The sequence below is a fragment of the Gorilla gorilla genome, chromosome 1 (assembly GCF_029281585.2).
Source record: "Gorilla gorilla gorilla isolate KB3781 chromosome 1, NHGRI_mGorGor1-v2.1_pri, whole genome shotgun sequence".
In the NCBI taxonomy this organism is placed as follows: Eukaryota; Metazoa; Chordata; class Mammalia; order Primates; family Hominidae; genus Gorilla; species Gorilla gorilla.
In genome coordinates this window covers 86,867,751-87,008,018 of record NC_073224.2, presented here as the reverse complement: position 1 = coordinate 87,008,018, position 140,268 = coordinate 86,867,751, and the positions used below count along the sequence as shown (strand labels likewise).

The 140,268-nt window shown below is 38.9% G+C and overlaps 3 protein-coding genes and 1 long non-coding RNA gene across 17 annotated transcripts; 2 read left to right on the top strand and 2 right to left on the bottom strand.

The window, feature by feature from the left end:
* Positions 1-38,431: 38,431 nt before the first annotated feature.
* Positions 38,432-40,940, bottom strand: METTL18 (methyltransferase 18, RPL3 N3(tau)-histidine). Of its 4 annotated transcripts, none has more exons than XM_063711030.1 (3): positions 40,723-40,891; positions 40,156-40,317; positions 38,432-39,800 (listed from the first exon to the last, which is right to left on the bottom strand). In XM_063711030.1, exon 3 carries the CDS (start codon positions 39,596-39,598, stop codon positions 38,480-38,482), a length of 1,119 nt encoding a protein of 372 aa, XP_063567100.1. In that variant the 5' UTR covers positions 39,599-39,800; positions 40,156-40,317; positions 40,723-40,891; the 3' UTR covers positions 38,432-38,479. The 4 variants fall into 4 exon arrangements, with proteins under 4 accessions (XP_063567100.1, XP_063567101.1, XP_063567102.1 ...); XM_063711031.1 differs by having other exon boundaries at positions 40,778-40,824; XM_063711032.1 differs by lacking the exon at positions 40,156-40,317 and having other exon boundaries at positions 40,778-40,940.
* FIRRM (FIGNL1 interacting regulator of recombination and mitosis) lies at positions 40,921-98,470 on the top strand. Of its 4 annotated transcripts, XM_055365764.2 has the most exons (24): positions 40,921-41,121; positions 44,821-44,860; positions 46,785-46,873; positions 48,531-48,635; positions 49,080-49,220; positions 49,986-50,151; positions 51,915-51,999; positions 53,694-53,832; positions 67,156-67,236; positions 68,885-68,949; positions 72,546-72,694; positions 73,206-73,335; positions 74,742-74,928; positions 75,738-75,820; positions 76,177-76,228; positions 77,907-77,996; positions 82,328-82,513; positions 87,810-87,932; positions 89,066-89,161; positions 93,075-93,188; positions 94,893-94,997; positions 95,658-95,738; positions 97,180-97,299; positions 98,172-98,470. In XM_055365764.2, the coding sequence occupies exons 1-24, from the start codon at positions 41,011-41,013 to the stop codon at positions 98,367-98,369; spliced, it is 2,736 nt and encodes a 911-aa protein (XP_055221739.2). In that variant the 5' UTR covers positions 40,921-41,010; the 3' UTR covers positions 98,370-98,470. The 4 variants fall into 4 exon arrangements, 3 of the variants coding, with proteins under 3 accessions (XP_055221739.2, XP_063567071.1, XP_055221756.1); XM_063711001.1 differs by lacking the exon at positions 46,785-46,873 and having other exon boundaries at positions 41,104-41,121; XM_055365781.2 differs by lacking the exons at positions 40,921-41,121; positions 44,821-44,860; positions 46,785-46,873; positions 48,531-48,635 and having other exon boundaries at positions 49,132-49,220; positions 50,023-50,151.
* Positions 98,456-137,310, bottom strand: SCYL3 (SCY1 like pseudokinase 3). 8 transcript variants are annotated; one of them, XM_004027871.4, is made up of 14 exons: positions 137,105-137,310; positions 131,986-132,200; positions 124,020-124,205; positions 121,369-121,482; positions 119,087-119,143; positions 115,648-115,750; positions 114,318-114,429; positions 112,280-112,357; positions 109,771-109,910; positions 108,015-108,199; positions 104,449-104,620; positions 101,186-101,347; positions 99,656-100,350; positions 98,456-99,158 (listed from the first exon to the last, which is right to left on the bottom strand). In XM_004027871.4, the coding sequence occupies exons 2-14, from the start codon at positions 132,148-132,150 to the stop codon at positions 99,099-99,101; spliced, it is 2,229 nt and encodes a 742-aa protein (XP_004027920.2). In that variant the 5' UTR covers positions 132,151-132,200; positions 137,105-137,310; the 3' UTR covers positions 98,456-99,098. The 8 variants fall into 8 exon arrangements, with proteins under 8 accessions (XP_004027920.2, XP_055221776.1, XP_055221785.1 ...); XM_055365801.2 differs by lacking the exon at positions 137,105-137,310 and adding an exon at positions 136,793-137,036; XM_055365810.2 differs by lacking the exon at positions 137,105-137,310 and adding an exon at positions 136,861-137,036.
* LOC129527647 (uncharacterized) lies at positions 104,619-118,768 on the top strand. Its single transcript, XR_008672655.2, has 3 exons — positions 104,619-105,637; positions 106,737-108,163; positions 116,791-118,768. It is a non-coding gene; the product is annotated as an uncharacterized lncRNA (long non-coding RNA).
* Positions 137,311-140,268: the final 2,958 nt, after the last annotated feature.

Genomic DNA, 140,268 nt, shown 5'->3' with positions numbered 1-140,268 from the left:
CCACCCACGTTTCCCTGTTCTGTTGTACTCTGCCTACCCTTTCATGGATGGAGGCAGAGGAAAGAGAACCAAGTTTGCTCTTAGTCATTCACTATGTTGTTTAATCTGCCTTCCATCCTTCTTATCAGTTCAAATTAGAATGTAGACCTGAATTTAAATCCCCGTTCTGTCAGTTATAATGTGACCCTAGACAAAACACATTCTCTGAACCTCAGAGAACATTCTTCATTTGTAGAATGGGAAGATTAATCTATATTCTACTTGGGTGGCAAGTCTTTTATAAACTTTATAATCTAAACATGTGTGAGTTGCTAGTATCATTATGTTGGTAAAGTTATTCTGAGATATGATAACAGAACTGTTTCGTCTAACTCCACTAGCATGGTTCAGGTTTAGAGAGTGTGGAATTAAAAGGCTTTATCCTCAAATATGACTTAAATCCGATTTTTCTCATCCACTTTCCTCCACAAACAAATCCTCAGGAAATGACAAACTTTACATGGTTAAACATCAGTTTTGTTTAGTCTTTGACATCCACATGTTTAAATCATATATTTGAAAACTGCTTATATTTGTGTTGTCTGTATCTAAATTGAAAAGACTTATTGAGGAATAGAAGACTACACATTTTTCAGCAAATACTGCACGTTTTACAGAATTTCCCCAGGCATCAGACAGTCTCCAGGAATTTATTGGCTACTAACAATACTAAGATATGGATGAATGAGGAAATCAAAATGGAGATCTTGCAAGTTTTGTGAGAATGGGTGAATGGTCCAAATGAAGAGATAAGTTGTGAAATATTAGTACAAGTAAAAATTATTTACAATGAAAGACATTTTGTCAATAGCTGTGAGAATTTTACCATTGACCCAGAAATTCCGTTTCTTTCTTCAGAAATACCCACATAGGTATACATATAAAAAGTTATTCATTACAGTATCATTTTTCATAGGAAAAAGTTTTAAAAATCAGAATCTATCCAAACTGTGGTATATCTAGGTCATAGAAATCAAATGAATAAAAATGTTAATATAAGCATATGTTTTTAAATTAACTTGGCTTGAGTCTTCAGCAAAATTGGCTTCTTAACATTGCACTCCAGAGTTAGACTTACCCACTCAGTCACTTATCATGCAGGAGCAGACTCCTAATACCACATATCATAGAGCAGAGTAGGACACAGGTTCTCTGCAGGCAGGCAAATCCCAAAGAGAAGGGAGGAAAGGGCTGAGACACTGCATGGTCGATTTCTTCTGAACTCTGCAATGTACAGAGGTGGACAGTGTCCACAAAGATTGCTCCCCTGGACCCACCATCATAATAACACAACGGCTTTGTTTTTTTTTGTTGTTTTTTTTTTTTTTTTTTTTTGGCGCGGAGTTTTGCTCTTGTTGTCCAGGCTGGAGTGCAATGGTGTGATCTCGACTCACCACAACCTCCACTTCCTGGGTTCAAGTGATTCTCCTGCCTCAGCCTCCTGAGTAGATGGGATTACAGGCATGCACCACCATGACCAGCTAATTTTGTATTTTTAGTAGAGACGGGGTTTCTACACGTTGGCCAGGCTGGTCTCAAACTCTTAACCTCAGGTGATCCACCCGTCTTGGCCTCCCAAAGTGCTGGGATTATAGGCGTGTGCCACCGCACCCAGCCCACAATGGCCTTTTGTTTACATCTCTAGTGCAGCACTCATTTCATGTTCTTTCAAGAAGAATACATATTTCATCTTTTTATTTTATACAGCAATTAGCACAGTGCCTGGCATAAGGAAAATGATCATTAAAAGCTGGGTGAAAAACCTAATAAAGCTACTGAGGATAGGAACTGCAGACCAGCATGGAAAGAAAACTATGAGCCAGATATTGACATCATCCTGAAAGGCAGAAGATTTAGTATAGGCAAGAAGTATGCTTTTGGAATATAGAAAATGTGGATTATGATAAGAAAAGAATCATATTTGTCTTATCTTACCTACTCACTTCTCAGTTCCACATGTTTCTGAGGCTGTTTGTCCTTACTTTCTTTTCTGTTTTATCCGCTCTTTCTTTTCTTTAGATTGGATCATTCCTATTGAGCTGACATCAAGTTAACTGACCTTTTATTTTGTCCAAACTGCTGTTAAATGCATCCAGTGAATTTTTAACTTTATGTAGTGTATCTTTTAGTCCTAGAATTTCCACATGAGTTTTTTAAGTTTCCATTTCTCTGCTGAGATCTCCTATTTGTTCATTCATTATGACCATATTTTCCTCTACATTATTGAGCATAATTATAACAGCTCTTCTAAAATTCTTGTCTGCACATTCTAACACCTGAATTATTCTGGGGTCAGTCTCTGTTACATTGCCTTATTACAAAAACAGTATAAGTCACATTGCCTTGTTTCTTAATATGCAAAATGATTTTTGATCGCATACTAGACATTTTGAATTAAACATTATAGAGATTCTGGATTCTCGAGAGAGTATTGACTTTTTTTTTCCATCAGGCAGGTAACTTGACTGGACTCAAACTCCAAACTCTAGGTCCTCTGTAATGGGCAACTGCAGTAATCTTTGTTTAGTTCTTTAAGACTTATTGGCCAGGCACGGGGGCTCATGCCTGCAATCCCAGCACTGTGGGAGGCCAAGGTGGGAGGATCACCTGAGGTCAGGAGTTCGAGACCAGCCTGGCCAACATGGTGAAACCCTGTCTCTACTAAAAATACAAAAATTAGCCGGGTGTGGTGGTGGGCGCCTGTAGTCCCAGCTACTCAGAAGGCTAAGGCAGAAGAATCACTTGAACCTGGGAGGCAGAGGTTGCAGTGAGCCGAGATTGTGCCACTGTACTCCAGCCTGGGTGACAAAAGCGAGACTCCCTCTCAAAAAAAAAAAAAAAATTGATTGGCACTGCTTGGCATCTGCTATGAATACATGAAATTCATGGGTCAGCTATAGATCTGGGCACATTATACACAGAATTTGGGTCTCCCTTTCTCTGGATTTCTCCTTTTCTGGATTTCTTTTCTCATTTTCCAGCAGCTGTGGTTGCCCTAAACTCGGTCCTCTGTTTCTTTACGGCAGTAAGATTTGGGAACTTTTAGGTTTTACCAGCCTCTCAGACAAAATAAAAATTAATTTTTTCATCTCGATGCTACTCCTTTCTTCCAGATGTAGACACCTCTCTAATTTCCAGTTGCTTTTTATTGCTCTCCAGAGTCTAAAGATTATCATTGTTTTCTGTGGGAGAGTTGGTCTGATAAAAACTACTCCCCCAAAACTGGAAGCTGGAAGCTGGAAGCTTGTAATTATGAATAGACTTTGAGTAGTATTCTTCTTTGGAAAAGGATTTTAACTACTCCCTATGTACTTCTTTATTTCCTGTTTTTCTCATCCATAATCTTTTTATTTTCATACTTCCTAAGTCAGACAATTTTCCTACTTGAAGATTCAGTGACTGCTATCAAATGACCCCCATATTACTAAATACAATATCCCCAACTGCATTTATAAAAAGAAAATTTACTGTTTATTAGTAAACAATGTTGTAGAATAGTAAAATATTGCTGGGCTTTGGAGCCAGATAATCCAGGTTAGAATCCCAGATTCTAACTTACTAGCTGGTGTATTAGTCCTTTCTCATGCTGCTAATAAAGACATACCCCAGACTGGGAGACTGGGTAATTTATGAAGAAAAGAGGTTTAATTGACTCACAGTTCAGCATGGCTGGGGAGGCCTTAGGAAACTTACAGTCATGGTGGCAGCAAGGAGAAGTTCCAAGCAAAGAGGGAAAACCCCTTATAAAACCATCTGATCTTATGAGAACTCACTCACTATCACGAGAACAGCATGAGGGTAACTGCCCTCGTGTTTAATTACCTTCCACCGGTTCCCCCCCATGACACATGGGGATTATGAAAGCTATAATTCAAGATGAGATTCGGGTGGAGAAATAGCCAAACCATATAATTCCACCCCTGGCCCCTCTCAAATCTCATGTCCTCACATTTCAAAATGCAATCATGCCCTCCCAACTGTCCCCCAAGGTCTTAACTCATTCCAGCATTAAGTCAAAAATCCAAGTTCAAAGTCTCATCTGAGACAAGGCAAGTCCCTTTCACCTATGAGCCTGTAAAATCAAAAGCAAGTTAGTTACTTCCTAGATACAATGGGGGTACAGGCATTGGGTAAATACACCGATTCCAAATGGGAGAAATTGCCAAAACAAAAGAGTTACAGACCCCATGCAAGTCCAAAACCCAATAGGGCAGTCATTAACATTAAAGTTCCAAAATGGTCTCCTTTGACTTCATGTCTCACATCCAGGTCACACTGATGCAAGAGGTGGGCTTCCAATGGCCTTGGGCAGCTCTGCCCCTGTGGCTTTGCAGGGTATAGCCTGCTTCCTGTTTGCTTTTTCACAGGCTGGCATTGAGTGTCTGTGGCTTTTCCATGAGTATGGTACAAGCTATTGGTGGATTTACCATTCTGGGGTCTGGGCCAGGTGCAGTGACTCATGCCTGTAATCCCAGCACTTTGGGAGGCTGAGGTGGGGGATCACAAGGTCAGGAGATCAAGACCATCCTGGCTAACACGGTAAAACCCAGTCTCTGCTTAAAAAATACAAAAAATTAGCCAGGTGTGGTGGTGGGTGCCTGTAGTCCCAGATACTTGGGAGGCTGAGGCAGGAGAATGGCGTGAACCCAGGAGGTGGAGCTTGCAGCGAGCTGAGATTGTGCCACTGCACTCCAGCCTGGGCAACAGAGCAAGACTCCGTCAAAAAAAAAAAAAAAAAACCATTCTGGGGTCTGGAGAATGGTAGCCCTTACAGCACCACCAGGCAGTGCCCCAGTGGGGACTCTGTGTGGGGGCTCTGACCCCACATTTCCCTTCTGCATGGCCCTAGCAGAGGTTCTCCATGAGGGTTCTACCCCTGCAGCAAACTTCTGCCTGGACATCCAGGCCTTTCCATACATCCTCTGAAATCTAAGCTGCGGAGGTTCCCAAACTTCAATTCTTGACTCCTGTGCACCCACAGGCTCAATACCACATGTAAGCCACCAATGCTTGGTCAGGGCTTGAACCCTCTGAAGCAATGGCCTGAGCGGTACTTTGACACCTTTTAGCCTAGACATCTAGGACACAGGGCACCATGACCCGAGGCTTCATAAAGTGGGAGGGCCTTGGGACTAGCTGAGGAAACCATTTTTCCATCCTAGGCCTCCAGGCCTGTGATGGAAAGGGCGGCCATGAAGGTGCCTGACATGCCCTGGAGACGTTTTCCCCATTGTCTTGGTAATTAACATTCAGCTCCTCGTGCAGCACCAACTTACTTACACAAATTTCTGTCACTGGTTTGAATTTCTCCCCAGAAAACAGGATTTTTCTTTTCTATTGCATCATCATGCTGCAAATTTTCAAACTTTTATGCTATGCTTCCTATTGAAGACTTTGTGGCTTAGAAATTTCTTCCCCAGATACCCAAAATTATCTCTCTCAAATTCAAAGTTCCACAGATATCTAGGGGACAAAATGTTGCTGGTCTCTTTGCATAGCAAGAGTGACCTTTACTCCAGTTCCCAACAAGTTTCTCATCTCCATATGAGACCATCTCAGCTTGGACTTAGTTGTCCATATTACTATCAACATTTTGGTCAAAGCCATTCAACAAGTCTCTATAAAGTTTCAAACTTCCCCATGTTTTCCTGTCTTCTAATAGCCCTCCAAATTTTTTCAACCTCTGTCTGTTACCCAGTTCTAAAGTCACTTCTACATTTTTGGGTATCTTTACAGCAGTGGCACTCCCCATGGTACTAATTTACTGTATTAGTCTGTTCTCATGCTGCTAATAAAGACTTACTCGAGACTGGGTAATTTATAAAGAACAGAGGTTCAACTGCCTCACAGTTCAGCATGGCTGGGAGGCCTCAGGAAACTTACAAACATGGTGGCAGCAAAGAGAAGTTCCAAGCAAAGAGGGAAAAGCCCCTTATAAAACCATCAGATCTTGTGAGAACTCACTAACTATCATGAAAATAGCATGAGGGTAACTGCCCCCATGATTAATTTACCTCCCACAGGGTCCCTCCCATGACAGGTGGGGATTATGGGAACTACAATTCAAGATGAGATTTGGGTGGGGACACAGCCATACCATGCCAGCTAGAGAGCCTTAAGAAAGTCACCTAATCTCCACAAATAAAAGGTTTCCTATTTGTTCAACAAAAATAATGACACCCCTTTTATGGGATTTCTGTGAGGACAAATGATAACTAACATAGCCTTGCATAGTGTCTGGCACAAAATAGCTACTCAAAAAATAATAGAAACAACATTTTAAAAACGTAGACTTTATTTTTTAGAGTTTTATGTACAAAGCAAAATTGAGCAGAATGTACAGAGAGTTTCCATATAGCACTCCCTACCCCCAAGCACAGATAGCCTCCCCCAGTATCAGCATCCCGCACCAGAGTGGTACATTTATTATAACTGATGAATCTACATTGACGTGTCATTTTCATCCAAAATCCATAGTTTATATTAGGGATGTCTCTTGGTGTTGTACCTTCTATGGGTTTTGACAAATGTATAATGACATGTATTCACCATTACAGTATCATAAAGAATAGTTTCACTGCCCTAAAAATCTTTGATCTTCTTCCTATTCATCACTCCCTCCCCATTAATCCCTGACAACTAATGCTAATTTTCCTGTCTCCATTGTTTTGTCTTTTCCTGAATGTCATATAGTTCAAATATACAGTATGTAGGATTTTCAGACTGGTTTACTTCACTTAGTAATATGCATTTGATGTTCTTCCATATCTTTTCAAAGCTTCATAGCTCAATATTTATAGCATTGAATAATATTCCATTGTCTGGATGTACTACAGTTTATGTATTCATTCACCTATCAAAGAACACCTTGGTTGCTTCCAAGTTTCAACAATCATGAGTAAAGCTGCTATAAACATCTGTGTACATGTCTTTTTGTGAATTGAACATTTTCAGCTTTTTTAGCTCCATTCCTAGGAGTGCAATTGCTGTATTGTATGATAAGAGTATGTTTAGTGTTGTAAGAAACTGCCACGCTCTTCCTAACTGGATGTACTGTTTTGCATTCTCACCAGCAATGAAAGAGTTCCTGTTGCTCCACATACTCACCAGCATTTGGTGTCGTCAATGTTTTGAGCAATAGCATTTTGATCTAACTTTTCCTAGGTATTCTTTTTGAAGGAAATAATATGACAGATAATAGAGAAAGGATATACGAGGACAGTTCTGTCCTTTATTTATAGTCCATCATTTAATGAAGGACTCTGTCCACACTTGGTATTTTTAACTCTGATCCTCCTCTCCCATGAACTCTGACAATCTCCTAAATCCCTGTTGCTGGCACACATGGTTGTATATCAGGCCCCCTGTGGTCTGAAGCATGGCTTTTTTTTTTTTTTTTTTTTTTTTTTTTTGAGATGGAGTCTGTCACTCTGTCACCCAGGCTGGTGCAGTGATGCAATCTTGGCTCACTACAACCTCCATCTTTCAGGTTCAAGTGATTCTGCCACCTCAGCCTCCCAAGTACCTGGGATTACAGGTGCCCGCCACCACACCCAGCTAATTTTTTGTATTTTTAGTAGAGATGTAGTTTCATGACATTGGCCAGGCTGGTCTCATTCCTGACCTCGAGTGATCCACCCGCCTTGGCCTCCCAAAGTGCTGGGATTACAGGCATGGGTCATCACACGTGGCCTGAAGCATGACTGTTGCTTTAATCATATGAAATACTGCTCTGTATTGTTATCTATTTGAAATGCCACACCTCCTGAGCTAAATTGCAAGCTTTTATGGAGCACAAACCATATTTATATATATTAGCATGATACCATGACACATATCAAAAGCTGTTATATATTGTTACGTGAATTGATTCTTTCTCAGTTAAGAGGACCTCTGTAGTAGCACTTTCATACTGTTAATTTTTCATTTTGTGCCCAGCCCCTAATCTGTGAAAAATGAAATGAATCCTGTTATCATTTCCCTCCCAGGCCTTTTCTCCTTGTGGACAATCTGTGGCTCAAGAGAAAATTCAGTCAGTAAATTTGTTCAGTGCACAAACTCTTTATCACCTCTCACTGTTCTCAAGTGAGATAGAACAGAACATCCATCCAGTGTCTTACAAATTGTCTGGTGTATAGTAGGCACTCAATAAATGTTTGTTGAATAAAGGCATACATGAATCCTATTCCTATATATAGTATGGTAGACAGATCATTGATACCCAAAGATGCCCAAATGCTGATCCCCAGAACTTGTGAATATGTTACATTTCATGTCAAAAGGGACTTTGCTAATGTGATTAAGGATTCAGACCCTTGGATTGTAAGATTATCCCAGATTAACCAGGGCCAATCTAATCACATGAGACCTTAAATAAGCAGAAAACATTTCCCAGCTGGGTTAGAGAGAGATGAGACAGAGTAAAAAGGAAAGAGATTCAGGGCATGAAAATGACTCTACCCACTGTTGCTGGCTTTGAAGATAGAGGAACTAGGCCACAAAACAAGGAGTATGAGTGGCCTTAAGAAATAGGAAAAAGCCCTCATCTGACAGCCAGCTAGAAAGCAGTCCTCTGACCACAAGAAATTGGATTCTGCCAACCACTCAAATGAGCAAGGAAATGGATTCTCCCCTAGAACCTCCAGAAAGGAACACAGCTCTGTAATGCCTTGATTTTAGCCAGGTGAAACCTGTTTCAGACTTTTGACCTATGGAAATATAAGATAATAAATTTTTATTGTATGCTGCTAAATTTGCGGTGGTTTATTACTGAAACAATGGAAAGCCAATACAGACAGAATATACAGAGGGAAAGAGAATGAGTTCTTTCCTGATAATTTGTAAATATTTGGGTCTTCACTGGACAAGCTTCACAGAGGATTCGCTGGTTCCCTAGCAAACCAGCATGTCCAGTCCTGCAGCCTCCCTTTCTTAGGCCCAGCATATGTCAGCTGTGTGCATAGAAAAATCAAAGCAGGACCCTGAGTAGTTGGAAAGAAAAGATGGTTGGAAATGGGTTGCACTTCAAGTGAGGAAACAAGAGGTAGGAGACTGGCATCTCTTTCTCATATGTCCCAGGCTGACTCTTGTGAGTTGTTTTCCCTTGGAGGCTATAGATGACAGTCACAGTAACCTGATGGAACCTGGATCATGATGAAAGAAATAAGTGTCAATGGCTCTGACTTCCAAGGACTCTGATGTCCCACAGCACTAGCTAAACAAAGCCAGCTGGAAATGAGCTTAAATGGGGAATTTCCTGAATATATTCCCTATTGTTAGGAAGCCAGGTTGGCTTCCTTGCCTATAATTATGCCAAGCAGTCACACTATAGAGTCCCTAGGGACATGATATTAAGTGATTCTTTTAACACAAACAACTTAATAATCATTTATACTAATAGCAAAATGGCCAACGGCTGATATTCCACTTGAAGTAGAATTGGCTATCCAACTGGAAGAGAAGACAGGAAGACGTGATCTCCAGGGAGCCACTAAAAGGATTGGCACCTGCCTCTGGATTCCCCTTTTCCTTATATTACCTCTCAGCACTGGCAGGGCCTTTATTTCAGGATACAGTTTCACAAGTATTATGTCACGTCTCTGAGAATTATGTTGGTAGATATTTGCTCCTCTGGCCAGAAAGACCTAGTTTGGAGTCTGGAGTCATGAAGGTGACATACATGTAGCTAGTGACATAAGTGTAGCTAGTAAAAATAGTGAGTAATGGCCCTGAAATTCTATTGAATGCCCAAAGTGCTGACCAGGAGCAAGCATGCTGTAGCTTATCTCACAAGGAACTTGACAATTTTCTTCAAAAATCCTAGTAGCTAAGATTTCTTAGTAACAAAGCCACTAAGGCACAATTATTATTAACTTGACCCTTAGGTGACTTTTAAGGACTATTCTGTAAAATATTACAACTAATAGTGGATCCAAGCCAGCACACTCTGCTATATAAGATTAATTGACAGTGTCCACACTGGTAAAATAAGTTGTTTCATAAATACATTAGAATTCATTTGCACTTTCTACACAGCCCCAAGGCCAGAACTTTCCCCAGAATAGGTTTATGTTTTGCAATCTGCTACTCCATACAGAGATTTGAGTTCACTTGGCAATTTAGGGCTGCTTATATGTGACCCGCTAGTCTGTTTTACTTATCTATGCCTTAAACATTACTATACCTACTAACTCCAAGATGCCTGGTCTCAACTTGACAAAAATACCCCAAGTTGGGAAATCCTTATGTGAATATGTAGATAGTCACAATTGCTGGTTGATGATGATCTGTCTTCTCCTGTATTTGAGAAAAAGGAGATAAAATGGACCAATCCAAATAATGGATTAAACATGGGAATAGGTGAGAGAGAGAGAGGAATACATGGTGGCTCTCAGTGTCTGGCTTAGGCAGTAAACACTTTCGTTAATAAAGACGGAAAATAAAAAAGGAATAATTGGTGTCTAGGGGAAATTAATGAGCTCAAGTTTTAACACTCTGAGTTCCCGGATGTGAGACATCCAGGCACATTTACCCAAGAGGCAGTTGGAAGCAACGTTCCGGAGCTTAGGAGAGAGGCATGACCAAAAGCTGGTGGGACTGTGAAAAGGTATGGCCATTCTGGAAAACTGTTTGGCAGTTTCTTAGAAAATTAAACATGTACTAACAACCCAGCAATTGTACCCTTGAGCATTTGTCCCAGATAAATGAAAAAAAAAGAAGCATTTTTTTTACACAAAAACATATACATGAAAGTCCGTAGAAGTGTTATTCATAAAAAACTGGAAAAAACTGAGATGTCTTTATTGGGTGAATGCTTAGGCAAACGGTGGTGTATCCATACAATGGAATTACGCTTAGCAATAAAGAGAAAAGAACTATTGATACATGCAATAACACAGATGAATCTCAAAGGAATTAATGCTGAGTGGGAAAAAAAGCGCATCTCAAAATGGTATATACTGTACTATTTTATTTACTTAACATTTTAAAAATAGCAAAATCATAGAGATAGAGAACAGATTAATGGGTACTGTGTTTTGGGATGGGGAGTGAGAAAAGGGTAAGGTGTAACTATAAAGGGGTAGCACAAAAGAGCCTTGTGGTTGAAGGATTCTATGTCTTGGTTGTAGTCATGATTGCAGGAATCTACATGTGATAAAATTGTATGGGTCTACATACGCATACACAGAAGAGCATATAAAACTGGTGACATGTGAAGAAGCTCCGCACATTGTGCCAACATCCGTACCCTAGTTTCAATATCAGACTACAGTTATACAAAACATTGTCATTGAGGGAAACTGGGTAAAGGGAACACAGGACATTTGGCATATATTTTTGCAATTTCCTGTGAATCCATAATTATTTAAAAATAACAGATATACTACATATCAAAAATTTAATGTCATAAAGTTGATGAGTTTACCTAGTGGATAGCTTTGTTAATATCTGCTATAAGACTACTGAAAATGACAGTTATGCAAGTGTAAGCTCAGAGAACTTTCCTCCCCCTTTGTAAATGAAATGAGCAAAAGAAATGAAACAGGAAAGGCAAGCAGTACTGAAAACAGGGAAGGGCTCTTCCCCACATAACTATATCAGCGACTTCAACAGCTATTCATCCAGAAACACAGCCTCTTGCACTAGCTAAGAGGAAACTTTGGATAACAATATGTTTTCACTCTCCAAGAGAGAAAATGGATAGATTAATTTTTGAGAAAAAAAAAAACCTCACCACTTTCATGCTGTGGCTTGCATCTTTAATCCCAGCTACCTACAAGGCTGAGGTGAGAGGCTTACTTGAGCCCAGGAGTTCAAGGCTGCAATGAGCTTTGATTGATTGTGCTATTGCACTCCAACCTAGAGTACTAAGCTAAGAGCTAAGAACACAGCTGAGAGCAGAGAAGAAACAAACAAATCTGACCAATAACCCCCACTCCCCTCATTTTACTGAAGTGAACTGAGACTGCTGGCAAACATGGCCTTTGACCTAGCCTGAACTATAGCAAAAGTCATCAGATATTTTTCCACCAATCAACAGACAGAAGTGGGGAGAAAACAATCCTAGTTCATAACTACAACAAGCAGATAAACGAAGGCCATGGTGAGGGATGGAAGACATTGTGATATATCAAAGGCAGGTTCATTTAAAACTCAACCCAAATTCCAAACAAAATATATTATTTAATATGTATTAATGCCAAAGGAGCTTGAGTGAGCTTTAGCACCAACCCCGCCCTCCAGCCCCCACCCCAAAAAATCACTCTGTTCTCTCCCCATTCTTTGATAGGCATACTTGCTGTTTTCTCAAAGCCAAGGTACAGAGGGGACTTAGAGGAACTAGAACTCTAATACACTGCTAGCAGGAATGTAAAATGAAGCATCTACTTCAGAAAACCATTTTATCAGTTTCTAGAAAGTTAAACATAGACCCACCATGCAGCCCAGCCACTCTACTCCTAAGTATTTACACAAGAGAAATGAAAACGTGTCCACACACAGTTGTATTTAAAGGTGATGGTTAGCCTTGTATATCAACTTGGCTAGGCTATAATACCCAGTTACTGAATCAAACAGTAATCTAGGTGCATCTGTGAAGGTATTTTGTAGATGTGGTTAACAGCTACAATCTGTTGACTTCAAGTAAAGGAGATTGCTCTTGATAGTATGGGTGGGCTTCATCCAATCAGTTGAAGGCCTTAAGAGCAAAAAGTAAGGTTTCCCGGAGAGAAAGAAATTCTGCCTCAAGACTGCAGCCTCAACTCCTGCCTGAGTTTCCAGTCAGCCAGCCGGCCTAAAGATTTGCTAGGCATTATAATCACATCAGCTAATTTCTTAAAATAAACCTCTTTATATATATTGATACAATGAATGGTTATAGCAGCCTTATTTGTAATAGCCACAAACTGGAAACAACCTAAATGTCTTTCAATAAGTGAATATATAAACAAATGGTGGTATATCCACAATTTTTACGCAGCAGTAAAAAGGAATAAATGGTTGAATAAGGAATAAACACGTAACAAGGATGAACCTCAAAACCGTAAGGCTGAATGGAAAAAGTCAGACAAAACTAATACATACTGAATAATTCCATTTATACTGAAATTCTAGAAAATGAGGACTAACCTATATTAACAAAAAGCAGAACAATTTTTCCCACTGATGGTGGAGGGGGGGCAGGTATTGTAGAGTATCTGAGAAAGGACAACTGGATTAAAAAGGGGGCACAAGAAAACTTTTGAGGGTGATTGATATGTTCATTATCTTGTGGCATGGTTTCATAGGTGCATACATATGTCAAAACATCAAGTTATACACTTTTAAAATGTTCAGTTTACTGTATATCTATTATAATTCAGTAGAGAGGAAGGAAGAAAGTGGGCAAGGCGGGGGAGAGGAAAGGAAACAAGGGAGGAAAGGCCCTAATAGGAAGGATTTTGGAGTTTAGATTTTAAAATGATAAAGGATGTTTTGACACTCTAGGCATATGACGAATATAGGATTATGAGTCCACAAAAGCCACCAGGAAGTCATGTATGTTTATACTTTTAAGTGAAAGATCAGTGGATTATCAACTCCCTAATGCTTTGCATCTCTATGACTGGCTGCTGTCCTTCTCATCCCAATACTCCTTCCAAAGCCCCTTGCTTAAATGTACGCCTTCTCTCCTCCTTTCAACACATCCTGCATTCCGTGACAAAATAAGTTTTCCTTAAACAGAATGTACAGCGTATTATTTGTACAATTAAAAATTTTTTGGCCAGGTGTGATGACTCATGCCTGTAATCCCAGCAATTTGGGAGGCCGAGATGTGTGGATTACCTGAGGTCAGGAGTTCAAGACCAGCCTGGCCAACATGGTGAAACCCTGTCTCTACTAAAAATACAAAAATTAGCTGAGTGTAGTGTGGCAGGTACCTGTAATCCCAGCTACTCAGGAAGCTGAGGCAGGAGAATTGCTTGAACCTGGGAGGTGGAGGTTGCTGTGAGCAGAGATCAGACTATTGCATTCTAGGCTGGGAGACAGAGTGAGACTCGGTCTCAAAAAAAAAAAAAAACATTTTTTTTTAATGTTTCCTCCTTTCCTGCAGGAAAAAGGCTCTGACTCCTTAGCCTGGGCATCAGAGCTCTACCTAAATGGACTTCAACCTGATTTTGTGGCACTAATTCCATTGCAGTACTTGTCCACTCACTGGCCTGTGCCTCTCTGCCACTATTTTTGGAATAATGTCCTCTCTCCATCTTGTTTACTCAACTGTATCCAACCTCTAAGGCTGTGCTCCTACAAAGCCTCCCCTGGCTACTTCAGCCCACAGAGATATTTAACTGCTCTGCAGTTCAGGACATTCTTCTGACTCTTTAAATCACATTTACTTACATATGATCTTGTGATATTTTTTGTTGACGTGTTTACTTTAATTTTCTTCCATAACCTATTCATTCAACAAACTCAACAATAATTTATTAAATGCCAAGTTAGAAAAATATTATTGATTTATATAGATTATAGATATGTTTGAAATTTTATTTGGCAATCTGCAAGTAGAAAAATAATTATAACCTGGTATATCTGTGATAGAAGTATTAGTGCAGAGACCATGGGGAACAAAATCCAGCCTGGAAGTTCAGGAGAGATACGTGGAAGAAAGGAAGTCAGAGCCTTTTTCCTACAGGCATGGAAGAAACATTAAAAAAAATTTTTTTTTTTTTTGAGATGGAGTCTTACTCTGTCTCCCAGCCTAGACTGTGGTGGTGCGATCTCTGCTCACTGCAACCTCTATCTCCCGTGTTCAAGTGATTCTCCTGCCTCAGCTTCCCAAGTAGCTGGGATTACAGGTACCTGCCACACATGGATGATAAATATGATCATATTTGCTTGTTCTTTTCCTCCTCAGTTGTCTTCCCTGAAGAAAGGAATGCCTTTTATAGATGACAAACTCCCATTCTCAAGAGCAAGGATTTTTGACCAATTTAATTTAATCAGATCTCTGGCTTTGACCTAGAAACACAGTCACGAAACTTGGTGATTAGAGACCAATTCCCAAACATGAGCATTTCTTAGGAAACACAGTAAAGATGTGAGAGACCCAAGAGCAGAAGGGCGAGAAACCAAAAGCCATCAGTTTGCATAGGAAACACCTTGTTTAGCCTAATCTTTTTATTTTTATTACTCTATTAGTCACTACAACTATTTTCTGATTGCTATGGTGATAGATGGTTTAAAACAAGACTTCATTAAGAATTGTCACACCATGGTCTCAGTCAAAACCACCAACATTTTTATTGGTATTGACAATTATGGGAATATCCAATTCCAAGAAGACAAGGAGACCTCTGAACTTTCTAAATGAGGACTCCAATCTTCCTGGTCTGATGGGAAGCAGCTTGGCAAGATTACCAACCACCACCACCACCACAGAGAGTGGACTCTAAGCTAAGACTTAAAAGATAAGTAGAAATTATCCAGGTAAAGATGTGTACAGAAAAGGAAGTGCATCCAGGGGAAAAGAACAATATGTGCAAAAGTACGGAAATGGTAAAAAGTAATACTACATAGTCAAAGCCAAGCAGAGTTGAGAAGGGATCTGGTGGTGAAAAATATGGCTAGAGAAAGCAGCAAGGATTGGCTTCTAAAACCTATGTAGCATCTTGGACCTTACCCTAAATGTAATGAGGAGCTTCTAAAGAATCTTTCACTTATTCATTCATTGAACAAATATTTTGAGCCTTTCTGTGCAGAACATCATTCTAAGTAGTAAAGATACAGCAGTGAATAGGACACATAAAATCCTAGATCTCACAGAATTGACATTCCAGAGAGGGAAAGGTAGACAATAAATACATAAACAAATCATTTAACAAGATGATTTCAGACAATGGTACGTACTGTAAAAAAAATGAAACAAGCTAATGGACAGCGAAAAGGCACTGGAAGGAAGTCTGCTTACCTTTGCATGGTTAGAAAAGATCTCTCTAAGAAAGAGACCACATGTGAGCTGCGACCTGAAGGATACTGAGAAGCTAGGTGTGCAAAGATGTGGGGACAGAACTTTTGGACTGAATAGCAAATACAAATGACCTTGGGTGCAAGCTTTGCCTGTTCAAGGACCAAAAAGGCCAGTGTGCCTATAGCATACTAAGCACAGAGGAAAACACTGTTATATGCTGAGATTGGATTTATAAGTAGAGCCAGATAATATAGTCTCTTATAGGTCATAATAAGGCAGCCAGATTTTATTCCAAGAGGATTTAAAAATCACTGGAGGTTTTGCACTAGGGTGAGAGGTGTGATTTGTATTTTTAAAAGATAATTCTGGAGAATTAATTATAATGAGGTAGGAGTAAACTAAGTTAGGGGCTATTTCAGTGGCTCAGACAAGAGATAATGGTAGCTTAGACTAGGATAGTAGTCGTAGAAATAAATAAAAGTGGCACTCCACTTTGGGGGTAGAGTCTATAATAGGTTTGGTTTATGGACCATATATGAGAGTAAAAAAAAGAAAATAAATTAATAATCGTTCCTAGGTTTGTACCTGAGCAACTGAATAAATGGGTGCTGTGAATTGAGATAAAGGAGATTGAGAATCACAGGCTTTGTTTTGCAAATTAATTTTGAGAGGCTTATTAGACATCCCAGTGGAGATTTCAGGTGAGTGGAGCCCATTGAAAGGTAAGGGACAGGGTCAGGTGTGGTAGGTCAGGCCTGTGATCCCAGGACTTTGGAAGGCCAAGGCAGACAGATCAGTTGAGCTCAGGAGTTCAAGACCAGCCTGGGCAACATGGGAAAACCCTGTCTCTACAAAATATGCAAAATATTACCTTGGCATGGTGGCACATGACTGTGGTCCAAGCCACTTGGGGGGCTGAGATGGGAGGATCACTTGAGCACAGGAGGCGGAGGTTGCAGTGAGCCAAGATCTCGCCACCGCAAACCAGCTTAGGTGACAGAGTGAGACCCTGTCTCAATAAATAAATAAGAAACATAAGAGAAAAGGAAATTAATCTGATCATTGGCAAATGCATAGTATTTAAAGCCAGGGGAGTAGATGAGATACTCAAAGTAGGTGAAGATAAGGAGGCAATGAAGGCCTAGGACTCTGGTGTACATTTAGATGGTTATAAGAGGAATAGAAACTGGCAAAATAAGTAACACTGAGCACCCAATGAGGTGGAGAGGAAAGCCGGGAGATGAAGCATCATAGAAGGCAAGAGAAGAAGGGTGTCAAAGAGGCGAGGCAGTCATCAACTTCTGGGCAGTCAAATAATATAAGGACAGAAAAGTGATTGGATTTGGAAATATGATGAGCACTTTGAGTGGAGTGTTGAGACAGAAGACCAATTAGAGTAGATTGAGGAGATAATGAGAAATGAGAAAATGTAACCTGCAAGCACAGACAATTCTTGAGAGACTTTTCTGTGAAAGGAAACAGACACAGAGTCTTAGCATGTCTTGTCTTTCTATGGGAAATGTAAATAGTTTGAGATCAGGGATAGTATTTTATTCTGCTTTTTGTACCTCTACATTACCTAGCATAGAGCTTACCTAACATAGAGTTAGGTAATGTGCACTTAAGTATGTTCTCAATTCTTATCGCCTGAATGACTGGATGGGTGAAAGAATGGATGGATGGATGGATGGAAAGATGGATGGATGGATGGATGGAAGACTTCTGATTTGCCAAGAAGAGGACACTGGTAGCAGAAATAAAACAACACTGGAGAAAGAAGAGTTTAGATTTTTATTCTTTGGTGTCAGTTAGACAGGAAAGTAAGACATTAGAAGAGTCCTTAGATAATATATGTAATTTTTCACTTAGGATTTTTAAATGTGATCAATGATATTGGACATGTTCCTAGTGAAGCATTTTTGGTGTTTCACTGGTTGAAGTTAATAACTGTAAAATTATTTTCCATTCAGGACAGAAAAACAGAAAACTTGAAGCTCCTATTAGAAAGTTCAAGATTCTCTGGGGTTCTTAGGATTTACTGTTCCCAAAACTCTGTCAAGAACAAGAAAATGACCTGTATACTTAACTGGTCTAGACAACAGTGGAAAGACAATTCTCAGAGAAGATTTGTTTTAAGAAGACACTTTCCATAGGAATCAAACAATAGCTTTCAGTGACTAACATGGTAAGACACAGGGTGTTAGCTCTTTCCTTCCAACCTCATGGCTGTTGTACCTTACCTTTCGACCCCGTGTTCCTGAAATTGTTAAATTCATAAACTTACCAAGGACTAACCAGCCTCTGGGGAATTGCTGTATACTTAGCAAACTTACAATGGACATATTTATAAGCCATAATGATAACTGACTAACAGGAAATACCCTCAACTGAAAATGAGAGATCATCATTTGCAAATGAGTTCCCTTGCCCAGGCAACTACTGGGGAAAATGTCATGCAAGCAAAATTAATCTTTGAAATCCTCCTTTTCCATTTTTTGTGTCTTCCTTTTCCATAGGCACCAGAAATATCATGGTCCCTGGATCTCATCTCTACAGAAAAAAAAAGTGATTTGATAAACTGATTTATATTGTGTCCAAATGTGATTTTATTTTCAAAGATAACCTAAGGGGAGAATGCTGTCTGGCCCAACAGCAGGCTCTCAACTTCATTTCAGACACTGTGGCCAATGGCTGGGAAACAGGTATGAACAGTAGGTTTCTGAGTCCCCTGGAATTATTCCATTTATGTAGCCACCTCCATGACAGGAAGCCTCCCTACTCTTACTTCCCAGTTTGTTCATTCGTGGCACCAGGTTGCAGATTAAAAGTTGCTCAGTGACCTTTTATCTAATAATGTGTTACCTTCTTCTCTTAAAAAGTACAAGGGACAAATGCTCATGGTATACTTTTAGGAGATTGTGGCTCTCTATTAACAGTATTTATTCAACAAACATTTATTGAGCATTTATATGTGCATCATGCTAGGGACTGGAACCTAGTAAGTGTAGCACATATTATTTCATTTAATCCTCACAACAAACCCATGAGGTTGGTTTTATGATCTCTATTTTTCAGAAGAAGAAACTGATATTCAGAACCAGTTAACTAACTGGTTCAAGGTCATGCAATTACTAAGATACAGAACCAAGAGTCAAAGACATGATTTTAAACCAAAGCTTTTTCTGTTACTCCACATTGCTTCCCTAGGTGAGATCTGAGGCATTCCGTGAAAAGAGAAGGGTCATAAAGCCAAGGGAAGACAAGCTTAGGAAAAAAAGGGAAATGTCCTAAATAAACAGCTTTCCTATTTACCAGAAACCACTAGTTTAAAAATATAATGGGAAAAATCCTATTCACTTTAACAATGTTAAAAAAAAAAAGATAGAAGAAACATAGGGATAAACTTAACACATTTGTAGGATATGTAAAGAAACTAAAAGATGTTAATAATGGCCTTAAGAAAAAAAACTTACATGTATGGGGAGATAGACCATCTTACTGGATTCTAATATTTAATAGTCTAGGTGTTCCATTTCTCACCAAATTAATGTATACATTTAATACAATGTCAAATGAAATATCTTAGGAATTGTTTACAAATTGTCAGATAATTATAAAGTTTACCTGGGAAATATAAGCATATATGAAGAGTGAATGGGACCCCACCACTCCCAAAAAAAAAAAAAAGGTCTGAAAAGGACAGAAATCAAGGAGAGTCTTGCCTGCCAGATATAAAATTCTATTATAAAGGTGTATTGATGAAAACAATTTAATACTAGTGTAGCAATAGGCAGCAAAGCAATGAAACAGCATAAAAAGACCAGAACTATACCTAAACATGATGAAGATTTAAGGTATGATAAACATGACATAATTCAAATCAGCAGAATTGGCATAGGTAGGGTTAAGACAAATAGTTAATCATTAGAGGGGAGGAAGGAAAGGAGGGAGGATAAAATTAGGTTGCTGCCTTCATCTTACATTAAAATAAATTCCAGATGTATTACATTTAAATTTTTTTAAAAAAAGAAACCACAAAATACTTGAAGAAAATATAAGTTGTTATATAGTCTTTTGATGGGACTTTTTTTTTTTTCCAGAGATGGGGTCTTGCTCTGTCACCTAGCCTAGAGTGCAATGGCATGATCATGGCTCACTGCAGCCTTGAACTCCTGGGCTCAAGTGATCCTCCCAGCTCAGCCCCCCATGTAGCAGGAACTACAGGCATGTGCCACCCCATCCAACTTATTTTTTATTTTTTGTAGAGACAGGGGTCTTTCTTTGTTTCCCAGGCTTATCTCGAACTCCTGCCTTCAAGCACCTCAGCCTCCCAAAGAGCTGGGCTGATTGGACATTTTTTAACATAGTGCCACGTTACCATAAATGAAAAGCTTGTAAAATACTAATTTTTAAAACTAATATATATCAGAAATTTTTATAAACAAAGTTAAAAAGCAAAAACAAAAAATTTGTAGCACTTATAACAAATATATGTATATATATGAATACAAAAAGAGCCTTTACAAAACAGTAAGAAAACAGTGAATACTCCCAACGGAGTATTCAAAACTAAACTGCTAAAAGCAATTCAAAACAAAAAAACATAAACTATTTATATATATATGTGAAAAAGTTTAACCTTATCAAAGAAGTAAACTCTCAAAGAAATAAACATCAAATAAGGAAATAGCCTTTTCCCACAAATAACCAAAATCTGTAAGAATACTGAGCTGCGAATGTTTCAGAAAAAAAAAAATCATACACCTAGTTCGGCATGTAATTAATATAGATCAGAACACTTTAAAAATATTTATAGGCCAGGCACGGTGGCTCATGCCTATAATCCCAGCACTTTGGGAGGCCGAGGCGGGTGGATCACCTGAGGTCAGGAGTTTGAGACCAGCCTGACCAACATGGTGAAACCCTGTCTCTACTAAAAATACAAAAACTAGCCAAGCATGTTGGCGTATGCTGGTAATCCTGGCTACTCGGGAGGCTGAGGCAGGAGAATTGCTTGAACCCAGGAGGTGGAGGTTGCAGTGAGCTGACATTGTGCCACTGTACCACAGCCTGGGCAACAAGAGCAAAACTCTGTCTCAAAAAATAATAATAAATAAAAATAAAATATTTATATACTCTGACCCATTAATTTGTCCAGCATAATTAGGCATGTGTACAAGGGTTTACACACAAGAATGCCTATTGCAATATTGCTTTTAATGCTAAAAAAATTGGGGAAAATGCTTTAAAAATATAGATTGAGACTATAAATTGTGGTACAGTCATATAATAAATAGTATACAGCTATTATTTATTTTCAGCCACTGTCCAAAATATAGCCTGGCCTAACAACATTCTGTTAGGATATGCAAGCACCGTGAGGAGATCAGCTATAAAGTATCAGTGTTTCACACCACTGCTCCTTTGCTAATAACCTTCAATGGCTTTTAAAGAAGTAAAAAACAAAGGCAAAATTCCTTAGTCAGCCCTTAAGACTCTCTGTTACTTAGCTCAAACTACCCTTTTCAACAACACTGCCCTAACCAGGATGAGTTTTTTCCTCCCCTGGAGTACATTCAGCCTTTCCTTATCAAACCTTCCTTTATATAAATATCTTCTCCAGGACCACTTCACTTTCTTCCCCAATTTAGCATTTTCTATATCTCCAGGCCTACCTCTATAAAGCCTGTCCTAACCATTCAAACCCTAGCTTTTTCTCTGAACTGCTAGAAATATTTTTCTCTCATTGGCCATTTAGGTAAAAAGGTTTTTACTGTTTATTACCTACTCAATAAAAATTTTCTTTTTTTGAGACAAGGTCTTACTCTGTCACCTAGAATGGGGGGAAGTGGTGTGATCACAACTCATTGCAGCTTCTACCTCCCAGCTCAACAGTCCTCCCACCTCAGCCTAGTGAGTAGCTGTGACTACAGGCATGTGCCACCATACCCCACTACTTTTCATTTTTTATTTTTTGTGAGATGGAATCTCACTATGTTACCCAGGCTGGTTTCCTGATCTCAACTGATCCTCCCACTGTGGCCTCCCAAAATGCTGGGATTACAGGCATGAGCCACAATATCTGGCCCCAGTAAGCTTTTAAGGCCATTAACATGAGGAACAGTGTTCTTTACACTATTTTATCAGCTAGGGCTTTGCATGGAGTAGGAGTTTAGTAAATGTGGTTGATGGGTTAATCAATGTGTGAAAATATTCAGAGCCACCAAAAACATATATTATGTCTATTCTCATCAACAATCAAAATTGAGTAAACAGCCATTTTCTAATACAGGAAACCACAAAACATTGAATGGTGACATTAAAAAATTCCCCCAGCAGGAGCCAACCAATTTTTTCATCCTGATCCAAGTTAGCAAACTGCAAAAGATAGGACGCACTAATGAGTGGAAATTTGAGTAGAAGCATTTCTTATGAAGGCTGTCTTGACTGGATCACAATTTTATTGCTGTTGGAGGTGCCAAATGTGTGTGTTTATGCTAATCCTCCACCTCAGGCAACACACAGTCAAGGATCCTACCAAGTGTTACCGTCAAGTGTCTGTTGGCAGCTCAAGGCCCCAGCGTTGTTCCCTTGCACTAGGGAGAAGACATATTCCAGGTACAAGTACTCCCACTTTGATGCTACAGAGGAGCTGCTGAACTTTGTGTCATTAATCTCTCTTCGTTAGATCCCAACCCTGTTTAAATCCCACTATCTGCCTACTCTGGGTCTTCACCAATTTACTAGATCATAGTTGGAGAAAATCTACAAAGCCTTGCTCCCTTTAAATTTAAACAGGTCTCCGTTTAAATTTAGAATTGCTAACTTCAAGCGGGCCCTTATGCGACGGTATGCCTGTCAGTCATACTACATTTCCTCAATTCCATTCATGTGACTGCTCCATACCCTTCCCTCTCTCTTCATACCACTATTATCTCTTCCCCCCTCCCTCATTTTTAACTGATGATCTTGTTTCCTATTTCTCTGAGAAAATAGAAGCCATCAAAAGAGAGTTTCCACAAACTCCTACTGCCTTATCTAGCCCTGTACCACATACTTTGCATTTCCTCTTATTACCGTGGATGTACTGCCTATCTGTGCTTCTATCTAAGGCTAACCCTTCCACTTCAGTTTTGAATATCATCAGCTCTTACCAACTCAAGGCCATTGCTCTAGCAATTCTCTCATTCTCTCTCATTTTCTTCCATCAAGTTTTCCTTTTCTTCAATTAACAGAGTATCTCCTAAAGGGAAAAAAAAAAGTCTTCTTTTTCAATGCTCATCATCACTGGCCATCAGAGAAATGCAAATCAAAACTACAGTGAGATATCATCTCACACCAGTTAGAGTGGCAATCATTAAAAAGTCAGGAAACAACAGGTGTTGGAGAGGATGTGGAGAAATAGGAACACTTTTACACTGTTGGTGGGACTGTAAACTAGTTCAACCATTGTGGAAGACAGTGTGGCGATTCCTCAGGGATCTAGAATTAGAAATACCATTTGACCCAGCCATCCCATTACTGGGTATATACCCAAAGGATTATAAACAATGCTGCTATAAAGACACATGCACACGTATGTTTATTGTGGCACTACTCACAATAGCAAAGACTTGGAACCAACCCAAATGTCCAACAATGATAGACTGGATTGAGAAAATGTGGCACATATACACCATGGAATACTATGCAGCCATAAAAAATGATGAGTTCATGTCCTTTGTAGGGACATGGAGGAAGCTGGAAACCATCACTCTCGGCAAACTATGGCAAGGACAAAAAACCAAACACTGTATGTTCTCACTCATAGGTGGTAATTGAACAATGAGACCACTTGGACACAGGAAGGGGAACATCACCCACTGGGGCCTGTTGTGGGGTGAGGGGAGTGGGGAGGGATAGCATTAGGAGATATACCTAATGTTAAATGACGAGTTAATGGGTGCAGCACACCAACATAGCACATGTATACATATGTAACAAACCTGCACGTTGTGCACATGTACCCTAGAACTTAAAGTATAATAAAAATATATATATATATATATATATATATATATATATATATATATATAACAACTAAAAAAAAATCTTCTTTTTCTGCAGGATCAGTCCATCACCACACACACAGGCTGTGATTTATGTTGTTCCCCAGCTTAAGAGATCGTTCTCCAGATCCCACTGCTCCTTCCAGTTGTCACCTCAGTTCTCTACTTCTTTTTACTGATAAACTACTCTAACTAGTTACATATGATTTCTGTCCCCAGGTCCCCTCCCTCAGTTGTTTTGAACATAATCATTTATATCATTTATCATTTTCACTCTAATTGCACAACCAAAAACTCCCTTTTTTTAGATGGAGTCTCACTCTGTCACCTAGGCTGGAGTGCAGTGGCATGATCTCGGCTCACTCCAACCTCCGCCTCACGGGTTCAAGTGATCCCCCTGCCTTAGCCTCCTGAATAGCTGGGATTATACACGTGCACCACCACACCTGGCTAATTGCTTTGTTTCTGTTTGTGTGTGTGTGTGGTTTTTTTTTTTTTTTTTTTTGGACAGAGTCTCACTCTGTTGCCCAGGCTAGACTGCAGTGGCATGATCTCAGCTCACTGCAACCTCCACCTCCTGGGTTCAAGCGATTCTCCTGCCTCAGCCTCCCGAGTAGCTGGGACTACAGGCATGCACCACCATGCCAGGCTAATTTTTTTTGTATTTTTAGTAGAGACCAGGTTTCACCATGTTGGTCAGGCTGGTCTTGAACTCCTGACCTCAAATGATCTGCGCACCTGGACCTCCCAAAGTGCTGGGATTACAGGCTTGAGCTACTGCGCCGGGCTATTTTGTGTTTTTAGTAAAGACGGGGTTTCACCATGTTGTCCAGGCTGGTCTCAAACTCCTGACCTCAAGTGATCCGCTCGCCTCAGGCCCTCAAAGTGCTGGGATTACAGGAGTGAGCCACCATGGCTGGCCATAAAACTGCCCTTTGTTAATATGACCGTTGGCCTGCACATTGTCAAATCCAGTGGCATTCATCTTACTCGGCCAACCTACAGCATTTGACACTGTCTGTCTTTCCTTCTGTTCCTCTATCTGTTTCCAGTACACTGGCCTGGCTTTCTTTTTACCTCTTTTATATGCTCTTCCAGTCTCAGGCTCCTTTGGGGATTTGAAGGTATGTTGCATTTTGCTATTCAATGAATAATGACAAGTAATGATCACTTAAGACATAAAGTGGTCAGTTCCTTTACTAGGATAAAAATAATTTTCTTCCCAACATGGGACATATTCCATTTCCAGTCTGACTGTTCTGTGTAATCTTTGTATTCCTTGGCAGCCCCTTTTATATCAGTTCATCTACTGTGCAGGAAATTGGACAAACATTTGCACTGGTATAACCAAATACAGTTGAACTTTTGGCTTGACTCTTAGCTGAACTCACCAAAAATAATTTCTGTAAGAGACTGAGAAGTCTAGGAGTAGGTTTTTCAGAATTAGTAAATATAAATCAAGGATACACAGGTAGATTTGAATTTCAGATAAACAACAAATACTTTTTTAGTGTGTCTACTGAAATACTTGTATCTTATCTGGCAATTCTACCTGGTACAGAACTAATCCATTCTCTTGAAAGATCTTGACTCTGTAATAAGTTCTTTGGTGATGGAAGGGAGGTATTTCTGTAATTAGAGTCAGTGTCTTCCTCCCAGTTTTTTATCCTGGCCCAGATCTGCAATGAACACATGACAGAATCCAGGGGGGATGAAGATGGGTGCTTTGCAGGAAAAAAAAAAATTAAAAACATCTGAAAAAGCTTTTGTACTAAAAGAATGTGATCTAAAAAAGGAAGCAGGAGAATTTTCTGTCTGCACTTTACATCAGAACAACCTTGGCGTCTTGGAGCTGTGCCCTGTGGGAAATGGTGGTGCTTGGTAAGAGATGCCAGGACCAGTGGTACCCACTGGGAGCACTGCCAATACCCAGCAAGGAGCATGGGTGCACAGTAAGGCATTGCACTGTGATTCAGCATAAAATAACAATAAGGGAACGTCACGGAGAAAAGGCCAGACTTCCTTTGTTTAGAATGTGGGAAATGTCTTCTGAAAAATGGTAGTAAAAAAACATGCTTGGGTGGTCCACTCCAGGCAAAACTGACTAATCGGGGGTCAGGGATACAACCCCTGCATCACATGTTTGTTTCTGTTGAGCTGACATGAGGTTCACTGTGACCACTGTGGTTTAACCCCACAGTCTCCTGGAAATACAGCCAGGTCAAGAGAGCTCCACATAAAACATAATCAAAAAAATAAACTCAAGTTTCCACTGATCAGCTTTTCACAACTCTTATCCTTTCACTAACTTTGGAGCAAGATTTGAGAATTGGATGGCTATTTGAGGGCTATTTCTGCGCTTTAGTTCAATGTTTTGTTCTTTCTTTATTAGAGAACTATGGTTTTTTATTATATTTATACTTTAAGTTCTAGGGTACATGTGCACAACGTGCAGGTTTGTTACACAGATATAAATGTGCCATGGTGGTTTGCTGCACCCATCAACTCGTCATTTACATTAGGTATTTCTCCTAATGCTATCCCTCCCCCAGTCCCCTACCCCCCGACAGGCCCTGGTGTGTGATGTTCCCCTTCCTGTGTCCAAGTGTTCTGTTTATGTGATAGATTACGTTTATTGATTTGTGTATGTTGAACCAGCCTTGCATCACAGCCACTAGCTTACAAGAAACAAACACTTCACAGATGGATCATTATGTGTGATAAGTGAAATCCAAGGATTTATGCTCAGAGGTGGGCTTAACAGGTAGGAAGAGCAGTATTTTCCTTCAACCATGAGTGTATGCAGGTTTTTCTTTTCTTTTTTGAGATGGAGTCTCACTCTTTCACCCAGGCTGGCACGCAGTGGTGCGATCTTGGCTCACTGTAACCTCTGCCACCTGGGTTCAAGCAGTTCTCCTGCCTCAGCCTCCCAAGTGGCTGTGATTACAGGCACCTGCCACTGTCTCCGGCTAATTTTTGTATTTTTAGTAGAGATGGGGTTTCACCATCTTGGCCAGCCTTGTCTTGAACTCCTGACCTCATGAATCATCCTTCTCAGCCTCCCAAAGTGCTGGGATTACAGGCATGAGCCACTGCGCCCAGCCCACAGGTTTTTCAAAGACTAAACTTAAAAAAAAAAAAAAATTTCCCAATGAAATATAAAACTAAAGTGCTAAACTGTGATAGACTGTTTTACAAGAATGCCGATTTTTACAAGTGTCTGTAGAACATGTAATTTAGATTGGTAAGATGAAATTTTGATAATATTTGATGGCAAATTTAAACAGGTATACAACAAAAATAAAATTCTAAGCCCCTCAACCAACTGAATGGACTCCTTCTCTCAGCCAAAGGAATACCAAAGTAAACCTGAAAAACTAGTTTTGGCCAGGATTGGGGGTGGGTGGGGGAAGCCCAACATGACTCATTATTCTCTCCTCCCTTTGGAATTCAGGCACAACTGAATGTCAGCATTGACATTAAAACACAGATCTTAAGACTGACAAGCCAGACTCTTTGTAGCAGAGAGCCAGGCCCTGGAAGAAATCAAGGTATTTTATCCCAAAAAATATTTCCTTGATATATTTTGAAATGGCCCTGCAAAGCTGTCTCTTGTGGGGAAAATTGACATGCTGTACAGAATCTCCTTCTCTTTCCAAGTTTTTACTGATCCAGGAGAGATTTAACTAAGAGGCTAGCATGTTTTTTTTTTTGTTTGTTTGTTTTTTGTTTTTTTGAGGCGGAGTCTTGCTCTGTTGCCCAGGCTGGAGTGCAGTGGCGTGATCTCAGCTCACTGCAACCTTCGCCTCCCGGGTTCAAGCGATTCTCCTGCCTCAGCTTCCTGAGTAGCTGGGATTACAGATCCATGCCACTATGCCCAGCTAATTTTTGTATTTTTAGTACAGACGGGGTTTCACCACGTTGGCCAGGCTAGTATTGAACTCCTGACCTCGTGATCCGCCCACCTCGGCCTCCCAAAGTGCTGGCATTACAGGTGTGAGCCACCGTGCCCAGCACAAGACATTTACCATCTATTCTCTCTGAAGCTACTATCTAGAGGCTTCATCAACATAATAAGACCCTTGGTCTCCACAACTCCTTATCTTATCCTATTAGTTTCTACTGATTCCAGGTCTTTAGATAATAACAACTCTTTCAACCAATTGCCAATCAGAAAGTCTTTGAATCCACCTATGACTTATAAGCCCCACTCCTTCGAGTTATCCCGCCTTTCTGGACTGAACCAATGTACACCTTATATGAGTTGATGGATATCTGCCTGTAACTTCCATTCCCCTAAAATGTATAACATCAAGCTATAACCCAACCACCTTGGGCACATGTTTTCAGGAACTCATGAGACTGTGTTGCAGACCTTGGTCACTCATATTTGGCTCACAGTAAACTTCTTTAAATATTTTATAGAGTTTGGCTTTTTTCATTGACACAGGAAAAATAAAGAATTGGAAGGTCTTTCATCAGTCACTGAGCCAGCTTCATATCTGACTGAGGTCATACAGTTCAGTGATTTGTAGCTTTGCTACTTAGGTTGCTATCCATTATCTAGAAGCATCAGGATCACGTGGGACCTATTGGAAATGCAGACTTTCCTCCTAGAACCCAGCACCTTGGAATATTCTTGGCACATAGTAGGTGCTCAATACATATTGAACTCCTAGGTGCAATTCATTAATTCATGAATTAATGAATTAACATACTCTCAAAGTTTAGTGCTTTTTCACAGACTAGTCTTTCTGCCTCTTAAGCACTCAGCTCACCACCCTTCCAGTCTCACTCCCCTATTAGTCTGATTAAAATCTGCTTACATGTAAGTCTGAGATCAAGTGTTATCTCTTCTGAGAAGTCTTCCCTCACTGGCACAAATGAATTTCTCCTCTATTTTAGCACTGTCCCAGTTGACTTGTCATTATTCTAGTCTTTTTCATATTAGTTGTTTTTCATATATATGTTATTAAGGAAACTAGTCATTTCCCCTAATAGAACAAAATTGCTGGCCTTTGGGGTTGGCAATGGAGGGGTGGCTCTTCTTGAAAAGGGGGAAGAATGTTCTCCTAATATTTTTCTTACAAGATTTATGTTGCTCATCTTTAGCCTTTAGTCCCCCATTGCCTGCCTACAGTTGGCAGAGACCATCTGTTCTCTCACTGTCAGGAACTGTCTCAATTCTTGAAGTTCGGAGTCAAAAAAGAAGCAAGTTTCCCTAGCTCTTTGATCAACTTTCAAAGTTTTACTTCCATTTGAAAATTTACTAAGTCACCAGGAGATGGTTTATACTGAGAAATATCCACTCATACTCTTCCTCTTCAACTTTCTTCCATATACACCCTATTACAGGGATATAGTCTTACTCTATGGCTCAAAAGGATGACCCTATCAGAAACCTGCACAGTATGTAAAACATTCTCACAAGAGGTTCACTTGTGTATTTCCACCCTAGAATGGAAGCTCTCCAAAAGCACAGAATGTATCATTTTAAGTTTAGATTCTATTTTCACACCCAGTGCTTGACACATGATTTGAAGTTAATATTTATTTATCAAGTGATTATTTTAAAATCATGACTCACTCAACAAAGTTATAAGAATAAGAATAGTGTTACAGAATTGGTATACAGAAGCTGACCATAATCAACACACCTATTATCATTTTTTTGAGACAGGTTCTCACTGTCTCACCCTGGCTGGAGTGGAGTGGCATGACCACGGTTCACTGCAGGTTTGAACTTCCAGGCTCAAGCAATCCTCCCACCTCAGCCTCCCACATAGCTGAGCCCACAGGTGTGTGCCACCATGTCCAGCTAACTTTTTAATTCTTTGTAGAGACAGGGTCACCCTATGTTGCCCAAGCTGGTCTTGAACTCCTCAGCTAGAGAGATCCTCCCACCAAGGTCCCCCAAAATGCTGGGATCTCAGGCAAGAGCCACCATGCCTGGCCATAATCAATACACTTTTAAGAATGCTAGAATGTTAAATCAGTTGCATACTTCAGTACTGTCTCAAGCAAACTGGGGTGTGGGTTATTCTACATATAAAGTTCAGCAGTGTTGTTCCACAATCCCAAACTCCAACTGAGGTCAAATGTAGGGTGCAGCAAGGTCACTGGGGCTGTCATCAAGGGCCTCTCTTTGCACTCTTGCCAACCCTGTTTCTTGATTGTCTCCACCACCATGAGTCACCAGCAATCTCCCACAGTCACTTGTTTAAAAGTTCACAAGTATTGTGTGAATTGCAGGCAACCGCTTGACTCCCTGATTGCCTGGTCTTCTTCCTTGGGCTCTACCATTTTTTTTTCCCAGCACTCTTTCTGCTGCTCTAAATTTTAATTCATGCAATTCCATATGTGTTTCTCTATCATTCTTCATCTCTTTCCTCTCCCTTCCATCCAATTTTGTTTGTCTGTTTGCTTGCTTGCTTGCTTTAATACATTTCTCTTTTTCTGAGAAGGCTTGAGTCCAAAGCTCTCAGTTACCTGTTGTTCTGTTTCCCGTTAGTTAATCTCCAAACCTTCATAAATTAAATTTGACAAAGTCCCTTGACTAACAAAGGAAATGCACAAGTCACAGTAAAAGGGGCACACACAGAACACAAATAGACCCAGGGTCTTTTCTGTTCATCACACAGCTTTTTACAGGAGATCCAGGAGAAATGAAGTGGAAGGGGAAGTGTGTTGAGTTACTGTACAACACAAGAGTAAACTTTCTTATAAGTGGTAATTTTTTTACAGGAATAATTGAAAATGGAAATTACCTTCTCTACTCATAGTAAGTACTCAGTGCATTCTTGATGGGATGAGAATGTGTTTGAGCTCTAGCGTAAGGCAGAATTCTGTTTAGTCTGCCAGTATTGGAGAAAAATAAAACACAAAGGGACTGACATGTAGGAAGTGGCACCTGGGAGGGTCTCAATTCTTCCTATTACAAAAATGCCCCAGAGAAATAAAAAGTTTGTGTACATGTTGAGATGGGAGAGTTCTCTGGCCCCCCTCGCAGGATGTGTGACAGGGGGGTGGCTCTCTGCTGCGCCACCATGACCTCAAACCCCTCATAGGAGGGGGAGCACACAGGCGGGAAGGTGCAGGAGCTGGGCGAGCTCTTTGAGCTCTGGCCCCATGGTACTGTCTAGAGGTGGGTACCTGCAACTCCTGAAGCCCAAGTAGGCATGTGTTACGGTGCACTCTTTCAGCTTTGCTGTCTGCAGCTTAAGCGTTAACCAGCTCAGTTTCTTCTTGGTACCCAGGTCCTTGTCTGGCATCCAGGAAGAATCAGGTTACACATGGACTTGAAGGATGAATGTGGGAGTTTTATGGAGTGGTGGAGGTGGTTCTCAGTGGGATGGATGGGGAGCTGGAAGGGGGATGGAGTGGGAAGATGATATTCTCCTGGAGTTTGGCTGTCCAGCAGCCGATCTCCTCTCCAGTCGTCCCCAGCCTCTCGACGTTCAGATGCTCCTCTTCTCTCCTTCTCTGCCATGCTGTTCTGCCATTCATCTGCCTGTCTCTCTCTGGAGCCTGGAATTTGGGGTTTATATGGTACACAATAAGGGGCATGGCAGGCCAAAAGGGAACTTTTTAGGTGCAAAAAACAGGAATGCCTCTTCTCACTTAGGGCTATAGATTTTCAGGCTTGAAGGTGGGGCCTTTACCAGCGAACCTGTATTTCCCTGTCTCCTGTGCATATCAATGTAATCAAATACTGGGCTGATCCAGGATGTTTCTTTAGACCAATTATGGGTAAAATAATTTACATTCAGGTTTTTATATTTGGTTTTGTCATTTCTTTTTAAGCAATCATGTAAAATATCTATATGACAGTAATAGATGATAGTGAACCTAATTAAAATTACCAGAAACTTAAGAATCTCTAATGATTTCAACTGTAACTAAGGTTATTTCTCTTTATGTTGAACTATGTTGGGAGATAAGACACAAGAGTTTCTGAAGTATTTCAGAAACACAAAGAGGGAGGTTATATAAATAATATTTTTTTCCTACTTTGGGAAAATGAAAGCTAGTCACAAAGTTAAACGAGTGGTTATTTTAATATTTAAAATACAGGCTTGGATGTATTTCCTGTTAAAGAAAATAAAATGCAGAATATTCAAAACGTCTGACCACCCTTCTAAGAAAATGCATCTCTGACGTATTTTTCCTTAGAAGTTATTGTAAAAATCCTGGAGAAGCTTGAACACAGCAAAGCAAACAGGATGCAGAGTTTAATCTGTGGAAAGCTTAGGGAAGAAAAGCAAATCATTAAAAATGGGTCTTCCTCTGAAGATTTTTAAAATGCAAAGAGGGTGGAATAGCAATGATAATAAAAAAGCTGGCATAGAGAGTGGCACAATTTGCTGTGCCACTGAGCTGACTGGATGTGTTCTGAATTTCTAGGCATTAGTGTACCTTTCCACATGCATTCTCCCTTTAAAAAAAATGCCCACACACTGAATACTTTTTTCATGCCATTTAAAATAAGCACACCATCTAGTTTATAGAAATTCACTAGAAGTTATTTATCCTAAAATAGCAGAGATCTAGAAGAATTTTGAGCTCTAGGACATTTTAGACACACAGAAAGAAGAATCTGGACAAGTCTTGACCAGACATGACAGAATGGAAATTTTTTTTCCTATTTATCTCTTTGAATAAAATTTTCAGGATCTTACAGTGGACAAGTTTGTTATCTACACATTGTGAGGCATATTGATTTCTCCTCTGTAGCCTTAGGAAGATCTGAGAGGTGACTGAGCTGATTGAATGATCCGTGACCGCTCTACTGGGACCAGTAGTAGAACTTTACTGGTGGAGACCTGCTGGAGGTTTGAGAGCAGACTTTGAAAATTACTAGAGCTACACAGATACTGTGTGGCTAACTGGATTATGTTTAGAGGCTTTCAGAACTATGCTGCTGCTGCTGCAGTGTAGCCAGGACAGGCAGAGAACATCTAAGGCTCTTGAATGGGGCGATAGGGACAGATTTCAGCAGCCATCTGACTTCAGTGCTCATTTTGATGCTTTCCCTGCAGGGTGCAGTGTGCAGTGTGCAGTGTGCAGTGGTGGGAGGCTCACACAGGAATACTTGCTTCTGTAGCCCTAATTTCCAGTTCAAACTCTGCATTCACCTTGACAGATTCTTTCCTTGGCCAAAATTTAGTTAGGCTTCTGGGCTTTCTCTTATGCCCACCTGTAGACTTTTTGGTAAAATCCAGTTTTAGTAAAGAGCTCTGCTAAGTCAGTTTAGCAAGAATCCCCACCTCAAAAGTCACTATCTCCCTCCCTGGTAGTGTCTGGCTTGTCTTCAGCGAGAATTCTATTAGGTTCTGTTAGATTAGAATCCTCCTTACCCTTGATGCTTCCTCTTAGTATTTTTTCATCCACTGACTCCTTGACCCACCTTGCTCCTCGGCTATAAATTCCCACTTGCCCATACTCTGCAGTTAAGCCTATTTTCTCCCCCCTACTGCAAAATCCCATTGCCATGGTCCCTATACTATCTCAGTGGTAATGAATAAAGTCTGCCTTACCATGCTTTAACAAGTAACATTGAACCATTTTTTTCTTTAACAATCTACTGCACAATGAGATTACTAAAACTTTATTCCATTTTGCCATGCTGGATGTCCTCAATGGAATGGCTCTTGTGAGCACCAAATCATTGTGAGAAGGAAAACCCATCTCTTACAGCCCCCTGTAATGTGATGTATGTTACATGTGATGTATGTTACATAGTTTTTTTTATGTTGATCACTTTTTGCCCATTTTCCTATATCTTATCAGTTGGAAGACTGTGGAAGTTTGTAGTACTAAGCCACAAGATGACTAAGAAGAGTTGAAAGGGCAAGTGGGGCTAAAAACAGATTTTGTTTGACTTACCCCACCATTCCCCCTATCATGGGGCTGAATCTGCCTGGAGGAAGGAGCATCTTTATCTTTGTACTGTGAACCACACAGTCTAGCAGCAGCACAGCCAAGGCACTTGGGGTTTCATGAGACTAAGTACATGCAATTCTATTGTAAAGGCTTAAAATATACACAACTGACCGTTGAACAACATGGATTTGAATTGCATGGTCAGTTATACGCAGATTCTCTTCCACCTCTGCCACCCCTGAGACAGTAAGATCAACCAATCCTCTTCCTCCTACTCCTCAGTCTACTCAAAGATACTTGAAGTCTACTTGAAGATGACAAGCACAAAGACATTTATGATGATCCACTTCCACTTAGTGAATAGTAAATATGTTTTCTCTTCCTCCTAATTTTTTAACACTTTCTTCTCTCTAGCTTAATTTATTGTAAGAATACAATCTATAATACATATGGCATACAAAATATGTCTTAGTTGACTGTTTATGTTATCTGTAAGGCTTCAGGTCAAGAGTATGCTATTAGTGGTTAAGTTTTCGAGGAGTCAAAAGTTGTATGTGGATTTTCAACTGCAGGGGGGTGAGCACCCCTGCCCCCATGTTGTTCAAGGGTCAACTTTACTGCCAAAGGCAAGCCTTTACATCCACTTTTTCCATCCCATCGGTAAATGGAAAAAGACAGCTACAGTATCCCTGCATCATATCTTTTTTTTTGCAGATCACAAATTGGCCACTCACCCTGCTCTGTGAGGGGTAAAATGCCCCACTTTCTTTAGTAATATTTAAGTTAGGTAATATTTAAGTTATAAAGTTGTTCTTTGTAATCATAATTGTAATTTTTACATAGTTTCTTTCAAACAGAAATAGCATTTTTGTTAGATAACCTCCCGTATAGATGATGAAACTCCTTTTAAGGGCTATCTGAATTTTAATTCCTTGAAAAGGCAGAAATTGGATAGCTAGTAGTCATAAATGTACTGTGGCCTCCCCCAACCATCTGGGCTATATAGAAGCTGCATCCTCGGACTGCAGTAGAGGAGTCTTACAAAGCACAGAGCAACTTCTCTCCTGGGTTGCGCTAGTTATGATGGCAATTTTAAATGTGTACTTTTACCCAAAGAAAATCCTTATTATCAACAATCACAATGCCATCATAACCATGGTATAAAAAATTCAAACTGTCCCAGCTGAAGTGGAGGCAAAGAATCAAGTTCACGGAGTCAGAGTTTCCTTGCTATTCCTCTTTTTCAAATGACCATTTAGTAAGCACCTGAAGAAAATACTATGGACGGCACTGAAAAGTGAAGATAGGTTTAATCTTCTCGAAAATCTAATTCTCCAGATGAAACGCTGACACTTATCCACCCCACAGACCCTATAGCAGATGTGTCACTGGCCATCACATTTGACACAGAGAAGTCATAACTCAGTCAGCACAGAGACATTTCCATGAGTTTCTGAACCATGGACAGAACGTCGTCTGTGGGACATGAAAACTGGAACTTAGAGGACAGGCACATCTGAGAAATGGGCAGTTTAAAGGCAGAACATAGCACATATGTGACTGGGTTTTAGAAGCAAATTTACAAGACGCACTCTTCTTCATCCTAAATAATCTGCAACCAAAGCTTCCAAAAAAGACAATTTAGGAATGCAGAGGTGAGGAGTAGGGAGGGGAATGGGATGAGAGAGAGTGGAGATTAATGGTGGGCAGAGCGAGGTTTAGAACTTAGTGGTTTCTTCAGGTTCTGAACTGAAATTTGTATACTGTAAAGGCACAAACACCATTTTTAACAAAAGTGAGCAGGACTTCCTATCTGGTTCAGAAAATAGGTGAATAAATAGTACGAATTATTAAAAATAATAATTTCCACTTATACATAGGAAACTTGATAGGAACCATGATAAATGCTTAACTCTTAATCTTCAAGGAACTCTGCTAGGGATATAATATTATAAATCTTGTTTTACAGATGGAGAAATTGAATTTTAACCCAAGTTATCATAACCCTTAAATGATTAAATTATACTGTTACATGAGAAAGCTACGTATCCGTTTTCTGGATTTGTAGCCATAATTTGTGTCTCAAGTCCCTTTTGCTGCCAGCTATCTTGGGTAGGTGTGTTCCCTTTGGGCTGTTTGATACCCCCACATTTATCTTTTTTTTTTCTTTTTCTTTTTTTGTTGAGAGAGTCTTTCCCTGTTGCCTAGGCTGGAGGGCAATGGCGCGATCTTGGCTCACTGCAACCTCCGCCTCCTGGGTTCAAGCGCTTCTCATGATTCTCTTGTCCCAGCCTCTCTAATAGCTGGGATTACTGGCATGCACCACCACGCCCACCTAATTATGTATTTTTAGTAGACAAGGGGTTTCTCCATGTTGCTCAGGGTGGTCTCAAACTCCTGATCTCAGGTGATCTGCCCGCCTTGGCCTCCCAAAGTGCTGGGATTACAGGTGTGAGCCACCATGCCTGGCCCCAAATTTATCTTTAATGCCCCAAATTATCTAGTTCCCATGACTGGGCTTCTGCTTTGATCCTTTCTGCACTTGTTGGACCCTCTCCCTGGGAAATGAGATTGTGTCCTGAGCCCCTAGTTAGAGGCTATGTCTCTGCTGTTCCTGAATGGGCCTCCTGGATGAGACCTCATTAAAAGTCTAATTCTCTTGGAGAATTAAGAGACACCTATTTGTCTCAAAATCACTGAAACTGATTAATGTATTATGAGCCTCTATCCAGTGATTTGTACCTCAATTCCCCAATCCAGCTGTCAAGGCCAATTTGTTCTACCTTACCTAGTAGGTAAGTCTGGAATTGTAGCTGTGGCATTTTCAGTAATGGTACTCTAGGTTAGCAGTCCCCAACCTTTTTGGCACCAGGGACCAGTTTTGTGGAAGACAATTTTTCCATGAAGGGCTGGGCAGGGGAGTGGTTTCAGGATGAAACTGTTCCACCTCAGATCATCAGGCATTAGATTCTCACAAGGAGTGCGCAAGCTAGATCCCTCACACATGCAGTTCACAATAGGGTGTGCACTCCCATGAGAATCTAACACCGCTGCTGATCTGACAGGAGACAGAGCTCAGGCGGTAATACTCATTTGCCTACCACTCACCTCCTGCCATGCAGCTCAGTTCCTAACAGGCCACGGACCGGTACTGGTCCATGGCCCAGGCATCAGGGACCCCTGTTGCTAGGTATAAGCATCTGGCTGCTGCATGTCTTCTGTGTAGCTACATCTGTGTGTGTATCTGATGAGATATAAATTATTTGATTATAAATTACTTTCTTCATATTAGAGTTGTGAATGAGTATCACATATAATTATATATAAACTAGGAATATGCTTTTTAATAATGTATATAAGTAAGTTTCCTTTACTATGACTTTCATCTTAGCATAGTAAGAGGGTGCTAAGAAATATTTGTGATGAAAATAGGCATTGGTAGAGTTGAGACCACTGGGTGATGAAAGAGTGTAAAGATTTTAAAGCCTTCAGATGCTGGTTCAAGGTGAGAAATGTGATTGGGAGCAATCAATTAACTTCTTGGAGTCTTATAGGGCAGTTATGAATACTTAATGTTAACATATGTAAAGCTCTTCTGCCCTGTATACAGTAAATGCTAGTTAGCTATTATGATCGCTACTAAAATGGGGATGACATATACCTCATAAGGTTTTAAGTATTATGCAAGATACTATACAAAGTCCAGTAAATATCACATTCAATTGAATCCATGATGTCCGATTATTTTAGCTACTTCCAAGAGAGAAAAAAATGCTGTCAGTTTTACTGTTCTTATAGAGAGCAAGGCAGATCCCAATTCCCAATGTGGTAACATGTGAAAATTTTTGCATTTGAATCAACAAAACACTTTCTCCTTTCTTTCCTACTATTTAGCAACTGGTAAGTCTATACTCCCCCAAATCTGGAATTCTCCTTTCTTATTCTTTTTCCTCCTACCAAGACCGCAGGATCTTTTACTTGGCTATAAGGGGTAAACCTGAAGTAGTACAAGTTCTCTGTATTACTTTTATACTGTCACAGATTCCCTTTGTTTCCTCATCTCCATGTGAATTTAGTTAAATTCTCACCATTCTGATCCTTACTATACAAGGTAAATGAATATAAAAACAAAATGAAACAAAAACCTCTTCCTATTTACATAAGGCCCCAACCTAACATTTAGTGATATATATTAATGTGAACAAGGAACTAACGAAGACTGGGAAGAAATTCACAGACTTGAGAGAAGAAATGGCAGGATTTCCTGGGAACAATTTCATGTAACGTCAAAGGTGGTAAAACGTCAAATAGAATGAAGATGGAGAATACCGGATTTTCTTACAAAATGATTTCCCAGGAGATCTCATCAAATGCACAAGGATACCTTCTAAGTTTCACCTAGTGAGTACAAGATTGGTAACATAGCTCACTTATGATTTGGATAAACAAAACTAAACAAACAACATCAAAATTTCAGAAAAAATAATAGCAAAACAGAAATCAAACACTCAAATTTTTGGTCCTTCTGTTTATTTCATTTTGGATACTCAGTGAACGTTAATTAACCAGGAGACTTAAAAGTTATTTCAATTATGAACCTCTTCAATCCTTCATCAATTATTTTGAGTATTCTGGTCTTAAAAACATCTCTTTCTTCTACAAACTTCTGAAAGAGATGAACACCTCCACCTACACCAAAATAATGTGCTTTGCTGGCCAAAAGTATACGTCCATTTTTACTTAACAGTCTAAGGAAAGTCTGGTGCAAATTACTATAATAATCTGGGTTGTAAATGGTTTCTGAGGTGAGAATGAGATCATATTTTACAAAAAGTTTTTCACTGCTTAGTACAAGCTTACAAAACTCAGACCACTCACCAGAAAAAAATCGGCATTTATATAGTTGTGTTACTTTTGGTTTCCTGCATCTTTTCACATCTGGCTCATTTACATCATTTTCTTCATCTTCCAAAGTGGAGTTAGCTACTACATTAGGTAAGGTTACTTCATCAATCACCATACTGTTATAATCTTGAAAGTGAATTTCTTTGGCCCCTCCCTTGAATGCAGTTATACCCAGTAAACCTGATCCACAACCGAGATCCAAGACTTTTTTCCCAGCAAATTTCACTTTGGCCTTTGTGAAATGAGCCAGGAGGTCAAAGGTACATTCCCAGATTTTTAAGCCTCCCTCATAAACACCTGTAATCAGATCAGAGTGAGAAGAAAAGCTTTTTGAAACTATGTTTTCTCCAGGGAAGTTCTCTTTCAACAAGATGGTTTTCACTACTGATAACTTAACATGCTGGAAACCTGGTAATGTTTCTATGACTTTATTTTCTAACATCTTCTTTAAATCTTTAGGCATAGCATGCTCTTTGGCAGCTCTCAAGGAGGGCTGTTTTCCATGTGGCTCCCAGTTCCTTGAACTGCTGGCTGCACTGAGTGGACTGTCTGTGTCTTGAGAGGGAGCTGCATTTTCCATTGACTTATGTTCCCACAAGTGATCCTGAGGCAAGTCAAATTGTTCTGCAGAACATTTTCTGTCCCTCTCTTCTCCTTTTTGACTTTCTGAGACTGACAGCTCTTTTGAGGAATCCAGGGTCAAAGCTCCATCTCTAATGGGTGTTAATTCATTTTCCAGATGGTCTTCTATAGTGAAATTAAACTGAAAGGTCATCCTCTTATTAAATGCACACAATCTTTAAATTCAGATTCTTCAACTTCTGGATAGAATTTGATGATACACACAAATCTGCCTCAATTATTCAATTAGTTTTGTTGGGCCCAATTTCTCTTTAGCAGCTTATACATGGTAACAAATATTTAGAGATATTTCCAAATGACTTTTTAGACGTCTTTGGTCCTCTTTCCAAGCAGCTCTGGAAAGAAAAAAAAAGAAAAGATAGAAAATGATGATTAAAGCAAAATGGCACATTTCACTAAAGTGTAATATTAAACAGCCACCCGCACCCCTCCCCGTCCCACCATACAGCTGCCTTTTCTTAAAAAGTTGTGGGGAAGAGAGAGAGAGATAAGAGATTTGGACACCCATACACAGCTTAAGGGTTCAAAAGTGGGAGAAGGAAATCAACTATAAAAACAAACAGAAGAACAACAGCAGCAGCAACCACCACCAGTACCACCTGGACAAACATAAAGTCCAAGATATTCAGACAGGACAGCCTAGCTACTTGCTGTCTTTCAGCTGTCTTGATTGTGTCCAACCATACTCACCCCCTAAGCTTCCAGAATAACTTCACTTCTGTCTTTTACAGAAGAGGTGCAGTATTTTATTTTGGTAAGTCAGCGTCCCTTTAAAAACATGCATAGGTATGGCCTGGTGTGTGTAAATTCATTCAAGACTTCACTCCAAACATTTAGTCGAGAACAGCAGCCCTAAGTGTATGGAAGTGGGGGTAATTTGGCAATAATTAGTAAAGACTAATTTGGTGGCAGAGCAAACGCAAACTAGGGCACTGCAGTAGTTTGGAGAGACCTGTAGAAATAAGAAGCAACTTTATTGAGAATCTTCTATCTACTGCGCTAGACACTATACCATCTGCCTCAATTTTCACAGTTCTGGCAAGTGGGATCTTTGTTCCCTTTATACAAGATTTACAATTTAGGGGAGAGGCGGGTCACTCAGTCCCGCGGCTAGGAACGCGCCTCTTTTCTCTCCCATCACGCTGCAAGGCTTGGAGTCACTTCCGGCTGCAGGTCCCGGAACAAATCCGACCCCAGAAGTGGGGACTTCTGGCCCTCACCTCCCCATTTGAATGTAATGTTTACAGTGATCCAGACCTGGGGATGCTTGCTTCCCGACGTGTCCTGGGATCGCGCTTCTGAAAAAGCTCACCTCATGACGCCTCCTCCGGACCTAAATCGCGCACCAGTGAGTCGAGTCCTCCAGGGGCTAGAGAAGCCCGACTTTCTTTCCGGCCTTGAGGGACCCGGGCTCACCAAGAAACCAGCCGCCCTCCTCTCTATGGTTTTGGAGCCGGCGGAGAGCGCGCAAGGGTTGGCGGGACTGCGAGTTTCCGGTCTGGGCTTTGGCGGGTCTGGTTTGAAGCTCTCCTGTTTGACGAAAGTATGTCTCAGGAAGGTGCGGTCCCAGCTAGCGCGGTTCCCCTGGAAGAATTAAGTAGCTGGCCAGAGGAGCTATGCCGCCGGGAACTGCCGTCCGTCCTGCCCCGACTCCTCATATCCTTCCTTGGTTGTCACTTCTACCTAGAGAAGGGTGTGGGCGGGTCGCGGACCTTTCTCTTCTGTCCCTTCAGACCCACCGCCAGGCTCGGTTATATTACCGCGGCCTGAATCCCCTCTTTTCTTTGTCAATGAGTGGGATGAAAAGTGAGGGACTGGAGGGGAAGCGACTACCGTGGTAGATTTAAGTAAGGCTTTGGCCCTGGAAAGGCTCGCGGACGTGTTCTGACCCAAGGTTTTAGCAGTGGATGTGGCGTTTTCTTCCATTCCTTCTTTGAGTTTTTCTGTACTCGTTGCTTGCAATTAAGTGTAAATACTTTTGCTAGTGGATAATGGGGGAGGCAAGGACTGAGACCTGCGGTATGAGGATAGCTCTGGCTCTTAATAGTTTGAGGTAAAGCGAGATACTCTGAGCTTTTGTCTCCCGTAAAAGGTGGTGAATATGAATAAGGGCTTTCTTAGCGTTGTAAGAATTAAAGGACATAGTTTTGTGGTGTGAAATCTTTAAAAGATGTTCAGTAAATAAAAATGATTTTCCTCCTTCCCCTCTCAGACCTCTTTTTCTTCTTTCTTTCTTTTTTTTTTTTGACAATTTCTCACTCCTCTCACCCAGGCTGGAGTCTTTCTGAAAGAGTTGCTTCCGCTTGTTGTTGGCTTTCAACTGTTGGATTTGAGGCGCTTAGCGCCTTCTTCGTCCGGGTGCAGCACATTCTTGATTGGTCTCATGCCTTTGTGGTTGTAAATGTGCCTGGAATCCTAGCCTTTCATGGTAAACCATATGTATATGTATCTTTTTCACAACATTTGAGCCCAGCTTTGTACAATTACACTCAAAAGAAAAAAAGTAACCTTCACTTGAGAGAATCTCAATACTGCACAAATATTGTCCAGCTAAAGCCCTATGTAATCACATGGAAGTCATTCACCTAGGCATTAGCAAAATCTCAGAAGGTGCCAAAGCCCCCTTTTTTAGTTTTTGTGTAGATACAGAATTGCCGTCTTCAAGGAGTTTCAACTTGAAAACAAATAGCCACCCTCAAAACATTCAAAAACACTTAAACTGCATGCATAATGTGTGTGAGACATGGTGTTAGGCTTTGGGAGAACAGAGACACGGAACGTGATTCCTCTTCTTCCCCACAAGCTTATAGAGAGACTTCATTAAGTTGAAAGTCAACATTCCCACCTAGCTTTGCACTGCAAACGACATATTCAAAAAAGCCCAAACTTCTCTAGTTTTCTTCATCTGAGTAAATGGTTTCACAAACTGAAACCTTGAATCCTCTGTCTCTCACACACCCGATCAGTAAGTTCTATTGTTTCTGATTCCAAACTATGTCTTGAATCAGTCCGTTTATCTCCATCCTCATTGCTACCACTCTGATTCCAAACCCTTATCACCTCTCACTTGGAGTATTAATAGTTTCCTTGTTTCTACTCATGATTCATTATTCCAAAAAAGTTAAGAGGGGAAAAACAGATCTCGTCATTTCCCTTTTTAAACCACTTTACCTTCAAGGTTCCAGGTGATCTAAGCCTTGCCCTTCTCTCATACCTAGTTAATTAACTACACTCTGTTCATGAATACATTAGGCTCACCTACCTCAAGATCTTTTTGCTCAGCCTGATTTGTTCTCTCAGCCTTTTGCATATTTCATGTTTATGTCTTGGCCCAAATGTCACTTCCTTAGAGGGGCTTTTTCAGAGCCTTCAATCTTAGGCAGTTCCCCCCGAACGCAGTCTTACACTTGTATCACATTGGCCTGTTCAGTTTTCTAAAAAGCACATTACCATTAAAAGAAATGCTCTTATTTGCTTTGTATATTTTCCACTTCTACACATTATGTTGCAAAGTTCATAAAGGCAGGATGTTGATTTTCTTCACAGCGTTACCCTCAGCACCTAGAACAGTGCCTGACACATAGTAAGCATTCATTAAAGGGCTAAAAATATTTCATGTTTTAAAAATACTTGGGAGTCTAATTAGACAATACTTTTTTTCAGCTTATGGTAGTATTTTAGCTTCACTATTTTAACAAATGAAAAATTTGCAATAAATCTACAATGCCATTACCCCCCAAAATCATTTTCATGTTTTGCATTTTACGTATTATTTTCCAGGCCTTACCTGCATGTCTGCATAATCATAACTGACTAATTTTGGAACAGCTGGTAATTATTTGAGCTTTACTGAAATTTTTTCATGAGGCCAATTCTACCCTACTGAACTCAAATTTGAGTTAATGATGACCTCATTTTGATTGCTGCTGTAAAAAATAAGATTTCAGAAGAGGAATGAATTCTTGTATTACTGTGGTAGGACTATGAGTTTTTTTTTTTTTTTTTTTTTTTTTTTGAGACGGAGTCCCACCCTGTCACCCAGGCTGGAGTGCAGTGGTGCGATCTCAGCTCACAGTAACCAGGTTCAAGCGATTCTCCTTCCTCAGCCTCCCGAGTAGCTGAGATTACAGGCACGTGCCACCATGCCCGGCTAATTTTTTGTATCTTTAGTAGAGATGGTTTCACCATGTTGGCCAGGCTGGTCTCGAACTCCTGACCTCGTGATCCGCCTGCCTCAGCCTCCCAAAGTGCTGGGACTACAGGCGTGAGCCACCATGCCCGGCCGGGTTATTCATTTTTCTTATTGACATTCTTTGATGATTCTTACGGTGTTGTTACAGTAAAACATTTCTAACAATTATTCTAACAATTATTCTTGGTGTATATGAAGAATTTATTGTCGTGTATTTGTAAACTGCTATGTGCAGAACAATTTCAGTCAAAGTTGGTAAGATAGGTATGTAAGTAATATGAAAATAAGATAGAAGGTGATGAGTGACTTAGGTATAAATTAAGTACAATAGAAATGTTGAGGAAAGAAAAATTTCTTGTAATAGAAATCGGAAGTACAAACTGGGCATGGTGGTGTGCATCTCTAATCCCAGCTCCTTGAGAGGCTGGTATGGGAGGATCACTTTAGCCCAGGAGCTTGAGGCTGCAGTGAGGTGTGATCATGTCACCGCACTCCATCCTGGGTGACAGCAAGACCGTCTCTTTTTTTTTTTTTTTTTGAGACGGAGTCTCGCCTATGCTGGAGTGCAATGGCGCGATCTTGGCTCACTGCAACCTCTGCCTCCCAGTTTCAAGTGATTCTCCTGCCTCAGCCTCCTGAGCAGCAGGGATTACAGGTGTGCGCCACCATGCCCAACTAATTATTTTGTATTTTAAGTAGAGACGGGTTCTCACCATATTGGTCAGGCTGGTCTCGAACTCCTGACCTCTTGTTCTGCCCATCTAGGTCTCCCAAAGTGCTGGGATTACAGGTGTGAGCCACCCCACCTGGCCCCGAGCGAGACCCTCTCTCTAAAAAAAATAAATAAATAAATCATAAACCTGTGGATTATTGTAGCATTGTTTCTCATCTGTCAAAAATATTTCATGACTATGCATAGTTTGAAAAGGCAAGTTTGTCCCTGGGCAATTTTCAAAATATTTCTTTAATGTGTTTTCACAATACTGTTTACCTAATAAATCTTAAGTTTTTAAAAGCAAAATTAAGCCAGTAATTTGAGTCCAATTCCAATCTCTTATGGGTCATTGCTTAAATTTCAAAAGGGTTTTATTTTTTTTTTAGGTTTGTTCTGAGTAATGAATACCCTATTACTATGATACTAGTATCTTCCTTAATTATCCTACTCATTGTCTCAACATTCTGACAGTTGGATTGAGCATATTCGTAAGTAAAATTGTTTTAACTGTATGATGTACTTTGATGTTAAGGTTCGAGTCCCCACATACCTCGGTAGATGTGTCCTTACAGTTTTGTATTCCCTTGGAATGTAACTGTTCTCTGTGTTACAGCCTTTATAACCTTCAGTTACTTGAAATGAACAAATTCGTTCAAATTCCAGCACTTAAAAGTTTTAAATTACATTTTGGATAAATACCAAAGTGTTTTGTTGATGATGTATGTATAAACAAATTGTAAATATTAAATGTTAGTTGTTATGATTAGACCTATATAAAACATGATATGCAGTCTACTGAATAACTATCAGCCTCTAACATGTTTAGTGTCATTTAGAAAATGCTTTCTAAATTGCCAAAAGCTGATTGTCTAGGTGATAACAAATTTATCATTTGGAGGAAGTTGACTTTCTCATTTTCATGTCTTCATCAGTCTTACTTGATGAGATTCATTCTTCTAGTCAGAAGAGAGTTTAGACTGCTCAGTTTACTCATATTTTGAGTTAGCTTTTCTATTTAGAGTTCACTTGGTTGTGGAATATTCATTTATAATTTGAATCTACGTTGTGTAATGGGACCTAATTTTTTTTTCCTTTGTTTTTGTTGGAGTCTCGTTTTGTCACCCAGGTTGGAGTGCAGTGGCGTGATCTTTGCTCACTGCAACCTCCACCTTCCAGGTTCAGGTGATTCTCCTGCCTCAGTCTCCCAAGTAGCTGGGATTACAGGCATGCTTCACCACACCTGGCTAATTTTTGTATTTTTAGTAGAGATGGGGTTTCACCATGTTGGCCAGGCTGGTCTCAAAACTCCTGAGCTCAAGTGATCCTCCTGCCTTGGCCTCCATAAGTGCTGGGATTACAGGCGTGAGCCACTGAGCGTGGCCCCAGAGTTTGTTTTGTTTTGTTTTCAAGACAAGATCTCACTCTGTTGCCCAGGCTGGAGAGCAGTAGTGTGATCATAGCTCACTGCAGCCTGAACTCCTGGGTTCAAGCTATTCTCCTGCCTCCATCTTCTAAAGTGCTGGGATTACAGGTCTGAGCCATGATGCTTGGCCTATGTTTTTGTTTGTTTGTTTTGGGGGACAGGGTCTTGCTTTGTCACCAAAACTGGAGTGTAGTGGTGCGAACATAGCTAGCTCACTGCAGCCTCCATCTCCCAGGCTCAAGCAATCCTCTCACCTCAGCCTTCCAAGTAGCTGAGACCGCAGGTGCGTGCTACCATGCGTGGCTAATTTTCTATTTATATATTTATTTTTTGGTAGACATGAGGTCTTGTCATGTTTCCCAGGTGGTCTTTAACTCCTGGGCTCAGGCAATCCTCCCGCCTCAGCCACCCAAAGTGTTGGGATTACAGGCGTGAGCCACCATGCGTGGCATAAATTTTTTTAAGTAAATTTTTTTTTATCTTGAGTATAGAAGTGATTCATGTTCATTGTGGAAAATATGAAACATATAGAAAAACAGAAAAGATTACAAAACATCTAATCTGAAATGGTTAAGATTTTGATGAGAATAGTCTCATCTCATTTCCGTATATTCCTGCCAGCATATCCATCATTCTTTGTACATGTTTATCTACATTAAAATTCGTGTTATATTTTGGAAACTTTTTGTTTAACTACATTGTGAACATTTTTCATGTTTTAAAATGTCATTTTAATGATGGCAGATCCTATTCAATAGATGTACACACACCTATTTAACTGGTCCACAATTGTTGGATATGTAGGTCGTTTCCTTTCTCTTTTTTTTTTTTTTTTTTGGCTACTACTTAATAGTTTCTCTATATAGAATGTGGTATTTTGAAAGTGTATCAAGCTTTAGATTGGTAGTATTCTTGCATTTAATAAAGGGCAGTGGCCTTTGTTGACTGACGTGACAATATTTTTATAAAATTTGTTATTTGCTTTACAGAAATTTTGAAAATTATTGTAGAAATGTTTTTACCTCATATGAACCACCTGACACTGGAACAGACTTTCTTTTCACAAGTGTTACCAAAGGTATAATACTATTACCTGAAAATACATGTTATAAGGAATCTAGCCTCAGTCTTAGATGATTTATTATTAATTATGGCTCTGTTTTTCTAATATATCAAATATATTCAAAATAAAAATAAGGAGTAAGTAGATCTCATGTGAGACTATAATGGTGTTAGTGTGATCATTAGGCAGTTAAAAACTGTTATAGGCTGGGCACGGTGGCTCATGCCTGTAATCCCAGCACTCTGAGAGGCTGAGGTGGGCAGATCATCTGAGGTCAGGAGTTCGAGACCACCCATGGTCAACATGATGAAACCTCGTCTCTACTAAAAATACAAAAAATTAGCTGGACGTGGTGGCGGGTGCCTGTAATCCCAGCTACTTGGGAGGCTGAGACAGGAGAATTGCTTGAGCCTGGGAGGCGGAGGTTGCATTGAGTCAAGATCGTGCCATTGCACTCCAGCCTGGGCAATAAGAGCGATGCTCCGTCTCAAAAAACAAACAAACAAACAAACAAACAAACAAAAAAACTTGTATTTTCAGATTGTGTGGTTCTTTTACTAACTGAATTTAAATTATTTGTAGTCAATTTTAAATGCTCTTGTATTTTAAAGCCACTGTACTCCAGCCTGGGTGACAGAGTGAAACCCTTAATTCAAAAAAAAAAAAAAGGAAAAGCTGGAATATTGGCAAAATCAAGTAACTAAGAGAAAACATTAAATTCACAGAATACGTTATTACATTTTAGATATATGTGGTATATGTTTTCTCTGAAAAGCACAAGCATACCTTTTTTGTTTTAAATGGAGGGAACTAAAGATACTTTGGTGCCAAAATGAAACATTATTTGTAATTAATCTCTTATTGAAATGGGTTTCTAACTTTAGCTTTGAATAGTAATCTTTCAGATTTCTTGTACTCATAGTCACTTGATGATTCTCTATCTGAAATATTTCTTAGAATTTGTTCTTGACCACCAGAAAAAGATTCAACTGTTACATAGATGAAAATGGATGTTGAGTGTTAACAGGCCTATGGGAAACAGTATTTTCTTTAGCTACATTGTATTGTTGACTGTGTTGCTATTCTTATAATGTTTAGGTCATTTAAATTGTTAGAAAGATCCAAGTATTAAGATCTAGGGTGGCTAACTTTTCACAGACAAAAAGCTTGTTTGTAAGGTCATTTACTATACCCTTAATTCAGGAAGGTTAGCTTGAATTGGGTCAAAAGGAAACTGGTTAGAAAATAAGTGAGTAGTGAATAGGCGATTCAGTGCAAATTCCTTCCAGAAAATACCCTTGTAAATGACTGTATGAATGTGGATTCTTCAAGACAGTCAAATTTATTGCGCAAAAGTAATACTTTTATTTTTTGCATCTCTAAAACATGAACTTTGAGTGATTTTTTAAAAAAATTGTTGCTATTAAATAGATTCAAACCATAGAAATGGAAAATAAATTTCTGTTTGGGGCTTTTGGGGGGATTATGTTGTAAAAATACTTTTTCTCTATATTTTGTGCTTAATTAGGTACAATTGTTAAGCTAGATGATAGCCCGTGGATGTTACTAGTGCAAAATCAAATTATCGTATTGTGTTTCCTCTGTAAAGTTTTGTCTTGTCTTTTCTAGTGATTTCTCTTATTCCTGTTTATTACTTGATTTGTTTTTACAGACTGTGAAATTATTTGATGACATGATGTATGAATTAACCAGTGAAGCCAGAGGACTGTCAAGCCAAAATTTGGAAATCCAGACCACTCTAAGGAATATTTTACAAGTAAGTCAAATGTATTAGAAAGCAGGAGAGAGAGGGAGCTTAAAGAATGTCAAAATTTTTATACTGATACTGATTAGCTATGTATTCTTATGTAATGGCCTAATGTTGGAATTAAATTTATAGAATTAAAGACGTGAATATGGAAACATGAATTCTGAATAATAAACTCTTATAAGAAGAGAAGTCATCAAGCTAGCTGACCCTACCTGTATTTTCAAGGGATATGTGTAGAACACCTGCCATGTGTTTTGAAGTTTGTGTTAGTATTCTAAATGGCTAGACAGTTGTTCCAGTATTTGTAGTTCTGATAGACTAAAGTTCTGTGAAAAGAGGAAGAGACTGTGTTTTGTTCACTGCTGTATTTGTAGCACCCAGCATGCTGACTAATACCTTTTCAGTGCACAAAAAATATATTCTAAGTGAAAGTTCCTTCCTTATTCACAGACAATGGTGCAGCTCTTAGGAGCTCTTACAGGATGTGTTCAGCATGTCTGTGCCACACAGGAATCCATCATTTTGGAAAATATTCAGAGTCTCCCCTCCTCAGTCCTTCATATAATTAAAAGCACATTTGTGCATTGTAAGGTGAGTAAAGGTCTAATTATACTTTGAATGGTATATAATCAATGTGCATAGGGGCTGAGTAAAATAATGTTTGTATAAGATTTTACATTTTAGTCTATATTATTGAAATAAACTTTTCCATAGAATAAAGAACATGTAAGTAAATAATTGTTGCAAAACAAGTGGTTTTAAGGAAGTGATTAAAAGTGGCTTTTTGGGGTTTTTTAGTTTTATCTTATTTCCCCTCTATAAAGAAAGAAGTTTTAAGAATTTGTGTTGAGACAGACACAGGGATCCTGAAATAGTTATGTCATGTTGCATTGATCAATATTCAATTACCATTATGATTAGATGTCAGAACTTCCTTTTATAAAGGGAAGTTAATCCTTATTTAGTCCATCTCTACATGCCAAAGGTAGCCTTGAGGCACAGAAGCTTGCCTAGAATTTATGGGGCACAGACAGTTTTAATATTGCTGTTTGTTGGGCGAATGAAAATCACTAGTTAATTAATACCTCTCTTTGCTGATAGGATGCTAAAAATGTCATGCACCTGGCCTAATGTGACCCTTTTTTAGTTCTGTATTTGCAAGATCATGGAAGTCAGAAATAATATTTTATACCTGCTTGCATCTCTTGAAGCACACTATATTTAATGGATGTTCACTAAACAATGAATGAATATGTGATTCAGTAAATTTATGATCTCTAATAGTATGAATTAAAGTAAATTTGGCTCTTGAGCTTTGATTTGTTTTTTCTCTCATTTTTATTTATCCGTAATCAGAATAGTGAATCTGTGTATTCTGGGTGTTTACACCTAGTTTCAGACCTTCTCCAGGCTCTTTTCAAGGAGGCCTATTCTCTTCAAAAGCAGTTAATGGAACTGCTGGACATGGTTTGCATGGACCCTTTAGTAGATGACAATGATGATATTTTGAATATGGTAATAGGTGAGTGAAGAAAACTTTCTGCTTAGTATATGGTGACTATAAATCATGTATCAATTAAAATTGTCTCTAATGATTCATGTTATTTTCTTATTAATTATGCATTAAAATTGATTTAAATCCTACCAAATAAATTTTTAATCTTTAAATTTGGAATTTGTAAAATTTATTTTGGGTACCTTAACCTAGATTTGCGTATTTAGTTACTGTAATTTCTCCACAATGATTAACTTATATAACTTTATAATCTCTGAGGTTGTCCATATTCAGAGACAATAACTTTCACATTTTTTTAACCATAACTGATATTGAGATGCAGTTTATATTTCCTTCCAGAATACATATAAATATGTGCATATGTGTATGTAAATATGTCTATTCTCATATACATATTATAATGAAATAACTCATTTTACATGTGATGCACTTTATACTAGTTTATTTTTATTTTATTTTATTTTTTTGAGACAGAGTCTCACTGTGTCACCCAGGCTGGAGTGCAGTGGCACAATCTCGGCTCACTGCAACCTCGCCTCCTGGACTCAAGCGATTCTCCTGCCTCAGCCTGATGAGTAGCTGGGATTATAGGCGTCCGCCACCACACCTGGCTAATTTTTGTGTTTTTAGTAGAGACAGGGTTTCACCGTGTTGGCCAGGCTGGTCTTGAACTCCTGACCTCAGGTAATCCACCTGCCTCAGCCTCCCAAAGTGCTGGGATTACAGGCATGAGCCACCGTGCCCGGCCAATACTAGTTTATTTTTAAAGAATTGCTGGTCGTAACACACTTCATTGATTTTATCACTCATTAATGGATTATGAACAAGAGTTTGAAAAACAATATAAAGGCGAAGTTTGCATTCAAAACTTTGGTATAAAGAGAGTAAGTTGGTTTTGTGCAGTGTATCAGGCACCTGTTGCTCTGCAACACACCACCTCATAATCTATTTATTCACTATTTATTTATTCATGATTCTGTGAGTCTGCAGTTTAGGGTGGGATGCCCTGAGACAACTTTCTCTGATCCACCTGGGGCACTAGCTCACCCATGTGACTTCAGTGACTTCATTCACATCTGGCTGTTGGCAGAGGCAGAAGTACTTGAGAAAGCCATATGCATCATCCAGCAGGCTCACCCCATCTCAGATACCTGATGCCAGTGGTTTCAGGGTTTCTAAGAGTAGCAAAAGTGTGAGCAGGTCGCTGTATGCTAGCACTTTTCAAGTTTCTGCTTGCCTTAATTTTATTATTGTCCCCCGGGCCACAGCAGGTCATAGCGTTTAGCCCAGAGTCATTGTGGAAAAGTGTGGATTCACAAAGGGCAGTCATTGTGGCCATTTTTATAAATAATCTACCACAGACTGAGTAAAAGCCTTGCATGAATACCATGGAAATTAATTTGAATTCTTCCTTTTTAGATTTTCTTTCCTTAGCAATTTGTTTTGTCATTTTGGATTAGAATTATATCTGTAGAATATTTCAGTTATAATAGGGTACAACTTTTATTCCACTGAACATCTTTAGTTTTATTTAGGTCATCTGGTAGGTATAAACTTCAGAAGTTAATATTCAATATTTATAAAAACCGTTAACAAGTGTGACACTTAAATAGTTTAAATAATTCTTTTGATACAACTGTTTCCAAATTGTGTTACGTATTTTAATTCAATCAAATGTTGAAATTGTTCAGTAGATAGTTTTAATTATAGGAGAAACTCACCCCCATGACATTTGGATGTCTTAAAAGTTCTGTTATCTTTCTTTGCAGTTATTCATTCTTTATTGGATATCTGCTCTGTTATTTCCAGTATGGACCATGCATTTCATGCCAATACTTGGAAGTTTATAATTAAGTAAGTTTGTTTGTTATTTTTTACTTTTTAAAAATGTTTTCCATATTCCCCAATCTTAATTATTCATGATTCTTTAGATTTGAAACATTTTGTGTGAATTTAATGTTCACTGACACTGCTGTCTGATAATCCAAATATTCTACATGTAGCTCTCAAGCCAAATTGGACTTCTTTACCCTGTGGCCTCTAAAATTAAAAAAAGTGTTCTTCCTAGTTAGCTAGTACTTCAGAAATAATGGGCCATGGGCCAGACTAGAACTTAACCACTTTTCTTCTGCTACTGTTGTTTAACCAGCTATCAAGTATCCTATTTCTAGGATTAGATAAATTGATAACTATAATTAAAACTGAATATAATCTTTTCATTAGGTACTTTTAAGTTGTTCATGCTTAATTCCATTTGTACAGTAATTTTAACTTTCTGAAACTGAAGCATTTTAAAGGGTCACCAGGGATAGTGCCTGTAGCATTCATCAGATTCTTAGGGGTGAGAGGAGATGTGGTTGAGATGTAAAAATGGTTAAGAATATCTACTTTATACACATACATAAAACATTAAAGGTCAGTGTATTTTCAGGTCTTAGGTGCTTTTCTTGTACTACCAGGACATTAAGTTGCCATTCAGTGGTTAAGAGTGTTGCCTAGGAGCTGTATCACATGTGCTTAAATCCATTCTTGAAATCATTTACTCCTTCTGAGCCCTTGGGCTATTTGGTTAATTTCTCTGAACGTTAGTTTGCTCATCTGAAAATGGAAATAATAATAGCAACTTCTTGACAGGGTTATAGTGAGAATTGAGTTCATCACTGTGAAATGCTTAGAAATGTGCATGACACATAGTTAATGCTCAAGGAATTAACCACATCACTATCATCATCACTGATTATCTTCCACTCTTACCCTCTTCCAGTTCATTTTCTACCCAGCAGAATGATCTTTTAAAAAGTAAATCAGATCATGTCACTCTGTTGCTTGAAGTCTATCCCATTTGACTAAGAATAACAACCTAATCCTCTGTGGATGCTGCCTCCTTCACCAGCCTGTCTCATGATGCTCTCCCTACTCTTAGTTCCTCAAACATACCAAACTCTCCTGTCCCAGAGTCTTTTTGTGGTTTTTCCATCTGCCTAGGATGCTTCTCTCTCCTATTGTGTACCTTGCTAACTCCTGCTTACTGTCTTTCAGTTCTCAGCTTAAGAGTTATATCTTCATGATAACATTCTTTGATATCCTTACCCTAAGAATAAGTTAGATTGATATCCTTACCCTAAGAATAAGTTAGATTAGGTCTCTCTATTGTAGCACCTTAGACTCTGTCATTTGACAAATCACAGCCCTAATTAATTATTCTTAAAATTATTTAACGTTCTCTCTCATGCTAGACCACAAGTTTCATGCAGGTAAGGCAGAGATTGTGTCCATTTGTTTGACCCCTTTGTCTCCAGGGCCTGGTTGAATGCCTTGTACATAGTAAGAATTCAATTAATATTTTACACAGAGAAAAAATTAGCAATTTATTTAAACAAATATAACTGCTTCAGAGGTAAACTGGGCACATCTTAGTTATATTATGTGATATATGATGCTTTTTGATTGTTTTTTTAAATGTTCTACAAGGTAGATATTGTTAGTGGTCCTAAGTTACTTGATGTGTTACTTGTGGTGATTGTATTCTTTTCTTTTTATTCATTTAGGCAGAGCCTTAAGCACCAGTCCATAATAAAAAGCCAGTTGAAACACAAAGATATAATTACTAGCTTGTGTGAAGACATTCTTTTCTCCTTCCATTCTTGTTTACAGTTAGCTGAGCAGATGACACAGTCAGATGCACAGGTAAAATTTGGGCTAATAGCATTTTAAACAGCAACTCTTATTTTCTTTGTCAGTTAGTAAATCTCATTTGAATGTCTGGGTCAGTCTATTTAAGAGGATTTTAATTTATTGCATTTGGGTGTTTTTTTTTGATCTGTGGGATTATTTATATCCCATAATTACTTTTCACCCAGAGCATTGTATTAGATTCCTAACTGCTGTCATTGCCTCTGGGGTCTACCTGGCTCCTTCTTTGCATTGTAACTGGTTGGTCACAGCATTCTTCTCAGAATCCTTTCATTCTTTTCTGCATGAGAACAAAAATTCTTTTGTTCATATTTATATAAGATCTGATATAGCTGCAATCAATCTTGCATTTTTTCTTCACCAACGCATTGCAACCTTTAGGGATACAAGTATGTTTGTGCATGTATATGTATGTATCAGTCTTTTAAATTTGATATAGTCATACATTTGTTTTTATTTTGAAAAGTTAGAGTGTTGAATTGGTATCCCATTTATGAAACATTATATTCTAAAAATTTGTAGTACGATTATTGGGAATTGTAATTCATTTTCCTGTAACACTGTTATACATAGTACCTTTTGCTTTCAGACTAGCCCTCAATTTTATTTAACTATAATAGTCCTAAATTATAAGATTAATAGTACTGAGGACCTAACAGTTATATGTAATTTGTTTTTTTTTTTTTTTTTTGAGATGGCGTCTCACTCTGTCACCCAAGCTGGAGTGCAGTGGTATGACCTTGGCTCACTGCAGCCTCTGCCTCACGGGTTCAAGGGATCGTTCTGCCTTAGCCTCCTGAGTAGCTGGGATTATAGGCGCCTGCCACCACGCCTGGCTAATTTTTTTAGTAGAGACGGGGTTTCGCCATGTTGGCCAGGCTGGTCTCGAACTCCTGACCTCAGGTGGTCCACCTGCCTTGGCCTCCCGAAGTGCTGGGATTACAGGTGTGAGCCACCGCGCCCAGCCTATATGTAATAATTTTAATGGGACCATGAATTGAATATTTCTTCTTTGAATAGCAATGACATAGCCCCTTCTATTGTACATCTGCAAGCTGATACAGGGAATTCCTTTGTACCTGCGCTCTTCCCTGCCAGTCAGCTATGGGGGTGAAAGTGTAGGGGTTCATCCAAGTCCTAAAACTGTAGCAACTCCTAGGGCAGGGCTGATCTGGAAGGACAGACCCTAGGGGAGGGTGGAACTTTAAAAAGAAGTTCTGAAGGTGGTAAGAAGGAAATGAGGAGTAGTGTTAGGAAGGGGCTAACTTTTTTCTTCTTGCTTCTCTTCTTTATCTCACCTGCCCCTCCCCTTATATCCCTTCTTCCTTTTTCCCTTTCCTTTTTTGTCCTCACTTCATTCGTGCATCCTTTCTGATTCCTCTTACCTTGCTAAAAGGAGAAGTTTGTTTGGGTATCCTATATCAATGGCAGGAAGGTTGTTTTCTTCTTTACCTTTATCCTATAGATTCATATTCTCAACCCCAACCTCCTCCTTTTTCAGTTTCCTTCTTGCTTCTCTTGACACCACAGAGTTTGCAGCTAGTACTTGGAGAGGAAAATTAAACAGAGATACTTGGACCAGGAGTAAGATGAAGAAAGCCTAAGCAACAGTATAGTCTATAGTGGCAAGAGAGAGTATGGGGGCTGCTTAGCCAGGGTGGCTGTACATAAAGTATATTTTCAGTTTATATAAACTGCTTATAGATGGAAATCAGAAAATTTAAATTCTCTTAACTGTCCAAGAAAATTCTCATTTTTTCAAATTTGGGACTGATAAATGTGACCAGTTCTGCTTACTGTCCATTGCCTGAAATGGAGCTTTGAGGTGGACTGTATAATTTCTTCAGTCTTAACTCCAAATTCTGATCAGCGACGCCCTCTGCTGTTCACTATTAATATTTATTTACCAATCAAAGTAAAGTATTGAAGTTTTCCTGGCAGTTTTCACTTTGTGTCTTAGTCCATTTAGGCTGCTATAACAAAATCCCTTAAACTGGGTAAGGGATTATAAATATTAGAAATTTATCTCTCACAGTTCTGGAAGCTGGGAAGCCCAATATGAAGGCACCAGTAGATTTGGTGTCTAACGAGGGTGCAAAGATGGCCCCTTGTTGCTGCATCCTCACTTAGTGCAAGGGGCAAGACAGCTCCCTTCAACCTCTTTTATAAGGGCACTTAAGTCATTCATGAGGGCAGAGCCCTCATGACTTAATCACTTCCCCAAAGGCCCCCACCTCTTAATAGTATCACATTGGGTGTTAGGTGTCTGGGAGGACACCAATCTTCAAGCCATATCATCTCACTTGGAAAAAAGTCAAAATAAAACCAGTAGATTTAATTAATATTACACTATTTATAGAAGCATGTGATGTATCATTCCTTGTATTAATTTCCTGGGGTTGCCGTAACAAGTTACCACAAACTAGGTGGCTTAAAATAATAGAATTTTATTCTCTCACATTTCTAGAGGCAGAAATTCACAGTGTGTCAATAGGGCCATGTTCTCTGGAAGGCTTTAGGGGAGAATATATTTCATATCTTTCTCTTAGCTTCTGGGTGTCACTGGCAATCCTTAGCTTACTTTGGCTTTCTGTGTCTTCACATCATCATTTTATAAGAACACCAGTGATAGTGATTAAGGGCATACCTTACTTTAATATGACCTCATCTTAACTAATTATGTCTTCAATAACCTTATTTCCAAATAAGGCCACATTCTGAAGTATTGGGAGTTAGAACTTAAAGCTTTTTGGGAGGGACACAGTTCAACTCATAACAACCCCTAAAATCGATATTTATTCTCAATTAAGTCTTGAAATTGTTTTCAAAAAGAGAATATTCTATTAGAGTTTTTAATGTATAGTTTTAACATATAGTTCTTTAGCCCCCAATTATTTAGTTTTTCTATAAACAGGGAAATTTATTTGTGTGGCCCTTAGAACTAATTTAATTTCCACTCTAATTCTTACTTATGTTTATATAATGCTTTTAGAAATTTGTATTATTCAGAAAATAAACATATACTATTATATCTGTTGCCTACACTTAGATTTTATTGCCTGCTACATTTAAATTTTATTAGTATTTTAATTGTTTTATTAAAGAAAGAATGTGCCTGTAATCTCAGCACTTTTGAGAGGCCAAGGCAGAAGGATTGCTTGAGCCCAGGAGTTTGAGACCAGACTGAGCAACACAGGGAGACCCCCATCTCTACAAAAAATAAGAAAATTCTCCAGGCCTCATGGCACATGCCTGTAGTTCTAGTTACTTGGGAGACTGGGGTGGGAGGATGCATTGAGCCCAGGAGATTGAGGCTGCAGTGAGCCATGATCAGGCCACTGTACTTCAGCTTGGACAACAGAGTGAGAGCTTGTCTAGATAGATAGATAGATAGATAGATAGATAGATAGATAGATAGATAGATAGATAGATAGATAAGATAGATGATAGATTAGATAGATAGATAGATAGATGATAGATAGATAGATAGATAGATAGATAGATAGATAGATAGATAGATAGATTAGATAGATAGAGCTTGGACTACAGAGAGCCTGTCTAGATAGATAGAAACAAAGAAAGAATGGTGCTCATATTTTAAAGCATTGAAAAATGGTCTTCCTTGCTTATATTACCCACACCTTCTTTGTTGGCATTAAGATGCAAACTTTGTTTTAAACAGTTGAGTAAATCAAAGATGGGACTGTTAAGTTATTTGTGTTATTTACCTGCTTTTTGAAAATGTAAAAATAAAACTCTAGGTTTAATTAGTAGTATGCTATTTAGTAATGAAGTAAAGCTAGAGGCTTCGAACAAATCTTGTGTAATTTCCTCTTGAATGAGAGAGAAAGTTTAAAGTAAGCAAACAAATAAGTTGTGTGTCATCACTCATTCAGTCATTTAACAAGTATTTCCAGAGTACTTATTCTGTGCCAGGAAATGTTGTAGGTGCCCTCAACAACTTAGAGTCTAGCCTGAGACACAAGTAAGTAGGTAATTATTATAGAATGGTATGATCTTTGGAGGACTGGGTATTGGCTGGCTCATGGGAGTACAAGATAGGTACCCAGTAATGAAGTCAGGAAAGGTTTCTTATGGTGATATGGTGACGTCTATGCTGATTATAAGGTCAGTGTAGAATAAACTTTGTGCTTTTAAATTTGCATAGCACTGTATTAGAGAGTTCATCTTCAAAATAATCGAAAAGGCTGAGTGTGGTGGCCCATGGCTGTAATCCCAGCACTTTGGGAGGCCGAGGTGGGCAGATTGCTTGAGCTAGGAGTTCGAGACCAGGCTGGCCAACATGGTGAAACCCCGTATCTACTAAAAATACAAAAATTAGCCAGGAGTGATGGTGTGCACCTGTAATGCCAGCTACTTGGGAGGCTGAGGCAGGAGGATCACTTGAACCCAGGAGGTGGAGGTTGAAGTAAGCCAAGGTCATGCCACTGCACTCCAGCCTGGGCAACAGAGTGAGACTCCATCTCAAAAAAAAAAAAATGATCAAAGAAAGGTGAATTTTCATCTACCCTATTTCTGCTGAGGAAAATGGACTATTTTCAAATATTTTTAATAAGGGTCAAAATGAGGGATCATATTCCATTAGTGAACCATCCAACTCTGTTTTGATTGGGTTTAATGAAGATTTTGCTGTATTGGAAAAGAAACATAGCCAATTAACATATAAGTTAAGATATGTTATTTTCATATGAAATAATTCACAAATTAAAGACAGTAATTTATTTGACCTAATTTTATGGCACTGTTTAAAGCTGTTTGGATTATAGTGTGTTATTATAAACTTGGGTGGTGGAACAACCAATATTTATTGAGCTAAGTTGCTTAAATGTCAGACACTGTTTAAATCTCACAATAATCCTGTATTAGCCTCATTATAGATGAGAAAACTGGGCCACAGAAAGGTTTAATAACTTTCCCCAGATCATGTAGTAGTTGTAGTAGGACCAGGACTTAAATCCAGGCAGATGAATCTATAGCCCTCCCTGCATACTATTGGCACTACCCACTGTTTTATCAATTTATAAATGTAATACGTGATCAGAAAACTCACACATATTACACAAGTATCTAACATGGAAGGTGAAATCCTATTTTCATCTACTAGAAAGAATCACAGGAAAGGTTTTGATTTATTTTGGGGGTGGTTTAACACATTTAAAAATAATGATAGGATTATGTTATCATTAGAGTCAATAGACAAATCTCTGAAAACAAAACGTTTTATTTGGGAGGAAGTAATTGCACTTTGGAGCATTCATGCAGACCAATTGTTTGGTATGTCCACAGAAAAAGGAGAAGGTTAGCGGTCTTATAAAAAAGGAGACATATTACATATAGCTCTTCAAGAAAGTCCATTGGCACTAGATTTGGGGAGCTGTCAAGCTCTGATTGGTGAGTGATGGCAGTGGGTAACACTGGTCTTAAAGTTGCACTAGTTTCTTTCAGTAGCCCTTAGATAAAACTGGTTTCCGGTTACAGCAGGCAGTTTCAGCAGCCAGGCCTACAGAGAATTACATTTTGGGAGAAATGTTTTGTGCCCTGAGTGCTTTTCCCCTAGGCCTGTTGACTCTGTTTTAGTTGGGTATGACAAGAATGAGTCAATTTTTGTAATTAATTTTTACATTATACAAATTGTTTACAATTTGATTTTTTACTTAACAGTTTATCCTTAGGGCTTTCTGTGTCCATGAAGATATATGTACCTGATTCTTATATGATTATACTATAAATTTATAGTTGACCCTTAAACAATGCAGGTCTGAACTGCACAGGTCAACTTATGCAGACTTTTTAAAATTGTCATTTATTACCATAAAATAATACAAATCTATTATCAAAGGTTAACATTTATCAAAACTTAGCACACAGAGACCATACATGGTACCATGCAGTTGAGAGAAATGTAAACAAAGGTAAATATGCAGTATTAAATCATAACTGCATAAAATTAACTGTGGTACATATTGTAGTACTATTAGGTTGTGCAAAAGTAATTGCAGTTTTTGCCGTTATTTTCTATATATTCAATATACAATAATTTCATAGCCACTTCCTGTTGCTGTTACTGTGAAAAGTGTTGCAAGGCCATGTGATACTAACCATCCCCACATGAGCAGTTTGTCTCTCCAGTAAGTAAATTGCTTTTCTCAGTAAAAAGTTATCGCTTGAGGTGCCTCCATATTTTTTCATCATCTTTAATGCAATATGGAAACCCATAAGAAGTGCCACTAGTGATCCTGGAAGTGCTCCTGAGAATTCCTTGATACATATTGTAAATTGAGGTCTGCAACTGCAATTACCTGCCATTTCAGACAGATGATTCATCTTGTAAATAGACAGTGTTAATACATATAACATACAAAATATGTTAATCAGCTCTTTTTATTAGTAAGGCTCATAGTCAGTGGTAGGCTATTAGTAGTTAAGTTTTGGGAGACTCAAAAGTTATACTCGGATTTTAGACCACATGGGGGTTGGCACCCCTAGACCCCATGTTGTTCAAAGATCAACTGTATTTAGGTGTTCTCCACGTGATGCACACTTGGTACATTTCAGTTTTCACTATATAAAAAAAGTTTTGTTTTTTTTTTGTAAAGTGAAAGCAAGTTTATTAAGAAAGTAAAGGAATAAGGCCAGGCGTGGTGGCTCAACGCCTGTAATCCCAGCACTTTGGGAGGCAGAGGTGGGTAGATCATGAGGTCAGGAGTTGGAGACCAGCCTGGCCAACGTGGTAAAACCCCATCTCTACTAAAAATACAAAAATTAGCTGGGCACAGTGGTGGGTGCCTGTAATCCCAGCTACTCGGGAGGCTGAGGCAGGAGAATCTCTTGAACCCAGGAGGTGGAGGTTGCAGTGAGCCGAGATCGCGCCACTGCACTTCAGCCTGGGTGACAGAGCAAGACTCTGTCTCAAAAAAAAAAAAAAAAAGAAAAGAATAAAGAATGGTTACTCCATAGGTGGAGCAACCCCAAAGTCTCCTGGTTGGCCACTTTTATGGCCATTTCCTGATTTATATGCTAAACAAGGGGTAGATTATTCCCTTTCTGGGAAAGGAGTGGGCAATTCCCAGAACTAAGGGTTTCTCCCCTTTGTAGATCATATAGGGTAACTTCTGGTTGTTGCCAGGGTATTTGTAAACTGTGATGGAACTGATGGGATTATCTTTTATCATGCTAATGCATTATAATTAGTGTATAGTGAGCAGTGAGGACAACCAGAAGTCACTTTTGTCACCATCTTAGATTTGGTGGGTTTTGGCCAGCTTCTCTACTGCATGCTGTTTTATCAGCAAGGTCTTTGTGACCTGTCTTGTGCTGACCTCCTATCTCATCCTGTGACTTAGGATGCCTAACCTGGAAATGCAGTCCTGTAGGTCTTGACCTCATTTTACCTAGCCCCTTTTCAAGATGGAGTCCTCTGGTTAAAAACACCTCTGACATATTTCCCTCCTCCCTTTTATAAGGGAACCCTTAATCCTAAGGGTTGTAGAGGGACAAATAGACATCTTCTATAACTTCTTCGGGCTGAATAGGGATGATGATATTCCTGCCTAACTACTGGGGTCTCTTATATTCGGGGTAGAGAGGAGATCAGTCAGAAAGTGTCAGTATGATGAGGGCCATTCATAACTCAATTCCAAAAAAAGGTGATATCTGGAAGATTAGTAAGTGTTCGATTTAATAAAACATCCAGTAATTCATATTCCTACACAGAATTATCTTGTATTCCTACACAGAGAACAACAGCAGTATATTCCATAACAGTAAAGCAAAATAAGTAAAATTATCCCAAGTAAACTAAATAAGAAGGCTTTCCATGAACTGGGCAACTGTTGGAAACCAAGCTGATTCCAGTATGGGCCCAGAATTAGAATACTGATCCAGATTTTCACATTACCATCCCTCTTGTTTCTTCTGAGCAGCAGCCAGAGATCACTGGTTGGTTCACAGGAATAAGCAGGGTTAGTCTAAATTGCAGAAAAAAACCTCAAGAACAACTGATGAGAAAAACACTCAAAAACACCTAATAACAAGTGTACCATAGTTTTTGAAACATAATTTTTTTTCTCTCTCCAGTCTCCCGTTTTTACTAAAGGCAAATCATGATAAGAGTGATTTGCTTTTCTATACTTGGTCTGATTATCTGTATAAAGTACAGCAAGAATAATTATTTTTCACATGGGCTTTTTAAAATTGGCTTTGATGGAACTCTGTTTCATAAGGAAACTCAGATAAGACTTTTTAAAATATGAATTGGATAAATTCCTTTCCTCTTGAGGTCCCAAGATAACTTGGGGCTCCTGGGCCTGTCAGAAAGTGACATTCTTTACCTACCACAGGTAAGGAACCCTGTACAGGGACTGCATAAACAAGGTATGAGGCAAGTTTTCCCAAGGGCCTTTATTGGCTTTATAAGTCAAGTTTGATTCCTTAAAGGAAAACACACTATTCCAGCCAAAGCCTTGGTAAAATAACCAGTTTCTCCAGTTGTGTCGTGTTGCAAAAGAAAACATTTGTATTGCACTTATGCAAATAACTATATTGCTGTAAGTTAAGAATATTCATAAATAGGTTCCAAATTCTGGAGAAATCAGAAACAAATATGCTCCAAATTTTATTCACAGTGATATACTTTACTCAATTGTTAAACAGCTCAAAGAAAAGCTCACAACAGCTCAAAAGAAGTTTTCTTGACTCTGAAAAATAAAACAATCAGCAACATTTTAAACAAAAAGTAAAAAAAAAAAATTACTTCAGTCTTCTATTAGTTCAGTCCATGTAGTTAATGCTTGCCCTGTTTGATATCCATGGACACTCCAGCTCTTCATGAGAGTCCTGAAAATTTCTTTCCTCTATTTTAATGTCACAATTGCCAAAGTTATCAGAAACCTGCATTAAAAAGCACCTGTCAAAGTCCTGTAGCTGATTAAAAATCAACTTTTGATTAAAACAAGACAACAATTGTCTGTGGATGACAAAAAGCCTTAGGGCAGCCTCTGTTAAAGCCATAATTGACTGGGGATTTTGGTTGCTTCTGTGGCAGATAACAATTTTATATAACAATTATAGTATACATTAAGTCATATCAGAATTATAGTTGTTTCCCGTAATTTTGGAACACATGCCAATAACATATTTATACAAATATAGCCCAAAGAAAGCCAAACATCATTTTATAGTTGACTATGCTTCCTGTATGATTTTTATACCAAAAAAGCCAAGTTTCACCTTTGCACTAGTGTCCTATTGATGTTAACCCCAATTCTTAATAAAACTGTATAGACAAATCTAATTTTAATCAGTATAAAATGTAATCGGTATAAAACTGTATAGACAAATCTATCTAATTTTAATCAGTATAAAATTTAATCAGTATAAAATCTAATTTTAATCAATATAACCATAAGGTAAGATTCTCATAAACCATTTACAACTCTTTACAATTTTTGTTAAAGAGTAGATTATTGCTCTCAGGAAATCCTGTTGTGATTTTTTCCAGTGTTCAATTTATGGAAACACTGAATAATACCCCTTTAACTTTAGCCAATATGTTCACACAGATTTTTTTTTTTTGCAAGATTAATTTTTTACAAATGTTGTACAACTTGCTCAAACCTTCAGCGTTATCCTATTTAACTTAAAACAATCCTGTCCCCCTTTAATCTAGGTCAAAAATCCACATTCCCATGCTTTCTTATAATCTTTTACCAAAAACACATTTCACTTTCCTTACATACCTGTAATGTAAAACTGTTTCTTCAGTAGTCTTCAATGACATGTTACAATGTTAACTCTTAGCAACTTTTACTTATGGTGGAAAACCTTGGTAAGTAAGGAATTCTAATTATGTACTAGGTATGGAGCCTAGGACACAGAACAGAAGTGTAGGTAAGGTTTGACTCTTTCTAGCATAGCTAGGGGGCATGGCTAACACCACATGTCCCCAGGCCTTACCTAGAATCTACTCCAAAGTTAAACAGTTTTCAAAAGTCAAAGAAGCAGTTTATGACCTTAAAGCATTTAGCAAACCTAATATCTAACCTGCCTAATTTAAACCACGTCTTTATTTTGAAGATATTTTAATTTTACCAATAATCTTTAAAACTGTATTTCCCAGAAATTAAGTCACATGAACTAAAAGGCATTCCACTTTTTACTTTTCTGACAAAATATTTAAGTGTTCATTATTTTTAAACCAGTTATCAAGCTCTTTTATATTTCATACACAATACATATAAATACACAGAAGAAGAGATCCAGTAGTTATAAGATTTTTCATTTGCCAGTTTTATTTATTTATTTATTTATTTATTTTGAGACAGAGTCTTGCTCTGTTGCCCATGCTGGAGTACAATGGCATGATCTTAGCTCACTGCAACCTCTGCTTCCTGGGTTCAAGTGATTCTCTTGCCTCAGCCTCCCAAGTAGCTGGGATTACAAGCATGAGCCACCACACCTGGCTAATTTTTGTGTTTTTAGTAGAGACAGGATTTCGCCATGTTGGCCAGGCTGGTCTTGAACTACTGACCCCAAGTGATCTGCCTGCCTCAGCCTCCCAAAATGCTGGGATTACAGGTGAGCCATCACCCCTGGCTCATTTGCCAGTTTCTTAATTGGATTACTGGCTTTAGGGTAGAGCCCTTGGAGGAACAGGGCCAGGAAAGCATGCGGTTTCTACAGCCTAATAAGCAGGCACAGTTGGAATGCAAAATAGATCCGCCAAAATTAAGTGTCCCGTTTGTATACTGGATCGTGGATTCCCAAAAGAGAAACACTGTGGAACAAGGCAGTCCAATGATTTTACTATGCATTTCATTGCAAAGTAACCCAAAACCAATCAGTCTATTCTGTGATCAGCCCATCACTCATGGGAGTTGTATCTCTCAATGGGGGTTGAGGGGAAGGTGGGGACATCCCCATACTTTCTAAGTGGCCAAGAGCATGCTTCTGATCCCAGTGTGCAAAGATCTTGAGTATCCCCCTCGTGCCATTAGTTATCCCCAAAAGTATATTTCCTACCTAGTTATATACCAAAGCTCTGTGAAGTAATTTATGATACCTCCAAAGTGAAAAACATCAGATAATGCAATGCAAAGCAGAACAGAACAGAGCCTTAGATTTTGAGAGGGATCTATCCACTTTTAATTGGGGTTCCATGAGGAAAATAGAGGTTTTCACTAAAAAAGGATCTGTGGTGGCCCCTCTGTTTTCCGATGGAGTCCCAGGCTGTTAGAGCTTGAATGTCTACTTTGAATTAAGCTGACTTTTAACCACAGCACTTTTTAAAACATCCTTTTAAATCCCCTATTACCCGACTTTAGCCATGCCAAAGTGCGGATATTTCTGGCTTTTGAACGTTACCAAAGGTAACCTTCCAGGTGCTCAGAGAAAGAAAAATTCAAGACAGTTCATGGAGGGGAAGAGAATCAACAAATGGTAAAAGTCACACAGATATCAACCAGAAAGTACTCATTGCCTTTGCCAGATTGAACCCGGGCCGCCAGCCATTGTAAAATGGCAAAGCCTTAGCTGCTGAGCTCCAGCACTAGGCAATTTCCATTGTTCTTTCCAGAAGGAGCCCAGAGCAGCCAATTTTGAGCTTGCAAAGGCTCAAGATAATTTTTAGAGCTAATTAAAACATGAACCCCCCAATTCCTGTCCTCTGGATGGTGGAGACAAAGAGCAAGTACTGCCATGTGGTTACAAGGTAAAGCTCCTAAGGACATTTTTCAACATGTGGTCTCTGGGCAAGATGAAAGAGTGGACAGTTGATCTGAGTAACAGAAAAGATAAGAAAGGGAAAGGAGAGAATGGGAGAAAAGCATTGCTTGTGGCAGGGTGGGGAAGGTGAGGAGCTCAGGGAGGCCTGAGAAAGACTCCTCCATTGCAGTGACACTGAATCAAGTTCAGGCAGCACTTGTCTGTAGTGAAGAGACCTTTTTCAGCAGTCCCATCAGCTCAAGTTTCCCCTTTTGGGGAGGATAAAAGCTCCCCATGTCCCATGATTCTGTACATGCCTAATCCTGTCACCCACAGCCGTCAGCAGGAGTGCAAGGCCAAGTAATCCAAAGAGAATAGCAGTTAACATCCCGTAGTGCCAAACCAGTTCTTAGCCAAGAGGGACTTTACTGAGGGGGATCTCTAACCCCCTAAATCTTAAGAAGGAGTCTAATTTTCCTAAGTTGGGCCGCAAACCAAAGTTCAGTCAAGCATCTTTTCCTTTTATTAAGAGGGGCGTTTAAACCCACCCTGTCTTAGGAGAGACTCTAACTCCCGTAAGTTAGGCCTCTAACCCAATCCTCTTCGTCACCTGGGTACCCCACCACTTAACGAAAGTTGACTAATTGGTGCTGCAGTCTGCTTTTTGGGGCTGGAGGTTTTCTCAGTATTGTCCCTACAGGGTTTGCCAGGAAGTTATTACTGGAAAGGGGTCCTGATCCAGACCCCAAAAGAGGTCTGGATCTTGTGCAAGAAAGAATTCAAGGTGAATCCATAGAGTAAAATGAAAGCAAGTTTATGAAGAAAGTAAAGGAATAAAGAATGGCTATTCCATAGGCAGAGCAGCCAAAAATGTCACATTGCATACCTATGCTAGTATTTCTATAGACTGTATTTCCAGAAATTGAATTGCTACTCAGTTAAGGTGTTTAACATTTCAACTTTTAATAATAATGTATTATTTTATGCTCCCACCAATGGTAAAAGAAAGTGCTTGTTAACTTACTTCCTTACTAGTGCAGGGATATTATCAGTCTTTTTAATCTTTGCTAATCAAATAACCCTCAAACCTCCCCGTTCCCCAAATATGTATAATTAGGTTGTAATTTGGATATTTTTCAGTAGCAGTTTATTGGCAGTTTGTTTTGTCTTTTTTGTGAAATGTGTTTTTATGTCTTTACCTGTTTTCTTTTATATATCATTCTTTCTTTGATTTGTAAGACCTTTTTCTTTTGACCATCCGTTAAATTGATCCCCATGTAACAAAGAATAAGGTATTTAAATTTCTTTCACTTTCAGATCAACTGAGAAGGATCACCTCTTTTGCTATCATAGGTTAAGATTTCTTTTCTTTTCAGTAATGTAGAATTTAATTTAATACCTCTGTTGTCATTTGTTATTTGTATTGCACCTAATAATTCAAAGAAGAGTTATATTTTCTTGGAAAAATTTTATACTGTGTTTAAGAGGGGTTTTTTTTGTTTTTGTTTTTAGAAAATATTGTCTCATTTGTAAGCTTAGCTAATTTTATATTCTTTTCTTATTTATTATGCTTTCTTATTTCCCTTTTTGGATCAGGATAATGCTGACTACAGATTATTTCAGAAAACACTCAAATTGTGTCGTTTTTTTGCCAACTCCCTTTTGCACTACGCTAAGGTAAGGCTTTATTATACATTATTTAATTGTAGTCCTCTCAGAAAACGAATTATTATCCCTGTTCCGCAGAATAGAAAGCTGAAGCTCAGATAGCATATAACTTGATCAAGTCACATATCTAGAAACCGGTAAGGCTGGGATTTAAGTACAGGTGTGATTTCTTTATCATTTATGATTAGACTATGTCTTAGAAAGTAAAAAAAAATAGTTTTTATTGTATTATAAGATATAGGAAAAAGCTGATGGTCATTTGAAAATTTTTAAAGATTTCCCTGATAGAATTGATTTTTTCAAAAAGACAAGCAGCATAGTTAGAGAAAACTTTGCCTCCCTACACACCAAGTAAATATCAGATGGGTAACAACTACCCGTCAAGTGCCATTGGTACATTTCCCACAATGTGTCTTTGCCACTGGAATACAAACCCTGCAAGCTGCAGGGAACCCAGTGTAAGCAGCAGCCAACTACTCTTAAATGGCAGCTGCCCAGAAAGACCAATTTGGATGGCAGTGTATCAGTAGCCAGGGTACCGGCCATGGCATTCTGACTATAATAAATCGTCATTGGAAACCCTTATCTTTTGTCAAAAACAGAAGACTAGGTCAAAAACAAATTGAACATGGACAATAGTTTTTTTAAAAACCACTAATATCTTTTACTAATAATGTTTTGTTCACTGGCTGCTGTAAGCATTCTCTGCTCATCTTTGCAAATAATCTGCCTTGACAACTTTTCTATTTATTTATTTTTTTGAGACAGAGTCTCGCTCTGTTGCCCAGGCTGGAGTGCAATGGCGTGATCTCAGCTCACTGCAACCTCTGCCTCCCAGGTTCAAGTGATTCTCCTGCCTCAGCCTCCCGAGGAGCTGAGACCACAGGCGCCTGCCACCATACCCAGCTAATTTTTGTATTTTTAGTAGAGATGGGGTTTCACCACGTTGGTCAGTCTGGTCTTGAACTCCTGACCTCAGGTGATCTGCCTGCCCTGCCCTCCCAAAATTCTGGGATTACCGGTGTGAGCCACTGCGCCCGGTCGACAACTTTTCTATTTTACAGTTATCGCTACTGTTCTGATGACTCTCAAATACGCAGCCCTCTTTAAAATTATGACACAGTTTTTAACGTTTGAACATTGTGGTTGAATAGAACAATAAGTTTTTCAGCCTCATCCTCCTTTCATTCTCACGTTAAGAATTTTTTTTTTAGTGCTGGGTGTGGTGGCTCATGCCTGTAATCCCAGCACTTTGGGAGGCCAAGGCAGGTGGATGACCTGAGGTCAGGAGTTCAAGACCAGCCTGGACAACATGGTGAAACTCCTCCTCTACTAACAATACAAAATTAGCCAGGCATGGTGGTACATGCCTGTAATCCCAGCTGCCTGGGAGGCTGAGGCACGAGAATTGCTTGAACCTGGGAGGCAGAGGTTGCATGAGCCGAGATCACGCCATTGTACTGCAGCCTGGGCAACAAGAGTGAAACTCTGTCTCAAAAAAAAAAAAAAAAAAGAAAAGAAAAGAAAGAAAAACAAATAATTTTTTTAAAAGGGGGCACATTCAGGATTTTATGTTATTTTGCATACCTTTGTGAGATTATATGTACTAAAGAGACACATTTTTATGCAAAGAATGAATAGAGTTGTTTTATTTTAGGAATTTCTTCCTTTCCTCTCTGATTCTTGCTGTACTTTGCACCAACTGTATCTTCAGATACACAGGTAAGAAGAATGCCATATGATTATTAAGATATAACAATGCCATCTGTGCCATGCCATGCAGTGCTTAAGTACCTACCATTTTACGATAAAACAGAATAATTTTTCTTAATGTTTTAGTAATTTTTATCTGCTAGCTTGAAATAATTGGAGATAGAGGCTTTTGAAAGATACATTCCACATCAGTTATGCTTATCTTTGTATTTTATTAGTACCTTATACAGGAGTAATAAATAATTAGTAGGTGATAAAATCCAATGGCAAATATAAATATATATATACACAAATATACGTATACCTTATATATACCTTTATTTTTCTATTGGCATTTTTTAATCTTTATTTTTATTTTGTTTCTATGAAGTTTAAGTCACTTAGCCTCCATTTAAATTTACATTTTGATACCTTTCTGTAATTCACTTTACAGGACAGTCTTTTTTCTGAAACCATCTCAGAAAAGAACTGAATTACAGAAAGTTATCAAAATTTAGATGGGGGCTAAGTGACTTCTAAAATTGATGGTTTCCTCCAAAGAGCCCTAAATTTGACACAAAGTGAGTTCATTTATCCAGCAGTCCTGTTGCAGCTTCATAATTCAGTGTCCCAGACAACTTTTTCACACCTTTCCTTCCTCAAACTTCCTGTATCTTGCAACACCTTCCCAATTCCTCACTGTCAATGACCTCACTTCCTGTGTCACTGAGGAAAAATGGAAGCAATTAAGAGAGCTGCTGTATGTTTCCTCTAACACTTCTACTATTCTATGTGTATCTAGACCCATATATTCATTCCCTCACTCCCATGAGTGAACTGTGCCCCTAAGACTAGCCTCTCCATTGTGCATTGGATTTCATCCTCTCTCACAGGCTCAGTGACCTTGCACCAGCAATTATTCCCTTTCCCTCTTGCATCATCAGCCTTTCCTCCATACTGGGTCACTCTCATGAGTATACAAATATGCTGTTATTTTTCCCATCTTAACAATACAAAACAAAATCTCTTGACTCTACATCCTCCTACAAATACCGTCTCGTTTCTCCGCCTTTCTTTACAGCAAAATTTCTAGAAAGAGTTATCTATACCCCTGTCTCAACTCTTTCTCGAATCTAGTCCAATCAGGCTTTCTGTACCAACACTTCATCAAAATAGTTCTTGTTAAGGTCATCAGTGACCACCACATTGCTGCATCCAGTAGTCAATTATAGTCCTTCTGTAACCTGTCAGTAGCACTTGGTCCTCTTTTTTGAACACTCTTCTGTTGGTTTGTAGGACATGTCTCACTCTTGGTTCTCTTCTAGTCTTACTAGCTGCTCCTTCTCAGCCTCCTTAGCAGGTTTCTCTTCTAAGTTAAGTGTGTCCCAGCACTTACTCCTCAGGCCTGTTATCTATCTATTATCATTTAGTCTCAAGACTTTAAGTTTATGTCTCCTTTAATGTTTAACTACTAGTCAGGACATCTATACTAAATTGTCCCAAACTGAACTCTTGATTTCCACCCATATCATCCTCATACCCAACAAAATCTGTTCCTTTTCTAATTTCTTTATTTCAGTTTAAGTGGCAATTCTTCAAATTGATCAGGCCAAAAAACCTTGCCCCATTAACATGTTCTGTCAATGTTACCTTCGGTGCACACACACACACGTACACGCACTTCTCATCACCTGAACTGCTACCATCTGATCTGACCCCCTATTATTTTCTTGCCTGGATTTTGCAAAAAACTTTCTATCTTTGCCTCGCGCTAGTTTGTTCTCCACAAAGTAGCCAAAGTAAATGATAAAAAACATAAATCAGATGATGTGACTTCTCTGCTCAACCCCTCAAAATGACTTTCATCAATAGAACTTCTTGTCTTTCTTTCCTTGTTTTATTTTTCTTCTTTACAGCACTGAATTAACCTCTGCTATATTATGTATTTACTTGTACACTTGTCTGTTAACTGTCCCCTTTCATTAGAATTGTAAACTATAAAGGCAGTCACTTTGTATATTCTCTTTATTACTGTATCACCCACTCGTGGAACAGTGCATGGCATGTATACATAGGCACTTAGTAAACAGATGTCAAATTAATTTAAAAATATTTGATTGAAAAAATAAATTCTTGCAATGATGCTCAGTAGATGTAATTCCAGTCTGTGGAATTTCATTACTATGTTTTATTTGTATATGTCTTTTATTTACTTATAATTTAATCCTCACGGTAACTCAGAATCAACGTCACAAATGATGAAACTGAGTCTCAGAGAGGGCAAATGAATGAACCAAAGTCATGTAACTAATTGACAGATTGGTGCTTTTTCCATCACTCTACAAAAACCTCAAGTGTTTATCTTAAGTGCATACTTTAAAATGCTGTTACTTTAAAATGCTGTTATCCTCTGCTAGACAGGGTTTTCTCATGTATTGTCAAGTTTACAATTAATGTGGCAAAAAATATAGAATACATATCTTAGTTCACATAAGTTTTGATTGAAGTTCAGTTTAAAATCCAGTTACTGAGACATTTTCATGAAATAATCTTTCCATTCTTCAGTGTTAGTATACGGTTTATTTCTTGTAAAGCTCTTGCTTCTCAGAAACTGAGTATTAATTCATAGTAAATTCAGCATTCTGCCTATTTTAAAACAACTTTTTTTTTCTTTTTTGAGATGGAGTTTCGCTCTTGCTGTCTAGGCCGGAGTGCAATGGCGCAATCTTGGCTCACTGCAACCTCCACCTCCCAGGTTCAAGCAATTCTCCTGACTCCGCCTCCCAAGTAGCTGGGATTACAGGCATGTGCCACCATGCTTGGCTAATTTTGTATTTTTAGTAGAGACGAGGTTTCTCCATGTTTGTCAGGCTGGTCTTGAACTCCCAACCTTGCCTGCCTCGGCCTCCCAAAGTGCTGGGATTACAGGCGTGAGCCACCACACCCGGCATTTTTTTTTTTTTTTTTTTCTGAGATAGAGTTTCACTCTGCTGCCCAGGCTGGAGTGCAGTGGCGCAGTCTTGGCTCACAGCAACCTCCGCCTTCTGGTTTCAAGCGATTCTTCTGCCTCAGCCTCCCGAGTAGCTGGGATTACAGGCATGCACCACCACACCCAGCTAATTTTTGTATTTTTAGTAGAGACGGGGTTTCACCATGTTGGCAAGGCTGGTCTTGAACTCCTGACCTCAGGTGATCCACCCGCCTCAACCTCTACAGGCATGAGCCACCACGCTCCGCCTAAAAACAACTTTTAATAGAAATAAGCTAGAATTTATCAGACATAGTCTTTTCAATATATATTTTTACTTTTGATTTAAGATTTAGATTTTTATAGTATTTTTAAGGATATTGTCAAAATGATATCAGTGCCTCAAAGCAACAAAGATTTCTCTAAGATTATCAACTTCTCATTTTATAGAATTATGGGTATGTTTAGTTTAGAGATCTTGATCCAATTCTGGTATCAATTCGGTACTTTGAATTTTGTTTTATAAAATGCACACTTATTTTTAAAAACTTAGTTTTTAATATATTTTTACTACCAGAACATCAGTTTATAGTACTTACTCTACCTAAAATTAGAAGATAACTATTAATGAATGAGTTTTTTTTCTCTCCCTTCCCAGCAAGTTTCCTCCAAGCCTTTATGCTACCAGGATTTCTAAAGCACACCAAGAGGAAATAGCAGGTGCTTTCCTAGTGACACTGGATCCACTTATCAGTCAGCTGCTCACATTTCAGCCTTTCGTGCAGGTGGTTTTGGACAGTAAATTAGGTAAGCTTCAAAATAGATTTAATGATAAATCATCTATTATGACATGTTAGAGACACTGATTTCCCCTAGCCATTCTTTTTTACAATTAAGAAATTTTTATTAAGTTTCTTTTACTTTCTTTTCTTGAAACATATTTCTTATTTAAAAATTATACCTGGCTGGGCACAGTGAATCACACCTGTAATCCCAGCACTTTGGGAGGCCGAGGTGGGCAGATCACCCGAGGTCAGGAGTTCAAGACCAGCCTGACCAGTATGGTGAAACGCCATCTCTACTAAAAATACAAAAATTAGCTGGGTGTGGTGGCATGTACCTATAGTCCCAGCTACTCGGGAGGCTGAGACAGGAGAATCGCTTGAACCCAGACAGTGGAGGTTGCCGTGAGCTGAGATTACACCACTGCACTCCAGGCTGGGTGACAGAGTGAGACTCTGACTCAAACAAAAAAAAATTATTCCTTTACGTATTAATCAGATTTCTGCTGAATTAATGTGTTTTTATTACATGTAAGACCTGCCATGTGAACTACAGTTTCCACAATGTCTTCTTCTGGTTGTTGTCATGGATAAGCTGCCATCTCAGCCTAAGGAAGTGCAAACCCTGTGGTGCACAGACAGCCAGGTCTCAGAAACTACAACCAGGTAGCAAACATGTTTTTATCCAGTCATATTACCAATGGTTAAGAATGCCCTGTTGTTTGGAATGGTCTTGAAATTAAGTTTGTGTTTTTTTTTTATCAGATATTTATGTTAATAGTTATTGTGTAGACACACATATATATTGCTACTTTATAAAAGCAGATAAATATAAAATATATAAACCTATATTAGATGCTAAAAATATTTTAATATTTAATTTTGTTCAGTATTGCTTAATGGTCAGCATTATAAACACTGATTGTAATAGAGTAGCTATAAGTAGAAACATTTAAAAACGAGCTCTGATAAATAGAACACTAGACACTGTAAGGTATATCCTGGCAAATTTAACCTTTAATCATCTTCCTTGCCAACACCGTAGTCCAGGCTCTAGTTTCTTTCTTCCCGGATTACTCTGTGCTCTAATTTTTCACCTCTTCCTTTATCCCATTCTGTGTACCACGATGAGGTTAGTCTCCCTAAATCTGGCTCTGAGCTTCCTATTCTGCTCAAAAACTGAAACATAATGTTAGAACTTCTCAGCTTTGGATTTAAAGCCTGTCCCATACTGTTGTCATCTTCTGCTTTTTCTCCTCATTCTTGTATTCATTTTCAACGCATATTCCTTGCTTCTGTCACCCCCTTATTTGTGTGCTTTTACTCGTGCTTTTGTCTTCTTTATGTACTTACAATTTGAACAGTTTTGTTTTGTTTGGAGCAGGGTCTTGCTCTGTCACCCAGGCTGGAGTGCAGTGGCACGACCATGGGTCACTGCAGCCTCAACTTCCTGGGCTCAAGTGATTCTCCTACCTTAGCCTCCTAAATAACTGGGACTAATGGTGTGTGCCAGCTGTCCTGGCTAATTTTTAAATTTTTTCTAGGGATAAGGTCTCACTATGTTGCCCAGGTCTTCCAACTCCTGGGCTCAAGTGATCTTCCCGCCTCGGCCTCCCAAAATGCTGGGATTACAGGCGTGAGCCACTACACCCTGCCCATAGCTTGACTATTTTTAATTTGTTGTTTAAATCCTCTAAGTTTCTTCAACCATTTTAATCTTAAAATGACTCCTCGTCTGCTACTTATTTTCTGTTTTCCATATAATATCTAATTTAGCTATTTAAGTTTCAAGTTCCTTGAGGAACTTTGACTTTGTGTAACTCAGTACCAAGATAAACAGTTGGTAAATGATGCAAAAAATGTCCAGGAAAATTCTCCTTTAAGGAATTTCTTTGACAGTGAATATATTTTCCTTTTATGTGTACATATTCACACGTGTTGGAAACTATTGCTGATTATACCTCTTGAAACATTTTCTGCTTAAACAACCTTCCATGTTACATATTATTATTATAATTGCTAATTAGTAAATGTTATTAATGTTGGGTTCAATGTTCTCAATTTCCCTGCAGGATATCTCTACTCAAAGCCATTTTCTACAGTTTTGAGCAGTGTTCTGGTGAACTCTCTCTACCTGTTCATTTACAGGGATTAAAGAGTAAGGGGAAAGCTGAGGTGGCTGTCACCTTGTATCAGCATGTTTGTGTTCATCTGTGTACATTTATTACTTCCTTTCATCCCTCACTGTTTGCTGAACTGGTAAGCATATTACTTACTGTGCTAAGCTAAGGTTACACTTTTGCTTTCTCTTCATTGAAATTGTGATTCATATACAGAAGAAAATGTGGGAATACTTAGTATATTCCTTTTGAGTGAAACTTAGTTGTGTCCTAGAAAATGGTAATCCCAGATTCCTGTATTACTTAGATCTAATATTTGGCTAAAATATTTGAGAAAACATTTTGGGTGGGGAGGTATGCAAAGACAATGTGAGAAGAGGAAAAATATGTAGTACTTAAGTAAGTTTCAAAAGAAAAGTAAATAGCTTGTAGTATCAGGTCTCTTATAGATCTCAGACATAATATAGATTTTAAAAAAGATAGAATTTGATTTGAAAAGAGGTTAAGAAATTCTAGGAATTCGATACTTGTAATATCTGAAATTTAAAGATCAGTAGCATTTCAGATATTACACAATATCTAGCACCTATTAAATGTTGTATGTGAATAAAGGCAGAAAGAAGAATATAAGCATATATGTTATTTATGTTGTTTTGAATATTTCAGGCTACTTAGAGAATCTTTGTGGATCCTAGTGATTGAGTTACTACATTTAAAATCATGTTGAACTCTCCATAGCACAGTACAGTACTTAATGTATAGTAGGTGCTCAATAAATATTGAGGGAATGGCAGTGTCCTTTCAGATACTAGAAAGTAGAACTCCCCCATTGAGGATCTGTTATTTGGATTCTGATAGTGCTTTCTTGTTTTATTTTGAGAAATATAATATTATTGCTTATTGTGAACTTTAGTATTTAAATAAATTAATTTTTCTGTTTTTGATTAGGATGCTGCTCTGCTGAATGCTGTACTTAGTGCTAATATGATCACCTCTTTGTTAGCTATGGATGCATGGTGCTTCCTTGCTCGGTACAACATATTTGCTTTTTTGTTCTTTGGATTGGTTATTAGTAGTGACTGACAGTAGATAATTTTATAATTGTAAGCTTATAGAAAAACTATGTTTCAATAATCCTTTAAAAATAATTCCCAAAACGCTTTGATTTCATATTACAGCATTAAATTAGGAAACAAGTTCTTTCTTTGGTTCAAGCCAATAGATGAGTACTGTTTAGGGAGTTTTGTATATTGTGATATTATTTGGTCATGGAAATAATGGCAGTTTTTAATGTCCTCATCAGAATATTTAGTGCTTTATGCAAGTTCATCTCCTTATGTTTCTGAGTAATTGTATAAACATAGTTGCCTTCTCTTTTATATTGCAGATATGGGACTGATGAACTCTGTGCACACCATGTCACCATAGTGGCTCATCTGGTGCGTAGAATTACAAGGCCTAAAACACCCACTTTCTATGCACTTCCTTTGGGGATATGATAATCTTTAAGAATGTGAATATCGGTGGGAGAAATATCACAGTAACAAGATTGTTTTGACAGTCTTTGTCTTGTATTAATGCTGATGCTTTTAAGAAGGATGTACTAAAAAACCGTTAGTGTGAAACTGAAAATGTTTTCTCATATTCTCAGGATTTTATGTAATTTCAGTAATTGTTCTGGGAAGGAAAGACTGGGTTAATTGAAATTACATTTAAAATTGAATGCAAAGTAGAAAATAAGAGCGACTTATAATTGATGGCCAAGAGGTTTCTCTCTTCTGTCTCTCTAATATGCCTTAGACAAGTCGACTCTTGATTTTGTTGTATTTTTTTTTTAAGTCAAGATGATTTGAGAGGAACTTGAGTTTGACATTGATAGATACTTTTGGCAAAAGAAGTCATGTTTTATGAATGGGTACAGACAGAAAATTATTTAATAATGATTTCATCTTCTTAACATTAACATTTTTTGCTTTTAAATTCTGAGGTGTTTTATGTGTTCCATATAAGATGATTATGACCTATTTGTTACATATTTTTGTCCCTGGCCTTTAAGATCTTATGTGGGCCATACATCTTTTGTTTTCTAATAGTCTTATTGTATCATATATTTCTTGGTTTACCTTTAAAGGATTTTGTAGATCAGATCCAGTGAGGTGTGTAATAACCTGAACAGCTGACATCTATGTCTCCATGGCTGATGGTCTGGATTATCACTTACACACTTTACTAAATCCTTAACATATCTTTCACAAAGCAGATAAAGAGTGATTTTTATGTTATGTGTTTTATGCCTCAAGTTTCCTTTAAATAAAAGCTTTCTTAGTGCATTATGTTGTAGGAATGGATTTCTTCTAGTTCATTATGATAAAATTGATTCCAGGATGGAATGATACTATATTATGATAGGAATTGATAAAATTGAATTTATAAAATTTTTTTGTTAGTGGTGGTTTTCTTCTTAGAGACAGGGTCTCATTCTGTCACCCAGGCTGGAATGCAGTGGTGTGCAATCATAGTTCACTACAGCCTCAAACTTCTGGGTGCAAATGGTCCTCCTCCCTCACCCTCCTGAGTAGCTGGGACTACAGGCATGCGCCACTATGCCCAGCTGATTTTTAAAACTTTTTGTGGATATGGAGTTCTTGCTGTGTTGCCCAGGCTAGTTTCAAACTCCTGGGCTCAAGCAGTCCTCCCACCTTGGCCTCCCAAAGTGCTGGGATTACAGCTGTGAACCACCACACTCAGCCCCTGTAACATCTTTTAATGAAGCTTCTGTCTTGTAGAGTTTTATCTACCTCTCTACTATTGTAGTTAGATCTTAAACAGTTCCATGAATTGTCTTTGAGTAGGAGGACTGACATACCCAGTTATCATCAAAATGATAATTAGAAATAGAAATTACAGTGTTATTTTTAAATATAATGTCAGAAGTTCAATCTCATTCTAAATTTAGATTCATTGAAGATAAGAAAAGCCCCAAATTAAAAGTCAATATTACCTACAATCTTTTCCCCTAGAAAGAGCTGCTATTAATATTTTGGCATATTCTCTTCTTGTAAAAATTCTGATTCTAAATTAGTCAGTCTCTCCTCTCTCTCTCATGTCTTTTTCCAGATAAAGTCATGCCCTGGAGAATGTTATCAACTCATCAACCTATCAATACTGTTGAAGCGTCTCTTTTTCTTCATGGCACCACCCCATCAGGCAAGGAAGGATATCATCTTTGTCACTGTCTGTGAAGCTGCTCAGAGTTGGATTCAGACTCCTTTGATAGCCTTTTTTTTTTCCATTTTTAAAAATTTATTTTATTATTTTTTTTGAGACAGAGTCTCGCTGTGTCACCCAGGCTGGTTTTACAGTGGCTCGATCACAGCTCACTGCAGCCTCGACTTCTTGGGCTCAAGCAATCCTCCCACCTCAGCCTCCTGAGTAGCTGGGACTACAGGCACACACCACTACGCCTGGCTAATTTTTAAAAAAATTACTTGTAGAGACTGGGTCTCACTATGTTGCCTAGGCTGGTCTCAAAACTCCTGGGCTCAAGTGATCCATCTCTGCCTTCCAAAGTGCTGAGATTGCAGGTGTGAGCCACTCTGCCTGGCCTTGCCTCCATTTATTTTAAATTTAAATATTGGTGTGATCTAAGCATAAATGTTTGACATGTTGATTGCTGTGCTTGTTGCTGGGTATAGATTTTGATGTCCTTGCTTTGAGTTATAGATAATTATTCTAATTCTGTCTTCCTGAAATAGATCTTTCCCCTCATTTTTCATATATATTTGAGATACATGATATGAAATGGTTCTATATCCCCTGCCCCTTTTATTTTGAAGAGCTAGAATATTATTTTTGCTCTTAGTGGTCTTTGCTTACATAAACCTGTATGGCCTAGTGCAGTCCCTCAGACTGGTCACATTGGAACTGTTGTAGGAGCTCTTTTAAAAATATAAGTTCCTGGACTCTAATCTGTGGATGGGTGGGTATGGAGGCATGGGTATGAAGTAAGGCTCAATAATTTGTTTTTGTTGGTACTATCATTAAGTTCCTGCGTGAGTCAGACTTGGATCTAAGCTTGGGAACCACTAGATTAGTGAAGAGGATTAGACTTTAAGGTCCTATGGTCCTCGGTTTGAATCCTGGCATACCATGACCTTAGGCAAGTCATCCTTTCTGAACTTCATTTTCCTTGTCTGCAAAGCAGAAGATATGTGTAACTATTTTGAAAAAGTTTGTAAAGACTTGGAAATAATACATGCAAAACAGGATAGTGCTGGGTTTAAGAGGGTGCTCAGTAAATGCTAGGAGTTATTTCTGACTAGGGTTTTTGCCTCAAGTCCAAGTCTTTTCCTGCCCTAGAGTGGTTGGCCAGGAACCAGAGGTACTACACCTACCTCTTAGCCTTCTTTTGGTAGCCCCACCTATTAGCCCTCTAAGAGCATGGGGAGCTTGCTTGCTTCCAAAAGAATTTTCTACTCCAGATATCTTAGAAGAAGTGGGACTGGGAGGGAAAGGGTCACATGTCATAAGACTTTAAGAAAGTCACTTTCCTTTTTTTTTTTTTTGTTTTAAATAGAGACAGGGTCTGGTTATGTTGCCCAGGCTGGTCTCAAACTTGAACTCAGACGATCCTCCTGCCTCGGTGTCCCAAAGTGCTGGGATTAGAGGTGTGAGCTATTGAGCTCAGCTGTCACTTTCCTTTTAACCTCAATTTTCTTATTTATACAACAGGAATAAAATTATTTTCCCAAGGTGGTTATGAAATTTTAACTTTTAAAATAATATAACTCAGAATGAATTAGCTATGAGGTCTAGAAGCAGTGTTCTAAATTAGATAAATTATAGTTTATGCCTAGAGATCTCTTATTCTCAGTTTTCTAAATTTTTCCAAATAATTGAGACTATCAGATATGTAAATTATAGGTAAATGAGGGGTTACTTTTAATTTGTATCTTCAGTTATCAAATGCAGATTTTCTTTATGTACAAGTTATTGTGATAAAATTTAAGAAAACCTGAATCTGCATACCTATTTTAAGAGTCCTTAGGAGAGTTAATTATAAAATTGAGATAGATACTAATACTCATATGGCAGTTAAGAAACTTGATAAGATACACATATGGCATGAAAAGACCATTTAACAAATGTTAGGTCTCCTCTCCTGCTTGGGTCTTTTTTTTAACCCCTTAAGACATTATCCTTTCTCTTAAATGAAGGAGGAAGGGAAATAATATTTTTGAGACTGTACCAGGCCAGGCACTTAATTCATTTAGTCCTTACAGCAGCCTTGTGGGATAGATAATATTGTGTCCATTTGACAGATGAAGAAACAGTAGCTCGAGGAAATTAAATAACTTCCACAAATTCAGACCTAACAGCTGATCTGGGATGCTGAGGCAGGAGGATCAGAGGATCTTTTTATTTAGCCCAAAGTTCAAGTCCAGCCTGGACAACATAGCAAGACTGTCTTATTGTAAAAAAACAGCTTGGAAACCACTGCACTATCTCATGATATCTTAAGGAACATAAAATCTAGTAGAAATTATAAATTTATAAAGATACTCATATTAAAGCGTGGTTTGTGATGAATGCCAAAACTGAGGCACAAATCAAATGCTGTTGGGTGTTTGTAGCTGAGACAGTCATTTCTGAAGAGGTGCAGTATGGGAACAGGTAGGCATAGGAGTTGGAGTTGATGGCATTTGAGTTACATGTTACAGGATGAATGTGGAAGGTGGTGGGACTAGAGAAGCAAAGGTAAGAAAGCATATTAGATAAAAAAGGAGAAGCGAGCAATGAAACTTGAAATAATTATTGAAATAGTTAATCCCAGTATGGTGATGATATACTTTAAAAAACAAAGGTGTCTGTGATGCTAATTTGGAAGAAAATGCTGATAGAAAGATGTTAGAATGCATTTACTGTTCTAATAGGAGTAATTATTGAAATCACATTATTTCTTTTAGTATGTAACTATTAGTAGTATTCCATTGTATCAAGAAAAGCAAAAATACAAGGAGGTTACCTACTTGAGGGAAAAGTATTTAATATGCCTTATCTAAGCACACTGATAATTGTACTACCTTTTTAATGTAAAGTAAAAATTACTGCATTTGCATTTTAAACCCACAAGTGTATTTTTTCTCTTTCCAATTTTAAGAAGTCATAATTCTCTGTGTATTGTCCCCTTATACTTTAGTCTTTTATGAACTATTTTGTCATAGCAGTTTTAAGTCTTTAGAATTGTGTTGAAACCAGGGTTTTCAACCTCAGAATAGAATCTTGAACTCTTTCTATAACAAATTTTGGCAATACCTACCCTTTTATGTTGTCCAGGACATTATTTTTTTAGTTTCTATTTTGGAAAGGGAAGTAGTTCACTCACTTACTGGACTTTATTATAAAGAAAGGTGATATTTGAACTGATGTTTACCAGTTGGCACAGTTCTCTTGGCTTTCCTGATGTAGTTTGGTTTTATGAATAAAGCTGCTTTTTGTAATAGACACTCGCTCATCAAGGGATCTGTTTTTCTGGCTGTAGCCTCTGTCACAGCAGATAGCCACATGATTTCTAGCTTGCATTGACTGGTAAATATTTTCCACAAAAGAAATAAAATTGAAATACAAATATAGCATATGACAGAAAAGTTTCTCTTGTCAGATTTAATTTTTTTTTTTTTTTTGGTGGGTTTTTAGTTTTTGGTATGGGAAAAGTTTTCATCAAGTAGATTTTGAATATTTTAAATTGAATTATTCTACTTCTTAGAAAATACACTAATATACTTCCTAGTTGGATTATACTTATTTTAATCATTAAATGCAGCATTGGTTTTTACCATTTTTCCACCAAAAACTGATTCAACATTTAAACTGTTTCTTAGAACTTTTGTTTTCCATTTTTATCTAGTCTCTAACATCTGCATTTTAACAAAACAGTACTTTTCTGTTAACCTAGTAAGCACTTTGGTTATTTCAGTGGTGGAATGGATTTGCCAACCACGCTCTTTTTGATTTGTGGCTTACCTTTGTGAAACTGATTTAGTATGTTGTCTAAAGTAGGACAGAACCAGCTAACTCATTTGAAAGCTGAATCTTTGCTTCTTTAAGTTCTCTGCTATAATCAAGTGAGATAATAGTAAGCTATGAAGGTTAACTAAATCCAGTTTGTATATTTGGAATATTACTTTTGACTTAACTGTATAAGCTGACGAGTATATAGGAAAATAAGACTTATTGGTAAGTAGGAGCATGATAAGATATTTGACATAACTAATAATGAAATACATTATTTAATGTCTTGGTGCATTTATATTGTGCTCCACTTAAGCTGTGTTTTTGTTTTGGAAACCAATGCAGCATCAATAACAATAATAATAAAGCATGTTCATTTATGTTACCTTGGTCTGGAATGTAGATATTACCGTACCATTATAAAGCTTTCTCGAAATATTAAATGTGGAAACTAATACTTAGCTTTTGTGTGTCCATTCCTCTGACTTGTCTCATGTTACTCTTCTTTCTTTAACAATTTATTTCAGCTGGAGTTTATCCAGAAATTTTCCCCAAAAGAAGCAGAAAATCTGCCTCTGTGGCAACATATTTCCTTCCAGGCGTTACCTCCTGAGCTTAGGAAACAAACTGTCCATGAGGTCACCACAGTAGGCACTGAAGAATGCAGGAAATGGCTGAGCAGGAGTCGTACTTTGGGAGAACTAGAATCTCTGGTAAGATAATAATTTTGATTTATTTTATTCATTCAGCAGCTGTTTATTGAGCATTGTTTTAGGTACTGGGGTTAGGTTGTTAATAAGATGCACACACTCTCTGTTCTCTGTTTCTGTTAGAACCTAGTAAGATTTTCAGATTTCTACATTGTAAAAGAATCTGTGAGAAACTTAACTGTTATTTTAATTGATGTATTATATTGGGGGGTTGTTTCCTATGTCGCTTAAGGTATGTTGAGACATGATCAAACACACTATGGAACAGTTCATTTGTGTATTTTTGCTGATGCATCTCTGGATTATGCAGATGTAATTCTTCCATTCGACAAAATACAACCCCCATTTTATGCTAACTTACTCTGAACCTTTATGTACCTTTTACATAGAATGTTCCCTCATAAAATAATGGAATAATAAAAAGAGACTTATCTACTAGAAGAAGTAGGAAATGTGAGATTTTTAAAAGTTGGCTGGATATAGTACATGTAGTTGAAATTTCGAGTTTAGTGTTCATATGCTCATTCATTCAACAAATATATTTGGAGTACTTTTATGTGCCACTTTGTTCTAGGCATTGGGGGTACATCGGGAACCAAAAATTTCTACTCTCATAGACTCACATTTGAGCTTAGCAGTGGACAGTAAAATAAGAAATGCCAATTATGTTAAGTAGAGAAAAGCAAGGATAAGGATAGGGCATTCAAAGGGACAGAGGTCTATTCGCAGTTCTAAATTAGGAGTTCAGGTTTTTCTGAGGGCATATGTTTCCATGCTGAGTACAAATGTTCTGATACCGTTATATGTAATGACACTTGATCATAATTATTATAATCTTTTGGCGGGGATGAGGTTTCGTTCTCATTGCCCAGGCTGGAGTGCAATGGTGTGATCTTGGCTCACTGCAACCTCCACCTCACGGATTCAGGCGATTCTTCTGCCTCAGCCTCCTGAGTAGCAGGGATTACAGGCTCCCACCACCATGCCCAGCTAATTTTTTGTATTTTTAGTAGAGACGGACTTTCACCATGTTGGCCAGGCAGGTCACGAACTCCTGATGTCAGGTAATCTACCCTCCTTGGCCTCCCAAAGTGCTGGGATTATAGGTGTGAGCCACCGTGCCCAGGCTTATCCAAAGGAAATGTTTTTATGTGACTTTATTTTAGAAAAAGTATTAAATACCTAGTTAAGAATGGGTTAAATGTGTCTGAGTTTAGCATTTAATGTGTACCAATTTCTATAGTAAGGACAAAAGATGTTTTGTTTTATATTAGGTAAAGAAAAGCACTATAAGTAAACTTTTTGAAGTATGACCACAGCTTTTTAGTCCAGCAGGTTGTTCAACATACGTCTTTTATTTTAAATTTTTTCAACTTTTATTTTTTATTTTATTTTTTGAGATGGAGTCTCGGTCTGTTGCCCAGGCTAGAGTGCAGTGGCATGATTTTGGCTCACCGCAACCTCTGCCTCCTGGGCTTAAGCGATTATCCTGCCTCAGCCTCCAGAGCAGCTGGGATTACAGGCACCCGCCACGATGCCTGGCTCATTTTTTTATTTTTAGTAGAGATGGGGTTTCACCATGTTGACCAGGCTGGTCTCGAACTCCTGACCTCAGGTGATCTGTCCACCTCGGTCTCCCAAAGTGCTGGGATTAGAGGAGTGAGCCACCACACCCAGCCTCAACTTTTATTTTAGATTTAGGGGATACTTGTGCAGGTTTGTTACCTGGTTTTATTGCGTGATGCTGAGGTTTGGGATATGAATGATTTCATCACCCAGGTACTCAGCATAGTACCCAACCGTTTATCAACCCTTACCATCTCTCCTCCCTCCCCCCACTAGTAGTCCCGTGTTTATTGTTGCCATCTTTATGTCCATGAGTGCCCAGTGTTTAGCTCTCACTTATAAGTGAGAACATGTGGTATTTGGTTTTCTGTTCCTTTGTTAATTTACTTAGGATAATGGTGTCTAGCCGCTCTCTGTTGCTGCAAAGGACATGATTTCATTCTTTTTTATGACTGTATACTATTCCATGGTATATATGTACCACATTTTCTTTAATCTGTTGATGGACATCTAGGTTGATTCCATGTCTGCTGTTGTGAGTAGTGCTGCAATGAACATGTGAGTACATGTGTCTTTTTGGTAGAACGATTTGTTTTCTTTCGGATATGTACCCAGTAATGAGATTGCTGGGTAGAATGGTAGTTCTGAGTTCTTTGAGAAATCTCCAAACTGCTTTCCACAGTGGCTGAAATAATATACATTCCTACGAACAGTATATAAGCATTTACTTTCTCTGCAGCCTCACCAGCATCTGTTGTTTGACTTTTTAATAACGGCCATTGTGACTGGTGTGAGATAGTATCTCGTTGTGATTTTGATTTGCATTTCCCTGATAGTTTTTTTATATGTTTGTTGGCCTCTTGTGTGTCTTGTTTTGAGAAGCGTCTGTTCATGTCTTTTGCCCATTTTCTAATGGGGTCGTTTTTTACTTGTTCAGGTGTTTAAGTTCCTTATAGATTCTGGGTATTAGACCTTTGTCACATGCATAGTTTGCAAGTATTTTCTCCCATTTTATGGGTTGTCTGTTTACTTTGTTGATAGTTTCTTTTGCTGTGCAGAAGCTCTTTAATTAGGTCCCACTTGTCAATTTTTGTTTTCATTACAATTGCTATTGGTGTCTTTCTCAAGGCTGATGTCTAGAATGGTGTTTCCTAGGTTTTTTCCTAGGATTCTTATAGTTTGAGGTCTTATATTTAAATCTTTAATCCATCTTGAGTTAATTTTTGTATATGCTGAAAGGTGGCTATCCAGTTTCATTCTTCTGCATGTAGGCTAGCTAGCTATCCCAGCACCATTTATTGAATAGGAGTCCTTTCCCTATTGCTTGTTTTTGTTGACTTTTTCAATGATCACGTGGCTGTAGGTATGTGGCTTTATTTGTAGGTTCTCTATTGTGTTTCATTGATCCATTTCTGTTTTTGTACCTGTATCATGATGTTTTGGTTACTGTAGTCTTATAGTATAGTTTCAAGTCAAGTCACGTGATGCCTCTGGCCTTCTTCATTTTGCTTAGGATTACTTTGGCTATTCAGGCTCTTTTTTGATTCCATATGAATTTTAGAATAGTTTCTTCTAATTCTGTGAAAAATGGTGTCAGTAGTTTGGTAGGAAAAGCATTGAATCTGTAGATTGCTTTGGGCAGTATGGCCATTTTAATGATATTGACTCTTCCAATCTATGAGCATGGAATGTTTTTCCATTTGTTTGTGTCATCTATGATTTCTTTTAGCAATGTTTTATAGTTCTCCTTGTAGAGATCTTTCACCTCCTTGGTTAAATGTATTCCTAGGGGTGTGCGTGTGTCTACTGTAAACAGGATCGTGTTCTTTTCTTTTTTCTTTTTTTTGTTGAGATGGAGTCTCGCACTGTCGCTCAGGCTGGAGTGCAGTGGTGCGATCTCGGCTCACTGTGAGCTCTGCCTCCTGGGTTCCTGCCATTCTCCTGCCTCAGCCTCCCGAGTAGCTGGGACTACAGGTGCCCGCCAACACGCCCGGCTAATTTTTTGTATTTTTAGTAGAGATGGGGTCTCACTGTGTTAGCCAGGATGGCCTCGATCTCCTGACATTGTGATCCACCCACCTCGGCCTCCCAAAGTGCTGGGATTACAGGCATGAGCCACTGTGCTCGGCCTTGTGTTCCTGATTTGCCACTCAGCTTGAATGTTACTGGTGTATAGAAATGGTACTGATTTTTGTACATTGATTTTGTATCCTGAAACAGATAGTTTGACTTCTTCTTTTCCTATTTGTGTGCTGCTTTTTTTTCTCTTGCTTATTGCTCTGGCTTGAACTTTCAATACTATGTTGAATAGGAGTGGTGAGAGTGGGCATCCTTGTCTTGTTCCATTTCTGAAGAGGACTGCCTCCAGTTTTTGCCTGTTCAGTACGATGTTGGCTGTGAGTTTGTCATAGATGGCTCTTATTATTTCGTATGTTCTTTTGATGCCTAGTGTCTTGATGGCCTTTATTATAAAGGGATGTTGGATTTTATCAAAAGCTTTTTCCATATCGAGATAATCAATATGGTTTTTGTCTTTAATTCTGCTTATGTGGTGAATCACACTTATTGATTTGCATATGTTGAACCAACCTTGCATCCCAGGAATGGAGTATACTTGATCATGTTGAATTAATTTTTGATGTGCTATTGAATTTGGTTTGCTAGTTATCGTTTTGAGGATTTCTGCATCTAGAACAAGTTTATTTGTAAAAGGAAATAGGTAAATCTTAAGAAGTTGTATGGTAATTGCATAAAATTAAGTGTGGTTGTCTAAGTATAATAGATTCAAGGCATTCATTGTTACTGTTTATTACATTCTCATAAGACCTTCCCTGTACCCCCACCACACCTCAAACAACCTCATTTCTGGCCAGTCAGAGAGAGAATTGAGTATTTTCACACATGGTAAGAGTTAATCCAGAAAAGATTGCCTTTAGTTTCAAATACTAGTATTTTTTAAGTACTATCTTTGCTTATTAAATGCAGTGTTGCTGAAGCATTTAAAATTTTAAAACAACAGGAAAAATAAAAATCTAGTAACCTATAAAGATTGCTGGGTGCGTAATGTGAAAAAATAACTTTTTGTTGATGTATATTATAAATTAGCTTGATTATACTGCCCACTTGTATCAAAACTATTTATTAAAGTACATTTCTGCTTCCATTTGGTAACTTTGGGTTACCAACATTTCACCCTAAAAGGAAGTTTATGGCTGGGTGCGGTGGCTCACGCCTGTAATCCTAGCACTTCGGGAGGCCGAGGCTGGCAGATCATGAGGTCAAGAGATCGAGACCATCCTGGCCAACATGGTGAAAACTGAGTCTCTAATTAAAATACAAAAATTAGCTGGGTGTGGTGGTATGTGCCTGTAGTCCCAGCTTCTCGGGAGGTTGAGGCAGGAGAATCGCTCGAACCTGGGAGTTGGAGGTTGCAGTGAGCCGAGATTGCACCACTGCACTCCAGCCTGGTGACAGAGCGAGATGCCATCTCAAAAAAAAAAAAGTTTATTTAGAAAAATAAAGCAAATGTTTCTGTGTACAAGGAAAATTATTTTTAATATATACTTGTGTTAATTAAATAGCTGAAAAGATGGCTTTGGCTCTTAGAAATATTATTCTACATGGACTTTATGAAGAGTTAAAAGTAACTTTTATAACCTCTAGTTAAGTGGGCTCTTGGTGGTGCTTTAGACTGGTGTTTAAACTCAAGTCCTTTCCTGTTTCTGTCCTTTAGAACACAGTACTGTCTGCTTTGCTTGCAATATGTAATTCTGCTGGTGAAGCTTTGGATACAGGAAAACAAACTGCAATTATGGAAGTTGTGAGTCAGCTTTGGGCTTTTTTAAACATTAAACAGGTAAGGAAAGCAACTGATCCTTTCCTTATCAAAAAATAGAAAATATCAAAAAAAGAGGATTGTAGTGAAATTTTCCAGTGTAGAGTAAAATGTATCTAATTCTTTTGGGTGCTTGGTAGACCTTTATAAGAACTTAAAGTACCTGTACTCTCTCACGCAGCTTTTTCAGAGTGTGATAGCATTATATTAGTAAAATTAGAATACGTAATGTGATGGCAGTCCACCTACTTACTTTCCTAACTGGTTATACCCTTTCCCCGCCCCCCCATCTCTTCCCCTATTGTTTCTGTTCTGTCTTGGGTTAATGTATCCTATTTCTGTAATTCTAGGACCTTTAATAAATCTTTTGGGCAATGGAGAGTGAGCTGACTTAAAGGTGGAAAGGGCTAGTGAATGGATGTGGCTAATTTGTATTTCTCTTTCCCAGCAAAGCCAAAAAGCCAAGTGATGATCTAAAACTAATGATACGCATCCCACACATGGTTGTACACGTGTTTCTTAGTTTAAAAATATAGCCTGTTTGTTTTCTTTGACTAAGTAGAAATTAACATTGGCCTCTGGCAGCTAGTGGAAGCTAAAGGCAACAGCCATACTTTTGGGAAATGATAGAAATGATTATACAGATAATGTTTTATTATTGTTTTTTATGGTCAGATTGCCCTACTGCAGTGTTTTGACTTCAACAAATACTTTCCCTGATGTTCACAAATCATTCAGTATTCATTCAGGATATCTGTGCTGGAGATATAGCTTACAATATTATAATGTAAACAAAATTATGAAGAAGGGAAATGAAATTTTAAGATTACTAAAGAACATACAAGCCTTTCAGTGACAGACAAGTAATTACATCCCTTTTAGACTTAAATTTGGATTTCAGTCACAGCTCTGCTTTTTATCCTAGCCATGTGATCTTGAACAAATTGTTTAACCTCTTTGACCCTGTTTTCTTATCAGTAAAGTGAAGGTAATAATATCTACCTCATAGAGCTGTTTTGTAAGGCATAAATAAGGTAATAAATATAAGATACTTAACATATTACCTGGTATATAATAAATGCTCAATAAAAGCTTGCTATTATTATTCTTATGTGATTGAAAATTTTTCTTCAAAATTACTTTGTGTTTCTTAGGTAGCAGATCAACCTTATGTTCAACAGACATTCAGCCTTTTACTTCCACTGTTGGGATTTTTCATTCAAACTCTAGATCCTAAACTGATACTTCAGGTAAGAATAATGACCAGATTGATACTTTGTTTGCTAAGGAGGTTGCTAAAACTGCTATCATGTAAAATAACTTTCTAGAAATAGTTCTTTTAAACCTCCTCTTGTTGTGTCATATATTGACTTGTCTTCATCAAGGATATCTCATTTCTCTTTCTTCCTTACAGTATTGTTAATATATGGCGCTGTTAATTCAGCCTTTATCTGTTCTTCTCTGTCACCCTATACTGAGCAGTCAATACTTTTTTTATTACTGTTAACTACCCACTGCAAACCCCTGAGGTTAGGAGTCATAGTTCATGTGTTGAACCCTGCATTCATAGCAGTTTCAAAGGCATTTCAGCAGCTGTGGGAATGTGGAATCTAACCAGTGTGGATTAAAAGATAGCACCCATTGTTTCTTTGAAAAAATAAAATTATTTTGAAAGAAGAGCACTACTGAATTTCCTCTTTGGCCTCCAGCTTACATGGCTAGGACAGGCAGAGCCTGGGTCACTGTCTAGGGAACCCTTGTGGTGCCTCAGCTGTGCCTTTCTTTTGGAAGTTCTAAGATGACAGAGAAAGTGGAAAAGCCCTTCAGCTAAACTGAAGTGATTTAGAGGCTTTGGAATGAGTCCATACTAGACAGAATTGATGCCCCAAATTAAGAGTTAGCTTAAGCTCAGGGTCAGGTAAGAAAGATAAACAATAACTGTTAAGAGGAGAAACTACCCTTCTTATGTATGAAGATGATCGAAGAGATGATTCCTGTCACAGTATGTGGTGGAACAGAAAGGAATGAAACTAGTAACAGCTTTGCTTTTAGTAGGTGTTTTTAATGGTGTATGTATATGAAGAAGTTAGCAACAACAAGTATGTCCTATACCATATGTATAACATGGATTTTACTAAGTTATAAAGAGTCAGAATACAGTAATTAACTCATTGAATGCAACAATTTGATTCTGATTCTGAAAGCTCTAATATTCTTTTAGAAAAAATACAATAATTTTGATATAATGTGCCTACCTTTAAAAAACCCAAATAAAGTTCTAAAATTTCTAAATAAGTAGATTGTTCAAAAGGTATTGCTTCCTTTATAAAAGATTTCACCTCAAGATTCTTTTAAATTGGGGGTTTGCAGATTATGCCCTCCTGTCTAAGTTTTGCCCTCCTGTTTTCAGCCCAAGAGCTAGGCATGAATTTTAAAGGTTTGCAAAATAAAAAATAATATGTAACAGAGAACATGTTGCCTACAAAGCCTAAAATACTTACTATTTGGCCTGTTAGAGAAAAAGCTTACCAGTCCTTGCTAAATAATGAACTTCTCTCAATAGAATTTTAAATACAGGCATACCACAGAGAGATTACAGGTTGTGTTCCAGACCACCACAATAAAGTGAGTGAGTCACATGAATTTTTTGGCTTCCCAGTGCATACAGAAGTTATGTTTACACTATACTGTAGGTTGTGGTTATAATAGCATTATGTGTAAAAAATGTACATAATTAAAAAACACTTTATTGCTAAAAACACTAATGATCATATAAGCCTTCAGCAAAACATAATCTTTTTGGTAGTGGAGGGTCTTGCTTCAGTGTGGATGGCTGCTAACCCATCAGGATGGTGGTTGCTGAAGGTTAGGGTGGCTGTGGCAATTTCTTAAAATACGACAATGAAGTCTGCCACATCAATTGACTCTTCCCTTCATGAAAGATTTCTCTGTAGCATGTGATGCTGTTTGATGGTATTTTACCCACAGTAAAACTTCTTTCAAAATTAGAGTCAATCTTCTCAAATCCTGCTAGTGCTTTAATAACTCAGTTTATGTAATACTCTAAATTCTTTGTTTTCATTTCAACAATGTTCACACCATCTTCTATACCAGGAGTAGTTATGTGTCAAGAAACCACTTTCTTTGCTTATTCATGAGAAGCAACTCCTCTTCCATTCAAGTTTGATCATGAGATTGCAGCAATTCAGTCACATCTTCAGGATCTACTTCTTGTTTGCTAGCTATTTCTACCACATCTGCAGTTACTTCCTCCACTGTAGGCTTGAACCCCCCAAAGTCATCCATGAGGGATGGAATCAACTTCTAATTCCTGTTAATGTTGATATTTTGACCTCCTCCAAATGAATCATGAATGTTCTTCATGGCATCTGAAATGATGACTCCTTCCCAGGAGGTTTTCAATTTACTTTGTCCAGGTTCATCAGAGGAATCGCTATCCATGGCAGCTATAGCCTTATAAAACGTATTTCTTAAACAATAAGACTTGAAAGTCACAATTATTCCTTGATTCATGGGCTGCAGAATGATTGTTGTATTAACAAACATGAAAACAATATTCATCTCCTTATACGTCTCCTTCAGAGTGCCTGGTTGAGCAGGTGCATTGTCAATGAGCAGTATATTTTGAAAGAAATCTTTTTTTGTGAGCAGTAGGCCTCTCAATAGTGGGCCAAAAAATATTCAGTAAACAGTGATATAAACAGGTATGCTATCATCCTGGCTTTGTTGTTCCATTGATAGAGTACATGCAGAGTAGATTTAGCAGAATTCTTAAGGGCCTTAGGATTTTTTTAATAGTAAGTGAACATTGGCTTCAACTTCAGCAGCTGCATTAGCCTCCAAGAAGAGAGTCTGTCCTTTGAGCTTTGAAGCCAGGCATTGACTTCACCTCTCTAGCTATGAAAATCCTAGGTAGCATCTTCTTCCAATAGAATGGTGTTTCCTCTACATTAAAAATATATTGTTTAATGCAACCACTTCCATCAGTGATCTTAGCCAGATCTTCTGGATAATTGACTGCAGCTTCTTCATCAGCACTTGTTGCTTCACCTCGTGCTTTTGTGTTACGGAGATTGCTTCTTAAACTTCACGGGTCAACCTCGTTAGCATCAAACATTTCTTCTGCAGCTTTTTCAGCTCTCAGCTTTCACAGAATTGGAGAGAGGGCCTGGCTTTGGATTTGGCTTTGGCTTAAAGGAATATTGTGGCTAGTTTGATCTATCCAGACCACTAAAACTTTCCACATCAACAATAAGACTTTCCGTGTTCATTGGAATAGCATTTTTCATTTCCTTCAAGAACTTTTCCTTTGCATTCATGACTTGGCTAACTTGCAAAAGAGGCCTAGCTTTTCACCTCTCTTGACTTTTGACAGCACCAGGCTGAATTATCTTTAGCTTTTGATTTAAAGTGAGAGATGAGATTATACTTTTCACTCGAACACTTAAGAGGCCATTTTAGGGTTAATTTTAATATTGTGTCTCAGGGAATAGGGAAGCCCAAGGAGAGGGGGAGAGACTGGTGACCTACCTGTTGGTAGAACAATCACAACACACAATTTATTATATTTGCCATCTTATAGGGGCACAGTTTGTGGTGCTCCAAAACAATTACAGTAGTAACATCAAAGATCACAAATCACCATAATAAAATCCTAATGAACAAGTTGAAATATTGCAGGAATTACCAATCTGTGACAGCCATGAAGTGAGCACATGCTGTTGCAGAAATGGTACAGGTAGACTTGTTCAGTACAGAGTTGCCACACACCTTATATTTCTTAAAAAAAAAAAAAATGCAGTATCTTCAAATTGCAATAAATCAAAGCACAATAAAATACTGTTTGTACAAAATATGTTTTAAAGGTTTGGTATATAAAGTTTTTCAGGAACATGTATACTTTTATTTTTTACGTGGTTGGAGGCAGGAGGGTGTGGTAAGAATAATGCTTTAACTGTTAACTTGTTCATAGGATTGTCTTATTTAAATTCTACCAGTGAAGTTCAGGGGCTGTGGTGTGTTTTTTTCTGGGTTTGGTTTTGTTTCCCCTCCCCACATTTCCATCCAAATCTTAGGCAGTTATTGTGTCTGTACAAAATACTGGTATTATTTATAACTGTTCTTTGGTCTTCACCTCTGTAGGCAGTAACTTTGCAGACCTCACTACTTAAATTAGAGCTTCCTGACTATGTTCGTTTGGCAATGTTGGATTTTGTATCTTCTTTAGGAAAACTTTTTATACCTGAAGCTATCCAGGTAATATTGCTTAACTCTGTTCTTGTATTATTAAAACAAAATCTCTATAAGAGTTAGTGATTAAGGGATTTTTAGGCTTTTTCTGAAATTTTGCAATTACTGACAAAGTTGGAAAAAAAAAACTATGTTCCAGACAGATTATAAAATCTGTTTATAACTTATAATACAACTCATTTTAAGTTCTTTTCTTTTAGAAAAATATATGTTGATACACAAATAATTTATTAGTTGGCTGTAGTCTACCATATTAGATTCTTATTCCAGTTGGGTTCTAATACATAGTTCCTGTGTATTTGTCTTATAGGGAACAGCATGTAATTAGGAAATCTGGTAATTTATTAAAGTTATTCTCTTCGTTTTTTATCCATGAAAGAGAACCTGTTTTTAAAGACGATATTTTTGAAAGTGTTGCAAAGTATGTATAGCTGACAAATAGATTATTTATAAAATTATACTGCACTGGCTTGGCAATACACATCTACTGAATTTTAAAACCTCAGTAAATGTATATTACCAGGCCAGTACATAATTTAAAGAACTTACAGCAAAGAGATCTTCATAAATTGAGAATTATGCCTTCCTTATTACTATAGTCAAAATTTAGTAATTCTAGTAATTGACACTTCAATCTCCAAGGGAGAGACTTATAAAGAGTTCACTAATGAGAACTTTCTTACATAATTAAAGCAAACACATGATAGACAGTATCTCAGAACATGTGGATTAAACTCTTTGAAACCAAATATTTAATTTCTAAGGTGCTCTTTTATTTGTTCATAAGTTAACAGTATCCCATCTGTCTCCATCATGTTAAGGTTTTATTTCATGAGATAAGCATAGAATGTTGACAGCTTCTTTTCAGCTCTCTTGACAAAAATATCCAAAGACACTTGGCATCTGAGCTGTCTTCTTTTTACCATGAAATAAATCTATTCCAAAATGCTGCTTCATTTGTGAACCACTATGGACTATGCACAGGCCTAGAAATTATGAAACAAATGTTTTATAAGCAGAAATCGCAGTGCCTTCTGTATTCCCAGGAGTGAGGTCAAGACCTGAAGAAATTTTTGAGATTCATCAGAACATAGGAGGCATTTAAAGCTATGAAATGAGATTGACTGATTTATCCATTCAGGAAAGATTAAGTTTTTGCTGTACCCAGTGTTGTTTTAATCATTGGCAATGCAGTAATGAACCAAACTAATAAATCCCCACTGTTAGCCTGTTTAGAGGCAATAAACAATAACAACATGGTGATATGTGCAGTATATTAAATGGTGGTGAGTGCTATGGAGAAAAATAAAGCAGGGAAGGAAGATAGGGAATATGAATGTGGGGGTCCAATTTGAAATGGGATATATGGTTAGTGAAGTCCTCACCAAGGTGACATGCAAGTAAAAACCTGAAATGCAAAGCATTGGAGATGGGAGCATGCCTCATATTCAGGGAAGCAAGTATAGCTAACACAAAGGTAGCAGGACTTTGCAGGCCATTTGAGGACTTTGGCTTTCACTAACGAGGGAAATAGGGAGCTACTGGAAGGATTTGAGTACAAGAGTGACATTACCTAATATGTTTTAGTGTGTGTCCCCTGGGACAGGATTATGGAAACTTGACAACACTGGGCTTACTGAATGTATGGCTATTTTATGATTATCTATTATGGTTTCTTTTCTCTATTATAATAAGGCTTGGTTCTTTTAGGACAGAATTCTGCCCAACCTGTCCTGTATGTTTGCCTTACTGCTAGCTGACAGGAGTTGGCTGCTAGAACAACATACCTTGGAGGCGTTTACTCAGTTTGCTGAGGTAATTATAAAACTGATTTATCACGATGACTTTCAAACCATTTTAATATTTCAAATATTCCAGAACAATCCCAAAACATTTATTGAACTGCTTCTGTATTGCAATCGGAAAATTGTCTGAAGGGTACATTACTTGTTATCTCTTTTACAGCTTCTCAAAATGAGGCTTAGATAAATGAAGTGAATTTCCTAAGGTCCTCTGAATAAACAAGGACCAGAACAGGCATACACAGCAGGCCTACTGATACAGACAGACACAGACACAGTCTTCCAGTAGATAGTATTTTTGGGTCAAATGATAATACATTTCATTTTGTGCTATCAGTCATAAGGGTTAGGCTGATGAACCTAAACCTGTAAGATGGGTTGCTCCTTTACTCTTACTGCATTTGCTGTATAGTCATGCCTATGATCATAAGGGAGTCCAGAAGCATTAGTATGACCCAGCAGAAGTAATTAAAGCTTACAACACTTGTACAGAAGTTAATTTTGTATTATCCTTAGGGACCCTGAAGGAATCATGAGTTTATCACCTTTGAGGATCCTCTGGGACTCTTATTTAAAATGAATTTTTGGTTAAGGTAGCTCATAAAACTCATCTATTTGTCTTTGCAAGTTGTTGAAATGTTAAAATTGGTCTTGTTCATCAATTTTTTAATAGGGAACAAATCATGAAGAGATAGTTCCACAGTGTCTCAGTTCTGAAGAAACTAAGAACAAAGTTGTATCCTTTCTGGAGAAGGTACTTTCTTTACGTGGCTCATGTTTTATTCTTTGTCCTATTTTTTTTTTCTTTCCGAAATTATGTAACTGTAACCAACCTGAGTATCTTCTTAGCTTAAACTTTTCACAGTGCTGAGCACAGTGCTGACGACTTTTACTAAGCAATTGAGGCCACAGAAGTAAAACACTTGGGGCCAGGCGCGGCGGCTCATGCCTGTAATCCCAGCACTTTGGGAGGCCAAGGTGGGTGGATCACGAGGTCCGGAGTTCAAGACCAGCCTGGCCAACATGGTGAAACCCTGTTTCTACTAAAAGTACAAAAATTAGCCGGGCATGGTGGTACGCGCCTGCAGTCCCAGCTACTCGGGAGGCTGAGGCAGGAGAATTGCTTGAACTGGGGAGGTAGAGATTGCAGTAAGCCAAGATCGTGCCACTGCGCTCCAGCCTGAGCAACAGAGTGAGACTGTCTCAAAAAAGGACACTTGTAGTTCCTCTGCCTGTAGTTTGGGGTATAATAGCACTGATTATCCAGGCAGTGAGATGACTAATGAGGATCCCTAAGCTATTAATAATCATAATTAAATACACTTGATCACATAATTAGGTAGGCCTGAGAGGATGTTTACTACCATATTATGGGTATAATTTAGGCATGGCTTTTTTTTTTTTTTTTGGCAGCCTCCCAAGCCAGGGTAAGCTCAGGGTCCTTTTTTTTTTTTGGCATGGCTTTTTTATTCTCTTTGCAGCCAAGACCTGTTTTTACAATTAAAACCAAAATTTTGAATCACAAGGTTCCTATGTCTATGCATACTTTGGAACTTAGTGTGAGGAAATAATAGTTAATTGAAATACTAGTGGAACTGTTAAACCACAAATTTAGACTACCAGGAGAAACTGAATTATTTTATATATTACATGTAATGATGCACGTTATGTATTTTACATATATTACATATTTTTTTTTTTAGGTGGAATGGGCCCACTTGACTCACTGAACTTTATTTTTTAGACAGAGTCTCGCTCTGTCGCCCAGATTGGAGTGTGGTGGTGTGATCATAGCTCGCTGTAACCTCAAACTCCTGGGCTCAAGCATTCCTCCCACCAAAGTCCTGGGATTACAGGCATGAGCCACCACACTTGGCCTACTTATATTACATCTAAGCTGGATTTTAAGTACATGTGTATACACTGCTGTTGCCAGTTTCTTAGCTGATACAGTAAAGGTTAGCAGACCATCATTTTTTCCTGCAAAGACAACTCTAACTTTTTTGTAAGGAAGAACACAGTAGAGTGATTTAATCCAGATTATACTAAGAGTATTTATAGATCAGTCCATGTGACTTCCAGAATTTGCCTAGTATGGCTGAACACTCAGCACTTAAACAAATTACGTGGCCATTTCATATCTAGTAGAGTGCTAACATGTTGCTATTTGCTTGGTTTTTCATGGTCCCTGGCAGACTGGGTTTGTAGATGAAACTGAAGCTGCCAAAGTGGAACGTGTGAAACAGGAAAAAGGTATTTTCTGGGAACCCTTTGCTAATGTGACTGTAGAAGAAGCAAAGAGGTCATCTTTACAGGTATGGGCTGATTTCAATAGGGGCCAAACTTTAACAAGGCAAATTCTGCCCTTTTTACTTACTGACGAAACAAACCAGTGTGGTTTCCAGCCTTATGCTGAATTTCAAATCAAATAGATCTAGACATGTAAAATTCTGTTTTATGGTAGTTGCTTTTAAAATTCAGAAGTGGGACTACACCATATCAAATATATTCTTTCAGTATGTTTGAATTATTGGTAGTAACCTTTAAGGGAAGTTACATATTGTACCAGTGATGCTATAAATGCAGTCTTTACTGAACCACAGAAGAAAATGAAAGAAACTTACTCCTAAATGTTTAGTTTGATTCCTTGCCTTATTAATCAAATGAGTCTCCTAATAATTTTTGGCAGTAACTAAAGATCACATCTACTTATTAAAAGGCAGAATTTGACACCAATAAGGATATTCAAAATATTGTTTTGAGCACTATTAGTATAGTAATTAGTATAGTATAGTAGTAATTCATGAAGAACAACATTCTGATAAGTTTTAGTCAAACTCTCATAAAAAGAAAATACATTTATGAACTTGTTTATAAGACATGTAAGCTTGGACTATGCAGCACTTCTCATTGGGAGCCCTTTGGGACAGGATACTTGTTGTATACCACATACAAACTAAGACACTGGTAGTAGCCCTCTGAATTGCTATGATAAACCAAAATGCCTAAACCAAAATGCCTTTACATATTTTTCTAGATGACTGTGTAGGGGTTTTGGGGTGCATCCTCCTACCCTTGTGATCCAATGACTAGAATAAAATTTGCATGTAAGCTTTACTCCAGTCCAAAAGGAAGGTTCTTTATATTTAGAATGGATAGTATGATATTACTTATGTTTTTTTTCCAGCCTTATGCAAAAAGAGCTCGTCAGGAGTTCCCCTGGGAAGAAGAGTACAGGTCAGCGCTGCATACAATAGCAGGGGCTTTGGAAGCAACTGAGTCACTACTCCAAAAGGGTCCTGCTCCAGCCTGGCTTTTAATGGAAATGGAGGCGCTCCAAGAAAGGATGGATAAGCTAAAACGTTATATACATACTCTAGGGTGAAACTTATCACTAGGCAGAACTGGGTTTGATGCTTTGTCAACTGAAAATACTTATGTCTGTACATTTTCTAACAGATATAAAACAAATTTTGTAAAGTTGAATCTAGTGAAAATAATCTTTATTTGACATTTAGAGAACAGGATTGTGGGGAATATTCTTATTAAGAACTTTGGTACAATGTACTACATGTGGAACAGTCAGGAACTGCCCAGGTCCACAAAGAACCATTTACTCAGTCTAACTAACTGTAAACAAATAAATAAGCTGCCTAAGGAAACCTCAGCAATTTAAAATCATTTATATAATTTATAGCTAAAATTTTTTAAAGTTGTATTTCATAATAGAGCTTACTCTTATGTTAAAGAAAGAATGGCACAAAATTAAGCTAACCAGCTTGAATTACATTTTCTTTACTTCCAGAATTGTCCTGGAAAAAGCAATAAATTCGACCTCTCCTCAGCTACTTGCTCTTCATAGAAACTGGCCTCAGTCAAATGCACAAAGGCTCTTCCTTCTGGAAACCAGTACTGTGAGCCTCACCACCCAGGGCTTTTAGCCAGCACTCACAGTCAGTCTCCTACTTCAGTTGGCACAGACTGGATAATGAGCTCCTGGGATGGGAAAAGCAGGCCACTTTGGGGTTTTCTTGTCCCAAAGCCTGCTTTTGAGGTATTGATTTTTTTTAAAAAAAGGGAATCCTTTTTCCTAAAGTTTAACTCACATCTATTGTCACCAGTTATTATCTTCCCAGTTCAGCTCCCCTTCTTCTTCCCAGCCTTCAGCCTCTCCCTGCAACAAAATAAAGCACACTAAGAACCCACTGAAACAAATCATATGCAAAAATCATATGCAAATTTGAAAAAGCAGGAATTTAAAATTTATCTTTTGATGCCAGAAACACTACCTCGTACTAAGTAAAATAACTTTTAGAGCTCTAACAGAAAGTTGAAAAGTAGGATTACAAAACGATGGCACTGGAAAATAGCTTTTCAAAAACCATAAAATCCAGTAAAAATCAGTGTAGATGACACCAAATCCTTATTTTAATCCTTTTTTTTTTCTTTTTCAAATAAAAAGGTTACAATAGCTCATTAAACAAACTAAGCATTGCTACATTTTTCTGGGGGAAGGAAAGATACCAATGACAGAAACTGATTTTGTTAATTTTGTGCTTGACTTGATTGGGAAAATAGCATGTTGCTTGTTATAAATGGGATACTGCAACTAGGACCTATGAGGGAAATCCTAAAGCTAGTAGCACAGTTTACTCCATAAAAAGTACTCACCTCAGTAATTTCTGCTGCAGCAAATTTTGAGGAAAACTGCATCACTGGGGAGACATCATCCTTTTTTGGGACCATTTCTGTCCTCAGTTCAGGTAATATAAGAAAAGCAGCAGAAGGCTTAATTTCTGGGATCATATCAGCAAACCAATCCATCTCAGGATCTTTTACTGGCTTCTTTTTTACTTGAATGGTGAATTCCTCTCCTAAACCAAGTTCTGATGGAACCTTAAGGGGCCTTTCTTGTGATGACACTTTTGGCGGCTTGATTTGGTCTGCGTCATCCCCCCTTTGTAAAATGCTAGTCTTTTGGGGTAAGCTTGATTTCCAAGGCATAGACTCTTCAGTGAGTGAAAGCAAAGCAGGAATAGGCTTCTGCTCCCCTGAGGTAATAGGTTTTGTAGCAGTGATTCCACCTCCTGGGTTTACTTTAGTATCTAAGCTGCTGGGCTCGCAGTCATCCCAAGATGACTCTTCCACATCCAAGGTAGTGCACTGGGACTTGACATCATCACAAGGTTCTCTAGGCCAAATCTGTATGTTGACAGTTTGATTTTCAGGCTCCTCAGGTTCACTCCAGTCAGGCCACTCCTCAGACTTTTTAGAACTTGATGGGAAGTTTTCACTGTCCTCCGAAGTATTTTTTACATCTGAGAGTCCATTTATGGGAAATTTAATAGGCTGAGAAAATGGATCGCCTGTAGGGAAAAGAATTATTCTCATAAAATACTGGTTAAAGGTAAGAACTACACTTAGGGGAAGGATAGCATTAAGGAAGTGTAGTAGTATAGATCTAATTACTTGGAAATATCCATGCATACTAAACAAAAGAGATCCCAGCAGAACATTACTCAAGATCAACGATGTCACATGTTATCCAAATAATTACATAATACTTATATTATTAACTCAGTGGAAGCATGTAAGTAATAACTAGCACATTCAATCCTTATTAAATATCCAAACATACAGTATATTCACATAAATATAGAAATGCTCTAAGCCAGGCAGTGTTATCCTTGGGATGTTAATTACATATGCCTGAAAAAGTCTTGCAGGCTCAAATAAGTTTGCCTAACTCAAGTTATTAACCTCACTTTAAGAAATTTCCCTAAGTAAGTGTAGTAGTTAAGGCACTGAGAGATCCTGTGCAATGTGTTAATGACTTTGCTCTCATTTCCCCAAACTTATTTAACCACAGAACTCTTTTTCACAACACGCCCATTAACATCTTTCAAAACTATCATTCTTGGTACAATTTGGAAGATGCTGCACTAAGGCATCAAAAGTCTCAAAGTAAAGTATCAGTGCAAAAAAGAATTCAAGTAATGTCAACCTGCACTTCTCACCAGTTAGTTATAAAGAGGAGGTAAGTATATATCCAATAGTCTGGAGAAACAAGATGAGACCAAAGCTGACTACATAATTACAAATAAATCAGTCTCAAAACTCCCAAAACACCCATAAGCTTATTAGTCTCAGGAAAACATTCATCCAAGCAATGGAAAAGCTATATAAATTTAATATTTCTACCTGTCTGTAAAAGAGTATTGTAGTAATCTCGCTGTATGTGCTTCTTGCTGTTGATGGGCATGCTGCCAGAAAAGAAACATTTAGGGAATATGCTAGAGAAGGGGTTCTCCAAGATTGGCGAGATCTGACTGTGATGGCTGCAGACGACACGCATAGGAGAATCTGAAGGTAAATAAAAACTCCAAAACATGAAAGGGACAGTAAATTGCTTCTTGATCTATCACATGGTTGGTGGGCATAGTTAAGTGAAATGGGTATATTTTTACACATATAAAGGATAAAATGGAGGAGAGAACATCTTCAAACATTTGAAGACATACACCCATTATGGAATGGACTGCCTGTCCCTAGAGGTGTTTAAGAACAGGCTGTGTCCACTCCATGTGGTGATGGATCAAAGCATTACACAGATATAACCTTTGGGACGCCTAGCTAAAAAGTTATAGCCCTTCAAAACATGTTGGTGGAGATTTAAAACCAACTGATTCTACTTACTTTCCTTTTAAGAATAAAAGTTGAAGAGTATAAGCACAAGAATATGAATGTAGCGAATACCACAAAACTATACACTTAAAAGTAGTTAAAATAATAAATTTAAGCTGTGGACATTTAACCCCCAACTGGGGAAAAAATTAGTTTCAAGAAATGTCCTTAACAGTTTGCCAGAAAGTTTATACTTAAAAAAATGGGCATTGGTCAAAATGATTCAATCAATTTTTGGCCAAAAAGTGAGGATGTGGGGAATGGCCTGGGGTAAACTCTTAATGATTAGGTCCCCAGCTCTCTTCAGCACCACATCTCCCCGCTCCTCACCCCAGCACTCTAAGGCCAGGCCTCTACAAGCCCTCCACTCTTATTTGTGCCACTATCCTCCTTGAAGTCCTATCTAATGCCTTATCCGATGTCTTCTTCTCTGAACCATGTTCTCCACCTCTCTTTCAGGCAGACTTAATTTCCTATTTCCCTTTCATAGCTGAAAATGAGACCACACAGCTTCTACATCACCCTTTTCAAGCTCTTTGCAGCCATGACTCTGGTTTCATTAGCACCAAGGAAGAGGTGAACACTCTTCAAAACTTCAGGAAGCCAGTGTTGCTTTAAAAATTCTTTTAGCATCAAAATTAGAGAAAAGCCTATCTGATTAACTCTTTTCTGCTAAGTGTCTCCATGTTACCAACTATCAATGAGAACTGGGTTAGAGATCCAGAATTACATAACAAGGTCATTGTCTTACTGAAGGTTATACAAAGGAGCAATGACATTGTTGATAAAAAATTCTTGTAAGACCAGAAATTACTGCTACCTCCCAGGTAACATCCACTGGGAACATACCAGAAATAAGGACTTCCTGCAGTATCTAAAAGTCAACAGCTTTTTACCCCATAGGCCAACAAAAGTCACAAGAAACTTAAACATCTAGTGTTAATAAGAATTGATGCAACCTTTTTGTAAGCTGACAGTATGTACTAAATTTAAAATATATCCTTTGGCCCAGCAAGTTTACTTCTAACATTCAGTGTCTGCGGATGCTCAAGTCTCTTAAAGAAAATGATGTAGTATTTAAATATAATCTATGCATATCATCCCATAATACTTTAAATCATTTCTTGGTTACTTATAAGACCTTTATTTTTTGGTTTCTTTTCTGAGTATTTTTGATCCACAGTTGGTTAAATCTGCAGATGCAAACCTGCAAATATGGGGGACCAACTGGAAAGATACAAGTGTAAAGATATTCATTGCAGCACTGTTTGTAGTGATTAAAAATCCAGAAATGGATGCAGTATCCATGAATAAAGAAATCACTGAATGAATTATATTCAGTGAAATATTAGGTAGCTTTTAAAGAGTAAGTTAGACTTCTATGTATTGGGAGACAGGTCCCTGATATGTTGTTACTTGAAAACAAATTATAGATTTGTGCATGGCATTTTCTTACCATTTAAACAAAAGTCCTACACAGTCTTGTGTCACTTAATGGGGATATGTTCTGAGAAATGCATCTTAGACGATTTTGTCCTTGTATAAACATAGATGGTATAGCCTACTAACACCTAGGCTATAAACTGATACAGCATGTTACTGTACTGAATACTGTAGATAATTATAACACAGTGATAATTATTTGAGTGTCCAAACATAGAAAAGTAAAAATATAATGATACATGGTATACCTGTATAGGGTATTTACTATGAATGTCATTTATAGGACTAGAAGTTGCTCTGAGTTACCAGTGAATGAATATGAAGGCCTAGGATATTACTGTACACTACCATACAGTTTATAAACACTACACTTAGGCTACACTAAGTTTATTAAAAATTTTTCTTCAATAATGTTATTTACTATAACTTTATAAACTTTTTAATGTTTTTAACTTTGACTTTTTTGTAATAATACTATGCTTATAACATTGTACAACTGTACCAAAATATTTTCTTATATCCTTATTCTGTAAGCTTTTTCTGTTTTTAAAATTATTTACTTTTTACTTTGAAACTTTTTTTGTTAAAATCTAAGACACAATCACACACATTAACCTAGGCCTACACAGGGTCAAGATCATCAATTTCACTGTCTTTGACCTCCACAGCTTATTCCGCTGGAAGGTCTGCAGGGAGCTGTCATGTCCTCTGATAACAATGCCTTCTTCTGGAATACCTCCTGAAGGACCCCTGGAGGCTGTTTCACAGTTAAAGTTTTTTCTTTTTAATAAGCAGAAGGAATACACTAATGATTAAAAGTATAGTAAATATATAAACCAGTTACATAGTCATTTGTTATCATTACCAAGTATTATGTACTGCACATAATTGTATGCACTGTACTTTTATATGACTGGCAGCACACTAGGTTTGTTTACACCAGCATCACCACAAACACATGAGTAATGCATTCCACTACAGCTACAACATCAACTGCCAATAGCAATTTTTCAGCTCCATTATAATGTCATGAGACCATCATGGTATAGACAGTCAGTCATTTACGAGGTCCTTTGTTAACCAAAATGTCCTTATGTGGTACATGACTGTCTATGCACGTGTAAACATATATCTGTGTGTTTTTTTGCAAGCTTAAAAAAAAGTATGAAAGGATTCCCACTGAAAATCCCCCCGAGAAGTTTAGAAAGAGAAATTAACTTTTTATTTATACTTCTTTATATCATTTGACTGAATATGACCCTCCTACATTACTTATATAATATTAAAAATCTAAAAAAAATGACACACAAAAAGTTAGACCTTTTAATAATTCTTACCTTCTAGAGAAAGGTCAATATTTTTAGTAAAACTTGGGGCAGTGCGTTTGAAGATCTTGGTTCGTTCTCCTCCCACAACCAACTCTGGTCCAAGCAGAGAGACCAGCACTGCTAGGCTATGCAGAGTAATTGCCACAATGGAATCGCTAGTATCACGCAGGCCCAGCAAAACCTAGGAGCAAATGAGGTAATAAGGGTTGACAACCACAATACCTATCTCTTTCTTCCCCTGTAAATGAGCAATTGGGCTGCAAACAGATTGTGCTTAGATAAACTACATTATCTTAGATATGTGTTCCAGGTCAGTGGCTCTCAAACTACCTGTGGTAAAAGACCAGTATCTTCCCCTCCCAATCCATCATAGACTTACCATTTTTAAAAAATACAATCAAAACAAAATTAAAAAGACATATATTGGGAACATAAAATTACTCTGTCAAATTGCTACAAAAGGTTTTAAATGTTAAGTCTTCATATCTGTACTCACATCACAGAAGTGTAATAAAAAGTTCATGTACTGGCAGTGTTCTGCAGAGCGCACTCAGAACTTATCTAGGGCACTAACAGTTATGTTCCTGTCCATGCTTCTCTTTTCAGCTCTTTTCAAGGGTAGGACCACCTGTCCCAAACTGAGCCCATCATGATCTTTTGTCCAGTAATATAAACTAGAATTTATATTTTCAGTTTATATAGGTTTACTCAAAATGAGGACAGTATGCCAGGCAGGGACAAGTGCCTGTAGCCCAAGCTACTCAGAAGGCTGAGGCATGTGGATCACTTGAGCCCAGGAGTTCTGGGCTGTAGTGTGCTATGCTGATTGGGTGTCTGCACTAAATTCAGCATCAATATAGTAACCTCCCAGGAGCTGGGGACTACCAGGTTGCCTTTTGAACCAGCCCAGGTTGGAAATGGAGCAGGTCAAAGCTCCTGGGCTGATCGGTAGTGGGTTCATGCCTGTGAAGAGCCACTGCACTCTAGCTTGGGCAACACAGTGAGACCCCCATCTCTAAAATAATTTTTTTTTATGAGCACAGAAAACTTGGAAGTTATGGGACAACCATTTTGGCCATGTGCACACCAAAACAAGGAAAGCTGGTCTTCAGAGAGTCAAAAGTCAAACAAATGCAGACAGAAGAAAGGAATGAAAAACATGGCTGTAAGCTCCAGCTGCACTTGATTTCCCTCTAAGGTAGTCTAACATTCTTAAATTTTTTTTGCTTTGGCTGGTTTAAAATGAGTTTCAGTTACTTGCAACCAAAAACACCTTAGAAGACAGTCACATGCAGATATCAGGCAAGTACTGCTCTGCATATAAGGAAGGAAATGACCTTCAAAGCATCTGCACCAGCCAGACACAAGGCCAGGGTAACTGGCCTGCCTACTGGAAGCAGCAGGGCGTGATAGGTATCAGGAATCTTTGGTTTTGGTCTTAGCTCTGCTAATAATTCTCAATGTGACTTGACCAATTGGTCTTTTTATTTTTCTGGCCTGGTTTCCTCATTTATATAGTAAGATTAAAGGTTTCAAACAGGACTCAAAAGATAATTATTAGGACCAATGCTAACAGATCACTTTCTGTACATGTAAACTAAAGCATGTTTCTTTTACATATGATTAGAGTTCTGCCCACTGAATATGATAATCATAAAACAGCAATCCGCCCAAGCCAAAAACTGGTCATCCTCAACACCTCTTCCATCTAATGAGAAACTGAGTACTACCCCTTCTGTGTCCCTCTCCTATATCCACTGTCACACTTTCCCCAGCCTTTGTCATCTCTTAGCTAAACTATTCTAACAGCTTCCTAGCTTATCTCCCTTTCTGTGGTCTCTTCCACACTGCTACCAAAGTGAACTTTCTAGCACACACAAATTGGCCCACTCTTCTTTAGGGGAAGCAGTTTCCTAAGTAATGAGAGCTTTCATTGTCTTCCACATGCTCAACGTTTACTCTTTGACCTCAGTCCAATTCTGAGACCTATGATGACAACTCCATTTCAGAGTTAAAGTGCTTCATTCCTCTTCTAAATTTCCAGACACAACTACATACAGGGTAACAATTACTGCTGCAGATGTAAATACAAAGTGCTATGTTGTAGTTACTACAACATAGAGACTTTAAAGTCAGCCCCCAGTGAATCACACCTCCAGTATCCATGCCCTTGAGTAAACCCATCCCACAATGAGCCTGGGCTTTTTCCACCTCTAACCGAGAGAATGAGGCAAAAATGACTGTCAGTTCACAACCTACACTTTAAGAAGGCTTCTTTTGCCCTTTTTTTTCTTTAGCCCTGGCCAGCCATTTAAGAAGTCCACCTACCTTGCTAGAGAAATCATGTGGAAATGTCACATGGGGGATACAAGCCCCCCAAGCTTCCTGAAAATTCATGGAGAGAAAGGCGCAGCCTCTCAGCCACCCCTTCCAAGATACCAAGGAGCCATTTTGGATGTGTCAACCCTTGTCAGGCCCCAGATGACTGAAGACTCAGCTGATACGTGGAACAGAACCTTCAGCTAAGTCCAGTCAATCCAGAGAATCATGAGAATTAATAAAATGATTATTGTTTTAAGGCACTAAGTTTTGGGGTACTTACACGGCAACGGATGACTGAAACATGTCCCACTTATGAGCTCCTTGAAAGCAGAGAGAATGTTAATCTATCTCATAGGAAAATTATTTGAAAGACACCATGTGATTGTAGACTTTTAAAACAATTTTTTTAAAACCTCATACTAGGTTGAATAGTGTCCCTCCAAAATTCATGTCCATGCAGAATGTGACCTTTAGATGAGGTCATACTGGGTTAGGGTAGGCCATAAATTCAATGACTGGTGTCCTTCTAAGAGGCCATGTAAAGACAGACAAGGTAAGAAGGCCACGTGACAACAGAAGCAGAGACTGGAATGATACAGCCACAAGCCAAGAAATACCAAGGATTGCTGGGAGCTACGAGAAGCTTGTAAAGAGGAGTCCCTTTCACATCCTACAGCCTTCAGAGGAAGCAGGGTCCTGTTGACACCCTGGTTTTAGACTTCTGGCCTCCAGAACTAAGAATAAATTTGTATTGCTTTAAGCCATTATAATTTGTGATAATTTGTTATGGCAGCCTAAGCAACTAATACAAACCTTTCATTAGTTTCACTAACAAACCCTTTGGTGGGCAAATCATAATAAGGTTCCCTAGTGGCTGATAACAACAGGCTGAAAGCCACTGATAAGAATCATCTCATGCTCCTCTCTGTTCTAATTTAATTACTTTATAATAATTATGGATAATTATATGTTATGTTCACAAAGTGCTCCATACATTATTGTTATTCATTTACCCTCCCAAAATTAGCAAACAATTATAGTTTCTCCCAGGTTAAGACCAAATATGTCAGTTTAATCGATTTGCCTGTGTGAATGGAATGGAAATGCAATTTTAATTTCAGCACTTTGTATTCCACAGACTGCTGCCTCAAGGCTTTCTAAGCTATTATCTGAATACCTCCAAAACTCTTTCTTTCTTTCAGCACTCTTCCCTCAGGTTCTGTGACTACCCCACTGCAAACTTGGCCTCTGACCTGTGGCAAGATGACTTTCTTCAGCTGCTCCTGAGTGAAGTGCTCCACGTAGGCCTCGATGTGAGACAGCAGCACCATCCGCACATGCTCTTCATGAACTTCAAACAACTGGAGAAGCACGGGGATCACCCGTGACTGGAACAGGGCTGGTGAGAGCAAGCAAGGAGTTTCTCCCTGCGCATGATCTACCCGAAAAATCAAAGGTTACAGATGAAAAAACAAATTTTCATTTCAGTGAAGAGTATTAAGCATAATTCATACACTGAACCCAAAACTACACATATTCTAAGTACTCTTCTAAATTCTTTTTTTCTTTTTGAGACGGAGTCTCACTCTGTCACCCATGCTGGAGTGCAGTGGCGCGATCTCGGCTCACTGCAACCTCCTCCTCCCAGGTTCAAGCAATTCTCCTGCCTCAGCCTCCCGAGTAGCTGGGATTACAGGCACCCGCCACCATGCCTGGCTAATTTTTGTATTTTTAGTAGAGATGGGGTTTCACCATGTTGGCCAGGCTGGTCTCAAACTTCTGACCTAGTGATCCGCCTGCCTCGGCGTCCCAAAGTGCTGGGATTACAGGCGTGAGCCACCGCGCCCGGCCAGTATTCTTCTAAATTCTAATGCTCCAAACCAAAGGAAAGTTCTTTTCTTGACCGAAAATTACTTAACGCTTAATTATGTTAAGTACACTTACCTTGTAGAGTTTTTGAAATACTAGAGATCATAGTGTACAACAAAGCTTTTTTTAACAGAATTCTGAGTAACTTTTTATAAATTTATGTTTAATCAGTGAGGAATTTCATACACTAGATTTGTGACATACTGATATTGTTGTAGTTTTATTTGCAAAACCAGGTGTTAAATGCTACAGTGGGACTTTGATGCTGGATAGTCCTCTTTTTCCAGTATTTATGGTAGTGGTTATCAGGCAGGTATGTATTGAGAATTATTTGGGAACTTTTAAAAAATATGTATACCTATGTCCTGGCTCTCTGTTCTAGAACCAATGGATCAAGCAAAGAGGCAAATTTTCAAAAAGCAACATAGGTGATTCAGAGGCACACCCCTATGTAAGACCTACTGAGGAATAGGATGTAAGAGCTATAAAGAAAAATCCATGGCTAAAGAGAATGGTATCAAAGTAGAGATATAAGGAAATTCTAAACTGTAACAATGCTTTGTTGGACTGAGATCCCTTTAAGAAAATAAATTCTGAAAGCAGGATTCTACGTAACTTAAAATTCTAGTGTCATATTAATACTATATTCTCTTATCTGTTGTGTTACCATCTATAGTGCTATAAAATTGTAAAATTCCAAAGCAATAACCTCATTTCACATTCGGAAAAAAAACCTGAAGCCCCAGGAAGTAAAATGATCTCAGTGCTTTTCACTGAAAATAGAAAATAAATGGGTTGCTCTTGGTAAGGTAGGAGGCACAGGCCTAAATGATTCATGATAAATGTAAAAGTTCTTTGAAGATGCATGCCTTACCTTAAAACTTCAAATGTATATTTCAGATTCTAGTCAGATATAACACTTACTATAGTAAATCGGACTCTCTAGGAAGATGCTTCATTTATCCTGTGAACTCTGGTACCCAGGTTTGAATTAAAGTTATCACATCAGGGGCCAACAATTGTTCTCCGTTTTTAGAACCAAACATTAACTACACCACACAGTAATCTCATCCTGCTCAAATATGGACTAATAATCACCAAACTTCTTAACTAGCAATAACACTTTGAAAAAGCATTCACCTTTTTTGGGGCCAAGCAGATAAGGAAGAAAACTCTTAACAGCCACTGGCTCTGCAAACACCAACTGATTAAGCAGAAGAGGCACCAACCTTGAAGCTATCAATTCCTCTGACAAGCAGCTGACTCTGTCCAGCAGAAATCTGAGGACAAAAAGGGAAAGCCCAGGAAACTGGTCATGACACTGTATCAGCTTACTTGTACAGTTTAGCCTACACACATCCTCTCTCTCACTTCTATCAAAGTGATGCATTTGAAATGGAGATAGAGAAGGTGAACAGATTGGTCCCCAAGTACTTAAGAAAAATGCGTGGCCGGGTGCAGTGGCTCACACCTGTAATCCCAGCATTTTGGGCGGCCGGGGCGGGCAGATCACTTGAGGTCAGGAGTTTGAGACCAGCTTGGCCAACATGGTGAAACCCCATCTCTACTAAAAGTACAAAAATTAGCTGGGCGTGGTGGCAGACGCCTGTAATCCCAGCTACTTGGGGCTGAGGCATGGGAGGCTGAGGTTCAATCGCTTGAAGCTGGGAGGCAGAGGTTGCAGTGAGCTGAGATCATGTCACTGCACTCCAGCCTGGGTGACAGGGTGAGATTCTGTCTCAAAAAAAAAAAAATACAGAAAGTGTGAGGCAAAGCCAGCTAGTCAGCACACCTCCAATTCACACCAGGAAATGTTTCCACCAAATTATCCCCTTACTAATAGCCAAAGTGCCCTCCTTTTTACCCTAATAAGACAGGCTTTGTAGATAATAAAAGACACTTTCTCAAATTTAAACAATGTAGAAAGTTTCCATAACTAACAAAACATAGGCTTTTGTCACTATCCCCATAAATTAAAACAACATATATAAAGGCACTTTGTTAAGAAATACAGATATTAGGTATTAATGGTAATATTACTCCATTATACAATCACCCTTAGCAGATATCCTTGCCTCCTACTTTGTTAGGAAACAGGTCACATGCATTATCACCTTCAAACCCCTACACCGCTATCAGCAAACAGGTTTACATTGATACTCATTCCCACCTCCCTTCTAGTTATCAAGGATCCGAGGGCCTCCTCTTACTTAAGGCCACCCCCATCCAGCCACTGCCCCAGCATTCCCCTCTCTTCCAGGACAATGCACCAACCATCTCCCCAACTTGATTGCAGCTTCAACTGCTCCCTCCATTCTTCTGCTAGCTCCTTTCCCTCGTCTGTTAATATGCTCAGGTCTCTTCCACCCTTACAAAATCCTTCCTTGACTCCATTTGCTTCTTCAGTAATATTTTCTCTCCAAGTTTTTCTCCAGTGTCTTTCTCACCTTCTGTTCACTTCTCAGCCCAATGCACTCTCACTGCTGGAACAGCTCTTGCTAAGATAAAGTTACCAGTGTCTTCCTAACTACTAAATGAACAGGTACCTGTTCGTTCCTCCTACCTTCGTGAAATTCCCTACTCCTTTGGGAATATCATAGCCTTCCTAGCTCTCTGAGTCTCCTCTAACCCCTGCTTCTCATTCATCAGCCCCTCCTTCCCACCAGCCCCCTTATAAGGTCGGGTGCCCCAGGATTACAATTTGGGCTCACTGTCCTTTTCATGCTACCCACTTTCTCTGTGAAAATATCACCAACTATAGGCTGATAACACCCTAATATTTCCCTCTAGCTCATCAGCTTAAGACTTCTCTGAAGCTTCAGACCTGTCTGGTCAACTGTCCATGTATATCTCTATCTAAAGTCCAACAGATACTTCAAACCAACATATCCAACACTGAAGTCATAATTTTCCCTGCATATTAGGTCCTCTCCTCCAATATTCTCTATTTCATTTGGTGATAATCACTAAGGCTTCTCAGCTTTATCTTTTTAAATGTTTATCTTAGTGTCTTCTTCATTGGAGACATTAATGCCCTTATGTGTGGCTTCATATTTACTGCCTGGACTACCACAGTCACTAACCAATCCAAATCTTAAATGAGTTAAGCCTTCCCACTCAATAGAGAACAAAGTGATCCACCTAAAGGGACATTAATCTGTTTCACAGCCTGCTTCCATCTCTTTGATGGCTTCAATGCCTGAAGTCCCCTATTTACAAATAATGTCAGCACTCCTCACTGCCACATGCAAGGTGTACCTCCTACCTGTCCTTGTCTTGGAATTTGTCCCCCAGCAGGACTCAACTGTTTGCGGTTCCTGCACAAGTCACACTAGGTCTTGTCTTTGTGCATTTGTTCATGTTGCCCCTCTGCCTAGAATACCTTTTCTCTAACGACCTCCTCCTGCCCTGTGTGTTCTCAAAAGCTCTACTGTACCCACCTCTCTGTTTAAGGATTATCAGTCTGGGTATCTATTTCTTTCACCAGAAATATCTACCCCAGGGCCTAGCAGAAAGCCTGACACATAGGAAATGTTCAATAAATGTGAAATAAACCAAATATCTGACTCATCTTCTCTAGAATACCTAAAGTGATTATATGGACTTAATCCAAGTTATTCAATTTAAATTCTTAATTTTCTGAACTTACTTAAAGAATTCCGTTTTTTCCTCTTCACTCTTCAATGTTAAACTTTTCAAGAAATTCACAACTTCCAGAAAATCATTTCTAAATGCCAAAAAGAGAAGGAATTCAGCAGAACAGATTAGAGAATGTTAAATATTGAGGCCATAATCACAGACTACATCAATATAATTTTCAACCAAGAAACATTCTCCTTTGCCATTTAAAGATTCTATTACAACTAAGTAGCTTATGAGACAAATACTATGGAACAAGCCTCTATGAAATCTAATAGTTTAATATCAAAGAGATCTGTGACGAGGATACAAGTTTAAACACACATATGCTAACATGCTTTATGGTTTAGTCAGAAAAATCCTCCAAATTGTTGGTTGTAATAGGATGTTAAATGAAGTATCCTGGGAGAAATGACATTACCATTACAAAATATTGCTGACTCTCAAGTCTCCTTTGATGAAATAAGAACTATTAAAGAGATTGTGGAAAGTGGAATTTCCATACAGCAATCTTCTCATTTCTCCTGCTGTAAGTTACTTGGTCATTCTTTCAGCCAGGCAGGGATTAGTGTCAGAGGAGTGGTCGGTTTCCTACAGGGCTGCCAGAGAATTCCAAAGGCTGTGCACTGCTCAGCTCACACCCTACTGTATATGAGACTGTTGACCCCAGATGCTCTGGCATACAAGCTGGACAGCCTATTCGGAGGCCCAGTAAGCAGAGATACCACTTGGATCTTCACATCTTATGTTTATACCTACTTTAGGCTTCCCCCTGGTTCAGCAGCAAAGATGTCTAAACTTAAATCTAATCAATCAAACTGGTTCAGCTGCCTCTGTAAGGGATGCTGACCCTGGCTCCTACCGTTGTCTCTTGACTGGGGTTTCTCCCCACATTAACAGTGGGATTTTGGCAGGTGCGGTTTGTGTGTTTTCAGTTTTCCTCTCCCCTCTCAATTTACAATACAACTCTTAATAAATAACTCATTTTACACAGACTGATGAGAGAATCTATTTACCATAAGGGATTGTTCTTTGTAGAGACTTTCTATCAAGGGAAATAAAATATTTCTAAGAATCATCCAAAAGGGCACAGAAATACTTTGGAAAGACTCTCGTAATGATAAATATAAAATTTTTATTTGTCAATTAAAAATACAAATTTTTAAAAACATCCTCAAAAAAGACGATCATAATGGGAAAGTTTTGAATAGTTTCTTTGAAATATGACAATATAAGCCCAGTAACCATAAATGCTACTTATTTAATAAGATTACCCTTCCCCACCTACCCCTAGTTCTATCCTAGAGGTAATTTTCCCCACTTGGGAATAATACTAGCCTTCCCTTTGCTCTGGTTTTTCTCAAGCTCTAAATGCAAACACATAGGATTTTTAGTTTTAAAACTAACATAAGGTTGGCTTTGCTAATAGAAGTCATGAATATGGAACTAACCTGTGCAGAAGTTCTGCAGTCATGGAAATAAAAAAATGAAGGACACATAATTAAAACTAACCTTGAAGAAGGGTTCAACAATATCTCTGAATCTAATAAGGTATTAAATTATATTGTGCCCTTGCCTCTAAACCAACTTATTTGCTCTTCCATCACATATTACTAGACAAAGAATATGAACTCATTCCCCATCCCCATGAGAAAAACTGAATAATAATAAACTCATAATATAATGGCAGCAGAAAAGAAAGGCTAGGTTTAGTAACTTTTTCAATTAACTTACAACTGTAAACCAGTGGACACACCTAGCTTCTTCACTATTAGAAGCCCTAATAAATCTGGCTGCAATTTCTAAATCCAAGCCTTCAAGACAATCAAGGATTTCTAAAACTTCCTATCTATAATAGGAAACTGACAGACAACCCAATTTCTTCCTCTGTTTTCTCCTGTGGACATGATTCAATCTCTCCTAATAATTAACAACAGAAACTGCATCATTTGGTCCTCCAAAAACCCCCCACTGCCACTTATCCAAGGCACGAGAGCAGGCAGCAGTGTTCCGGAAGCAGCTGGCGTCACCACACCAGATGCCCTCACCTGAAGAAGTCATGAGACAGTAAGGTGCAGAGCGCTGGCCGACATTTTGGAATGGGATTCAGCAAAGTTGAGTGCAAGGTCTGTTGAAAGCTGGAGAGAACATCCGCTGAAACTGAAATCCAGAGCTACAGTTAGTTTCCAATGCCTTCTCCCTCTTTTCAGGACCTCTATAGCTGGAGACTGCCGAGAGCAAAAACCAACCTGTAAAAGCCCAAACAAACAAAGCCCTGGCTGTTGCTAAACAGCTTCCTGCTTGCCTTAGGCAAAACTCATTGGCAGGTGTAGAAAGTTGTCCTGCCACCACTGTCAAACCCCACCCCAGGTGCCATTCCCTTCTATACCCTCTCATTTCCTGATTATCCATTTAACCCAGCTCAGGCCCAAAGAAGAAGGGCTAACAGTGATAGGTTTGAGGGTCTTTCTCAACAGGGGTTCCTTATCCACAGAACAGTTATATGAATGATTATATTTACAATTCTTCCAAGGATAGTAAATAATTGCTACCATTCTAAATACATAGAATAGTTAGTTCATTATACACAATGGATGCCTTTGGGCCTTAGGATTTAATTCTCAAGTATTTAGGATGGGACAATTTAGAGCTGACAGCTGAATCAGAACACTGCATAAGCCTGGCAGAATAAACTGCATTAGAACTGGCACAAAGCTTGAGCCATGTGAGATGTAGGCCAATAAGGGGCCTACTGTGACACATGCCTCAGTAAACTCAATGAGTGGAAAATTAAAGTCCTAAAGTGGGCACAGGAGAGTGAAGCAGGCTGCCAAGCATGCAGTTAGAGAACACAGAAGAGAGGAGAAAACAATGTCTTTAGCAGCCTGAGTTTTAAGAGGCAATGAAAGAAAAAAGTGAAGAGTAAATTAATAGGAAAATAAATCAAATGAGCTTTGAAAGAATAAAGAAATGTTAAGCTCAATTTAACAAAAAATTATGAATTTTACCCTATTATTCAGATTATTACATATAAATCATTAATGATAGTTATGTACTTATTGGCTGGTTCAATAAGGAATAGAGTCTAGATTTAGACCGCTTAAGTACTATTACCAATTAATAAGATAATCACACATGACACTGACAGCCATAGTTCAAAGTGCTTCTTCCTACTTAAAATTCTTTTCACCATGCAAACTAATGAAACCCAAAGCTTCTTTCCTTACTGTTCTTAGTATCTGCCCTAAAAAAGTTACCTGGTAAGCAAAAGATTCCTTACTGTGCTCAAAGACTGTAGTCCTTTGAATTCCACACAGAATAGGTCATGGATGATTTTCCTACTTATTCTATAGATGCAGTAGTATAACTCCAACTCACCCTGTTCATTTAAGATTGTGAGCAAACTTTCCACCAATGTTCCAAACGAAAAGGCATCCCGGGCATGTCCATGACACTCTGGGAGAGTTGTGAATTCTGGAGACTAAAAGCAGTGAAGACAATTAAAACTAGAGGATCTGCCTTATAAGCCATTTCTAATTTTCTCTGAAGCACCTTCTCCCATGTTTGTATTTATTATACTCAAATCTATCTTCAGACCACCACACATGAATGTATAGATTCTTAACACTATTAGTGAATAGAATTTGTTGAAGATTGTAAAACATTAAAATGAGCAAAAATTTTTAAAAAGGTTAGAATATGGCACGTCGGTGGCTTTTACAAATATTTTCACAGCAACCCATGGTAAAGAATATGTCTTATATCATGCTCTACTATACATACACGTGCATAAATACACACATAATGGAAACAAAAGTTTCATAAAACAGTGCTTAGCCTTACTATCTAAGATGCCCAAAGACATGTTCTTTTATTCTTTTTTTTTTTTTATAAAATGCTAGTCAGGACCCCCTAAATTGACTTAGAACCCGCAAATCACCGATTTTAAAAACACTAGTATATATACATAGTACTGATTTGGATAAATCTGATTTATTTCAAGTCTTAGGTCTATACTTAAGTTTATAGTTGAGTTCATATTTCCTGTAAAGCACACTTAATATATCTTTGGGGATTATTTATAGTGGCTATAAGAACAAATTTATAGAAGGAGCATCTGCTTTTGAATTTATTGGCAAATAGAATCTTTCTTTACCAGCACTCTTAATAATCATTCTTCTGTGCATCTTGAAATCCTAAGTAATGGGCAGCTAGAGATAGATGAATGGTTTGGGTGACATACAAGAAAGGACTAGGGTTTTTGCTTCCACAATTATTATGGATTCCAGCAAAGTGCAACTACTGATAATGGTTTCACTGTTTTCCCACCCAAATCTCATCTTGAATTATAACTCCCACAATTCCCACGTGTCCTGGGAAGAACCAGTGGGAGGTGATTGAATTATGGGGGGCAGGTCTTTCCTGCCCTGTTCTCATGATAGTGAATGGGCCTCACAAGATCTGATGGCTTTAAAAAGGGGAGTTTCCCTGCATAAGCTCTCTTCTCTTGTCTGCCACCAGGTGAGACATGCCTTTTGCCTTCTGCCATGATTTTAAGGAACTCCCCAGCCACGTGGAACTTTTGTAAATTGCCCAGTCTTGGGTATGTCTTCATCAGCAGCGTGAAAACAGGGTAATACAGTAAATTGGTACCAGTAGAGTGGGGCGTTGCTGAAAAGATACCCGAAAATGTGGAAGGGACTTTGGAACTGGGTAACTGGCAAAGGCTGGAACAGTTTGGAGGGTTCAGAAGAAGAGAGGAAAATGTGGGAAAGTTTGGAATTTCCTAGAGACTTGTTGAATGGCTTTGACAAAAATGCTGCTAGTGATATGAACAATAAGGTCCAGGCTGAGGTGGTCTCAGATGGAGATGAGGAACTTGTTGGGAACTGGGGCAAAGGTGACTCTTGTTATGTTTTAGCAGAGACTGGTGGCACTTTGCCCCTGCCCTAAAGAACTGTGGAACTTTGAACTTAAGAGAGGATTTAGGGTATCTGGTGGAAGAAATTTCTAAGCAGCAGAGCATTCAAGAGGTGACTTGGGTGCTGTTAAAGGCATTCAGTTTTAAAAGTAAAACACAGCATAAAAGCTTGGGAAGTTTGCAGCCTGACAATGCAATAGAAAAGAAAATCTCAGGTGACATTCAAGCCAGCTGCAGAAGTTTGCATAAGTAATGAGGGGCCAAATGTTAATCCCCAAGAAAATGGGGAAAATGTCTCCAGGGCATGTCAGAGATCTTCATGGCAGCCCCTCCCATCACAGGCCTGCAGGCCTAGGAGGAAAAAGTGGTTTCATGGGCCAGGCCCAGGGTCCCCATGCTGTGTGAAGCCTAGGGACTTGGTGCCCTGCATCTCAGCCGCTCTAGCCGTGGCAGAAAGGGGCCGACGTAGAGCTCGGCATGTGGCTTCAGAGGGTGCAAGCCCCAAGCCTTGGCAGCTTCCACATGGTGTTGAGCCTGCAAGTGCACATTAGTCAAGAACTGGGGTTTGGGAACCTCCACCTAGATTTCAGAAGATGTATGGAAATGCCTGGATGCCCAGGCAGAATTTGCTGCACGGGCAGGGCCCTTATGGAGAACCTCTACTAGGGCAGTGTGAAAAGGAAATGTGAGGTCGGTGCCCCCCACACAGAGTTCCTACTGGGGCACTGCCTAATGGAGCTGTGAGAAGGGGGCCAGCATCCTCCAGATCCCAGAATGGTAGATCCACTGACAGCTTGCACCATGTGCCTGGAAAAGCTGCAGACATTCAAGACCAGCCTGTGAAAGCAGCCAGGAGGGAAACTGTACCCTACAGAGCCACAGGGGTAGAAGCTGCCCAAGACCAAGGGAACCCACCGCTTGCATCAGCGTGACCCGGATGCGAGACATGGAATCAAAGGAGATCATTTTGGAGCTTTAAGATTTGACTGCCTCACTGGATTTCAGACTTCCCTGTAGCCCCTTTGTTTAGCTAATTTCTCCCATTTGGAATGGCTGTATTTACCCAATGCCTGTACCCCCATTGTATCTAGGAAGTAACTAACTTGCTTGTGATTTTACAGGCTCATAGGTGGAAGGGACTTGCCTCGTCTCAGATGAGACATTGGACTATGGACTTTTGAGTTAATGCTGAAATGAGTGAAGACTTTGGGGGACTGTTGAGAAGACATGACTGGTTTTGAAATGTGAGGACATGAGACTGGGGTGGGGCCAGGGGAGGAATGATGTGGTTTGGCTGTGACTCTCATCTTGGATTGTAACTCCCACAATTCCCATGTGTCATGGGCAGGAATTCGGTGGGAGGTGATTGAATTATGGAGGTAGATCTCTCCTGTGCTGTTCTGGTAATAGTGAGTAGGTCTCACAAGACCTGATGGTTTTATAAAAGGGAATTTCCCTGCACAAGCTCTCTTCTCTTGTCTGCTGCCATGTGAGAAGTGCCTTTCACCTTCCGCCATGATGAGGCCTCCCCAGCCACATGGAACTGTTAGTCCAATAAACCTCTTTCTTTTGTAAATTGCCCAGTCTCAGGTATGTCTTTATCAGCAGCATGAAAACAGACTAATACAACTGCTTATCGTGAAATGGGTATAATTGTCTGTTCACACTGAGGTATCTCTACCTCTAAACAATATCATAGGTGTTTATGTGACAAAAAAATTTAAGATGGCTTCCTGGCTTTGGTGATAAGATTAATCTTAGAAAGCTTTAAGGCCAGAGAAATTATGAGGCATCTATAACTCAGTAAAGAAAGGAATAAGCAGAGGAAAGTTTTTTAAAATTTCATACTCAATTACACAAAGGCGCCTTCATTATATGTGAAGTATATCATCTTACCATCTCTTCAGGAGGGATAGATGCTGGGTCTCTTATTGACTGAATACTCCTCAGAAACTAGACAGAGAAATAAATTAAAGAAAATGATTCATACATATGTTTGGTGAACTAATCTCTTACATCAGGTTACATAAGCAATGAGCAATGCAAACAGCACCAATTAAACCTTCAAATCAATGCCGCATATTAGATGCACAAATTTAAAATGCTTCTAATTTTAAAAATGCAAATAAAGTACCTGGCACAGCACAAGGCACAGTAATAAATGGTAGTTCCTTTTCCTGTCCCCTTCATCTGGTTTAACAGACACGCTCTGCTGTTCAGAGGCATCTGTTCATCTGATTTCCTTATATGGAAATTAGAACACTTCTTTCTTTTCCTGCTTAGATATTAACAATAAGAAGGCTTTTCTAGCACAGAACAAATCTGTCATTAATCTCACTAAATCAAATGAATCTTAAGTCTTGCTACCACACGAGATTAGAAAGTTGAGAACCTTAGTTATGGAGACAAAACCAACATCCAGAGAACAAGCATATTAATTTGCTAGTTTCGAAGACTGTTTTTGAAGAGGCTATATATGTCCCGAACATCGTTTAGGGCACTAGGAATATAAGATGAATGCAATAAAGTTTCTGCCCCCAATCAGGTGCTCATAACCTAGAATGTAAACTAAGAATCTCCATAAATGTGCTAAGTGCCCTGGAAGCACTGGGGTGACTATTTTGTTGGGCAGGGGAATGCCTAGGGGAAGGAGTCACAGAAAGGAGACTGAAGCCAGATCTTAGATGAGTTTACATTTTCCAGAAGCCAATGGGAAGAAATGCATTCCAGCAACAGAATGGCCTACAAAGAAGAAGAGTGTGAAGGAAGAAGGCATATGTGGGAACACAGCTGAACTGCATGGAACAAGATGTAACCAGACTATAGCTCAAGAACTCTTGAGTGAGGCCAGGCTCGGTGGCTCATATCTGTAATCCCAGCACTTTGGGAGGCTAAGGTGGGCAGATAACCTGAGGTCAGGAATTTGAGACCAGCCTTGGCAACATAGCAAAATCCCATCTCTACCAAAAATATAAAAAATTAACCAGGTGTGGTGGTGTGCACCTGTGGTCCCAGCTACTCAGGAGGCTGAGGTGGGAAGATCACTTGAACCAGGGAGGCAGAGGTTGCAGTAAGCCAAGATTGCACCACTGCACTCCAGCCTGGGTGACACAGGGAAATTCCATTTCCCAGCACTCCCCAAAAAAACCTAAATGGTAAATGAGGCTGAAGGTAGGCTGCAGAAAGATTGTGAAGGGCCTTATATCCCATGGCAAAGAATTTGGAATAAACAGCACAGAAAGGATTACATGCTATATACAAAGTACACAAAAGGTAAATTCAGGGAAGAAAGAGATCAATATGGACAGAATAACCAGAAAGATGTCTTTGTGGTAGAACATCTGAACTGAGCAAGAACCCATGAAGGTGCACGTTAGACATGGCCCAAGTTAAGTGTGGAAGCAGCACAAAAAAGAATAGGGGAAATTAAGCTGAAACAGTAAGTCAACAGTGAGCCACCATTTCCGTAGGGATATTAAGATGGAAATGGTTTTTATTTTTTCTTTAAGAAAGAGTGAATGCAGCAGCAACACGCAAAATGTGAAAAGAACACACAAAACAGAAAACAGATGGTTCATCAACCTGGGAGGGAAACATGCAGAACTCTCAGACAAAAGTATAAGGAATACTACATCAGCAGCAACACAGTCCACTAGGAGTTAAGATGCACAGGTCCTAAATCCCGCTACTAAGATACCATGTATGAAATTGGGCAACTCGGACAATTGTTCAAAGAACATTTTCTGAATACCTAGTATGTGCCAGGCACTATTCTAGGTAGAGGTATAAAGATAAGAGACTCACACCCTTAAGAGCCCAACCAATGGAATACAAAACAGATATATAAAGGTAATTTCACTATCAAGTGGTATGATCCAAGTAAGTACAAGGTACTATGGGGCAGAGAGGAGGGGCATTTAACTCAAATATCTGAACAAAACATTTTACCTCTCTCAGTCTCAGGTTTCCCCATTTATAAAATAAGGAGAAAGGATACATGACCCCCACTGCCTCTGAGGAACAAAATGCTATAATTCTATAAATGAGGGCACTGACAAAAAATTCAAGTCTCCAAATCTAAGACCAAGCTAACACTGAAGGAAAGTGCCTAGGCAAGAACCACATACCAAGACGCTATTAAAAACCAAGTAAGGAAGGGGGGCTGTCCCCTGGCTTACCTCTGGTGTGGCCTGAGAAACTTTACAAACAGTTTCCATTCCTCCTAGCTTCCAGTGTCCATCTTCACTCACAAACACAGATGATAAACAGACATTATTGTGTGTTAGGTGTCCCTGGAAAAAAAAAAGAACAGAAGGAAGAGTGCCACTCCAGGATCTGAAATAGAAATTTACTTCAAAAAATGTTTTTCTCCATCTCTCACAATCTTTATTTTAAAAAACTAAATACTAATCACCAAAAAAATTATGACAAGCCTTCCCACTTGTGGCATAATAAATGGAACTATAACTTTAAGAAACAACAAATTGAATGAAGTTAGATAAAAAGAAAAATGGAATGGAAGGGCTTCTGTTATCTCCCCCTGCCTGATGTGGCAGGTTAATAAACACATTAAAGCCAGTGCACACAGTCATCTCCCGATTTCTATGGGAGTCAGGGGATATACATGTTCTTAAACATACATTTACAAGTCTGTATAATCTGTATTATTTGCTTCCAATGCCTTTAAAGATAAAATATATCTTTGCTCACATAGGTTATTTTATTTATTTTCTTCTCTAAATTCTTTCTCACCCACATTCTATCACGAACCCAGATCTACTTCATCTGAAATCTTGTTAGCAGGCATTAAAAAAATTCTGCCTGAAGAGGAAAATGGAATGATAAGGACCACCAGAAATATCCCACAGACTGGCCAGGTGCAGTGGCTCACGCCTGTAATCCCAGCACTTTGGGAGGTCGAGGCAGTCAGATCATGAGGTCAGGAGATCGAGACCATCCTGGCTAACACGGTGAAACCGCATCTCTACGAAAAATACAAAATATTAGCCGGGCATGGTGGTGGGCGCCTGTAGTCCCAGCTACTCGGGAGGCTGAGACAGGAGAATGGCGTGAACCCGGGAGGTGGAGCTTGCAGTGAGCCGAGATCGCACCACTGCACTCCAGCCTAGGCGACAGAGTGAGACCCTGTCTCAAAAAAAAAAAAAAAAAAAGAAAAAAAAAAAAGAAATATCCCACAGACCACAAAAGAGCCCATTTTAAAACTGTAAAAATAGTACAGTCAAATAAGTAAAAGAAAGGGAGAAAATAAGAACAGGATTCAGGTATTTAAGTTTTTTTCCCCAAACCAAAAATCATTTCAGTGATAAAAAAGTACGTTTAAAGTTATTATGTATGTATGTAATGTATGTATTTATTACAGGGTCTCTGTTGCCCCAGCTGGAGTACAGTGATGTGATCACAGCTCACTGCAGCCTTGACCTCCGGGGCTCAAGCAATCCTCCCACCTCAGTCTCCAGTGTAGGAGGACTACAGGCATGTGCCACCATGCCTGGCTCATTTTTTAAAATGTTTTTGTAGAGATAAGGTCTTGCCATGTTGCCCAGGCTGGTCTCAAACTCCTGGGCTCAAGCAATCCTCTTGCCTCGGCCTCCCAAAGTGCTGGGATTACAGGTGTGAGCCACTGCGCCTGGCCAAAAGAGCACTTTAAATATTCTACCCAATACATCAAATGTGTAAATATTTTTATAGAGAATACTCCAAAAGATAAATATTTTTTAAAGGAAGGTTTAGAATAGTGTGTATAGTATATCTCCATTTGAGAAAAAAATGAAAGAGAAGAAGTATACACACTAGATATTTGTTTTATATGCACAAAGAACATCTCTGGAATAATACACGAGTTACCACCATCGCCTCTGAAGAGAGGAATTAGGGCACTGGAATCAACGATGGGAGAGGGACACCTCACCCACATACTGTACAAACTTTTTAACCATGTGTATGCACTTTTGTCAACAAAGAAGATATTTCTCCCCACTGAACCACTAATAATTCTCATTATCATGCGAACTTGTAAATGCACTTTTAAGAGACTATAAATCCAACATGATATTTGGAGAATCTGTCTCCAATTAATTGAAAAAAATTTAAAAACATACATAAAGATGAGTCAAGTCCAAGTGTTTCTAACCTGTGACTAGTATTTTTTAATCTTGGTGGACTGCCAAAGACCTTAATGCTTCAGAATGCAAATACCATTAAGAAAACAGTAATACTGTCAAGAAACAGACCAGAAGTAAACCTAGGAACCATCTTCTAGTAATAGCAAGTATCATCAGAGAGCCAAGCACACTGGTTACACCACAGAATGTTAAGAGGCTGTCTCTCAATTGGCCCCAACTACTCAAATGGGAAAGGAAAGGATATGTATGTATTCTGCCTCTTCCTAAGAAATGGTCATTTCTTTCTTCAAAATCTAAAATGGGACACAACTCCTGAAAACAAATAGGAACTTTAGTCTATGGCAGCACTAACATTACACCTTTTCTTTGTTTTAGTAACTCATGCCAGCTGTAGCTATTTTTAGGCAAAGAATTATCCAAAACTAGAGACAGACTATAGTAAACTAAAATAAAATTCTATAAGTAACTGTCCAGGGACACAGAACCAGTTGTCCATTCTATAAAACCTCTATCTATAGCACCTCTTGTGCCTTCCAACATGCTATTTTTCCTCAGGAAGTTTTCTAATAATAACACTTCACTTACAATTTCTATAAACACCATAATTTATAAGTATTACCACACACATCACCCTCCCACCCCCATCTACATCAAAGTCTGTGATGCAGACTATTCAGGTTACTTACTCTGTCATGAAGGAAGATAAGAGCCAGCAATATGTCATAGATCCCAGCACAGACCTCTGCAGAAGACAATGTTTCCAAAGCCACTTCCAGGGGCTGTACTCGCTCAGTGACAAGATGAATGCCATCCGCTTCCACAGTACAAGATAAAAATCTTAGCAAGCAAGGGTGACGAAGTGTCTTCAAATGCTTTAAAAATACAAACCGAAGAGTTGAAGTTAATGACCCCAAACCAGATTATAGTTTCATATACATTATGGGGGAAATCAGAAAATGTATACTTGCAGTTAAGGCTCTTTTGAGCTCCCTACCTTCCTCCCTACCCACTATATTTTACATAAGGCAAAGATCTATTACTTGTTCTGACATCATTCAATTTACTAACATTTAAATGGCTCTACAGAAATTTCCAGTTCCATTATTGTAGTGTAAGCCTCATAAGAGCCCAGATCTCTCAACGATTACTGCTATAAACTGAACAAAGTGCCAGAAACAACTGAAATCCTGACAAGTAAGCAAATGCAGATTATGGAGGGGAGTCAAACCTGAAGAAGCGACACCCATGGGGTAAGTTTCTTGGTTTGGGGAAATTTTCCCCTTCTCACAGCTATGCATGGTGACAGGCCCCAGTTGCAAAGCAGTGTAACAAAGGTGCTAAAAGTCCAGTAAAAACTTTACCATCTTTCTGGCTGAAAGAATGATAGAAAAGAACCAAGGAAGGTGAGTATGAGGAGGGTATCCCAGAGAGGAGAGAGCTGGAGAGATGCCCTGATTTTTCACATACCCACAAATTCTCAGAAGCAAGCATCCACTGGATAGACCCAAACCAGCAGAGCAAAGTTTTGAGAAACAGACAGGTTGCAAATACCATTCACAGGAAGAGTAAGAGGAACTAGTTCAAAAACATGAGGCCTGAACCTAAATTAGCTGCCTGCTAAATAAAAAACATCAGCATTTTCCAAAGGATTATAACAGAGCAAAGAGTTATGTGACATCGTATTCAAAATGTCCAGGATGCAACCCCAAACTACTCAATATACAAAGAACCACAAAAATGTAACACATTCTCAATGGAAAAGACAACCAACAAACACCACTCCAAGGGGCCTCAGATATTAGAATTACCAGAAAGAATTTAAAGCAGCTATTATAATCATCCTCCTAGAGATAAAGGAAAAGTTATAAAATAAATAGAAAAATTTAAATTTCCAAAAGAAAAATAAAAGATTGAAAATCAAAAATTAATGTATAGACTCATTAACAGAATGAATATGACAGAATACAGAGTCAGTAAACTTGAAAATATTAACCAATCTGAAGAATAAAAAATGTTTTAAAAAATGATCAGAGGGGCCAGGTTTGGTGGCTCACACCTGTAATCCCAGCACTTTGGGAGGCCAATGCAGGAGGATCACTTCAGCCCAGGAGTTCAAGACCAGCCTGGGCAACACAGTGAAATCCCCATCTCATAAAGAAAAATTAAGAAAGAAAAAAAAGAGACCAGAGCCTCAGACACCTGTGACAATAACAAAAGGTCAAATAAATATAACTGAAGTCCCAAAAAGAGAAAAGAAAAAAATTGGGGCATAAAAAATACAATGGATGAAAATTTTTAAATGGATGAAAATACTTAAAGTATTTAGCCAAATTTAAATTTTACAGACTTGAAGAATTTCAGTGAATATAAACAAGATAAATTTTTTAAAAAGCACACTTAAACATATTACCATCAAACTGCTAAATATCAAAGATAAAAAAATCTTAGAAGCAGCTAAAGGAAACACATTACATGGAGGAGAATGATGATTTAAACAACTGCAGACTTCTCATCAGGAAAGGTGGAGGGCAAGAAACAATGAAACATGTTTAAAATGCTGAAAGAAAAAACTATCAGCTTGGAATACTGTATCTAAGCAAAAGTAACCTTCAGAGGAAAAGGCAAAATAAAAGCACTTTTGGTGACAAAAAAAAAAAAACCAGAAAATTTCTTGCCAGAAGACCTGCTATATAAAAAATGCTCATGAAGTTCTTCAAATGGAAGAAAAAATGATACCAAAGGGAAACTTGGATCTTCAGGAATGAAGGAACAGCATCAGAAACAGTAAATATTACAATAAATATGAAGGCCACTTTATTTATTTTTTTTTTTTTGAGACGGGGTCTCACTCTATTGCCTAGGTTGGAGTGCAGTGGCGCAATCTCAGCTGACTGCAACCTCCGCCTCCCGGGTTCAAGTGATTCTCCTGCCTCAGCCTCCTGAGTAGCTGGGACTACAGGCTTGCACCACTATGCCCAGGTAACTTTTGTATTTTTAGTAGAGACAGGGTTTCACCATGTTGGCCAGGCTGCTCTTGAATTCCTGACCTTGGGCAATCCACCCACCTCAGCCTCCCCAAGTGTCGGGATTACAGGCGTGAGCCACCGTGCCCAGGTGAAGGCCACATTTTTACCTCTTCAGTTATTTAATCGCTATTTAAAGCAGATATTGTAATACTTCCTAGTGAGGTTTTCAATGTGTGTGAATGAATGTACAATTAATATGTAACAAAGAATGGTAGGGATAGGAGGCTGAAGATACCTACATTACAAGGCTTCTACGTTTTATGTGACATAGTACAATATTAACCACAGTAGACTATTTTTTGCCCTATTTATTTTTAATTTTCTTAAATTAAAAAAATTGATAATATGCATATTTTGGGGGAGTACCTGTGATTTTAATACTTTCGTAAAATTTGTAAAGATCAAATCAATGTAACTGGGATATCCATCACCTTAAACATTTGTCTTTTCTTTATGCTAGAAACATTAGAATTATTCTCTTCTAGTTATGTAAAAATATACAATCGATTACTGTAAACTAGTCATCCTACTGACCTATCAAACACTAGATCTTATATCTTCTATCTTGTATCTTCTAACTGCGTATTTGTACCCATTAATCAACCTCTCTTCATCCCCTACAATCCCCTACCCTTCCTGGCCTCTGGTAACCACCAGTCTACTCTCAACTGGTATGAGATCAACTTTTTCAGATTCCACATGAGTGAGATCTTGTGGTGTGTGTCTTTCTGTGCCTCATTTACATCACTTAACACAGCGGTCCCCAACCTTTTTGACACCAGGGACCAGTTTCATGAACACAATTTTTTCATGGACCAGGGGTGGGGGGATTATTTCGGGATGAGACTGTTCTACCTCAAATCATCAGGCATTAGTTAGACTGCCATAAGTGCACAACCTAGATCTCTTGCATACACAGTTCACAATAGGGTTCCTGCTCCTATGAGAATCTAATACTGAGCGGTGACAGCGTGCTGGCAGTCACAGCCCTCGCTCACTCTCGGCGCCTCCTCTACCTGGGTTCCCACTTTGGCGGCACTTGAGGAGCCCTTCAGCCCACCACAGCACTGTGGGAGCCCCCTTCTGGGCTGGCCAAGGCCGGAGCCGGTTCCCTCAGCTTGCAGGGAGGTGTGGAGGGAGAGGTGCGAGCGGGAACCGGGGCTGCCCACGCAGCTTGTGGGCCAGCTGGAGTTCTGGGTGGGCGTGGGCTTGGCAGGCCCCCCACCAAATAATTTATTATTATTTTTTGAGACAGAGTTTTGCTCTTGTTGCCCAGGCTGGAGTACAGTGGCACAATGTCAGCTCACTGCAACGTCCACCTCCTGAGTTCAAGCAATTCTCCTGCCTCAGCCTCCCGAGTAGCCAGGATTACCAGCATACGCCAACATGCCTGGCTAATTTTTGTGTTTTTAGTAGAGATGGGGTTTCACCATGTTGGCCAGGCTGGTCTCAAACTCCTGACCTCAGGTGATCCGCCTACCTCGGCCTCCCAAAGTGCTGGGCTTACAGGCATGAGCCACCATGCCTGGCCTACAAGTGTGTTTTGAGCTACGGTTTCTGTATAAAATTATGTAGCCTCCCTCATATTTTCATTTAAGTATCATTTCAAGTAATTTTCAAATAAATTTCAAATAATTTTCAAACCAAATCTTTCATATTCTCTTCTGCTTATTGTTTTACTCTACAATACCTAGAAATTTTCTTGATCCAAAGTGAGTACTTGTTTGTTTAATAAAGAAGGAGAGGAAGAAATGACTCATTACATGTTTCTGAACAAGGCACTTAGCAAGAACCTTATTTCTCACTCTCCTTTGGTACATTCAATATTAAGCATAAATTATGCACACAGATTCACAGGAAAGGCTAGCAGTTCAGAATCAAATAGGACATTTTTTGATTCAAGCCTCTGCTGCTCTAAAGAACAGCAACAAGACATACTTGCTAAGGGTAACTAGGATATTTTTCAATGAACATCAGTTGAGCAAATAAATGGCTCTTGCCCTAGTAGAGAAAGATGACTATTTTTGAATGAGTGTCTTGAAAGCACTTTCCCCAAAGTTATTGAATACCTATTACATCCCATTTACTGTCCTAGGTGATGGTCTCTGAAAGAGGGTTCTGAGTAAGAACTTTTATTGTTAAATATGAATAGTATTATATAATTTATCAATGATGATATTTTTCTACACCCAAACAGGGATCTTAAGTATGAGATTCTATCCCTAAATATAAATGATTCCCGTTTATCAGGAATCAGTTATGATTCCGCTATCCAGAGAATTCATTCAAGCCTCAGAGGCTTAACTTTTTATTGTTGTTCTGCCTCTGATTCGCTATTTCACTTTGAGAACTATGCAAAGTTAACTGACTCAGCATTACAGCCCAAATCCACCTGCAGGCTTTTAGATGAGACAAAGCCATAATTTCATGCTGTTAAATATGTTAAGTAAACAAAATAACCAAGATGCCTAAACTAGAGAACAAAGATCTTCAGGGAAAAATATTATTCCTTTTTCTCTGAAGACATAAATCTAAGATAAAATGCAGATGCTTTTTTTTTTTTAAATGTCCACTATCTGAAGGTTAGATCATAAACTAACAATAAAATGCAGAAAGAGAAAGGAATAAAAATTCCATTCTGTAGAGCTTGCATTTGAGGTACTGATAAAACTTTTAGGTGGAAATGTTCAATAGGTAAGTGAAAATATAGATCTGGAGCTCAGACTAGAGATTTTGGCAGATAATTAGTTTAGAATGGCAGGTTGGATGGTTATTAACATCCAAGGAAAAAGGAGAGTGTGAAGTCTGAAAGGTGTGGTGGGGAGCAAGTAGCTGGCCATTCCATCTGGCGGGTCCATCATACCTGAGGCATGGGGGATACTTCTGAAGTTCTTCTGAGTGGATAGTGCCCAGAAGCCACGTAAGAGCACTGGATTCTGATTATGAAGGGCAAAAAATAATTTCTTAAAAAGTCAACCATGGGCCAGGTGTGGTGGCTCATGCCTGTAATCCCAGCACTTTGAGAGGCTGAGGAAGGCGGATCACGAGGTCGAGAGGTAGAGGCTATCCTGGCCAACATGGTGAAACCCCACCTCTACTAAAAATTCAAAAATTAGCTGGGTGTGTCGGCGCCTGCCTGTAATCCCAGCTACGTGGGATGCTGAGGCAGGAGAATCGCTTCAACCCGGGAGGCAGAGGTTGCAGTGAGCCAAGATCGAACCACTGCACTCTAGCCTGGGAAACAGAGCGAGACTCCATCTCAAAAAAAAAAGTCAGTATGAGAGAGGAGAACAGCTTTCTCCAACTAGAATGCAAGCTCTTTTGGGCATAGCCATCATCTCTTCCATTTCTTGTTATGCCCACACCATGTGCATTCTTAAATAATGTTGACTAACCCTTCCACAACAGCCCAAATTCATTACGGGGAAGAGCATAATGACTCCAACAATACTAAATAGAGCACTTATATAGCATCTATATACCACTCTTAGAGTCCAGTGTGATTCCTGGCATAAAGACACTCAAGAATCATTTTTATAAGCTTTAATAAGCTTACCACAAAGCCCTAACAAAACACTTAGATTACAGCAAACTACAGCAACCAAATTCGGGCTTAGAATTTATCACTGTTTATAGGCTTACATATATGAGTCATCATCATCAGCAAATTATACTGTTAATTATAGCTGATGAATTCAATATAAAATGAGATGGTCAGATAGAACTAAGTATTTCTCACATTATTTTGTGGCCAGAGCTTATACCTGCATTTCATCTTGGTGTATACTATGATTGTTGTTTTTTACTTGTAACAGTGGAGAAAGTGTATATTGTTATCCAATAACAGAAAACACTATATATCTGCTTGAAATAATCGTTAAAACTACCAAAGGTGTGACCAACAACCCAAACTCTAGAGAAAGTGAGGCAAGCTAAATATATTGTTTTAGTATTTCAGATACCTAGGACATCAAATTCCTAAAATCTAGCACATCGAATGCCATACATTTCTCAAGTGCTATGACCTAGTTTTTTAAGATTATGAGAAACATTCTGAGAATCTAAAGTTATCACTTTGTTGCAATTTCAAATTTCCCAAATTCATATATGAGGTTTTCAAAGCCACAGAATGGCTTAACAAGAGACAAAGATGAACTATGTGCAAAGACTCAGACATGGCTTAAAAGGGTATCTACGAATATTAAGGGGGAATAAGTCTTCCCTCTCAAGCTTCGCAATTCCTTCAGCACAGAAGTCCTCAAAAATGGAGAGTGGTCTTGGTGTTTTTTCCTTTAAAAACTCGATCTAGGTTATTCAATTTTCTTGGTACGTGCATCATAAAGCGTAACACAATTTTAAAAAAATCTTATAAAGAAAAAAATACTAAGAAAGATAAGTCTCTAGTACCTCGCCAATAATAGTCAGTTTATTAAAAACAATGCACAATCTTATTAGATGAAAATAACAGGAGACATGTTAGACATTAACTGTAAGAACAAGAAAGCGAAGTAAGGCATTTTGTCTTTTGTAAAATCACAATAAAAAATTCTTAACAATACCTAGATGATGTAAAAAAAGAGTCAAAAATGTGGTTCTACCAAAAAGCAAAATTACCTAGCAAGAAAACAGCCAGCTATATACTTTTTACCACCACGCTTCTCGAGAGAACTGTTACCCATCTTTTTCTTTAGGAACCATCTTATAACAATTTCATGCTTGATCAAAAATACAACATCAAATAAATTACTCTTGTGAAGACCAAAATTCCATTACTAATATAATCCTTTATAATCATTTTAAAAAATAAAAACAATTTAGAGTCCTATGAAATAGACATCAATGTTCCATACCTGTTGATAACTAAGGGACCCAAGGTAATAGAGATTATAATTCTAACAAAATCAAGATATCAAGTTCAACCTGAAAATAGCATGCCTACCAGAATAAACATTGGAGAATTAACTTACTAATACAATTACATTTTCCATTTTAGAAGATGATATATCTGAATGGCTAAATTTCCAAAGTGCTAGCTATCCAAAGAAGCATCAACTAATGCCTTCATTTTCCCTAATTCAAAAAGACACTTGGGGTTATTTTATTGACTTACATTCCACAGTAAAATCATTTTTTCTGATAAGAGGCCACGATCTCCTGAGTGTGTCAGACAGCATGCTAATGCACTGGCACCCTCTGCCTGGAGCAACAATTATAAGGCATGAACTACAAGGATCTTTTCCCTAAGGAGGAAGCTGAAGCCTCCAGAATGTTGTCAATACTTAACTGCATTTTGCTAGACGAGATTAACTCCTTATATCGCTCCTTATATCTTATATTAGCTACATAAAAATGTCTCCCTAACTTTCTCACCAGAAAAATAAAATATGATGATAAAAGCCATCGTACTGAGTTTTATGATGTTTTTTGGCTACAGGTATGGTATCTGACCATGTCATGCAAATGGAAGATAGGCCCATGAAGTAAGAGCAATGTTTTGAAAGGACATAAATAAAATACTGGTCCTTATGATCTTACCTCCTTTGAACTTTACTAATTTCATATTTTTTTTTAAAGAAAACAAGATAGTAAAAAGTACTAACTATTAAGTCGTCACCTATTATGGTACCTTGGCAGCTTTATTAACCTTGTCTTCATTTTCTCTCTTATACACAAAAACTGAAGCAAATTTGCCATCTTGCAGTACAGCGGGATAAACAGCAAGTCCAGAGGGTAAGGTAAATGGTGGTTCTTTCAGTGTATAGCTCTTTAAAGCACTGTTCTCTGATCCCATCCCTTATGCAGTGAGGCAGTACTGCCACTCTTCCTCAAAGCCAAGCAGATCTAAAAGAAAACAGAAAAGAATTTCAAACATTAAATCCCTATCTGCAACATCAACAAGAGATATCCAGACATAGCCACCCCAAACTACTAGTTTCTTTGATCCTCATAACTAGGACATTTGACAGTAAAAATGGTAAACGCTCTGCAAGTTACCAGCAATGGTTGTTAATTAACAACTAACAGCTCTAGAGAAAATGCACATTACTAAATAGTCACAGGTAGTTACTGTCCCTCCCCAAACTCCACCACATACAAACTTTCAGAGTGGAAAGGCAATCAAAAATAGAATAAGGTAATTCATACTTCCTAACTCACTTGTATATCCTCACTCACAAAGGAAAATGTTGTAAAACTTTATTATTCAAAAACAATAAAACTTCTGTATGTAGAAATAACTTAAAATTATAAAGGAAAACAATACAAATTGGAGAATACTTATAATAATGAGGAAAATCATGGTTTTAATGTTAATATGTTGAAAAACATTGTTAATATAATGAAAAACATATTAACAAATGAAGAGCTCATATAAACCAAGTAAAACACTAAAACACCAGTACAATAATGGGAAAGAAAACAGACAACTCATTGAAGAAACACAAATGACAATAAATGTAAGAAAAAGTACGATCGCACTACTCTTCAAAGCTATCCTAAGTAAAAAGGGGAAACCGCAAAACTGAATCTCAAATAATCTCAAATGCTAAAAAAAAACAAAAGCCCACACATACACAGAATTCAAATGCAACTATGACAAAATACTTCAGTGCTCGCCTAGTGAAGGGGCACAGTTAGAGGGATCAAGGGAGAGGAAAGGATTATCATGATGTATGAGGAACTTTTGGGAGGATGGATATATTCATTATCTTGATTATGATGATGGTAACAGGTGATTATGTCAAAACATAAAACTGTATACTTTTTTCATTTATTCTGTATCAATTACACCTCAAAGTTGTTTTGGAAAGAAATATATGTATACATACACACAGACTTGAAAATATATGTTGAAGTATTAACAGAGGTTTCCAGTGGAAGGTCAGATTATAGGTAATTTTATACACACACACTTGCCTGCACCTTCCAAATCTTCTACAATATGAACAGCTTTCTTGACAACAGGGATACAAACTCACAGGGTGACAAGAGGTAATGTGCGGTGCCCCAGCAGTACTGGCAGCCTGGCAGAGGGACCTACTGTGCGTGCATGGGACCTACTGTGAGAGGCTTGCATTCTGAAGACAGTGGCTATCACAGAGTTCCAACCAGGACTGCAGTTTCAGAACTGTCAGATCATGCCACTTATCGTGAGGAACCAAGAGCCTGAATAGTTTTGTGGAAATCTCCATATTTTTCAATGTTGAATCAAATGTTTTCTAAACCTATATAGGCCAAACAACGTATGTCTGAAAAATCTGTGGCAGTCAGTTTTCAGTGGTGGCTTTACCATAATATAAAAATTAGAAAATAGAGTTCTTACTAACTCTGGCAATGTAGAAAGCAAACTGCTACAAATATGGCCAATAATTCTATGTAGGCCTTTAAAAATTTGTTTAAAATCTGTATTCTTTGGACAAATATAAACTCAATAATCATTACACATTGACCCTCTACTTGGAATTTTTCCCCACTTCGGTGAAATTCCATACAACACCTTCTACACTGGGTATGTAATGCTGCTCAAAACACATGCCTAGAACAAAATTTAAAATGCCTACCGATCCACAACCATCGTTATATAAGAAACACATGTATAAAGGCTAAAGCTATCTAAAATTGAAGATTTTCAAAATCTAAAAATGTTGCTGAGAATAAGAACTAAATCTGCTTTGTAACAAATTCACTGAATTCCTACCTACCTGGCAATGTATCTTTCTTAAAAATGACAGAGAAGCAAAAAACAGTACTAAAAGAAATGCCAAGTATGGCAACTATGGTAACATTCACCTTTCTACCGGGACTACAAATAAAAAGTTTATGTGGGACCATGGGTAAAAGCAACAATGCTAATCCCTCTGTTCTGGAGATAGAGTGCTGGCCAGATTGTCACAACCTCCTGCTGAGTAGAGAGGATTATGCTTAGCACTTGATCTTGCCACCTCTTCTTGGGCAGAGTTAATGTTGTCAGGTACCTATCCTGGGCCAAAGGGCGGTTAATTCACAAATTAGCCATCAATTTCATGGCCTGAGTGAAGAGATAAACTGACCAGATCATTGTCTCCCCCAGGAATTTGAACTAAGAACAATTTTTGCCTATTAGAAGCATAGCTGAAGGTAGAAGGATGCTATGAGGTGGAGGTGGAGCTATGGCAAACCAAAGCCACATGAAGTCAGAAACTTTCCAGAGGAAGTCAGTTGGTAGTAAAATTTTAAAAAGCAAACACTGGGACAGTAGCTTAGTCATACTTAGGGGGCACATTACTATATCCATCTCAAGACTACCAGAAGCCCAGCCTCAAATCTAATTCCACCCAGATACCCTAACATCCCATTGACACCCTTACAACCAGCCCCCTTTTCCTCAGGTAACTTGAATGGGTCTACGTTCTTTGAAACTAATTGCCATTTCATAGGCAGAAAGCTCTACTTGGTCTCCAACTGCTGCCTGAAAAGCCAGTCAGACTGGAAGAGTGAGTTACAGAAGTGTTACTTTGAAAGTATCTGAAGCTAGTCTGACCGTCTCTCTCTCACCCACAAAACACAGCTTTCCAAAATCAACACACAATTAAGAGAAAAGCAGAGAATAAGGGACTGTATATAAATGAATATCTTCTTGGCAGGAAATCATGCTGTTTATTTAAGTGTTAATATTAATCCTCATGGGAGATAAGACTGCCACCAGGATTCAGGGTCAGTGCTCTGGCTGATGAATGGCAGTCACCAGAGGCAAGAGAAAGGAACATTTAATTTACTTAGCTATTTCTAAATAGCAAAATACCTCCTTGTGGGAACATTGGCCTTGCAATAGCTATTAACCTTAGATTTCATATGAATTCCACTATAATTAACAAAGTTATAAAAGCATTAGGAAGTAGTTAAAATTCATTTTTCTTACTGTATTTTAGGTCTAAGACTAAAAATATCACTTAAAAATTAAAAAGGGATGACTCAATTTCTTGAGAGAACTGGAAAGGATGCCATTTTCTTGTTTTGAAAGCATGTTAACTTTGACAGAAGTCCACTGATACCATCAGTGTAATACTGACAGTGGTAAGAATATATTGTATGTTCCCAGTGCAAACTTTATTGGGGGAAAATTAAAAAGGTGTGCTGATTAGCAATTTGAGAATGTTTTGAAGCAGTAATTCTTCACGCTAATATATCTAAAGAAGCACAAATACTGTTATATGAAGAAGTTTTTTTGTTTGTTTGTTTTTTGTTTTAAATAGAGATATGGTCTTGTTCTGTTGTTGCTGGCCTAGAGTGCACTGGCGCTATCCTATCTCACTGTAACCTGGAATTCCTGGGCTCAAGCTACCTGCCCTCCCCAGCCTCCCTAGTTGCTGAGATTACAGGCATGTGCCACCATGCCCGCCAGTGCTTTAAAAATGATAATTCAGCTAAAATTGATTTATTGAAATGTAAGAAAAACACTTGGCCTTCCAAAATGCTTTCCTGTTGTTTTGAGGACCGGGAAAACACAAAATCTTGCTCATTAGCTTTGAAATTAAAAAGTCACAAGAAGGTAGAAAAGGATATCCTGGTATCCCGTAATAGGTATTTCGTAGCACTTAGCATCTCCACTCTATAATAAAATGCTGAGTTGACAGTCTCTGACTTGAATATGCATCAGAGTCTTCCCTTTAATAATCTCCTTCCACTCTTTTGCCTACTTGGGCAGCACATAAAATTTCTGGACCGCTTGTAGATTAAGAAAACCCTTGTCTAGGTCAAAGGGCAACTCATACACTCAACTAAGAAACCCGTGTGCTCTAGGGAAATGTTTCTACCAAATATTTTCTTTTCCCAGCAATTAATCGAGACTACCTTGGTCCTAGCTCCCTTAGCTTGAAAGTTCCAAAGATAATGGCTTGCACTGTGAGTATTAAGGATGCACTGTACTGGCTGATATTCTGGTATCCAGCGGTAACGTTACTCCGGCCCTTCGCTTTCGTGTTTCAGGTATATATTCCCTCTGCGGAACTCAGTCCAGCATTGCTAGCTGACAAGCAATACACAATTAAGTCTTTATGGGCCAAAATAATTATGATTTCAGCTCAAGATACATTTTATAAGAACATGGGTCCTTAAAAACAGCAGTTAACAGTGACCCCCAAAATTCGAGACCCGACTCCGAGAATTTCACATGGACTCCTGAATATGCTCTTCTGAGAAATGTTTCATCTTTATTCTAAACAGAAAGCACTATGCCAAGACAGGAGCCAGCTGGGCCTTGGGGGACGGGCACTGGTCTTGGATCAAGAATGAGGCCGCCTTCCCGAGGGCGGGAGCGCCCCCAGGATCCCCCCGGGCTCGGGCACTGCCGCCCCGGGACAGTGACCCGCCCAGCCGAGCACCCTCGCCCTGCTTGCCGCGACCCCGCGGGGTCACTGAAGGGCCGAGGCGCCGCTCTCGCTTCGCTGGCCCCTCACCTTCCACACCTCCCTGCGAGGACCGACTCCGCGGCTGCCTTGGAAAGCTCTGGCCGCGGGCGCCTCACCTGTCGGGGGTCGCCCGCGAAGCGCAGATTACAGGGCGCCCCACAATCAGCAAGGGGAGGCTGCTCCGAACCTGAGAGCACAGCTCAACCGGCCGCCGGCGCCGCGCCGAGCTCGCTCCCGCGCGGGCCCCAGAGCGCAGACCCGCGAGCCGGGCGCGCGCCCGCCGCCTCCTCCCCGCCCGGCCCCTTCCCCCACGGCGCAGTCCTGCAAGGACTTGGGGCGCAGCGCAGGGCTCCCTGTTACCTGCAGGAAGGCGGCGGGGGAGGAGGCCGAGGGTCTTGGCTCTGGTACCCTGTTGGCCCCCCTGTTGACACCAACCACCCCTGCCTGCCTGTAAGGCTGTGGCCACTACACCCACAATCTTCTGGGGGCCGGGTTTCTCCTACACCATAGAGACGGGTCCGGAAACGGGACAGAAGGCCCACCTTCCTCCCTCCGACGCCACCAATGAGGCCAACTAACCAGGAACCGAGGTAGAGCGGCCGCACAGCTGAGTCTCAGGCCGGTGCCATCTTAAGTGTGGGCGCCGCGACGATACCGCGTTTCACTCACTGCCCCAGTGGTCTAGTTAGTCCACGAAGATGCCCCCTTTCTAGACCTTTGGGTCGAATGCTTGAGTTTGTCTTGACTTGAATTTTTAGGCTTTTAACAGCAGAGTTTTAATTTCATTTCCGCCCAAATCCAAAATGGCTGCTGGCCACTTGTAGCAAATAGTAGAGGTGCAGGGCGGAGAAAAGGAGTACGCGAATTAGCGAGGACTTTCAGGAGAGTGACGTCACTCAACCTGTAGCTTTGATTGGCTGGGCTGCGAGGGTGGAGTCGTGCAGAGCCGCTGCTGGCGGAGGTTGTGGTGATTTCGCTTGATCTTTGAGAGGGAAGGTGCTGAATCAAATTTCATTTAGCAAAAAGTAATATTTGAAAATTTTAATATTAATGCAGTAGTTTTGCCCCCCTCCATGCTTTCTGCAGTGTCAATTACCTGTGGTCAAACCTTGGTTCAGAAATGTTAAATGGAAAACTCCAGAAATAAACAATTCTTAAGTTTCAAACCGCCTGCATTCTGAGTAGCCCGATTAAATCTCGGGCCATCCACTCTGTCCCACCCTTGACGCGAATCATCTGTCGCAGGTAGCCGCGCTGTGTACAGTATCCACTCATTACCCACTCAGTAGCTGCTTTGGTTAACAGATGCACCCGTAGTATAGCAGAGATAATGAGAGATACCAGCTGCTTATGTTCAGGTAACCCTTATTTTACTTAATAATAGCCGCAAAGCACAGGAATTGTGGTGCTGACTATTTGGATATGCCGAGGAGAAGCTGTAAAGTGCTTCCTTTAAATGAAAAGGTGAAAGCTCTGGACTTAATAAGGAAAGAAAAAGAGTCATATGCTGAGGTTGCCAAAATCTATAATAAGAACAAATTATCCATGAAATTGTGAAGAAGGAAAAAGATTCGTGCTAGTTAACTAAGCACCTATCATGCACTGTGGCTGTAACTTTTGTAGTTTGAGGTGCAACAGCAAAAGACGGAAAAGGCATTACATTTGTGGGTGGGAGACATGAACAGAAAACGTGTTTCAGCTGACCGCAGTAAGTTTTGCCAGAAAGTGTTGAGCCTATAGGAAGACTTCAGAAAGGGATCCCCTGAAATTAGGCACACCAAGCTATTTACTGCAAGTAAGGGATGGCTACACAGATTCAGGAATAGGTTTGGACTGAAAAACATAAAAATAACTGGAGAGGCCACATCTGCTGATAAGAAGCTGCCACATGTCTGGCAGAGTTGAAGACATTGATTAAGGAGAAAGGCTTCCAGGAGATTGATGGATAAGTTAGGAAAATCATTCAGGTAGCAATGAAACTGCCTTTGCAAAATTATGACTAACGCAGTTAAAGAGATCCAATTTAACCAACTCCATCTTGTCCTTAACCTCCATGCTATCCTTGTTCATTCCTGGGCATAGGCTGAACTAACTTTGGAAGGAAATTAGTTTATAATTTACAGTTTGAAACAAAAACAATAAAAGCCCTTTCCCAAAACCAACCTCCTTCTTGCCTGAGGTCTAGACTACCAACATTAGCCACAAGATTAGAAATTATGGTTTGGGAGTCATGCAGCTGGAGGCCACAAGATTCTGACCCTCCCTAAACGGCTCCTGAGATCAGTGCTTCAGATGTTTTGCAGACCCTGCACTTGATGGATCAGCTGGCACTACCCAGATGATAAACTGGCCCATCTGATCTTGTGACCCCCACCCAGAACTGACTCAGTTCAAGAAGACAGTGATGCCCCATAGTTTCATCTCCGACCCAACCAATCAGCACTCCCTGACTTACTGCCCCTCCCCACCCACCAAATTGTCTTTAAAAACTCTACGCTGGAGGAGACTGATTTGAGTAATAATAAAACTCTGGCCCCCCACACAGCCAGCTCTGCATGAATTCTTTGTCTATGGCAATTCCCCTGTCTTGATAAATTGGCTCTATCTAGGCAGACGGCAAGGTGAACCTACTGGGGGCAAGGTGAACCTACTGGGCGGTTATAGCAAGACAAGTTGGTGAAAAAGGATTTGTCAATATGCTTGATGAAGACGTGGGAGAACATATCAAAGGCCTCACTATCCATTCTGAGGACAGGTTTAACCTTCTCAAACTAGAAGCAGGGCTTAGTCACTCTGGACAGTCTCTAGTTCTCTGCCTCCTCCCACTTCCTCTATATGGTCCGTCCAGGCATGTGCCTTGTATGACCACCTCTGGTGACCACCTCCCTATCGAACCATCAGGTACAAGCTACTTGCTTCATCCCCTTGACCCCTATACCCCACATATACTTTGCAGATATGCCTCAGTGACCACCTCTTAGTCACAGTGGGACCAAGATGTTGGACCCAGGACCACAGTGAAGGCTTTGGCCCGCAAGTCCCTCTCTCTGTCTCGTCCCCCTCCCACTGGTTGAGCATGTGTGTCCCCCTTCTCATTGGCCCTGTGAGGCATGCTGTCCTCTTCTTATGGATCTGTAAGTAATGAAACTGCTTCTATTGTTTCACATGTTTTGTTCACCTCCTCTGTGTCTCACCTGACCTATACACCCACACCTGACTTGTTTCCTGGTTAGGGCTCTCCTAGAGAGTGGCTGTCTTGGTTGGAATAAACCAGACACGGGGCAGACAAGAGCCACAAATGTGCCTGCTAATATAAACAAGCTTCCTGTGAGAGGGACCTCCCGTCATGGGTCAGACACCTAGGATTTAGGCCGTCTGCCAGGATAAAGAAGTATTCCATGGAAGGCACACTGTAAATATCCAAGCCCCATCACGGAAGAGCTAACGTTTATAACCACTCCCAGAGAGAGACCTAAAGACCGAATCAGAAAAGAAATACAACACATAGACCCTAGGTTTACTAG

Bases quoted from the DNA above. Each gene is read 5' to 3' on its own strand.
- METTL18 (XM_063711032.1), bottom strand. From the start codon at position 39,598: ATGACCTTTCAGTTTAATTTCACTATAGAAGACCATCTGGAAAATGAA.
- FIRRM (XM_055365764.2), top strand. From the start codon at position 41,011: ATGTCTCAGGAAGGTGCGGTCCCAGCTAGCGCGGTTCCCCTGGAAGAA. The intron at 48,636-49,079 runs GTAAGTCAAATG...CCTTATTCACAG, and splicing joins CTCTAAGGAATATTTTACAA to ACAATGGTGCAGCTCTTAGG. The intron at 95,739-97,179 runs GTACTTTCTTTA...GGTCCCTGGCAG, and splicing joins TTGTATCCTTTCTGGAGAAG to ACTGGGTTTGTAGATGAAAC.
- SCYL3 (XM_004027871.4), bottom strand. From the start codon at position 132,150: ATGGGATCAGAGAACAGTGCTTTAAAGAGCTATACACTGAAAGAACCA. The intron at 109,911-112,279 runs GTAAGTTCAGAA...TTTTGTCCTCAG, and splicing joins GAAAAAACGGAATTCTTTAA to ATTTCTGCTGGACAGAGTCA. The intron at 108,200-109,770 runs GTGAATGCTTTT...TTTTTCGGGTAG, and splicing joins TCTGCTTGGCCCCAAAAAAG to ATCATGCGCAGGGAGAAACT.